This window comes from Xenopus tropicalis, chromosome 2, assembly GCF_000004195.4.
Source record: "Xenopus tropicalis strain Nigerian chromosome 2, UCB_Xtro_10.0, whole genome shotgun sequence".
NCBI lineage: Eukaryota > Metazoa > Chordata > Amphibia > Anura > Pipidae > Xenopus > Xenopus tropicalis.
In genome coordinates this window covers 82,124,783-82,235,161 of record NC_030678.2, presented here as the reverse complement: position 1 = coordinate 82,235,161, position 110,379 = coordinate 82,124,783, and the positions used below count along the sequence as shown (strand labels likewise).

Genomic DNA, 110,379 nt, shown 5'->3' with positions numbered 1-110,379 from the left:
GCATTCTTGGCTGTTTAATTTGTTTTCTTTCTGTGAGTAAAATAGGAATAAACATCCTTAAAAAAGGCACACAAAGTAGGAAGCTAGCATTTACTACACTAGGGGGCCCATTTATCAATGTACGTTTGGTTACGAGTAGAAAAAAATCGTATATTTTTTCTAACTTTTAGAACTGTGTGTATTTTCCGCTACTTTTTCTTTAATTTCCGCGGCTTTTTCTTACTTTGCGACAATTTGCGTGACAAAATCGTATTTGTCACAACAAGTACGAAAGTTTTGGAATTCATTCTAGCTTCAGTATCGTGACTTCCTTTTGCCCAGGTTGGAGCTGCAGAGTGCCATGCAAATTTCAAAGTGAGAAAGGGTTTCGTGCCGTTTACGATCTTTGGGATACGAAAATTTCGTGATTATTCAGATTGCCAATATGTATACGATCATTTCAATACGAAAATTTCAGAACTTTCGGATTGAAAGTACGAAATTTTCGTATTGAAACGAAAAGAATTTTTGTGACATTTTCGATCATCAGAAATGATTTGTATTTGTACCTTAGTGAATCGGCGCCTAGGGGGCACATTTATCAATGTACGAATTAATATGATTACAAAAAATTCATATTTTTCCTAATTTATAGAACTGTGCGTATTTTCTACGATTTTTTCGTTAAGTTCTGCAACTTTTTCATGCTTTGCATCAATTTGTACAACAAAACCATATTTGTCGCAACGAGAACGAAAATTTCGGAATTCATTCAAGCTTCGGTATCGTGACTTTCCTTGGGCCAGGTTGGAGCTGCAGAGTGCCATTGAGTCCTATGGGAAGCTTACAAAATCATGCACTGAAGGTTCAAAATCAGAAAGTTTTTTGCAGCATTTACAATCATTCAGATACGAAAATTTTGTAACTTTCGAATCATACCACGATAATTTTCTACGACCACAATACGATTTTCTGCGCAATTAACGCACACAATTTTTGTTCTATAACAAAATCATTGTTCCTTCAGGCCTCTAGGCATGGACACTGACAAAAAGGTGATGGCCAATGTTATGCCTGTTATGTGGACACAAGAGAATGTGGACAGGAGCAAAGCATCTTTTTCTATGACAGCAGTGTAGTGTTTTAGTGTTGGCTTAAGGGAAGTGGTACACAATATGTTTTCTCACCTGCCTAATCTCCTCCAGTGAGGGAGAAAAATATTTTAAATACCTGTCCAAGCCACAACTTCATTACCATCACCATGAAGAACCACCTACGCTGCTTAAATAAAAGTTTAGTTCCTAAAGTCTAAAGGGGTGGACTTTTGCTGCTCTTGATGTTGCTTATTAATATCCTTGTTAAGGACTTCAAGTTGGGGCCTTACCCGGCAATCTAAGGATGCAAAATATTTTTTTCACACCTCAAGAAAATGGCCTTTTATGCAGCAGTTCTTTATTTGTTATCCACAAAAATCCAAAATCCTTCTCAATTAATAAGGCCCCCAACACCTATGATTTAGCTTACATATTGCATTTATGTAATTTCTTCTAGGTATACTCCAAATCCAGCATTTGGTTTGGGATTTGGGAAAGATTTGTCTTTTTTCAGGATTGAAATCCACGTACCTGGCTGAACCAATTCTGCATATGCAAATTAGGATTTGGTTCAGTATTTGGCCAAATCTTTTATGAAGGAATTATAATTTACCTAATTTCTACCAAGTGAATAACCTTGTACATTGAACCAGATCTGCAAATGTGCTGTCTAGTTTTCCATTTTAGTCTAATTGCTCTGCAAAGTGGCAAAAATAAAATAAAAAAAATAAAATACTTACAACACCAACCTCAAAACGAGGTAGTGATATTCAGCCATACCTCTCACACACACTATAAATTATCAGTACACAGGCAAGCATAAGTACACAGAGGGGCACATTTACTAATCCACGAACGTCCAAAAAGCGTCCGAATGCGTTTTTTTCGTAATGATCGGTATTTTGCGATTTTTTTTTGTAAATTGTCGCAACTTTTTCATAGCCGTTATGACTTTTTCATAGCGTTACGACTTGCGCGAATTGTCGCAACTTTTTCGTAGCCTTCGCGCTGAGTACGAAAGTTTCGGATTCATTCAAGCTTCAGTATCGTGACTTTTCTTGGGCCAGGTTGGAGCTGCAGAGTGCCATTGAGCCCTATGGGAGACTTTTCTTGGGCCAGGTTGGAGCTGCAGAGTGCCATTGAGCCCTATGGGAGACTTTCCTTGGGCCGGGTTGGAGCTGCAGAGTGCCATTGGGTCCTATGGGAGACTTCCAAAATCATGCAAAGTCTGAAAGTTTGGCCCGCCGTTTACAAGCGCTCAATACAAAAAAGTCATGACAATATACGAGCAAATCGTAACGGCTACGAAAAAGTCGCGACAATTTGCGCAAGTCGTAACGGCTACGAAAAAGTTGCGGCAATTTACGAGAAAGTCGTAACGGCGACGAAAAAAAATCACAAAAATACGAAAAAGTCGCAAAATGTTTGTTTCCAATCCAAATTTTTCCCATTCGGATTCGTGGGTTAGTAAATCAGCCCCAGAGTATTATTATCCAGCGGATAACACACATTGCAAATTAAAACAGGATCTACGGTATTATGTAATTATCCAAATAAAAGGACACAAAGCTTCATGTTTTTTGTATTTTACAGCTAGCCTTAGCCATTAATTATATATGTATTTTGATCACTGTATAAAGCTTAGTGCAGTAATATTTTATTGTTAATAAAATCTCTTGATGCATGTGAGTTGCAACTGGGCAGGGGGGCAAGGGGGCCATGGCCCCCTAGAATGTCCACCCCCTGGTTCAGAAAGTTAGTGAAGGTGTCAGGGTGGGAAGCCACGGATGCAGAAAAGTTTTGTGCAGAAGTGAAACCAGTACATTTACTATGCTAGAGCTGCACCAAGCAGTGTGGGCAAACAAAGGCCACAATTAGCTTTTGTGATCTTGAAGAATGGGAGCAGGTCTCTGTGCTCAGCTTCAGAGTGGAGAGACCTGCAGCTTCCCCCACAAATACAGCAGTTTCTGTGTTAGCCAGCACTGTATTAGCGAGTGGATGGAGGACATGCAAGTTAGGGAGCTGCACTGTGGTTGACAAATTTGACCCTATTTAAAGCAATCTCTCTGTGTCACGAACTGCAACAGTAAAGGTCCCCATACACGGGCCGATAGTAGCTGCCGATATCGGTCCCTTGGACCGATTCGGCAGCTGATCGGGCCGTGTATGGGCACTCCCGCCGGCCTGCCCGACCGATATCTTGCCTGAAATCGGCCAGATCTCGATCGGGCAAGTTAGAAAATCTAGTCGGATCGGGGACCGCATAAGGATATATCTTGCCTATTTAGGTTCCAGACATTATAAAGCATGTAGCTTAAAAACAGGAGAATTGAAATGCGCACAGTTAAAAAAACTCAACATGATTTTTAAAGCCTACTCTATTGTAGGGTAAATTCCCTTCATCACAACCTGTACAGACATGAGTTAAATTATGCAGCTACTAAAGCAATTCTAAAGATATTAGTGAACCCATATGCAGAAGCTTGTTTTATGTATTCTGAGAAATCCACAGAATACGTTAACAGTCCCCAAACAAGAATGCAGAAATCCATCACATGGTTCCAGGTTTCCATAGAAATGCTTCTGTGCTCCATTTACGATGAGGATCAAAAAGGTTGACAGAGACATGGTGAAAAAAATTTAAAGTGAGAACAAAGGAAAGAGCTGGGGTTGTAAGGTTATTCTGACTGTTCTTCTTTCCTTCCATCTACCAGAAAGAAAGAAGAGGGAGCAGGAGCTATGTACCTAATATGTTATCTGTGAAAGAAAGATTTTCTCATTTAGCCTGTGCTGTTGGGAATCATTATCCATAATATTGGTAAGGCATAATTTTCAGTGCCTTTTTAATCATGGTTTTTACATGAATTTTAAAGGCCTACATTGGCCGTGTGATCATTATTTTGAATCAAAACAATGACAAAATTTAGTTTTACAAGATTCAAGGAAAAATATAATTTTCAAAATATGAGGAATTTCATAGCTATTTGCTCATATTCAGCTGTACTGATGTTCTATTCTGTAATGAACAATATCACACACACTATCACAGTCAGTGAACATATAGTATTCCCTCTGCTTTCCACAAAATCTGTGCACGCCCACCAAGTCTCCTCCTGGATACACTGCAGGCTACAGGCTTGGACTGGGATTCAAATTAAACCCTGGCATTTCAATTACACAGAGGCAAATTACAGCAGGCCCCATGCCCCATCCCTACAAAGTACAAAGCGGAGGCAACCACACCCATGGCCCACCTCTTTGCACCTCATTTGTTGTACTCAGCTGAGAACACACCTTCTCCTCTATATAAATTGGATCATACATGCACATATTCTGAAAAGCAGAGGGACTTCAAGTAACTGAATCCATCACTTCAACAAGGAACAAGGCAAGGGAGGATGACTCTGTCAGCCTAAGGAATGTGTGGAAAAGGTCCCTCTGCATCAGTGGTAGACTATGGTTTCCTCTAAGTCTGAGGAATCATGAATGTCTGTGTAAAAGTTTTTTTCTTTTTGGTGGTACAGATAGTGTTTATGCACCTTTTTATATAAGCCCATCTAAATGAGCTTATATTAGAAAGAGGGGTATTTTTTCCCTTTAGGCTAGTGCCACATGGGACTGATTCTTGGCTTATAGAAAAACCCCTGTGCTGGCAAAATGTTAGGTGCTGATCTCTCCAAACAGGGGCACCAGCCCGGGGTAAAAGGTAAGTGATTAAAGTCACTTGGGGTGCCTAACATATTGACACCCCCAAGTGACTTTGCCTTTCCTTCTCCTTTAATGAAGACATTAAATATTAACAATTTGTTCTTAAGTAATGATGGGCATGAATAGTCTATTACTAACAACAACAAAGTAACTGTATAACCTTTCTAGTTACTGAATAAAATATAATGAATTTGAGTCTAACCCATTTGACACTTGTCTTTCCATTCACCTGTTACCCATTCTGTGAGATACTTTTATTTGCATCCCTATCCCCGGTAAATTGCATTAAAGCAAGTGCTGTTCAATCCAACATTGGAGATATGCAGCCTTATAAAATATTCCCCTAACAAGAATTTGCTACATACTGTTTCTGGCATATAAAGGCTTACACATGAGTCCCAGTGAAACCCCTGCACTTTCTCCACAGGCAGCTGCGTGTAAATCCATGTTCGTTAATAGTACTTGTGTCAAAATGTGCACCTTGCACTTCCATATAGTTGTGCTTAGTGCTGCTCAATCCTTCGTACCTTCCATTCTGAATTGAGCACCATTGCGCATATTGACACACCTCCAGGCCAGGTGGTAGCTCCAGGGTTCCCTTAGCACCGTGCATCAATTTCTGCAGTTCAGTTTGTGCCAAAAGAGTAGAGGGCACACATCACTCGCACCCCAAACACCAGAAATTTTTTGCAACCCTAATGCTGTTCACTGCACTTGTGGAAGTAAATGTTCCCTATTGTGTTCTTTTACACATGCACACAAGTTATGAACGCAATATATAAAACAAATTGTTGGATAAAATTTTTTGTTACATGTAAATATTTTAGCACTTGCTTGGTCCACCTACAACTTAGTGCACACAATTTTAAAAAGCACACGAAAAAGATAACTTTTGTGCATATGTCCTACCTGTGGCCTACAAGGATCTAAGCATGGTAAAATTTCAGGGGAAAGATTCATCAAATAATTTGAAACCAACAGAAGAGTGAAATAGGAGGTGAGTATGTGGTCAGTCTGAGCTAGAGTGATATGAAAGTTGTACAAAAGTTGTACAAAAGATCAGTGGTCTGGAAGCAGGTCTGGACTAGGATTCAAAACAGACCCTTGCATTTCAATTGCACAGAGGCCAAACAGCCCCCACCAGCCCATTGGCATTTGACAACATTTACAGATTTTCAGTCCAACCCTGCCTGGAATTAAAAATAATTGCCATTCCTGTAAGTGCTAATTAGCACATGTAAGGAATGGATTGGTATTTTCTCCACTGGCAGGGTAAATAACATGCACACCATTATCCAAAGTGCAGAGAACACTAGCCGCTAAATAGAATCAGGTTGTACTTCTGTGGTCTTCATGTGGGCGAGCCATCATATTAGAAAGTCAGCTCTGATATTTTACCCACCCTGCAGCAAAAACTTGACTGATACATAAGAGTCTCCCTGAACATGTCTGCTTCCATAGCATAATATTTTCTCCATGCAGGTCACATATAACTGCTGACTGACATGAAAACCTAAAGCTGTGAGGAGTAGGGCTTGGTTTCAAGGTTTAGACCCCTTTAAAGGAGAAGGAAAGGTAAAAACTAAGTAAGGTTTATCAGAAAGGTCTATGTAAATACAGCCATAAGCACTCACAGAAACGCTGCAATGACTTAGGGGCTGATTTACTAAGACACGATTTCGAATCCGAATTGGAAAAATTCCGATTGGAAACGAACATTTTGCGACTTTTTCGTATTTTTTGCGATTTTTTCGGCGTCTTTACGATTTTTGCGTAAAAACGCGAGTTTTTCGTAGCCATTACGAAAGTTGCGCAAAGTCGCGATTTTTTCGTAGCGTTAACACTTGCGCGCAAAGTCGCGCCTTTTTCTTAGCGTTAAAACTTAAAAGGCGCGACATTTCGCGCAAGTTTTAACGCTACGAAAAAATCGTGACTTTGCGCAACTTTCGTAATGGCTACGAAAAACTCGCGTTTTTACGCAAAAATCGTAAAGACGCCGAAAAAATCGCAAAAAATACGAAAAAAATCGCAAAATTACCGATCATTACGAAAAAACGCAATCGGACGCATTCGGCCCGTTCGTGGGTTAGTAAATGTGCCCCTTAGTGTCTGTAATTCCTGTGCCAGAGACACGCAGCTTTCTGCTCTCTCCTGCTCCCCCCCCCTTAGGAATGTGGATCTGAGCCAATCAGCAGGAAGCTTCCTCATAGTCTAACTAACTGAGCATGTACACTTGGGGGTATATTTATCATGCTGTGTGGAGTGAAGCGTTACCGGTGATGTTGCCCAGGGCAACCAATCAGCAATTAGATTTCAACAGTTAGAAAACCAAAGCAAAGCATCTGGTTGGCTGCTATGAGCAACATCACGGGTAATGTTTTACTCCACTTTTTACACAGCATTATAAATATACCCCTTGGTCTCCTTGTCTGTGCAGGAGCGAGGCATTATGGGAACTTTCTTTACACTGCTCAGCGTTTTTTCTTCCTGTTTGGCTTCAGATCTTCTAAACAGGTGAAATATGGGGAGAATTAAGGGCACTATTGAGACAACTGAAGGTATGCCTGCAGTTTGAGATTAACTCTTTACTAGCCTTTCCTTCTCCTTTAAAGGGAATTAGACAAAAATGGGGATTTCTGGTTTCCATCCCCAGATTATATATTTCTGTGCTTTCTCCTTCTTTGTCTATTCTCCATTCTTTTCTCTTGCCTAAACTGTTTATTAGTTAATCTCTATTTCCATTCCTTAGTAAGCTCATATGCAATAGGACAAAGGATGTGTGTAGCATTATATATTATAACATTAAAACCATAGGCAGGATTTAGTTTTAGTTTGTTAACTTTTTGTTATGACATTAATAGCCCTTTAAATTAAACAGCAGACCATTTTTGCACTTGCCTCTCACTATACATCCGGCTTTGCTGGGAAGTTTTACTACAGGTACACTAGGTGGCAGTATTATCAAAATAAATGACTTGTGGCATCAGTTACCCCCATTTGTTTTTATCTGTATGTTGCATGATTTTAAGGATTTTAAGTATATTTAAGGGGGTCTTTTCCCCCTTAAATATGAGCACTTTGCCGGCATTGCTTGGGTACCTGTCTCAGGACTTGTTGCTCATGTCAGTTTGACATCACTGAGAGCACTACCCCTAGCAGTTTTCTATAGGCGTGACTGCTTAGGAAGAAGGACTCCTTAATGGTACTCATGTCACTCTGCCAGCACAGATATTCCTCTATCATAAAAGGCCATTCAGTAAGTAATGATAGTGTATAGAGGCAATCATAATGAAAACCATACTTATACATTGGATTTTCTTTAATTTCATTGTAATTGGAGGTTTCAGTCAAATGGTTATTATGCACAAAATGCCTTATAATTCAACAAAGTGTGAGTAAATGATGCAGCTAATTGAGCAATTCTTCATTGTATCCATTACTGTAACCTAATGATACTGAGCCCTGAAGCAAAATCTTTTTAGGATTCCTCAAACGTTAAGGAACATCATTTGTTTTGCACATTGTATTGAAGTTAAATATCCGTCAGTGGCTACCCAGGCCCTCTGAGCCCCTGGCAGCTGCTGGGTCTGCTGCTCCCTTGTTTTTGCCATACAGTAACAACACTCTTGGAAATACAAGCCAAACCCAACAAACTGCTTGACAAAAGATTCCACGGGAACAATATTTTTTTTTGGATTAGTCAGAAAAGCACCTGCTGTGTATGAGGCACATGACTGGAGAGACAAGCTCTAGGACCCAAGCAAGACCTCCAGACACATTTCAAGCCACTTTTTGCCTTCACCTCCGATGTGGATGTCCATCTGTGTGTCACAATTGTTATACTTGTTGTATTTGTTTTAACAATATGGCCACAGGAGGTCCTCAGCTGATCAAAAGCATGGCCATCCCCCACTAAAGCACACACATGTCCACCTACTACATGTTATATGGTTGTGTTAGTAGTTCAGATTCTATGAATTCTCAATCACAGCTAGTTTCCACTTTGACTAATAATGAGAAAGTGCTGTTTTAATCGTGATTGTGATTAGCAGTGCCCATGCATACAGGCCTGAATGGAAGCCATGGTGATTTGAAGTCTCCCAATCAACAAAAGGTTAAAGGTTTCAGGGCAGGTACCTTTGATATGTGCTCATGACATCAGCATACAATTACCATATGAAAAAATGGAATGCAAGTTTTTCAATTGCTTAGACACTATTCTTTGCCCTGGATACATCCAAGATGGCAGGTGAAACTCCTTTGCATATAGCAGAAAGCTAAGTTGCTCCAGTATTTAACCAACCAACCCCACTTCAACATGTAGCCAATTTATTAATATGTGAACATTTTAAAGGAACAGTAACATCAAAACACAAAAGTGTTTTAAAGTAATTAAAATATAATGTACTGCTGCCCTGTACTGGTAATACTGGTGTGATTGCTTCAGAAAGACTACTATAGTTTATATAAATAAGCTGCTGTGTAGCCATGGGTAGCCATTCAATGCGGAAAAAAAGAAGAAAAAGCACAGGTTACATAGCAGATAACAGATAAGATCTGTATAATATAATGGAGTTTTACAGAGCTATGTAACCTGTATTACTGAGCCCTATTTCAACTTAAACAGCTACCCCCATGGCCACACAGCAGCTTTGTTTATATAAACTATAGTAGTCTTTCTGGGGCAAACACACAACTTTTGCCAATGCAGTGCAACACTACATTATATTTTAATTACTTTGATACATTTTCATTTTTTGGTGTTACTGTTCTTTTAATATGTCAATGTTACAGTGTACATCACTTATAGAGTCTGATGTGTACTTGTTAGGCAGAGTACTAATATCACTGCTTCCTAAAGGAACAGACTGTCCTACAATGTGTAAACCATGTAGTTTGCCCTATAGAAAAAAACAGAATCTATTTTACCTGCTACCATGTTACCCTTAGGGTCAGGCCCGGATTTGTGGCGAGGCCACAAAGGCCCAGGCCTTGGGCAGCGCAAATTTAGGGGCGGCATGCCGCCCTGCCGCAACTACATTTTTAAATTTGGCTCCCATATGGAGCAATGGGGACCTCTCCCCACTGCTCCGTATGGGACTTTAAACGTTTGCGCATACGCACTTACGCTCGCAGCCGGGGGGGGGTGCTTGTTTGCACACGGGGCGGGGCGACCAATGGGGGCAGCCACAAGACAAATCCGGCGCTGCTTAGGGTGATGGCACATGGTAAGACTTGTTGCCCGCAGTTAAATCTGCACTACCGTGGGTGACAAATCTCCTGAAAATGCTATCCCCTTTACAAACAAGTGCGCTAACATGCTAACTCGTGGTGATTCGGCTTAATTGCAAGGAAATGCCATTTTACTGTGATTAAATTGAATCTCCCTGTGTAATGTCATTTCCTTGTGGCGATTCTCATGTTAGTGGAGGGTATGGCATTTTTGGGAGACTTGTTGTATGCGGTAGCGCAGATTTAACTGCAGGTGACAAATCTTACCATGTGCCATATACAGGTCCTTTTCAAAAAATTAGCATATTGTGATAAAGTTCATTATTTTCTGTAATGTACTGATAAACATTAGACTTTCATATATTTTAGATTCATTACACACAACTGAAGTAGTTCAAGCCTTTTCTTGTTTTAATATTGATGATTGTGGCATACAGCTCATGAAAACCCAAAATTCCTATCTCAAAAAATTAGCATATTTCATCCGACCAATAAAAGAAAAGTGTTTTTAATACAAAAAAAGTCAACCTTCAAATAATTATGTTCAGTTATGCACTCAATACTTGGTCGGGAATCCTTTTGCAGAAATGACTGCTTCAATGTGGCGTGGCATGGAGGCAATCAGCCTGTGGCACTGCTCAGGTGTTATGGAGGCCCAGGATGCTTCAATAGCGGCCTTAAGCTCATCCAGAGTGTTGGGTCTTGTGTCTCTCAACTTTCTCTTCACAATATCCCACAGATTCTCTATGGGGTTCAGGTCAGGAGAGTTGGCAGGCCAATTGAGCACAGTAATACCATGGTCAGTAAACCATTTACCAGTGGTTTTGGCACTGTGAGCAGGTGCCAGGTTGTGCTGAAAAATGAAATCTTCATCTCCATAAAGCTTTTCAGCAGATGGAAGCATGAAGTGCTCCAAAATCTCCTGATAGCTAGCTGCATTGACCCTGCCCTTGATAAAACACAGTGGACCAACACCAGCAGCTGACATGGCACCCCAGACCATCACTGACTGTGGGTACTTGACACTGGACTTCAGGCATTTTGGTATTTCCCTCTCCCCAGTCTTCCTCCAGACTCTGGCACCTTGATTTCCGAATTACATACTTTGGACCACTGAGCAACAGTCCAGTGCTGCTTCTCTGTAGCCCAGGTCAGGCAATTCTGCCGCTGTTTCTGGTTCAAAAGTGGCTTGACCTGGGGAATGCGGCACCTGTAGCCCATTTCCTGCACACGCCTGTACATGGTGGCTCTGGATGTTTCTACTCCAGACTCAGTCCACTGCTTCCGCAGGTCCCCCAAGGTCAGGAATCGGTCCTTCTCCACAATCTTCCTCAGGGCCCAGTCACCTCTTCTCGTTGTGCAGCGTTTTCTGCCACACTTTTTCCTTCCCACAGACTTCCCACTGAGGTGCCTTGATACAGCACTCTGGGAACAGCCTATTCGTTCAGAAATTTCTTTCTGTGTCTTACCCTCTTGCTTGAGGGTGTCAATGATGGCCTTCTGGACAGCAGTCAGGTCGGCAGTCTTACCCATGATTGCGGTTTTGAGTAATGAACCAGGCTGGGAGTTTCTAAAAGCCTCAGGAATCTTTTTAAGGTTTTTAGAGTTAATTAGTTGATTCAGATGATTAGGTTAATAGCTCGTTTAGAGAACCTTTTCATGATATGCTAATTTTTTGAGATAGGAATTTTGGGTTTTCATGAGCTGTATGCCACAATCATCAATATTAAAACAAGAAAAGGCTTGGACTACTTCAGTTGTGTGTAATGAATCTAAAATATATGAAAGTCTAATGTTTATCAGTACATTACAGAAAATAATGAACTTTATCACAATATGCTAATTTTTTGAAAAGGACCTGTACATATTACAATAAAATCTTCCCTTCAACCCAACTGCACTTCTTTTGCTATTTGAGGCAACGTTTACTAACCTGAATAGGTTTTGTAATTAGCTGACTGCCATGGTTATCTCACCCACACAGGTCTGTGTGGCTTCTGCCTACCCTAGAGAGATGGCAAGCAGTGATAACAAGGTGCCAGTATTGACAGGAGGTATTCCCAAATCAGACATGGCAACACAGTTCCAGTGCATGGGTCCCTTTGATCTAGGTATAGTGTTTTCTGTCCAGTAAGTGTCCTGCTGGCCCCAGTGCAAAATTTACACTGAGCAGTGGCGTAACTATAGCGGAAGCAGACCACGCGGACACAGGGGGCCCAGACTGCAGGGTTACCTTCCTCTATAGCACTTTTTTTCAAAGAAAATGTGCACACCCGCTGCCTTCCTGAGCAGGCACGACACACACTAGTGGGCACGAAGGAGGGAGTGTGTAGTTTGGAGTGTGCGCCGAGCCCATCCAAAATTCTTTGTGTGGGGGTCCGGCAGCACTTTGTTATGCCACTGAGACCTCCGCTTGCAGAGATGTTGACCATCACATCATTTCCATCGTGTGAGCTTAGAAACAGTCTGGATTCTAATTAGGCACTGAGCTACCACTGTTATAGTGCAGGAAATAAATGTGTGCATATAATTGTGTAACCTACCTGGTGCATATACTATATATACATGTATTGTAGGGATAAGGGAGCTGAACATGATGAATATAGTTTAGCAAGCAGTGAAGCAGGGGTTAAAACTGACACTGTATAAAAAGTTATTTCCTTTAAAGGCAATACACGCCAGGTTTATACAATAGCCTTGTCTTCCATAAGGCTGCAGATTATTTTGTGCACAAAGCAGAGAGGTGATGTACAAAAAAGGCTGCATGAAACAGGCTGTGCATGTCATGTAAACTCCCCATGCCCCCTCAAAGAAATTATTCTTTTGCCCCCTGCCAGTTGCACTATTATAAATGCACCAGTGCGATTTGGGTCCAAGAGGTACTTTATGATTCCTCTCCAGTCCTCCTGCACCCCCAAACAATCTTCTCAATTATATTAGTTTATCATATGTCACTGATGTCTCTCTAACGCTGCTGTTCCCTGCCTGACAATAATGTACTTTGCAGTTTTGGTTGCACAACTAAGAGAAATCTGCACCAATACAGAAGTGACACTGAGTTTTCTACATTGCTGGCACAATGACCTTAGCAGTTTGGAAAGGGTATGTGCTTAACATATCAGTATGTGACAGAACACAGCAATGTGCAGAAGGATGAAAGCAGGGGTAGGCAGCAGAGGCATGTGCAGTTGGGGAGGAAGTACAATAAATAATGGCAAATCAGTAGGAGTAAGGAGCCAACTTTGTGCAGCACTAATGGCAGGATGGTTTGTGCCCTGCAGGGTAGGGGGGTTGGTTGGTCACCAGGTGGACAGAGGTTGTGCAGACTACTGGTAGTAGTAAGTAGTCTGGGGGGGGGGAGGGTGTTTTGGGGGCAAGCAGGCTGGCAATGTTTCTTAGCCTGGTTCTGAACTGTTGAGATCCAAACTGTCCTCCAAGAAAGATCTGTTTTCATGGGGAGGATTTTTTAATGGTGACCATCACTGGAGGTGAAAACACTTTTTTTTTGGAGAAAACCACATTGAAAACCACAGACCCCATACTACTTAGTGGCAAGGTCCTCTTACATTTTTTAGCTCTTTGCCCAACAGGTGCTCTTGGGCTGTGGGCTGTGGAAACTAAGTATTATGCCCTGATCCCAAACATCACTACCCATCCTCACTAATGCTCTTGTGACTCAATGGAAGCAAAATCAACCAACAATGTTACAACATCCAACATACCTTCCCAAAAGAGTAAAGGCTGTTATATCAGAATCAGGGAGAAAGACATTTAGCCATATAGCTTATCTATGGAATGATGTTCTCTATTGGATGCAATAACAACAATACAATACAGAAAAATGTCCCGCCAGAGGCAAGCTATATGGCAGCTCCAATTCATAGGTTATAAAATATATTTTCATACAGTTATTGATAGATTATACGTCATATTGTAATTATTGTATGCATAGCATTATTCTCATTCTTTACTGTCTCTGTAATGTAAGTATGACTGTGTACTGTCTATGTAAGTATGACTATGTAATTTGAAAATAAGCCCTATTCATAAATGGGGCATCAGTTACCATAAAATAAATGTATGTTTGTTCTCTTACACCACATGATTTAATACAGTGCATAGAACTTTTATGAATATCTTTCCTGGTGTTATCATAAGAGTTTCTATAGTATGTGTCTCTCTAATGGAACTGGATAGAAGAGATGCTTCACTAGAAGCATCAGAGTGTGAGATACCCGATTATGAATTCATACAGAAAGCAGACCCAGAATTAGGATTCCATCCATGGGGGGGATTCTCCAGACCCTGCCTCAGATTCCCATACAGGGAGAGGCTCTTGCAGCATTCCATTTACAAACAGAGGCAGGACAAAGCAATTAACTCCTTCATGAACACAGTGTCAGCCTCCACCTAGCCACGGGGGAGCATCCCACCAGAACCCCCCCTTAGTTTTTTTATAAACAGATCTACCCTATATCTGTAAGATGTAAGAATTATTACCAATACAAGAATTAATTGACTACAGAAAACAAATGCTAAAACATTATTTTTTAAAAAAAAAAGTTCTAGTCAAATATATAAATAAATATTTGACATCAGATGATTGCCTTCATTACATTCCTTCTGAATGCAAGCTCTTTAGTTAGAAAATACTTCTGCCTGGGTAATGCAATAAATCATGACATTGGTGTCATTTTAACAGTGGCGTAAATAGAGGTTTCTGGGCCCCACAACAACATCATTTAGGGCCTCCCTAAAATTGGCAATAAAACACTTTTCTTAAACTCTATTGAAACTGTGATACCTACTAGGCTACAAAGCGGCTCCTTAGTCTACTTCCTTTATAGTTACAACTCAGCACTTACACTATACTTAAAGGGATAGATATCAAAGGAGACTTTACTACATACCAATCCTAACACAGCACTCTGCTTGTGCCCTGCAACCCCCAGCATTCTATACTGGCACTGGCACACTTCTGAGCTTTCCCATTTGCAAACACTTGTGTATAGAATTTTCCTTACAGACGCTTTAGCAGCCTATCGCCTGTGAGTGAGTAACACTTACATATAGAATATTTATGTGTACACAGGCCACCCTGCCTACTAATCTACTTTATTTCCATTGTTAAAAAAAATCTCCTCTTTCCACACTTGGTGCCAGCTCTGGGGGCTCTTGGCATCTTGATACACATGGCTCTCTCTATAGCATCTTCCTTTACCTTATATAGCAGGGAGTAGATGAATTTCTCACTTCTAATATTAATAGCCAGGAGGAGCACAAGGGAGCTGCCAAAAATAGCAGGGAGGAGAGAAACAGAGGAGGGCTAGGGAGGAGATACCGGGACAAGTGGGGGAAGGTGAAGGGGAGAGTTAGAATGAGACACCGGCATGGTGTGTGCAGGATGGCATGTGGGACTTTTTGTGGCTTTGGGACCTTACTACAGTGAGGTAAGTGGCATATAAGTGCACAGTTAGAAAACAGAATTAGCCTTAAAATAATTATTTTTTGGACATTTTAATCAAATTTTTATAATGTAGCTGCGCATACAATTATAAACAATACTTTAGGACTCATTAGCTAAAAGTGTATTATCAGATTTTCAGGATACCAGATTATTTGAAAGATCTGGGACACTACTAATAAATAGAACCTGCTGGGGTGCATTGATGGCAAACTGCCCTTCCAGCTGCATTTTCTATAAGTGTCCTTGGTCGTTCACATGATCTAGCAACCTTACCCTGTGTGTACTTGCCAAAGAGCTATGTTTACTGAACAGCATGACGGCACAGACACTCTCTCCCCCAAGAAAATAATCTTCTCCATGATTACTAGGAAAAAAATTTGCCAACATGTGGCCCCAAAGGCCCACCTACAAAATTATATACATCAATATGACCTTCTGGCGTATCAAGGTTAAGCTTGTTTCTGTTGATCAGTTAGAAATCCCCTGGCCAGGGTAAAAGTCATACTACTGTATGCAGCTGCTCTTATTTGCATTTCCATACTCATTTTTTTTAAATAATTTAAAACCTATTTTGTAATAAGGAGATACAGGTATGGGATTCGTTATCTGGAAACCCATTATACAGAAAGTTCTGCTATAGACTCCAATATAAGCAAGTAATTCTAATTTTTAAAAAATAATTTCCTTTTTCTCTGTAATAATAAACCAGTACCTTTTACTTGATCCCAACTAAGTTATAAAAAAAAATCCTTACTGGAGGCAAAACAATGCCACTGGGTCTTTTTAATGTTAACATTTCTTTTAGTAGACATAAAGTATGGAAGATCCATTTTACGGAAAGGCTCTTTATTTGGAAAACCCCAGGTCCTGAGCATTCTGGATAACAGATCCCATATCTGTATAAAAATGGATAGAAGGAGTAGGGCCAGTTACAGGACTACTCAAAGATAAAGGGACTGATGGTGGCTTTATTAACAGCTGCTTAATGTAGATGGTAGATGCTAATGTGTTGGGTTAAAAAAATACAAAGGCTATTGCTTACCTAAAAATGTAATCAGCACATTGTGTAGAAATTTATTTGGATAAAATTAGGACAATGCAAATAAAGCTGAACCTTTTTATTTGATGTTTCTCCAGCCCAATACATGACTAAATGTCAACTGTTAGATGTAAATGTAAAGGCAAAATACTTATTATTGTGGGATTTTTTTAATGTTTTAAACATTGTCATTCATTGTGCCCTTTTACAATATTTCCAGCATGACGTAGTGGTAAAACCTTGCAAAAATAAATTTAGATTAAGAAAGAGATTCTATAAGTAGTGGTAAAATGCATGATGGGAGTCTTGCAATAAAGCCCTGTTTCTTAACTTTGGACTGGCAATATGTGGAGTTTGGCAAATGCCAGAGGGGCTGTTGTAAGATGCCACTATTTAGTGGGCTGGTGGGGGCAATTTAGGCATCTGTGTACAAGAAATACCAGGGTCTATTTTGAATTTTAGTCCAGGCCTGCATGGGTCCCTAGGTGTTGTTGCACAACAGCATTAAAGAAATAGTCATGGGAAAACATGTTTTTTTCAAAACGCTTCAGTTAATAGAGCTTCTCCAGCAAAATCCTGCATTGAAATCCGTTTTTTACTAACGCAAACAGATTTTTTTATATTTCATTTTGAAATTAACATGGGGCTAGCCATATTCTTCATTTCCCAGGGTGCCACAGCCATGTGACCTGTGCTTTGATAAACTTCAGCACACTTTACTGCTGAGCTGCAAATTGGAGTGATATAACTCCCCCTTTCCTCCCCAGCAGAACAATGGAAAGGAAGAAAGATAGCAGCTCCCTGACTGTATTTTTAAGGCTAATGTATCATGGAGCAAGTTAGTTGCCTGTGATAGATCTCTGCTACCGTGGGTGATGCATAGGCCTTTCCACTGGGAACTCCTGTGATGTCCAGTGTATTTCCTCCACAGACTGAGCACCCCACCAGATAATTAGTAGGGAATGCAGGTGGTCTGTAGTTATACACATACACAGTAAGTTAAACTGCTCACTCATACTGGTGCATGTATGACCGCCTACATATAAAGAATGCTCTGTTCAAGGCAGTGTCTTCTGAGGACAGAGGATTTGTTTATTTATGAAATATGAATCCCCTAGGAGTTCATGCAGCTTCTCTGTGCTCAGGGTATATTTTTTTAACTCAGGTCTGGACTGGGATTCAAAATAGGCCCTGGCATTTCTAGTACACAGAGGCCTAAACAGCCCCACCAGCCCATTAAATAGCGACTGTCTATGGCATCTTACAGCAGCCCCTCTGGCATTTGCCAGAATCCACAGTTTGCCAGTCTGGGCCTGCTTTAATTTAAGGTGGCCATGTTGCGATCCACTCGTTTGGCGAGGTCACCAAACAAGTGGATCATCTCCCAATATGCCCACCTACGATCAAATTAAAACGGCAGGTATATGGGTGGTTGGACCAAGGACTGTATCAATGAGCCGATGCGGTCCCCGATCTGACAGGAAAATCAAACCAACCCGATCGAGATCTCAACAATTTTAGGCCAGATATTGGTAGGGTAGGCCAGTTGGGGGTGCCCATACAGGGGCAGATACGCTGCCAAATCGGTATGAAGGACCCAAATTCTGCCAATTCTGGCCACCTTTACTAAATAAGCTTTTCTTATAGTTCCTTCTTACAATTTTGTGGCTGTGATTAAGTCCCATTTTTTTTTTGAGACTGTCCACAATAGTGACTGCAATTCTGCTGCAGAGTAAGGGGCTATTTACACTTGCAGTTCAGCAGAATTATACCCAATTCTGTTGGGGGAATGCTCCCAAGAAGGTTCTCTGAAAAATATTAATGATGTCTTATCTATGTACAATAAAGACCGTTATCGGTGAGAGGACTCTAATGGCTGCAGGAAATTAGCAGCCTACTTCGTGTAAAATGCCACCTTTAGCATAAGTCTGTCATTTTAAAATGCAACATGATAAATAGCCAATAACTACACACATCCTGCTGAAGCCACAACGAGATCACACAGACTGGAAACAAGATGGGTGTGGAAGGGACAGGGTAGTGATAAGCTCTACTGAGGCTCAGGTTGTACCATAATAGCTACAGTTGAAAGGAAACTCTATTCTTATTAAATTCACCTTTAACATAAGTACATTGAAGCTTCTAACTGATCCAGACTTAACTGATGCATCCTGAAGGATTTCTCAGCATTAAGATATTTTCCCCATTTATCAAAACTTAGGAATAGACAGGTGCTCAGCAGGTTTGTGGGGAGAAGTGATTTTGACAATTTCAGTGCAGAAAATAAATAGCTTTATACAAAAAGTACACTGCCGACACAGTCACTGCCGACCATAAATAATGCATTACGGTCAATGGTCATTTAGGCAAACTCTTGGACAAGTGAGATACACAGGAAAGGTGTTATTTACTGATAGATAGTTCTACCCAGTTTAGAAATAATACCATGTAGATGCATATAATACATATGACTGTCCTCTGTCTTTTGTGCTGGTGACAAACAATGAATATTAAATTGTAACAGACTATGAGCCACTAAATCATTCTTTCCTACCTCAAACAAAACAAAACAAAATACAAGATCACTGACATTAATCATTACGAAAGATAAGAAAAAAATACCTGACAAAGATTTTCTTCCTTGCAGCCTCCTTGGCATATATAAGCTGATACCCAACTGGAAAGGAAACTATACAGTCAAATCACATAACTGGTACAGCTTCAGCTGGGATCAGCGGCACATGTTATCTTAAATCTCTTTACACTTACAGCCAATCACAGACTGGGCTAGTAAGTGGGTGGGGTATTCTGACAGATCCATATTTGCTGTTGGGTGCATATCAAGAATTCCCACACAGTTCCATAGGAAAGCTGGAAGCAAGGGGCTCATTTACTAAAACCGGGCAAATCTGTTCAAATAGCAACCAATTATAGCATTAGATTTATGGATTACTATACTGGGGGATATTTACTGGAGTGGCCTTATTGCCACAATTAAATAGAAATATGATTTCTCTTATATAGTCAAATCAGAACAAAAAAAAGTTCTTATTTATTATACACATATCACAACACAAGTCCTCAATTACTATGACTGTAACTTTCACCAGCACACCCTGACCCTTCCACTAATATTTCACCTGGTCCACTGGCACAACAGGGCTGTTTCAGCAGGATAAGCCTGCAAGTTTATTTAGTACAAATCATGTTGCAGGTTTATCCAGCTGAAACAGCCCTGTTGTGCCAGTATTTTTGCAAATTTGAATGCAATTAATTTGGGAAATACAATCTCATCAGTTTAAAAACATTTTTTAAATATAGGCAGAGCAGTCAACCTCAAATGATCTGGTCCCAAGGGGTACGTGGTAACAATTAGTTATGTATAATAATAATAATAATAATAATAATAATAATTATTACGTAATAAAGGGCACTAAGTTTGCCCAGGAACAGTAACTCATAGCAACCAATAAGATATTTGCTTTTAAAGAGGTGATCAGTATGTATGTATGTATATATATGCATGTATGTATGTATAACTTTATTTATAAATCACAGCGCTGTACAATCTTACAATATACACAGTTACACACAGGAAGCACAAGTGTTCTAATAAATACAATTAAGAAAGTAAGTATAAATGCACTAAGATTAAGTGCCATGTGGTATGAGACACAGTAGGAAGGAGGTCTCTGCCCCGTAGAGCTTAAGTGGTTGGGTAACATACAGGCACAAATTGGAAGGTAAGAGTGCACCAGGTATGGGTATTTGCCCTTAAGCGCAGGACTAGACAAAATTAAGTTTTAGTGTTCCAGAAGGTAGCATCTGAGATTTTTCTTAAAGAGAGTGAGTGATTGTTCCCCATGGAGGGATTCAGGGATAGACTTTCTAAGGTAAGAAAAGGAAAGCTTTAGGCTGATGCCACACGTGGCGTTTTTACGCTGCGTTTTTTCTCAGCCTAAAAACGCCGCACAAGCCACACAGCCCCTGACTATGGCGTTTTTCAGCCTAGAACTGGTGACGTAGCAAATCCCGTTTCCATGGTGCTAATAGTGCAAAATAGTAAAAAAACGCCGCATATTTCAGCTAGGTCTGGCAGCTACCTTTGTGTATACATAGGAATAGCTTGCTTTGCAAATACTGGCGTATTTCAGCCAAAGCTTGAAAAATCCGTGCTAAGGTGTTTTCTAGCGTATTTACTCTTTGTGTGGTTTGCTTCGAGTCTTTTCAAGTTATTTCTATGGATGATGATATCGGGCGTTTTTCAGCCACTGAGAGAATTACAAAAAACGCAGCGTAAAAACGCCACGTGTGGCATCAGCCTTAAGTAAATTCTACTTTCTGATTGATATTGCAATGGGTTACTGCTCCTGGGCAAACTTAGTGCCTTTTATTACATAACCCCCATAGTGTGCGTGCCACTCACTGCTTTGTTTGCCATACTTATTTTAGAAAATACACACGAATATTATGAGAAGAAAAAAAAGAGACAGGGAATTTCTCCACAGAGCTGTTACATGTGTATATCTGACAATGACTTGATGACAGATTTCCATGATTTAGAAGAGCAAAAAACTAATTTTTACATTTTTCCCTGAAATGCTGTTAAAAAAATGATGCATAAAAATTGTGACTACTCAAAAAATCCCAGTTGTGTTTTATTTTCCCTATCTGCATGATGTGCCGCAAAATGTGCCACTACAAATTCAGAAATCAGCCCCTTTGACTTGCATTAGAGTAAAAGAAATTGAAATGTCATCAATATATTCTACTGAGCAAGCCTAATAAAGGAGTCCTCTGATGCGCCCACCCTAATGATGGTACCTAGCTAAAGACAAAACAAAGGAGCTATTGCAAGGGTAAGGGCAAAGACACCCTGCTATAGGCAATACTGAGAATTGCCTTTGCTAAAACACACATAGAGACAATTATTGGTAATATTTGTAGTGAACTTCACTCTGTTTGTCTGGAGGCTCCCAGTCGTTCCTATTCAATTATATACTTGTGTAGTGGTGAACTATAAACTTAAAGGAACAGTAACACCAAAAAATGAAAGAGCTTTAAAGTAATAAAAATATAATGCAGTGTTGCCCTGCACTGGTAAAACTGGTGTGTTTGCTACAGTAACACTACTATAATTTATATAATAAGCTGCTGTGTAGCCACGGGGGCAGCCATTCAAGCTGGAAAAAAGGAGAAAAGGCACAGGTTACATAGCAGATAACAGATAAGTTCTGTAGAATACAATAGTGTTTTATCTGTTATCTGCTACGTGCCTGTGCCTTTTCTCCTTTGAATGGCTGCCTCCATGGCTACATAGCAGCTTATTTATATAAATTATAGTAGACTTTCTGAAGTAAACACACAACTTTTACCAGTGCAGGGCAGCAGCACATTATATTTTAGTTACTTTTATACACTTTCATTTTTTGGTGTTACTGTTCCTTTAAGCTTAAATTTAATGGTTTCGTATATAAGTCAAACGCTCATCAAATTAGACTACAAGTCCGGGTGCTTATGCCCCGAACCGCTCGCTCTGTAGATATTCAGCCTTCATGTTAGTACAATTAATATACTACGTACAGTTGTGAACAGTTAGATATACACTCACCGCTTCCTCTCAGTGGCCTGGGTGCAATGCCCCAGACCCGCAGCAAGGGAAAACATGACCTCAAATCAGGTGTAGAAACATCCCCGGCATGCACTCAACAGACTCCAGGACAGCGGTTGTAAAACTTCAAAAAGCTTTATTCAAGGATCCAGACCTGACGCGTTTTGTGTGTTGCCACACGTATTCATAGGTACCATATTTGTAGTGAAAGAACTTTCTTTGAATTCAGTGTCTATTTTTGTAGCCATGACAAGTAGCTGCTTCTAGTAGCTCCATGTGTCTTCACCTATATACTAAACTGACTGCACTAGCCAAAAGTTTCAGCATCTCTATAGTAGTAATGATATAGATCTTTACAGTTGTCACAGGAGCTCCCCATCTTGGATTCTGTTAGAACTGTCCGGGGCAGTGCACATGCTCAGCGTCCTCTGAGCATCAGTTGAGAAGCTAAGCTTACGGGTCATCGCAAATTCAGAAATTGAAGCTGGCCTGTCATATAAACTGATGCTACAGATCTGATTATTACATTCTGATGCAATTGCACTATTTTCAGAGCTGCCATGTTATGTGAATCCGAATGAATTACTAATCAGCCTCAGTTTTAGTTTTTCAGCGTGATACAGACAATGATGTTCTAAGAGAAACTCTAAGTTCTAAGACCAGTCATTGGTTTGAATGTCAGACAGGAAAGTGCATAGAAGATTGACCAAATAATAATAAATAAGAACTACAGTATACTAATCCAACCCTGTCCCCTTAGCATAATGTGATTTCACTGGGTTTACCAGATAAAGACTAAACATTTTTACAGACAGAAGCACAAATGTTACTGTTTAAGGACAATTGTTCCTAAATATTCATATTGGAGTTTTGATCATTGCCAATTAAAAAAAAAAGTGTATTGAGAAGGTTCTTTATACAGTACAAGAATTAGAAAAGGTGATTACAGATAATAGCAAATGGACACAAATGTTGCACATTGCAATCCTTAAAGGTACTTTCATCCAAACACACTCCTTGCACTTCTGTATAATTGCCCTAAGCACCACTGCATCCATTCTGCCTCTTCTTCTGAATCGTATACAAGTGTGCCTGTTGGCCCTGAACATGGTGCTGCTAATAACACAGAACCCACAGCGAGTTGCGTCAGTAGGTGCAGCAACAAAAGAACCCAAGCTAATGACATTTTAATGGTTTACACCAATTGCACAGGAACACTTTTTGAAACCCAGACGCTGTCACCCGCGACAAAACTCCCTGTTCGCGACTAATCTCCCCGAGTTGCCTTCCCCTGCCCTCCCACCAGCGAACATGTAAGTCGCCGGCGGGATGGCACACGTGGCGGCGCGATTTCGCGCAAATCGCCGAAAAAGCCTTGCGAGTCTTTTTCGGCGATTTCGGGAAATCGCGCCGTCACGTGTGCCATCCCGCCGGCGACTTACATGTTCGCCGGTGGGATGGCAGGGGAAGGCGGGCGACTAATCTCCTCCTCTAAGACACTCTCCCCCCTCCCTTAGGAATTTACTTTGGCTGTTGGCTCCTGGGCATGCTCAGTTCCTCTCAGCTCAGATTACGAAATACACTCTCCAGTCTAGCAGCCAATGAAAAGATAGCAATCCTGGTTCCCATAGAAACTCTGCTCTAGCTGTCTTCTCCTGTTTTTTATTCCTAACCTTCTTTCCTGAGCTCAGCTTAACCATTACAGTGCTCAATCAAACCAGACCTTTTTTATCAAAGACAGTTCTGCCCGTATGGGCCTGCATTCTTGATGAAATGTATGCTAGATAAGGGTCTTTGCGCATGTATGCTGTTTGCAGATTTAAATGTAACTGATGCTGTGTCAGGGGGAAAATGGCCACCACGTGAAAACTATTTGATTTAGGAAAATATGATGGTGCTGGCAAACGGAGGGGATGAAAGCAATTTGTAAGCAATACAAATAAAGCCATTTGGGTGGGGGAGCTGTACCCAACTTATATACATGGTAGAAAGATGTGGGGTTTACATGTCCTTTAAGTACTGCAGTGCATATTCTAAAATAAGAATCATTGTATTTTTACCCTTTAGTATTGGGAATTGTTCTTGGTGGCCTTATCTGCATGTTATTCTGTTTCTGTGTATCCCTTTGCAATGACTATATAATAAGCTGCTGTGTAGCCACGGGGGCAGCCATTCAAGCTGGAAAAAAGGAGAAAAGGCACAGGTTACATAGCAGATAACAGATAAGTTCTGTAGAATACAATAGTGTTTTATCTGTTATCTGCTATGTGCTTGTGCCTTTTCTCCTTTGAATGGCTGCCTCCATGGCTACATAGCAGCTTATTTATATAAATTATAGTAGACTTTCTGAAGTAAACACACAACTTTTACCAGTGCAGGGCAGCAGCACATTATATTTTAGTTACTTTAATACACTTTCATTTTTTGGTGTTACTGTTCCTTTAAGATTAAAGGCCCCTTTGTGATCCAGCTGAATTCATAATATTATATGGAAACAATGCTGTACACGTCACTCTGCTATAGTTATAATTATAGCTATACCTATGATATCTAGGGCAACATATATGCACTAGAGCTTAGTTACCCAACAGAGATCATGAGAAAACATGTTTTAGGGTGAAGACACACTGAGCTAATATTTTCAAGGCTACTGAACTCCAAAAAAATACCCTGCCATAGACAATAATGAGAATTGCCTCTGCTAAAACACACAGAGACAATTATCAATAAATGATCAGCATTGCCTTTTTTTAGTAGCCACGACAAGTAGCTGCTACTAGTAGCTCCATGTGTCTTCACCCTTATATTGATTCCTGATTAAATGATTATAAAGGTGCACCAGGACTAGAGCGCTGATGTGAGCAGAGCAAGACAGCACAGCGGATTATACACCCTGACCTATCTGGAAAAAAACAATGGGGGGCACATAGATTTAACTGTTCAAATTTGACACTTGTATAGTAGGCATGACGTTTGCTCCTAACTGCTGCTGCCCACTAATACTGGTGTGCCCAACAGCAACCAGATTCAGAAATGTTAACCTGCTTATTTATTCTTGACATGGGAAGATCCACATTATCTGCTTTCTATTATTAGTATTATTATTAGGACATATTCATGAATTCTACAGTTAACCTTCCTTTTTGTCTTAAAAAAGAAAAATAATTGTAGCAGGTTGGCAGGAACAATATAATGTACAAAGTTTCCAAAGAGGGAAGGCGATGTTACATTTAGGTGCAGATTTATCAAAATGTGATCTTACAGCTGAATACATGAAAACTCACCTACGTGAAAGTTAGAGTTCACCTATTGATAAATATACTTAAAAAAATCCCATAAGAATGAATAGAACATGGGAATGTTTTTATGTATTAAGCTCTAAACTGACATTTTGTTAAATCTGCCCCTTAAACACTAATGCTAATCCAACATTTTTTGTATTTTAGGGCTACAGAACCTGGATTAGATGAAGATGTTTCAGTGGCTTTGATGTCCACCTTTAGGGCACATACTTCTTTATATGCCCATACTGAATGAAAATGCTATGGAATGTTAAGAAGTATGTAACCTAAGGGGTTGCCTTTTCATCTGCGCCACAGTTTGGTTCTGCGCACCCTGGGACAGAGGAAGATATTGTCAAGAAACAATTTTGAGTTCTGCTTGATTGATATGAATTTACTCCTAAACATAAGTGTAAGAACCTTGAAATTATCCTATTGGTGTTATAATGATTCTACCATTAGTGCAAAGGTTTAGTTCGATGCTCTAAAGATCTTATATTTAGCTCAGAGGCTGATGTGCTGGTCTAGATTCCTGGTTTGTATTTGTTACTGTGTTTATATAGTGGCTGTCAAGCATATAATATTTGTAGCATACACAACTTTGTATATTTAGAGAACTATGACTGGGCCAAAAAAAGGATAGGCTGTCTGGTTGCGGCTGGTGAAAAGGAACCACATCAACCCAGAAAAAGGATTTGGTCCCCTTCAACCAGCCGCAACTGGTCAGGATTGCAATAGGTCACTGGCACTATCAACTCCAGTTTATGATTAAGAGCTTAAAGCTCAGTTTTCTTATGGTCTGCAGGTCCTGAAATTGGGCCCCTGAAGCTTTTAATAAAGACATATGCTATGGCCTTTTGTTATAACAGCACAGAGGTGTCCAGCAAAGCTTGCTTCTATATTGTAGGAGTCTTATTTACCTGAATAACATCCATATCTCTCTCTCTGCAACTGCTGCATCTCAGAGCAGGGATTGTGGTACAGCAACACCAAAGGATAAGGCTAATGCCACACAGGGCTGATTTTTGGCCTGTGGAGAAACAGCCCCTGAGCTGGAATCAGCCTCCTTCTTTGCCTGTAACCAGAACCATTGTGAGAATTAGCCTCATGGTGCATCAGCCTATAAGTCACCTGTCCTACAGCAGCCTAATCAGCTGTAGCACACCAAGATAATATAGTGGAAATGCATATATATTTTTTTTGTTTGTTTTTATGTTTGGCCTGCAATGACAGCTACAAACTGCAAAAAAACTGACCAACTTCAAAGAAAACAAACGCTATATAGTGGACTGACAAAATATATATGTATATATAGTGGTTCAAAGGAGCCGAACTCACAGGTCTTATGCAAACAAAGGATGTTTATTCAAATGAGAGACAGTCTCACGTTTGAATAAACATCCTTTGCTTGCATAAGACCTGAGTGCAGCTCCTTTGAAGGTGTGTGCGTATTTTTTTTTTTTTTTTTATGGTAGAGTGACCCAAGAAAAAGGCCAAAAAATGAGCTTTCCCTTTAAGTTCTCCATAGTGGGAGATGTTACTAAACAAAGAATGCTTCAATCTGTTTAAAGAGTTTTGCTGGTCCAGTGAGCTATAGTGTTCTGGAAGGAACAGGCAGACCAGGTGATCCATTCTAGTGGTGCAGCTCACATATTGGCGCTCACTTTCCACAGGAAGCTTGTCCTGTGTAAAGGTATTTAATTAAAGTGAGAATGCTAAGAAAGGTCTCTAAGCGCAGGGCACAGAGCAGGAACCTGTCTGTGTTTGGAAGACCCAGAGGGCCTGTCACTGCAAGTAGCAGAGGGAGTCCTTGACAAAGCGACTGAGGAACTGAGAGAAAAGCCAGGAGGCTAAGAAATTCCACCAAATAAGTGTTTTCTTACTGGTAGTCCACCAGCACAGATTTCAGGGCATCTCCACTCCTTTATCAAGCCAGGGATAAAGTCCCTGGCCTGATAAAGGAGTGGAGATACTCTCAAACGTTGCAGATGGGGTAATGTACCTGATTATATATCTGATATAATACAAGCATTACTGCATATGAGGATTGAGTGCTGTGTCCTTTTTGAACACACATTATATATACACACACACAAAATTGTGATGCACAGGAGCTACTAGTAGCACCTACTAAAATACACAATGCTGATCATTTACTGATAACCGTATTGCCTATGGCAAGATATTTTTTGGCGTTTAGTAGCTGTGAAAAAGTAGCTGCTACTCTGTGTGTCTTTGCCCTAAGTATCCACTTGTATACGACAGGGTCACATCATTACATATTTCCCATTTCACACATGCGCATAAAGTGGCAAAGAATCTCTCCTATTGTACGGAGGCTATACTGAGGACTGGCTTTTTTTTATTCTTGTTCCTGCCATTGATAACTTGTACTATAATTATGTTATTTTCTGGATAGTAATGATGGCTGAATTACAGTCCCCTTCTACTCCATTTTCATGTACCCCCCCCAAAAAAAATGACTGCTGCCTTTTTTTAACTGTGCACACTGAGTGGGTGATTGTAAATGACCCTTATAACACATGGCAGTTGACACAAAGATCAAGTAAAAACTACACAAATTTTGCATATAATAGACTCATCAACATGACCCCCCCCCCCCTCCACAGTACTTGCAAATAAAAAAAAGCTACTAGCTTGACATGGAGGCGCTCCTCAGGAGAAGGAAAGGCTAATAAAGAGTTAATCTCAAGCTGCAGGCATACCTTCAGTTCTCTCAATAGTGCGCTTAAGTGTCCCCATATTTCTCCCGTTCAGATGATCAGAAGCCAAACAAGAAGAAAAAACGCTGAGCTCTGTAAAGAAAGTTCCCATAATGCCTCACTCCTGCACTGAGACCAAGTGTACATGCTCAGTTAGTTAGACTATGAGTCAGCTTCCTGCTGATTGGCTCAGATCCACATTCCTAAGGGGGGGGTGAGTTCTTAGCATTCTTGAGGGAGGGGGGAGCAGGAGAGAGGAGAGAGCTGCGTGTCTGTGGCAGAGGAAAACAGACAACAAATCTTTTGACAGGGAACTCAGTGCAGTGTTTCTGTGAGTGCTTATGGCTGTATTTACACAGAACTTTCTGATAAAGCTTACTTAGCTTTTACCTTTCTTTCTCCTTTAAAAGAGTCAGAACACTCTCCCTTCTCAAATTCTAAATATTTAGTGCAGACTCTCAGGAGGAAGTATCCTCATAACACAAATCAGTAGTGCAGTTGAAGAGTGAGCAACATATACAGAATCACAAGTTTGCATAATCTTGTTTCACCCAAGATACAAATTAATTAACTGTAGGAAAATTAGTAATTAAAAACTTCTATCCACCGGTGGTGCACAGCTTCTCCAAATGATCAGGAGTGAGCACAGCAACACAAGTTTACTTTAGCCATCAGCTGTTTTGGCTTCTTTTTAGTCTCCTTAGATTTTTCCTAAGGTTTGTGGTTGTCTGAGGCAGGATTATACATCAAACAACATAAGAACAGTAGATTCTGTTTGCAGATAAAATATTGCGGGCTTTTCCATTGAGGAGGGGGCATGACTTGTGAAACTACTCTGAGCTGGGCTGCAGCACCTGTAAGCAGAATGGAATCCTCTGTAAAACAGGATGTAGCCCAGAAGTCCTTCCAGGTCATGCTAAGCAACATGCGCTTAAGGATGTCATCAAACTGCATCAATACAGACATGCACACATCTGCTATCCCAAGCAAGCAGGATGCCAACAACTGCAGTCAATAAAACAAGGCAACATCAGGAGAACTGCAGCAGCCTAGGTGTAGGGCCTAACCCACATAGTATAGCATCTTGTGAGGGACACCATCCTGGATGCAATCCCCCACAATTCAACTGTGGCAAAAATGTTAATTATGACCTTCCCAAGCCAGCCCATCTTACATGTAACTCCTGCAGCCAACTTGCACCATTGCTAGGAATATAAACTTGATAACCACTGCATGATGTAGGAAAACACTATAGGCTAATTGAGGAGGAATCCTTTATAGGGAGGGACATTTGTGGGGGTTATAAGACTTTGCTGTGGATAAAAACTGAAAAAATAAAAAGGTTTAAAAGTTTTATATGCACTATAGAAAGGGTAGAAGTTTAGAACATAAATGTAACTGCACATGACAACACAAAATACATTTCAAATTAAGCTTTTATTACAGAAAGTTTTTTTTTGGCAGTTACACAAAATACCTCTTTATTTATAACTGCATCTGAAAGACATATTAAAACCTCTGAAGGGAAGGACTGAGAAGTCAGCCCCTTCCTTAGGGTAAGAGCATGAAACAGACTGCTGAGTGAAATGTTCCTTAGCACAAGTTAAAAAGATTGATTATCTAAATAATATTGTATCATAGAGAATTGTTTAGGTAAAGAAAACAGGTAAATGCCAAAGATGACCTGTTGTACCTAAACTTCACTGACCCTTTCATTCCTGAAACTCTTGCAATATGTGTATGTAATTAACAGAGTTATGCCACCGGAGACACCAAAAGCACATTTGGCACATTTCCTTTTCCTTCCAGGTAGCCACTTGTTCCAGTGGACATTTTGAGTACTGCTGCTTTAGTGGTACAATCCTAGTTAAAACAGTTTCTGCAAAAGCATGATAAGGGCATTATGAACCACAAAGTTCCAAGAGTCATACAAATATAGTAGCATAATTTTTCTCCACTCAATCCATAGGGTTGAACAGCACAGCAATAAATGAATTAGAACTAGGAAGAAAATAAAATGAACAAGGTTTGGTCTTACAGATTGTAAGGGCATTAAATGGAATGGAACATTAAAATAGTCGCTTTTATGGGTGGGGTGCAATTGTAACTCAAAACCAATATGGCCCATGTGCACTGGAAAGGTAACCTTTCATTTTTCCATGTAAGAATGGCATATACTAGCAATGCTTGCCATTTTGGCTATAATTCAATACTGCACTGTACACACAGTCATATAATTGGGCCTCCTTATAAATAAGATTGTAATGTCCCTACTGAGGGGTTCCATGTTTGTCTGGGAGGTGTTGGCAGGTGAAGAGCAAAGTAACATGCGATGGAAAGACTTGGCAGCTTGTTAACTAAGACAGTGGTCGGCACTTTGAAATCCCTACTTTCCGAGATAAAGATGCAGCCACAGAATGGGAAAGTTCAATAGAGAGGGAAAAAACATGGGTTTATAGAGCTATGCACTGGATTTGCCTTTCTTTTAAGATGTCTTTCCAGTAGTTGTTGCTGTAACCCCAGAATAGCTGCTTAACAAAAGATTCAGATAACAGCTCCAATTTTACCTTAGCAAAAGCACCACAGTTTATTAATAAACTTATCAGACTGTTAAAAAATAGTTGCTGTATTTGCCCCAACCTCTGCAGCTCATCCTATAGTAAACCCTGTGCACAAAATATAGTGTAAAGGGGGGAAAACACTTAAGATTATAAAATACTACACATTAGTAGTTGTGAAAACAAAGTCCAGAAATTCTCACATCACTAGTTCCATTAGGACAGGAAAGGTGAGAAGGTAATAGGGCAGCCAAAAATGGGAGTCACTCTCAAAGATTCCAAACCCAATTTATTCAGTGCATTCATCAGCGAAGACACATCTAGAAGACAAAAGTGGGGAAAAAGTTATCCTATTACACAACAGTTTCTAGTGAATATATATACGGTTTTCATTGTTTCAATGTGCTCTGCAGTTATTTGTTTTGCAACCTGATCACTACAATTATTTCAAATCAGAGCTCCAAATCTGGAAGTAATGGAAACAGTGGGTTTCAGAAGGGAACTTGGACTACAGTGGTTGGTCTGAATGCTGCGTTGTAGAGATAGGAACGCTGTTCGCCACATGGCCATGGGAACTAAGGCTCAGAACCTCTAAAGACTAATAACACCCATGACTCATTAGAGAACCTGTTTTTATAAGGTAGGTTCTGCATAAAACCGTCACCACCCCACACTATATAGAAATAAACAGTTAATGGAAAATTATGTTACTATTAAAAATGATTGTATGTATTAACCCATTATAAAACAACACGTGAGTGTATGCTATAAAGTGACAGTTAAAATTGCCCAGGGTGCACTCCTGAATCCTTTCGCAATTTATACTTAGTTTTCATGATATTAGCAGTTTTATATTGTTAATGTCATGAATTTGCAACAGGGAAACCCCACACTACCCTGCCCTTCAAACTGGACAGAGATCAGTAACTAAACCTTTAAAATGAATATGGCTAGACATGCCATATTTTATATAATGAACTTATAAAACACACCTAAATGTTAATCATCTCTATAGTAGTAATAATCCAGTCCTTTAAAGTTGTCGCAGGGGGTGACCATACTGGACACTTCTGTTAGACGTGTCTGTGACACTCATGCTCAGTGGGCTCTGAGCAGTTGTTGAGAAGTTAAGCTTAGGGGTCGTCGGAAATTATCAAGCAAAGAAAATGATGTTTGTTTGTCATATAAGCTGATCCTAATGGGCTGATGATTAAAGTCTGATGATGACTGCACTGGTTTCAGAGCTGCCATGCAGTAATCATCTGTGTTAATTACTTTTCAGCCATATTTTGTGACATTTATATCTTATAGTAAATTAGAGTGGGTCCCTAAACTCAGTAACTGACAGCAGCTCAGAGAATGTGCAAAAGCATTTGATACCGTTCCCCACAAACGACTGCTTTCTAAACTAAGGTCTATTGGTCTTAGTGAAGTCGTTTGCACATGGATAGAAAACTGGCTACAGGATCGGGTACAGAGGGTGGTTGTTAATGGCACATTCTCTACTTGGAATAAGGTTCTCAGTGGGGTCCCTCAGGGTTCTGTACTGGGTCCACTTTTGTTTAATTTGTTCATAAATGACTTGGGGGAGGGTATTATGAGTAATGTATCAGTGTTTGCAGATGACACAAAACTCTGCAGGCCAGTCAATTCTATCCAGGATGTGACATCCCTGCAGCAGGATCTTGACCAACTGGCAATCTGGGCAGCTAAGTGGCAGATGAGATTTAATGTGGATAAATGTAAGGTCATGCACCTGGGATGTAAAAATATGCAAGCCCCGTATACCCTTAATGGGACTGCACTAGGCAAATCCCTAATGGAGAAGGACCTTGGAGTCCTTGTAGATAATAAACTTGGCTGTAGCAAGCAATGCCAGGCAGCAGCTGCAAGGGCAAACAGGGTTTTGAGCTGTATTAAAAGGGGTATAGATTCACGGGAGGAGGGGGTTATTCTTCCCCTTTACAGAGCGCTGGTAAGGCCCCATCTAGAATATGCTGTTCAGTTTTGGTCTCCAGTGCTCAAACGGGACATTATTGAGTTAGAGAGGGTCCAGAGAAGGGCAACGAAGCTGGTAAAGGGTATGGAAAGTCTCAGTTATGAAGAAAGACTGGCCAAGTTGGGTCTGTTTACACTGGAGAAGAGGCGCTTAAGAGGTGACATGATAACTATGTATAAATATATAAGGGGATCATATAATAACCTTTCTAATGTTTTATTTACCAGTAGGTCCTTCCAACGGACACGAGGGCACCCACTCCGTTTAGAAGAAGGGAGGTTCCATTTAAATATTCGGAAAGGATTTTTTACAGTGAGAGCTGTGAAGTTGTGGAATTCCCTCCCCGAATCAGTTGTACTGGCTGATACATTATATAACTTTAAGAAGGGACTGGATGGATTCTTAGCAAGTGAGGGAATACAGGGTTATGGGAGATAGCTCTTAGTACAAGTTGATCCAGGGACTGGTCCGATTGCCATCTTGGAGTCAGGAAGGAATTTTTTCCCCTCTGCGGCAAATTAGAGAGGCTTCAGATGGGGTTTTTTGCCTTCCTCTGGATCAACTTGTAGTTAGGCAGGTTATATATAGGCATTATGGTTGAACGTGATGGACGTATGTCTTTATTCAACCCAACTTACTATGTTACTATGAAGCAGCAGAAAAGAAGATGGGGAGCTACTGGGGGCACAGACCTTCATTGCTAAAGTGCTGTGGTTGCCTTGGGCTAGTACAGAAGCACAAAACATAATTTACAACATTTCTACCCTAAGTCTTTAGTTAGGCTTTAGTTCTCCTTTAAGCTTCTGTTGTTCCACCTGGCACTGGACACATTCAAGTTGGAAACTTATGACAGCAACAATGTAAAACTGCTAATATCATGAAAACTAAAAGAAAACCCTAGTAAATTGGAAAAGGGCTAAGTGAGCTATTTGAGTAGGTATAATTCCCCTCTCAAAAGACCTGTAAAAAAGCATACAACGCATTGTGGGAATTTAAATCTTGGTAGGAGTAGAACTTGCCTCTGCTACATTGTTCAAATGTGAAAAAACACTGCAAAATCCTTTACAATTACCGTTATAAAAGCTGTATATTGAAAAGTCACTTAGAATTATGTTATTTTATTAGGCAACCATGAAAACAAAACAAAAAAATTAATTGCATGAAAATAAACATTCTTAATACAATGGATGAAAAAAATCAGTAGGTTTCTGACATAGGTAAGATCAACTTAATTATCTCCTAACCTATATCCTGTCTTTGTGTAATCTATTTTCTATTAGAGACAGTTAGCTCTGATATATCACTGGTATGGGCTCCCTTTGCCCAAAGAGCATATTAGAGCTAACTATCTCAGCATGCAGCTTTGTGTCACTCTGTTATTTTAAAACATTTGTGAGCGAGGGACAGCGAAGGGTCATTTGATAATTTTAAAAACAGCAAACTGTATTTGGAAACATTTATCTTTTTCACATTTCCCTTTTAACCTTATCCTTTTAGATGGTAGGTACTACCTGACTATTTTGGATCTACAATACTATTTAATTAACTGATAAATGCCATATACTATGAATGCCTTTGCATTAGACTTACCTCAAGATTCTGTTATGCCTGCACATCTGCTAGCTCAGGGGGCATTGGCGACTTTGGATGCTTACTTTCAAAGTGCTGCTTGAATGTTTTAGGATCTGGCATCTGTGTCTATAATATAATGGAAGCAATACAAGGTTCAGAACATGAATAATGTATTAAACATCATTCTGCTGTATTTTGAGCTTTAAATCAACATTCCCTATAATTACTGTTTGGTTGTGTGCAAAATGCACACAAAACAAGGCAAGTGAGTCTATGTAACCTACAGCAACAAACATTAATGTTTTGATGCAACATTACTTTCAATGTTGGATCACAGGATGCCAAATTTCCAGGAAGTCTGTTCTGCACTGTTATAGCTGCCATTGGTAAGTAAAGAGACAGGGAAGTAGTAGCAACATCTAGAAGCAAGAACTGTTCACTCACAAGAAGTGTTAGGTCACACAAGCTCACAAAAGAGACCACCAAATGCTGAAGTATGTAGAGCGTAGCAAACTCAGAAGTTATGAATCATGCTTCACTTGCTGGCAGACCAGACTGGATTTAGTGAATGTCAGAACACTACATACCTGAACATGTAATGGCAACTATTAAGTTTGGCTAAAAAGCATGTTGCTCACCAACCCCTTGGATGTTGCTCCCATTGGCCTAAATGCAGGTACTTATTTTTGAATTCCTGGACTGGAGGCAAGCATTGGTTGCATAAAAACCAGGTATACTGCCAAGCAGAGCCTTATTTAGGCTGCTAGTCCACATAGGAGCTACCAAATAGCCAATCACAATCACCCTTTTTTGGCACCCTCATAAACATTTTTCATACTTGTGTTGTTTCCCCAACTCAAGTGTGGCTCAGATGTGAAAAAGGTGATCCCTGCTCTAGTGGCTGACTGTAACAATTCCAGAAACAATGTTCTAAAATGTTGGGGAAAGCCTTCCATAAGGAGTAGAGACTATTATATAGCACCAACGGAAGGCCAAACATCATATTTGATAACCCAGTCAAACACAGATGCTCCCCACACACTAATAAAAACAAAAAAAACAAAGGCTTGGTCTTTGAAAACTCAAAATGAATCCTTGGTAAGACACAATATATTAAAACAATTAAAAATGACACTATTGGTTAATAGAAGGCCTCATTGTACACAGATAAAAATTCTAATGAGCATTAAAACGCATTCGATTGAATAAGGGGTTCTTACCCTACACACAGGGCAGGTAAATACCAGTGCAGCCTTAGCTGCGGCCTTCTGATCATTGCCATGTTTCTTCTTTTCTGCTTGTTTCTTGGCATTCTTCTGCTGAGCTTGGATCTTTTGCTGTCCACGGGCCATGTTGCCAGACTGTAAAAAGAAATGGAATACTTTTATATACAGACACTACACAAATATACTGTACCACACTAGTTATATGCTCAGGAATTACTTAAAAGGTATATTTTACAGATTGTTACATTTTGTTTCTTTTAAAAAGTGGGCTGTCTATAACCTAATGGGGGACACACTACACAATGAAAACAAGACAAAACGTAAAAAAAAAACCTCACAAAGGCTGAACCCACGTTCTGCCGCCTGCTACATGTTCCTTATCTACAAAACCCGATAGAGAGAAAAAAAGCTGTTGTGCAACAGGTGGAAAGCGTCAAATTAGACATTCCCGCTGTACAAGTCAACACACCCCACGTTTCTTCGAACTCCTACGATCCTATGCATACAGCCTGCCAACATGGAATCTGCTATCCGTGGCATTATCTAACGGCCCATGCCCAGAACTCGTTTACCTCCTGCCGCTTCCCTCAGAAACCCTCTTTACCCACAAAAAAAAGGCACTTACATTGCTCTTTAGGTCACCACTACCTCCTCCGCCACCAAACACTGCGTGTCGCGATTTCTTCCTCCTTCTCTCAGTCGCGACAGAGCAGGCTGCACATAAATCCGGGTTGTTCCGGTTACTGCCAGTTGTACCGCACGCCACTTCCGGTGGAGAGCAGAACAAAAGCGTTGCCTGGTAACGTAGGAACCACAGAGGTGTTTGGAGGACTAAAGCTAGCCAGCCTAAAGAGAACGATAGAAAGGCTTGAGAGCTGGGAAGTCCGGAATAGTTTAGCTTAGGTTCAAGGGTTTCTGTATAATAAGTGATGTAATAGACTGTAGGCTCTCAAGGGCTCAACTGCGTGGTTTGTGCAGTGAAACTCGTAGCACCGTTTCTAATCTATATATGCTGTAGTTACACGAGTCCAGCGCTGGACTGGGAGTCTGTTTATTAAGGCAAATGCTAGAGGGAAATCATGAAGTCGCTCTATTTTTATTTCAAGCCAGTGGAGTTTATCTCGTTGTGATGATTTGATTTATGTTACAAAAATAAAAATGCAACTAAAATTTGCTTTAGCAGCCTAGTGATGTGTACAACACGGCTTGTGCTGGGCTGAACCCATGACATGAGTACTGCCCAGTTCCTCTGGTTTGGAGAGGGCAGACTGAAACATGTTCTCTTGCAGCACTTTCTGCATTTTGCACAACCAATTCTTTTATTTCACTTTTTTAATAGTATGCCCAGTTATGGTGATTTAAAAGTAATTCTCAATGCTTTGGGGCAAAGAATGGAATTACTGTTTGTGCACAAATGCTTGTATTATTTTCCCCTTAGGTCTCAATATATAAATACATTGTAGCATATTATTTAAATCACCAAATCTTACAGAACAGCACTGATTTGCAGTGCAGAACAAACACCTCATCAAGAATACGAAAATGCACAATAAATAAGTCTACATTTTTTGTTACTTACCATATATGGCATATGACAGCCTGTACAGGTGTTTCTCTGTATTTCTCCCTAGTTAATTAGGATACTTTGCTTTATAGAGATAATGACTTCCATTTAAATGACCCCATCCCTTATTTAAAGGAACAGTAACACTAAAAAATGAAAGAGCTTTAAAGTAATAAAAATATAATGCACTGTTGCCCTGCACTGGTAAAACTGGTGTGTTTGCTACAGTAACACTACTATAATTTATATAATAAGCTGCTGTGTAGCCCCAGGGGCAGCCATTCAAGCTGGAAAAAAGGAGAAAAGGCACAGGTTACATAGCAGATAACAGATAAGTTCTGTAGAATACAATAGTGTTTTATCTGTTATCTGCTATGTGCCTGTGCCTTTTCTCCTTTGAATGGCTGCCTCCTTGGCTACATAGCAGCTTATTTATATAAATTATAGTAGACTTTCTGAAGTAAACACACAACTTTTACCAGTGCAGGGCATCAGTACATTATATTTTAGTTACTTTTATACACTTTCATTTTTTGGTGTTACTGTTCCTTTAAGGCAAGTGCCTTGATAAGAAGGAACTTGTTATGTAGAGGACAGGTCTGTTGACTGGTAGTTTTACAACTTTCTGGCTGGCAGTACCACAAAATGTTGCAAAGTGGTTTCAGTCTTTGCCCTGTTAGCTCAATAAATTATAAAATTCATAGATGTTTTAAAATGGAAAAAAAAAACAAACAAAAAAAACCAACAGGCAAAAGGTATGTTAACACAAGACCTATTCACTGAACTTATGTTAAACAAGCATACATACTACCCTTAAACTGAAAGGTCTGCTCTACTATTACAGGTGTGGAGGCCAGAACACATTTCATTTACCAGTTATAAATGTTTTTGTATAAATGCCATATTTCTGTTGTGCATTAGCCATGGTCCCTCCTCTTGCAAAGCTAATTAAATTAGATTACATTTGAATGCTATAGTAAGGACATTTCTCACTGTACAGAAACATATTGTCAAAGATAAAAGGATTGGGTGCTGTATGACCATTTTTGCCTTGCCCTAGGGAAAATAAAGATAGCTGGTGGTAGTGATACGTTACTGGAACCCATAGCAGAATCATTTTAGAGCCCTAAACCTTGAGAAAAACAGATTTGTTCATAAAAGTGATGATCAACACCACTATACCTCCTTGACCTCTTGCAGCTAGAGTTTTTATCCTCTATACGACTTAATAGTTATTTCCCTGGTAGCTAGCATATAGTTTTACCTCAGTTAACCCCTTGTAGTTTATCATGTTTGCCCTATTATTACATTGTCTGAGGTGAGTTTGAGAGCACCTTTTGCCAATATATAGTTTCTTTATCAAATTAGAATGCTTATGTGCAGTCTGCTTTAGCTTTGGACCTCACCTCCTTCTTATATAGATATACTCAATATACAATCATACTACAAGAACCAGTCACCACACATATTTCTACATGCATACAGTTATGCAACAGCCTCAGACCTCTATATTTTGATAACTAAAAGAAAACTAATGTAATATACTAAAGAAGGGGGAAGGAGCATAAGTGAAGGCATCATCCAGAGTATCCTTTGTTTTCCTAATATTCCAATCCTACAAAATTGCAATTTCTTTATTCAAGAAATATGTAGGAGACAACACATTAAACATATGATTATAGTATCCTTTTATCAGCCCATTAAAACATTTGTGGTTTAAATAAGGGCCACTCATCATGCCTGTACAACAGAGCATCCTATGACTGAAAGGATGAGAAATTTCATATTCAAATTGGGGGGGAAAAAAAAAAAACCAATAGAAAACATTCCTGTGTGTGCCATACTGTAGTGTGTACTGTAGTCTGCCTGCCCGCCGTACCCTGCCTGTATGTGCCATAATCTGCCTGCCCTATACTGCCTGTGTGTGAACCTGGCAGGGATTTGTTCTGGAAGTTTGTTAGCATATGGAAAGCGTTATTAGGGGGTCCATAAGGTGTATAATAATGTGTTGGGGGTTGCCTTGCAATCCAGAGGGGAGGGGCCATATGTATTTAAGGGTATGGCTTAATATGACTTAATGAACTTTTTTCACATATGAATGATTCGTGATATCCTTGAAGTGAGCACCAACCATTTGTCTTTTTGGTGTGCTACCAGCATTAATGTGGATATAGTCTTAAAAATGTATATGTTAATATAGGTGTTATTTAAAGAGGACGTGGTTAAAAAAAAAAAGCAAGTGGGCAAAACTGATTTCCATTATTGGCCCTTCAGCATGTAGGCCAGAAAAATGACACCCCTTGATACCACAGAAGTTGGACAGCACTGGTTTAGATAATGTGCTACTTTTCATTAAAATCAAGGGCACACAGTTTTGATAACTGCAGTGCCCACACAGAAAACAGTGGTGGGTAAAATGCCCCTATGCTCACATAGGAGTATATTATACAATCAGATTTAACCATATCATTTTTAGTGCCAATATGATGAAAACATGGGTAGATGAAAGTATTTTCTGTGTGACTATGCTGCATTGTTTAATGCAAGAATTTTAAAAGAAATTTGAATGTTTAATTAAGACAATAGGCAGAATCCACATAATCCCTATTTATTTAACTTAATTTCAACACAGGTATATATTTCACCTTAAACAGGAATAAGGCACAAAGCATATTTTATGAATAAATGGCCTTTTGAAATTAGGCTGCCTTCAAAATATGCTATATCCCTTTTGGTTCATACCATCACTTCTTGTTTTCTAGCTTTTAAAAGAACAGATAGAGAATGAGCTCATTGTCACTGTCACTAAAATATCCAAGGGGTTGACTATATCAAATTCAACTGTATTTCCAAAGGAAATGCACTAGAAATAAGGTAGTGGTTTTATGTTTACATGTATAACACAAATGGTTTTCAGTTGAGGGTGTTGTAACATGTAGGTATGCTTTTGGAGGGCAGCTTGTGGACAGCCCTGTACTACAGCATAAGCAAAAACCATAAACTACATATTGTGAGTGATACATTAAAGTAGTTCATCTTTAAATGAACTTTTAGTATGATGTAGACATTTATGTTCTGAGACAATTTGCAATTGGTCTTCATAAACTTTGTGGTTTTTCAGTTATTTAGCTTTATGTTCAGCAGCTCTCCAGTTTGAGATTTCAGCAACTATCTGGTTACTAGTGTCTTATTTACTCTAGCAAATTGCCAGTGGTTTGAATGAGACACTGGAAGATGAATACGAGAGGAAGGTCTAAATGGAAAGATAAGTAATAAAAATTAACAATAACAATAAAATAGTGGCCCCAAAGACCAACAGTTTTTTTTGGCTTTTGGGGTTGGTTACCCCCATTTAAAAGCTGAAGGCAGAAGAGGAATGCAAATAGTTAAACTATTTAAAAAAAAATAAAAAAATGAAAGTTGCTAGAATAGAACATTCTATAATTAATGTAAAGTTGAACCACCCCTTTAAGACAACAAAGTATGTCAAAGAGTATACAAAGACCTTCCCATAACCTGGTAGAAAGATCCATCACCACCAACTTCTCCTTACCTTTAGTCTACTGCCATACTGCAGCATTCAAAACTTCACTTACAAATTTTCCTCTCCTATGCCCATCCTGCACTGCATCTTTTCCAGCATCTACAAACTTAAGGGAGCTGAATGGAACTTAGTTATGAAGCAATGAAGAATAAAATAATCAAAATAGCCATATTAAGTCCAGAGTGCATGCTGTTTGTCCATCTCCATAGTTCTGGAAGCTTTAGAGCTCCAGAAAAGTGTGATTAAGGTCTGTATATTTGCTTCACACTTAAAATGTATAAAAATATTTCCTTTTATATGCATAATGAAAACAATTACAAAAGTAAGTGTAGTCTAGGCACCCCATAAGATCTTTAATATGCATTTATGTATTAATTACAACATACTAATCTGAAGGAGTAACTCACCTGACAAAGCTATGTCATAGAAAAGATGTTTATATATGTGTTTGTATATAGATATATATATATATATAAAAATGCTTATTTCTCAAGATTTAGAATCCAAGTCTACTTAAGTAAATGGTCCCTAGCCTTTTTAAATGCTTTGTTTCAGGTTGACAGATAAATTACAAGGTCAGCATGGTACATCCAACAGAATACAACAGCCTGGTTTCTCCTTGCACTAACAGTTTAACAATCTGCTTTTTGTCGATTGCTAAACCATCATGTTTCAAAGCTGGGATATAATGGGGTGAATAGTTTAGCAAAAGCAGAAGTCACATTAAAGGTCCTAGAAAAAGCAACAGACCCTTCTACAAATTGGCATACAGTAATAGTGTGGTCTGAGAATGTCAGGAGGTGTGTGCTTATGAGCAAATTATCAAAGATGTAAAATACTAGGAGAGATGCAAGTAAAACATATTTCTCATTTTTTTACTCCAGTCACACACAGCTCTGTGCGTTAAAAACACAATTGGTGATTTATTGTACAAGCAGGATAAGAACTAACAGATACACAAAAATCCCAAAGGACTACTTTATCTTATAATATTAAACTCTGTTACTACTAAAACAAAGTTAATTAAAAAAAAAAAAATGCGGATAAAGAAAAATAATGGAAAACCATTGGAACCCTTTTATATCCAAAAGAGACAGCAATATTCAGCCATCCTCTTTTGATTAAAAAAGGATAACAAATCACTATCCCCCTCTATTAAATAAAAAGGGAATATTGAACAGTGAAGTTAATTCACTTTTCCACTTCATACAGTTTATCTTTGTAGTATTTCATTGTGAGGGACCAACCTGAAATTATTTGTAAACACTAAAAAGTCGGCTATGTCTTTTTCTTTATGTTTTTTTTTTTTTGTTTGTTTGTTTTTTTAAAGGAAAAAAATTCACAAGGATGTAAGCTAGTTACAATTTATCATTGGGGAGCGTTGTTTAATGCCCAATTGGTATGTGATGGGGAGCAGTCCTGTCTATGCAGAAAGCAGTCACAATGTAAAATAGAGCACTGTGTTTAAAAGACACCCAGACAAAGCCCCAGAAAATAATGCTAATATTATGTTCAACTGAAGTTTTTGCCCCGGAAAAATGGTCCACGTTTTATTCTGCTTTCATTATTCTCAAAAGCTTCCTGGTTTTATACAGTAAAAAGGGTTCATGGATGAGCAACTGGGTGGCCTCACAGACGCTGCTGAAATACAACTCCCAGCATGACTGACAGCCTACACCATACCCTGTTACACATACATTTTCTTGCCTCATTATCTATATAAATGATATGAGAAATATTTGTCTAGTGTTGGGAAAGACACGTCAGTTTTACATACTGTCTATAGAAATGCCATTTTCAGGACTTATTGACACTTTCACAAATTATTTTAAATACCAAATTTTTCCTTATAAAAACAAAAAAAAAAAAACAAAACAAAAAAAAAAAAAAACTTTATTGGGTAATCCCACTTGTGACAGAGACCAGTAATGCAGATAATGTCATAAGGGTTAACTGAAGTTGATCACTCCTTCAGGAGTTAAACAGACATAAGCAATAAATGCTAAATTAGACCAGATTTTAAAAGGCCAGTAAAGGCAAATGGTTAAGATACTTGGGAGTTTAAAAGCTTTTGCATTGCGAGGACAAGTGTAATTGTGCACATGTGCAGCAATATTGGTTGTGTATCTTTCATGCCAAGAAAAATCAGGTTGTATTTTTATTCTTACTTGGAAAAATAACACTAATTTGTTTCTGTCTGCATCAACATTGTTTCTATTTATCTGCAACCAATTAAAAAGTAGTGAGGGCGAGGTATGTGAATGTCTCGCATGTGTCGGGTAAATTTATAGAACATGTAATGAACTACTTGCTGAAAGGTCCAAAGGGGCTTGAAACACACCTGATTATATGTATAAACACCGGATAGGATTATCAAAGAAGGTGATGCCCCAATCTGCACCTCCTATACAGTGTGGCTAAACACTTGGAGAGGAGAAAGTCTTTCCTTAACCCCTTATGCTTCTCTTGCAGTGCAACACAAGAGCATTCAACAGCAAAAGGGATTAAAAACCCTACCTCCCCTGAGCTCCAGTTAAAAAGATTTAAAGTTCCTAGCACAGGTCTCTAGCACCTAGTCTCAGGTGTATATCCTCTGGGGATTGTGGAGTTATGCGCTTGTCTCTGTGCATGGTTTCCCATAGCTGGGATTGAGGACTTCTGTCTCCCTTCCCCGCTTAGATCCAGCAGGAGAGTCTTCATCTGTACACATAGGGAAGGGGAAAAAGTGGGAAGTAGTGGATAAGCTTAGAGGGTGGAAACGTTGCAATCACAGCTTAGTGTCTGCCCCGATTTTTGTGGAAGGTAAGGTGGTTAAGGTCTTGGGTAGGAGAAGGGATGAAGCCGACGCAAACTTAATCAGACAATTCTGCTTCAGAGTCCTCTTTTGCTTTGGTCAGCTCCTCATGGACCTCTCGCACCATAAGTATGCGGGTCAGCATGCTGTCCAACGTGCCCGGATCAATGGGCATTGTGGAAAACCACATGGGACTGTTGGGTACACAGGAGCGCTCAGGCTGCAGGTAGAAGACATCATTCCGTTGCTTCACACTTTCAGAGCTGTTTAAGGAAGAAAATATAAATGTTTTAATTGTGATAAATTGTTGCCAATTTTTTTTTTCTTCTCAAAAATCAATAAGAATGTCTAGCTTGTCTGAGCAACTTTGACATCTGACATATGTGAATTAACTCATTTCAAATGTTAGTTTAAAAGCAATTTCACTTTCATTTATCAACCACTGTTTAAAATTTAAGGGACAGCCTTTAGGCATTATCAGTAAATGCTAGGCGCAACACATCATAATGATGATTTATACCTGAAACTATAAAATATGTTTAGAATAAAATAGATAAGGGCACATCATGGATAGCTAATACATGTTTGTTTAGAAGCAGCATGTGTATGGCTAAATATCTGGTTGTTACATATTAAACAAAATTTTATATAATCTTCCCATTGCACAATTTTTATTAAAATTATTAAATAAATTATAAATTTATGAATATATAAAAAAAGAGAAGTACAAAATGGCAAAATAAGGAAAAGTGAAAGTTTCTGGGTCACATATACTTATATAAAATATGCAGAATTGTCTTATTGACTTATAATATGCAGAAAATATGTATTAGGGAAATAGCAACATACCACTTTTCTCTGCTCAGAAGGGTGTCACGTAGTGCTAGAGCCTGTATTTTTGTATGTCACTTTATACAGAGTGATAATATTGTTAACTAGTTGCTACCAGGCTTTAACAGTGGTGGGTATAGTGATGAACGAAGCTGCCCAGTTTCGCATTGTAGTAAAATTCACGAAACTACAGAACTATTCGCGTTATGGTAGGAAATTTTGCGATATGGCATGCAACCTTTTTTTATGCAACCATGCCCATTTTGACACGACCATGCCCATTTTTGATGTGACCACACCTATTTTGACGCCACAGCTTTTTTTTTGAGGCAAAGTTTTGCAGCCGTTCACTAAACAATTCGCCAATGGCGAAATGTGGAAATTCGCTGCAAATCCATGCCTGCTGAAAATATTTTCTCATCACTAGTGGTGGGGTATTTTAACCATCCAATGCATAGCTTATAGCTGTTGTTTCTTTGTGTTTCGTTAATATGTTACTTTTTATGCAATCTGTGACATTTCAGCAGGATGATGGTGTCTAATACTCCCAAAAAGACAGGCTGCAGGGGCGACAATTTTGGGGACGACAGGTTATTTGCCTACAATACTACTACTGCAATCTAGAATTGATGTGACTGAGGACAGGACAAACAATATATACATATAATATATATAACAAACTGATATTTTTTTATAAAATGATGGTAAAATGTACCACCTCCTCACAGCAAGTTATTTCTATGAAGAAATCTCTAGGGGATAGTTTTGGTAAATTGCAGGAAAGCTTACACTCAAAAATGTAACTTTCTTGCAGAGAGAAGCAAAAACAACCTCTTACCATTTAGAAAGGTAAAATTCATACAGCCTCACTGGGCACCTGAGTGGGTTATCTGTGTTCTCTGCCATCTCCATCACAAACTGGCCATCCTCACCCTCCACTCGCTTCCTCTTACCCACTGGCGGTTTTCCTGCTGAAAAAGAAAGTACACTTTGAACTATAAAGGTTTCTCTGACCATGTGATTGAAGTTACAGTTTCAAACAAGCTTTCATGGAAAATCAGAATGCTCCCAGCTGTATCTAGAAATCTTATCTATTTACAAATGAAAGCTTAATCTGTGTGCAAATTTTAATTGCACTCAAGGAAAAATGTTTATATGCAAGAAGCCAAGAAGGGATCTATAGATATTTACAAGAAAAGCAAGCATTTGCATGGATTTAGCAGTGGGTATCAGTGCCCTAACCATACTATGCCTGATTAATCAAAGTGATACAGGTCACAAAATGACTGAATGGCTTTGACTGCATATTGCTGTAGAATGACTTTCAGCAATCAAAAGAAAAAGCTGCAAATGGGAATATCATTATATTTTTTACCTTTAGCCAAAGACAACTGCAAGGTCATGTTTCCTATTTGAAACCCTATAGGTATATGCAACTTTTGTTAAGCTACTCACCATGCTCGACATCTGACTTTTGATAAGGAGGCATGAATCGCAGGTAAGTGGTTTTGGTGTTGTATTTCATTGTTTTCGTACGCCTCATGACATAGGCAAATGAGAGTTGCTGGTGCTCGCTCACAGTCTTTAATTGAAAGTATTTGGTTGTAAAAAAGAGGAGTGTGTTGAGAAGAATGATGGGCGAATAAGCCCCTAACTGTTTACACTCCCACAGGTGCTCTTCTTCAATTCTTGAAAACATAAAACCTTGCAAACAGAAAGAGAATTGTCAGTACTGACACACAGAATCTTAACCATTGTTAAAAAAAGACTATTTAAAAAGTCCGCTTTAAACTTACCATTTGGTAATATGGGAGGGTGCCAGTTCTTCAAAAGCTTTGTAAGTTCCACCATAAACCTAGAGTAGGGTTCTGTGAAAATATTGTCTATCCTTCCATTTTCAAAAAGGTACTGGGGAACAAAAACAGAAAAAAGAGGGTCATAAAACTAGCTTCACTTTAAGAGAGACCAGAATGCTTAGGCAAAATGTAGTATCCATAGTCCTCCCCTCCCAAACCACACCGAACCAAGTACAGCAGAGTTCACTGACACTATCATGTGCAGATAAATTTTCTCCTGTAAGCAGTCATCGACTGCACAGTTGCTCCATCTGCATTTACTTGTTAAAGAAGAGTTGGTTGAACACAAGTTGGTTGGTTGCCCACTGCTGCTCTGCTTTATATCAAGATGCAAGGTGAATAGGGTAGTATTCAGGGGCAAACTGGTGCGATTCAGTAGGTAAGATGGAGGGCTGTCCAGGGATACTACATTTCAACTAAGCCTTTTGTTCGCCTTTAAAGGAGAAGGAAAGTCAAAATCTATTAAGCACACTATTAAATAGTACTACTATTGCTGTGTAAAAATGCAATATTTCTGGCTTGAACCTACTAGAACCTACATACTTGTTTCAGTGAACAGCGCCACCATCTTGTCCAGCATGTCTGTATGGGCTATTGCTGAAAAAGCACAAGCCAGCCCCCTCTCCGATACCCGCACCTGCCACAAACCCTCCGCCGCTCCCCGCACCTGCCACAAACCCCCCCGGCTCCCTGCTCCTGCCCCCCCCACCTGCCGGGTCTGCATGTCACAGAGTTCTCCGGTCGCTGCGTCGCCATGTCAACCAGGCGCTCCTGCTGTGTGCGCATGCGCCGCCTACAGTCCCAAGTCGCCAAGTCTGGGTAGTAGCATTGGGAATCTTCTCTACCCTGCTCAGCGTTTTTTTTTTCCTGTTTGGCTTCTGATCTTCTGAACAGGTGAAGTATGGGGAGACTTAAGGGCACTATTGAGACAACTGAAGGTATACCTGCATTTTGAGATTAACTGTTTATTAGCCTTTCCTTCTCCTTTAAGGTAAAATGTTATCTAGGATTTTTCTACATAGCCTGACCGTTGCAATTCTCAGCTGACAACATCTGCAATGGTATTAAACCACACCTCTTGCATAGGGATACAGCAATTTTTGCTGTCCAATAATTTTTAGCAATGGTTACCTGTTGGACTCCAAGGCACAAGTACAGAATGCTGTCTGCGTTGTACTTCTCTCCATTTGGTCTTTGTACCTCCTGAATAAACTGACACAGACCATAGCTCAGTTCTGAGAAGGTGCAAGACAGAAGATCTTCCTTCAACTTTATAGGTCGAACTGCAACAGAAGTACAAGACAAGATGAAAGGACAGCAAAGATAGTTAAGAGACGTTCCAAACCTATCTTTAAAATTCTTCATAAAATGTGACACCATGAAAACAGTTACTTTGATTACTAGTGGTTCAATACAGTGAGAACTGGCCTATAATCCTTTTTAAATAAGGCAGACATCATCTTTTCAATTTTGTCACTTTGACAGAAGGAAGTGATACAGTGCACCGCACAGACAGACAGTCTCACTTACAGATCAATCAATCACTAAGCTGTTCCACAGCGCACCAAATCAGACACTGTAAAAATTCAGATTAATACTCGTATATTCGTATATACTCGAGTATAAGCTGATCCGAATATAAGCCGAGGTACCGAATTTTACCTAAGAAAACAGGAAAAACTTATTGACTCGAGTATAAGCCTAGAGTGGGAAATGCAGCAGCTACTGCTAAGTTTCAATAATCAAATAAATAATAAAAGGACACTCAGCGTGACCCCCTGTGAACTCTTCATAAATATATCATGCTGGCAGCTGCAGAATATGGAAAGGTGATTAGGGAAAGGTGGATGGAGGACCCTTTGACCCTCCTGCCTTGAAGAGTTACAGCATTGGGAAAGACAAGATACATAGGCCTGAACCTGGGTGTGGAGGCTGATCTTACGGGGGTAGCCTGACCACTCTCTTTTTAAAGAGTTAAACTATCACAGAAGGCTGGCTGACTAGCAATGGATCATCATATCTGCACTGTGAAGGTGGACTATGACATAATGGCCAAGGGAGGAAAAAATGGTAAATATGGCCCATTGTGCAACACAGGTAACCTAATGCAGGTAAACTAATGCCTAATGACAAAGTTCCAGCCACTAACTAAATAAAACAGTTTGTTTGGCTTTTACAGGGGCCATATATACCTCTATACTCAAACTGATCAAAATAAATGGAAGTTACCGTACCGAACAAGCTGAAAGTAGAGGAAGGATATCTTCTATGGAGTCTATTTAAGGCAAATAATTCTAATTTTAAAAATGATTCCTTTTTCTTTGTTACAATAAAACAGTAACTTGTATTTGATGGTAACTAAGCTGCATAAATCCATAGTAGTGGCAAAACTATCCTATTGGATCTATTTAGGGTTTAAATATTTTTTTAGCATAATTAGGTATCCAAATTATGAAAAGACCCCTTATCTGGAAAACCCCTTGTCCCATATGTCACATCAGGTGCTGTGACACTGATGGAAGACTGTACACCAGTGAAGCAAAAGGGCTGGGTTAGTATTTTTGGTATTTTATTTACTATGAGCAATTGAACTTTATTTGGAAACAAGTTGAAAACTTTGACCTTTCAGTTGCTAATAGAAAACAGATGCAGTCCCAGTCTTACTGGTCTTCTGTAGCCTCAACTCAGCTTAGTATTACAACATATATTAATATGAAGTATTCAGCTAGGAGCTGAATCCATTTGTCAGCAAAGGGGTCTGCATAACTAATAACTGGTAGAAGCCTATTGTCCCCCCCCCATCAGGATCTGTATAACCAGTCTATATTTATAGTGAGAATTTATAGGGGAATTGTAAATTATATAAATAAATGGAGTTACCATACCGAACAAGCTGGCTGCGCGGCCATCCGTGGACGGGTGCATAAGTGCGAGCGTGCGTGCATGCAAACGTCCGCCCACGGAAGGGGGTGCGCACAGCAAGCTCTATGGAATCCATACACTCGAGTATAAGCCGAGGGTTAGTTTTTCAGCACATTTTTGGTGCTGAAAAACTCGGCTTATACTCGAGTATATACGGTATCTAATCTATGGGGCTACAACCTTTATTTTATTATAATTTATATATCACATGAAAGCATACAGCACTTTATAACAAACAAGCTTCTCCCTCTCTCCTTTTACCCCCTTGCTTAGCCAACAGGGCTCAGTTACTTCCAAAGAACTCAACAGGATTATACATAAGTAACTATAACACACACATGGTTGAAAACAGTAACTCAACAAGAAGTTCCGGGAGGGAAGTCCTGTGTCCCCCTGACGACTACAGAGAAAAGGATTTAACGGTGAGTGTATAAATCTTCCTTTCTCTTACGTCTAGGGGGACAAAGGAACAGTGGGACATACCAAAGATGCCCCTGGAGTAAGGGAGGGAGGAACTTATGAAGAAACTGCAGCTTGGAGGATTTTTCAGCCATGGGCCGCCTCCGCGGACAGGTAAGTGTTAAATTGGTAGAATTTCGTAAAGGTGTGTAAGGAGGCCCAAGTAGCCGGTTTGCAAACCTGATCAGCAGATGCCATATGTCTGTGAGCCCAGGAGGCTCCCATGGCTCGGGTAGAATGGGCCCGCAGGTGCAGAGGAGGCGTCCTCTTCTTCGCCAGGTAATACCGCCTGATTGCTTCCTTTATCCAGCGGGCAAGCGTGGTCTTGGTAGCAGGTAGACCCTTCTTGGGACCAGAAGGAAGTACAAACCGTCTGAAGGTTTTGGTGCAGGAGACATAAGTCATTAGTGCTCTGTTTACATCGAGGCAATGTAATTTTTCCTCCTTTTCATTATGTGGGTTGTTGCAGAAAGAAGGTAGACTGATCTCCGTGTTGATGTGAAAGGGGAAACCAGCTTGGGTAGGAACCCCGGGGCAGATTAGGAACGGTGGTGAGCAACTCAGTTCCGAAATGCGACATATGGAGGATATGGCTACGAGGAAGACTGTCTTCCAAGTTAATGCACAGAGGTCAATAGAGTCAAGAGGTTCAAATGGAGACTCAGTAAGAGCATTAAGGACAAGGTTTAGGTCCCAAGGGGGAACCGGGTGTCTGAAGGGGGGTTTGATTCTGGAGACCTCCTGAAGGAAGATACATACATCATCGTGGAGGGCTATGCATTCCTGGAAAACAACTGAGAGCGCGGATACCTGAGATTTTAAGGAGCTGAGACGGAGCCCCTTATTCAAGCCTGACTGGAGGAAGTCCAGCACTGTCGGAATGCTAAGTACCCAAAACTTCAGATCACGCTGGTCACACCAGGCACAGTAACAGTTCCATGTCCTATGGTCATTTTTGGAGGTAGAGAGTTTTCGGGCCTTTATCATGGTCTGGATGACTGTTTCCGAAAATCCTTTTTCCCTCAGGATAGAGCCAACCCGTTAAAGCGAAGAGCTGTGGGTTGTGGTGCCGAATTGGGCCCTGACTGAGGAGGTTGTCTCACAGTGGAAGTGGAACTGGAGGTTCCAGGGAAAGGGCCAGCAGGTCTGAGTATCAGGATCTCCTGGGCCAGCTCGGGACAACTAGGATGACTGTGGCTGTGTCTCTGCTTATCTTTTTGAGTACCTGAAGAAGCATGGGAAGAGGCGGAAAGATGTATGCCAGCCGAAACCACCACGGAATTGTCATCGCATCTATTCCGGCTGACAGGGGGTCCTGATACCTTGCGAAGAAGGTGGGGACCTTTCGATTGTGCCTTGTGGCTATCCAGTCGATCTGGGGTGTACCCCACTGATCCACTAGAAGCTGAAATGCATCCGGGTGGAGTTCCCATTTCCCGGGGTCTACACGATGTCGGCTTAGGAAGTCCGCTTCCAGGTTTGACACTCCTGGAATATGTATGGCGGACAGGTGAGGGATGTTGTTTTCTGCCCAGGTCAAGATGGGAGTTACTTCCCTGTTGGCCGCCCTGCTTCGTGTGCCCCCCTGCCGGTTGATGTATGCAACGGCGGTGGCGTTGTCCATCTGTATGCGCACGGGTTTGTGCTTTATAAGATCCTGCCACGACTGAAGCGCTAGGCGAATAGCCAGTAGGTTGATTGGTAAGTGGGATTTGTCCCAAGACCAGTAGCCCTGGGCTGATCTCCCCTGGAAGGTCACCCCCCCATCCCTGAAGACTGGCATCTGTCGTGACTACCTGCCAGTTCGGTTCGGTAAATGTCCGACCCCGAGATAGACGGTGGGGTAGAAGCCACCAAGATAATGATCTCCTTGTGCTTGTCGGTAGAGAGATCCGTTGGTGTAAGGATAGTCTGTGCCACTTCCTGAGAATTATCCACTTGTTCGGTCTCTTCAGATCTAAGATCGGTCGAAAAGATCCGTCCTTTTTGGGGACAATAAAGAGGTTTGAATAGAAACAGTGAAAACGTTGTGCGGGTGGAACGGGAACGATCACCCCTGAATTTTCCAGAGAGTGGATGATCGACAGGAAGGCATCCCTCTTGATTGGCTGTAAGGGGAGCCTCGACATGAAGAAGTGTCTTGGGGGAGGACGCTTGAACTCGAGTCGATATCCAGATGGGATTGTCTCGAGGACCCAAGAGTCGGTGGTGTGAGAAGCCCAGGTTTCTGCAAAGAACCGCAGCCTGCCCCCTAGACTTCCAGCCTCTGGTATTCCCGAGGCATAGTCAGGAAGAGGCAGCCTTGTCACCTGTAAACTTGGGTTGGGGCTTATGGGACTGCCAGGTAGATTTGCTCTTGTTGGGTTTGAATGTGGTAGAGGTACGTGATGGAGAGCCTCCCTTGTAGTTGCGGAAGCTCTGAGTGCGAAAGGAGTTACCTTTTCTGGGATTGAAGGCTGACTTTGGCTTGTTTTGTGGGAGCAGAGTGCTCTTGCCCCCCGTAGCCTGAGATATAATCTTGTCAAGTTCTTCACCGAAGAGCTTGGATACCTTAAAGGGGATGGAAATCAGGGACTTTTTGGAACTGAGGTCGGCAGACCACAGTTTAAGCCAAAGGGATCTGCGGGCTATGACGGAAAGGGTTGAGGAACGAGCCACTAGTCTAGCAGCATCCAGTACCGCTTCCCCTACAAAGGCATTAGCCTCTAAGATGTAGGAGATTAACAGGGAAACTTGCGCAGAAGTGGTGGCATCTTGTGCCAACTGTAGCAGGGAATTACTCCATGCCTCAATGGCCCGACTAACCCAGGCAGATGCTAAGATGGGAAGGAGGGCAGAACCAGAGGCCGAAAAGGCGGCCTTGAGGAAGCCTTCGAGCTTCTTGTCAGTAGGGTCCTTAAATGCAGAGGCATCAGGTACCGGAATGGTAGTGGCCTTAGACAGCCTAGATACCGGTGCATTGACAACAAGAGGTGAGCTCCATTTGTCAATAAATTCTTTGGGAAAGGGCTACTGTCTAGTGAAACGTCTGGTGACCTGAAACCTCTTTTCAGGTGATTGCCATTCATCCTGAATTAATGCTTGCAGTTGTTCATGGGCAGGAAAGCATGCCGATGTCCTATGATACTTTTTGAAAAGGCTCTTGGCCTTGCCCGGAGCAGAATCTGCTCCCTCAATCTATAACACCTCCAGTTCCGTCTGAATGAGGTGATCAACATTAGAGGAGGTGTTGGGGGTACTATCTGCCCCCTCGGAATCAGAGTGTGCCGAGGAAAACACCTCCCCTTCACTAAACTCATCCTCAGATAGGGATGAGCTGGAAGTAAGGATCCTTAGAGCCGGGTCTCATCTACCAGTATCACGCTTGTGTTTAGCTAAGGGAGCTGGAATATCAGTCAACTTAAGTAACATCTTGTCAATTGAAGAAGCCAATAGAGGTATACATTGTAGTCCCGATAGGGAATTTGATAATGAGACAGCCCAAGCTGGTGCGTCAGAGGAGGCCTGTGCAACTGGGGCCCCTGCGGGAGAAGGGCCTGCGATGGGTTGGTGCAGACAGGAAAGTCCCGCGGAGGGGGCTGACAACTTAAGGCACAGAAGTGTTACTGGCCTAGGTCTCACCCCTGTTGTCAGCGCTATTCACTGACCGATGTGGTCCTTGTGCAGAGCCTCCCTAGAGGCTAGTCAAAACCTCCTGTAATGAGGATACTTGAAAAACTGAGCCCTGTTGGCTAAGCAAGAGAGTAAAAGGAGAGAGGGAGGAGCAACAGTTCTGGCATTACTGCAGTGTCCTGCCTCCTGGTAGGAGGGGCCCTTTACCCCACTTTTCCTGTGTCCCCCTAGACGTAAGAGAAAGTATGTTTATGTATCAACGTAAATGGGCATCGCTCTGCACTGAACTAAACTATATTCTGATATAAGTGCTAAAAGACAGTCATGAATTGCCACTGAATTAAAAAGTACATTTTATTCAGAGATGCAAACATGTCCCAGCTGCAGAATTACCAGCTTACCAGCTGCCTTTGCAAAAAAAAAAAAAGCAGTCATGCTTGGTTGCAAAAGGATAGTAAATGGACAGCGGTACTATGAACAAGGTGATATGTAAAAGACTCTGCCATTCTATACTTGCCTCCAAATTTTAACTCTTCATGATCTTCTTGTGTATTTTTCCATCGCACCCAGTTTTTCCAGGCATTGACACCATACATATATTTGAGAGTGGAACCGAGTGGAGAGCAGCCAGGATAGGTTCCCTGAATTAGATTCCGTGGCTCAACAGCTACAATAGACTTCTTCCGACCCTGAAAAGCAGCAAGAGAACAATGGTCATCTGAAATGAATTAAATTAAGAAAATCATGAAAGAAAAATACAATCTCTTCACCAAGATAAAAAACCATCTGTAATGCCACAGAATCCCCCTTTCCTAGGTAAGTAGATCCTAACAGTATCTAGCATGGGCTTATGTATACTTCCAGTTTCTGAACATTTCTCTTACAACTATTAAAGCAGGGTAGAGAGGCTTGTACAAAACATAGGAAAAAAGTGCATGCAGTGGCGTAACAATAGATGAAGTAGGTGGGCATGGCCCAGACCGCAGGGTCTGCTTCGTCTGTTGTTGCTTGTAAATCCCCGCTCCATTCCAGCTCTTAAATAGGAGAGTGAGTGGAGATTTATTTGCGAGTAGGACAGGGAACACAACTGAGCGGGTGGGGGCTGGTAGAGTTTGCTACTCTGAGCTGGGCCCATAGTATGTTACAGAATGGCCTATTCTAGGCAACTTTTCAATTGGTCGTCATTATTTATTTATTTTTTTTATAGGTTTTGAACTATTTGCCATCTTCTAACTATTTGGAGCTTGCAAATGGGGGTCACTGACCCCGGCAGCCAAAAACTATTGCTCTGTGAAGCTACAGTTATCTTCTTATTGTTACTTTTTATAACTTCTTTTTCTATTCAGACCCTCTCCTCTTCATATACCTGCTCCTCATTTAACCTGCTCCCTGGTTGCTAAGTTATTTTGGACCCTAGCAACCAGATAGCTGCTGAAACTCCATATTGGAGAGCTGCTGAAACTCCATATTGGAGAGCTGCTGAACAGAAATTGAAATAACTAAAAAAAAATACATAATAAAAAATGAAGACCAATTGCAAATTGTCTCAGAATATTACTCTCTACATTATACTAAAAGTTAACTCAAATGTGAACAAGCCCTTTAATCACACCTACTTAATAAAAATGTAAAACAATTGCACGTTACCAGTTAAAGATAACATTGTGTCCCACTAGCCTTACAGTATAATGCCATCTGGTTAACGAGGTTATTAACTAGAAGAATCCTTATTTTTCAAATATTTATCTTTTTATTTAAATCCTCTCCTATTCATTGACAAGAGCACAGGAACAGTTTGAAACAGTGAAATTTCACTGCTGAATTGATATCAATGGACAGTTTTTCGATGCAAATTTTTCCATGTAAAATACTTTGGAGTCTATGCACATCATTTAATTGTGACTTTTTCTGCATACAATACATTAAAGTCAATGGATGTTTTTTTTTTATGGCAAGTTTTTTTTTTTTTTACAGCAATTTTTTTATTTTTGCAGTGACATTTTCATGCAAAATAGACTTGCGTCACCACAACTCGCATCACATTCTTGCTTAAAAATTTTGTGGTGGTTTTGCAAATATATTTGTTGATGGCAAAATATGGAATATTCATAAAGAAGATTTATGCTGCAGAATGTTTACTACTGTAGTTATTTTACTCAATGCTTGCATGTTTTTTTAATTATAATTTTAGTAAGCTAATTATACCTTTATATAAACTTTAAAAAGGGTATCTCTTTTAAACTTACATGCAAGAATCTTTTTTAATGCACTTGATCCATCATTTTAATATTTCAGAAATTCTCATTTTGTTATTACACCACAACAGTGGAGTTATTTACTCCTATTAGTGTTTATTTGCACTGCATTTTAAAAATCAGTGAAAAGTAGAACAACAGATGTTGGCAAATGAAATAAAATAAATAATACAGTTCAGTTGACTATGGCCTCTATACTAACTAGCTAGTATATCTGGGCTGATTCATCCATACTCACCCTCCTCTTTGGTTGAGGAAAACCATCTCTGTGTTTTCGTCTGGTTCGAGAACGAGAGAAGAAGCTCGACCCTTTCCCCTGTGGGTCAAAAGCCTCTGCATAGAAAGATAAATCAAACTCTATTGGTTAGAGCTGCTTTTTCAAACTGTGTGCGTGTATATATAGTAGGTGATGTTGAAAAAAGACATGGATGAAATAGAAAATCTGAGGCTATTCTCATTTTGCCACTGAAGAGATAGATAAGACAGAATTTGAGACATCACATTAATTGTCATTAAACGGTTTTTAAAATGTATAATGTCACATCAACCACTGGCAAATTGTTGACTTATACAAAGTTTGGCCACATTTTGAAGTGATTGCATTTTTTTTTCTCCACACTGTATTCTCATGAACTGTGTATGTATATTGTCCAATTATCTGTGTCACAAAGTATGTTAAGTAGATTTCCTTATGCAAAACATTTTTGGGCGGAGGACCGCTTTTGTTATTCATCTGGCTTAATTTGAAATGCTTTGTCCTTGTTTTCTATTTTCTTCAGTACTTTTAAGTTACACTTTAAAGACTGTCCTTAAAAGAGGACTAACCCTCCCAAGTAAAAAGCCCCCATAGACTGCCCTTCATTGGCCCCCTCCCTGCAGAGTCTATTAGATGCAAAAGTGTCCCCTGACCTATAGATACAGAGTAGCACAGCGTACTTCCCAGACACCATTTTCTAGGTCTTCAGATTTTTTTTTTGCCAAGTTCGCCAACATTGAGCTTTCTGGCACAGATGCAGTTGGAGCTAGTCCAATATTAGCTCAGATTGTGCATGCACCAAAAAGCCCTGTCCATCTGCAAAGGGAAAGAAGAGGATCATAAGACCCATAAGATGGTGTCTATGAACTCTGCTATCTAATAGCCTCTTCGGGAAAGAAGCAGGGAGGAAGGCCAATTGAGGACTGGCTTTTACCTGTGGGGGAGTTTAGTTTTCCTTTAATGCCTCTGAATTTCTTTTATAATGGAATGAATTGAGAATGTTAATGGTTTAATATTAAGGACTTTAAGGCATTTTGTTGTGTATTTTAATCTCACAATGTATTGTTCCTATCAGTGTGGTGATAATAAAGTGGTAAATATTACACCTGCTGGCGCCGCATATGCCATCCCACCGATGATTTACATTCAAGGCGGTGGGATGCACCGAGATGGCTGCCTACACATCAATATTACAACTACAAAAAATACATTTGTTGGTTCAAGAATGGTAAAGTGAATAATTTGCTATGTAAACAGTATTATTTAAAAAATAAAAAGTTTACCATAGAAATCATGGCAGAATCCATTTCAGCTGTAAGATCCCCAAAATGTTTTGCCACAATATAATTTACTATAAATTCTTCATTGCACCAGAGAGGTGCTTGAGGATAATGCAAGACCATCTGTCAGAAGACCGAAGCTCAACTTGAGAGTGACCCTTGCAACATGACAATGACCATACACATTCTAGTAAACCCACTAAGAAATAGTTGGGAAAAAAAAAGTTCTGGTATAGCTAAGTCCAAGCCTGGGCCTAGAACTCCCTGTTGCGGGGGGAGGATGCAAAAGACCCAGGCAACACCAGGTTTCATTACATCTGCTTTATTTTTGTATACTGTTAAATGCTGATCAAATAGTAATATATATATATATATATATATATATACATACACACAAAAACAAAAGGAGCACACCCTTCAGACAATCCTAGGTGCTGGTCAAAAATGTGCAATAAACAGAGTGCCGCACATATAGGGACTTTAGAAAAAACAAAAAAGAATTTATTTAAAAAGATCCAACGTTTCGAGCACCAACTGTGCTCTTCCTCAGGGACAAACCAAAAGACAATGTGCAAACAAACCCCTTAAATACCCTACTACACAAAATGGCGCCAAAAGAGTAATGGCCGTAACCACAGTAACCCCTATACACAAGTGACATAAGTAAATAGACAATGTGAAAAACAAAAAACTCAAAGAGTAAAAAGATCAAAAAAGAATAGTAAAATATGTAGTTGATTACTAGTGGGAGATTGAAAGGATAGGCAGACAAAAACGAAACAAATAAGTGTAGCAAATACTTGCAATCAAAGTAGCGAGTCAGAAGTTAAACAAAATGTTGCAATAGCAGAAAGTGTAGTAAAACAGCTTCTAGCACATTATATATATATATATATATATAAATTTCTCCACGAATCATGCGCACTCCAATTCCAAATATTTAACTTTATTGTAGATAATTACATAATTGTTACATCAACGTTTCGGTCCAGGTCTAGGACCTTGTTCACGATGGGTATAACATAGTGAACAAGGTCCTAGACCTGGACCGAAACGTTGATGTAACAATTATGTAATTATCTACAATAAAGTCAAATATTTGGAATTGGAGTGCGCATGATTCGTGGAGAAATTTACATATGAAACAACCATTTGCAGCACCCAGAAAGACTCTGTGACATGTGAGTAAAAGAGGGAGTGCGGACCGATTGCAAACATTATATATATATATATATATATATATATATATATATATGATAGATATATATATATATATATATATACACACACACACACGTTAACACATATATTTACATGCAGATACTGCCCTGGTCAGAACTGAACCAAAAATCACCAATGCTGCAAGACTACTTACTGTGCTATCATGTTTTAAGACTATCAATAGGGCTCACCAGTAGGAAAATCTGACTCCAAATCCTGCTCTGTCCCAACTCTGGACTGCTGTCGGAGCTCAGCATCTTGCTCTTGTAGGTTGTTGGACCTTAGGGTGTAGTGGTTTAATTCATCCTCCCAGCTGTGAGGAGTAGATACAGCTTCTGATTCGAGGTCTCCACTATATGTGCTACCCTGGTCTGTGAAGCAAATTGGTAACAATAGCTGTATTAAATTAATTACTTCTGCTATGGTATTAAAATATTTGTTCCAATTTTTTCCAGCTTTACTCGAGCATGGCTTGTGCTAAACACACCTTTTTGTCTATTTTTTAATTAAGATTGATGGCTTTTGTTATTTTGGAAACAAAGTTTTATTTTCTTATGCTGCGTCGCTGTTTGCCAAGGAGCAGCTAGTAAAACAAAATTACCAGTCTACAGAAAAGCCCTTTGTATAATGTGTTACTCCATTCCTCAATGCCTAACAAAGGCTGGAGCTTATAGAAAGAATTTTTTTTATAGAGCGCTCATATTTTCTATTAGTGCTGCAAAATAGCAAAAAATGAAATGGCAGTATACCTTTTCAACTAAAGTTCTTTTAAAGGACAAGGAAAGCAAAGTCACTTGGGGGTGCCAAAATGTTAGGCAGGTTAAGTTAGGAGAAAACCGCACCAGCCCGGGGTACCTGGAGCGATGCGCTTCCTTCTTCGTTAAGCTGTGACTGTGAGTTAGGCACATGCGCAGTAGAGTGAAAAAGCCGACTTCTCTGTTAAAGTTCGGCTTTTCACTCTACTGCGCATGCGCGCACGGCGATACAGGAAGGAGGAAGCGCTGCAGGTACCCCGGGCTGGTGCTGTTCTTTCCCAACAGGGGCACCAGCCCGGGGTAAAAGGTAGGCGATTAAAGTCATTTGGGGGTGTCTAACATTTTGGCACCCCCAAGTGACTTTGCCTTTCTATGTCCTTTAATTGTGCCCATGATGGAATTTCTGTAAAGCTACATTTGATATTTTATATTATATCTAAATAATATGACAATATCATATGACTTAACCCTTGAGCAAATAAGATATATTATAAACCCCCCCACCCCATGACCTAACTTTGGAAGATTTTGGAAAACAAAGAGCTGCATTTGCGTTTCCACTAGAGATTTACTTTATTGCTGGTGGGGAAGCATTTTGGGAAGATTTGATGCCTGCAAGATCTCCTTAGGAGTGACAAATCCTCCACAGTATATATCTACAACAGCTGCTCTGCAATAAGCTTTTTATGTCTGGTCTCTAATATGGACTTGACACAAAAAAGGACTTCTACCAAGTCCTGACAGCTCTCACCTCCATGGGACAGTGTTTTTTCCTTCTCTTCATCTTCTGCTATCATTTCAGCCATTTGCAGAATATCTGCTTCAAATGGGTCAGATGGAACTTTTTCCTTTAGGTCCTCAATGGCATCTATAATTTTGTCAGCATTGTCCAGAGTTGTGGGAATAAGCATGGGGACGGGAACCTAGATAACATCGTAGGGTGACACCATTAAACTCTAATTAATATAAGTGAAATATAACAAATTGTACTGAAAGTCAGCCACCATAGTGTTTAAGGCTAGAAAACATGATATACTGCTCACGGATTTCCTTTATTTTTGCTTACTATTCCAGATAAAATGTTTAGTTTTACCAGAGGGAAAAATACAGAAAAGGTTTCTCACATTATTTTGCCCAGTCCTGTGCTTAAGGGCAAATGCCTATACCTGGTGCACTCTTACCTTCCAATTTTTGCCTGTATGTCACCCAACTTACAGTCTGTAAGCTCTACGGGGCAGGGACCTCCTTCCTACTGTCTCTCTTACCACATGGCACTTATTCCCTGTGTATTTATACTTATTTATTGTATTTACTTGTCGTCCTCCCTGTGTGTAATTCTGTATATTGTAAGATTGTACAGCGCTGTGTACCCTTGTGGCGCTTTATAAATAAAGTTATACATACATACCCAAAATCCACTCTTCTACTCAATGTCAGTCTGTGGTGTACAGGGCCCTCATGCGCTCCCACCAACCATCCTCCCAAACCACCCCTCGTGCACGTGTACCTTATACTCAACTTCACTGAGATCAGGGGAGGGAGCTCCTGCTGGCCCAGTCTGACCCTGCTTCTACTCTAATGTACAATCTCAATACAAGGGATACTGTTATAAGGCATTCATCAGCTGCAAAAGCCATCATCTGTGCAGCTGTAACCCAAGTATTGCTAACAGCTTTCAAGTTAGTTGGCAAGTTTTATTAATCAATATAGAAAAGGTTAAAATTAAGTTCAGAGGAAACTTACAGGAAGAGGTACAGTTAATGGGACTGGTGCATATTGTGTGTACAGATGCATGGGCACAGGGACAAAGACTGGCACAGGTACAGGAAGCACCAGGATCTGTGGTTGCCCATCACCTTCTGTAGGGAAAACATTTTAAGATAATCAGAGAAAAGATGACACTACTATAAAAAATACATTGTTGCGTTCACTGTAACTATTCTCACTCCACCAGACACCCAGCATTTATATAGTTAAAGGGGACCTGTCACCCTAAGAAATAATTCCAATTTCTTTTTTATTGTGTTTGTTAAGCAAAATTAACTTACACATACTATATAAATGATATAAATCTTGTTTCCTTCAGTCTTGGAAATACACAATCACAGCCAGCAAGCAGCTGCCATTTTGTGGGCACTGTTATTAAGGCAAGCTTTGTATCATCCCAAAATCTTGTGTATGTGCCAGAATGGGGGACCTGATGCCCTTGCCCATGCACTGGCTACACAATTAGATGGTGAGAAGGTAGGGGGAATATGAGTGCTGAATGGAAAGTTTAAGTAACTGTCTGCCCTGCCTCTATGCCTGAGGCACAGAGGAGGGGCAGGCAGTATATGATTGACAGCTGGTATTTTTAAATGCATTTATAATGGGTTGGAATGTGTTAATAGAAAAATGAATTTTGGTTTAATATTTCCTTTGAAAATGACTTTTATTATACAGCTTTTTATGTCTGGGTGACAGGTCCACTTTAAACTGCCTATTAAATGTATGTATATATATTTTGGATCCTAGTATCTGGATGTGAAGTGACAAATGCGCTGTCCTTGCAATTTAAACACCATTTCATGTTATAGATTGACCAATTTTGTCAATCAGTATTTATTTAGAATTTTTAATGTTTTTAAAAATTGTCAGCCTTACAAAAGCTTTCCGTTTTTAAACACTTTCAATTCAACTTCAAATTTGAATTAAAACAGTTTAAAGAGTCAGTGACCCCCCCCAAATTCTAGGGAGACTTTGTTATTAAAAAAAAAACGTTGAAAAAAACAAAAAATAGAAAGCAACTACAAAAAGTTTTTATTTCTTTTGTACTCTGAAAATAACTAGACTAAAAATAAACAACCAAAGAGCACACTACTTAAAAGAAGGGGAACATCATGAGAATGCCTGTTTAAATTCACCTACAGATGGGACCAGTAAAGGTGGCCATACACGGGCCGATTGTAGCTGCCGATATCTGTCCCTTGGACCAATTCGGCAGCTTATCGCCCGTGTAGGGGCAGAAACGACGGCCATACCCGACTGATATCTGTCCTGAAATTGGCTAGATATCGATCGGGCAGTTTAAAAGAGTAAGTAGGATAGGGGACCGCATCAGCTCGTTGATGCCATTGCCGCCGTTAGAAATCCATTGCCGCCTCAGGGCCAAACGATCAAATTAGCCTACATTTTCCCGATATCATCGCCCACCCCTAGGTGGGGAGATCGGGAGAAGATCCGCTTGTTTGGCGACCTCGCCAAGCGAGCCGATCTTAACATGTATGGCCACCTTAACAGAGGTTCAATTTGGATACATTAATCAGTTGCTACTGTTCTCTGCTGATCCATAAGTGAAGTTAGCATTCCCTGTTGCATATCCTTCCTAATAGCCAAAAAAATATGTTTAACTGATATGTTCATGAAAACAGTACCCGTCTGGCACTCCTTGTGCTGTGTGTGAGGTTTACAAGATGTGGCCTTTGTCTGTGTAATTGGCTTGCACAGAAGGGCCTTGTTCTTAAGTAGCCGTGGGGGAAGTGAGGGTGGGAGCTTCAGGGCATCTGTTTGGGTACTTGCCTGCAAGAAGGTAAAAAAAAATTATTCAATTTAAATGTCTCTTTTTGAGTCGTGTTGTAGCTTCAGCATTGTAAGGCTTCAAAGCACCTGAACAGATATTAACATACTTAAAGTTCTAATCCTTTAAGGGAATACTGTCACGGAAACACTTAAAAAAAAAAAAAAAATGCACTGAGATGGCTGCCTACACACCAATATTACAATTAAAAAAAATACTTTTGCTGGTAAATTGTTGGTTTAAGATGTTAAATGGTAAAGTGAATTATTTGCTATGTAAACAGCATAAATTAGAAATAAAAAGTATACAACAGAAATCATAGAAAGAATTCCTTTAAAAACACTGATTTGTAAAAATGCAATTGTTAAGCATTTCATGATTTGTTGTTATCTTTAATTTAACTACAGTTTGAATGTGAAAGAATAACTATTTCACAGCTAAAAATGTAGTAAAACATATCTTACATCACCAATAATCTTGGCAGTCACAGTTGGGACAGCACCTAGCAACAGAAGATCATGCAGAAAGTGAGAATGTGAAATGTTTCTATCATGCACACCTGAAAGGCAGTTATGCCATTTTCATTAAACTGTTCAGAACCTCACACAATAGTAAAGGATGGTGCTTTCTAACATTCTTCATTTTTTTCCTGCTCAGAGCAAACAAGTAAATTAGGATTGTTTGCCCAAACACGACTTATTCCATTTAATATTTATACATTTGTAAAAACTATGCATTTTTAATAAATATAAATACAGGTTCTCTTAGTATGCAAATCATTCAGTTTTTGTCTATTTAAAAAGAACATTTACATACATTTTCTCCAGTAAAGAAAAAAAAAAAGTATCCATGAATTGACATCAAGTCAGAAGCATGGTAAGCTTATCTAAAAAATATAGAGAAAAAAACACTTTGCTATATACTTTTGTTAGTTTATTTTACTTGACACTGGGTTTAAACAAAATAACTTTTCCAATACTCTTGTTAAAGTTTCAGCTGAGAGGCAGCCAATCAGAGATAAGCAGGTGTTTTTTTTTTTGTTTTTTTTTTAAAGGATTACAGAGTCTCTATTGGTTTAATGCAGTGGTACAAAATGAGCTCCTCTACATTACAGAAATATAATCACTATATGCTCTAAATTGATAGTAGCCAAATAGTTATATTAGCATAATAAATACACTTTGTTTCTGACCTTAGATAGGTAAATATGTAAGTATGAAAGTAGGTATAATGCAGAAACCAGGATCTGGCTGAATGCCAAAACTTTTGCAGGATTACAGGTACAGGGCTGAATCCAAAAAATATGGATTTTTGTGCAATCCCTACTTTAAGCACATATTCTATGTTGAACCATTTTTTCAAATCCTATTATGGATACAGTTATAGTGAATAGTTTTAAGGGACTTAACACCATAGTAATAATGTCCACAGCATAGCAGTGTTGTTTTATTGACAGTTTTTCGAAGTGTGAAATTCCAATGTTCCAGGTGTCTATATAAATACTCATTTAGCTACCTACCTTGTAGGACATTGGTTGAGTTAGCTGTGGGTTGTGCTGCTGGTGCACTTGCTAGTGACACCACATTGGCGATGACTGGGGTAGAATCTTTGCCTCCCATTGAGCCTGAAGAGGCAGGGACTGCTTGCACCATGGGGACACTGGCTGCTAAACAAGTTAGAATAGATTAGGTAAATATACTTTAAAATTAACATATTTACAGTAAAGTGACAACAAATGTGGTATATGAACATTCGGCTGGCCTAGGTTGAGAATACAGGTAACAATAGAAAGCACTGGAAGTTGTTAAATAGTGTTTCCAAACAAACAAAAAAAAATTACAGGAGGAGTTCTCAAATCACTGTACTACTCAACAGTTCCTTAGTGGATTAAGACTAGTGCTAAGTGGGGTGGATTCTCAGCTCGTGGGCACACGCAGTGTATTTCAGCTGGCAATTGCTTGAGTATGCAGTTTTGCTGCGTGTGCCTGCGCCCAGGCCGAAGCAATGCTTCCAGGTGCAGGCACAAGTTTCAGATTTTTAAAGAATCTGCCTGTGTGGCACTAGCTTAAAGGAGAAGGAATTGCAAAGTCACTTGGGGGTGCCAAATTGTTAGGCACCCCCAAGTGACTTTAATCGCTTACCTTCTACCCCGGGCTGGTGCCCCTGTACAGAGAGAACAGCACCAGCCCGGGTAGCAGCGATCGCTTCCTCCTTTCTGATCGATCACGCGCGCATGCACAGTAGAGTGAAAAGCCTAACTTTAACAGAGAATTGGGCTATTCACTCTACTGCGCATGCGTTTGTCCGGGACAATTGGCGAGTAGGAAGGAGGAAGCGCTCTCAACAGGTACCCCGGGCTGGTGCTGTTTTCTCCTAACAAGGGCACCAGCCCGGGGTACATAGTAAGCGATTTAAGTCACTTAGGGGTGCCTAACATTTTGGCACCCCCAAGTGACTTGCCTTTCCTTGTCCTTTAAGTGACACTGACCACCCCCTACATGCATCTTAAAGGGAATATTCACCTTTGTGCAACATTCACAAATAACGGACTCCACGGCAGGCTGGTGACCTGCAGCGAGCACCTACTTAAAAACAGGTGGCAATTTACTTGTTTGGGTAGCACTCCAACTGCACATATATATTGGAATAATGTTTAATCACATTCAGATTTAAGAAAAGCAAAAAAAGGAAAGTGATGGGATCCCAAAGAGATGAGGCACAGCGAAACAATCCATAATGCTTAAGTGACCAAATATTCTACAAAATTTCAGGTAAGTTCTGGAGTGAGATTGATAAATTGTGTTGGGATGTGCTGATCTTTAAAAAGTATTTAACTAAAGCCGTGAACCTCTTGACTTTAGATCAAGAATTTAAAAAAGATAAGCAGCCAGGGCATTCACAGTTGAAAAATCTTTTATGCAGTACTGACTTGTGATATTGTGATGGAAAGCTTTTACCATAGTTATAAGATACAGAGCTGACTAACTAGAATGTCTGTTCAAAAATGTTGGTCTGACAATGTTTTTACCAATAAGGAAATAAGACCTTCTATGCATGAGTGGATTGAAGGGGTGGGCATGTGAGGGTGGTGCCTACTTATACACCCTCCTGACCTAAATGATTAAATGCAAAAGGTAAGCAGATAAACACATTAGAGGTTTTAAGTGCATATGAGAATATACCTGTGGTGTTGGGTGGTGTGGGCTCTGTTGTGCTCTGCTGCTGGTTACAGAATACTAGTATGCAAAGCAGGTTGCAAAAGTGCTTCACCTCTCCTCTCCACTTTAAATACTCGCTTAGCTTGCCCTGCCGTTTGCAGCCGTCACATTTCCCCATCTGAGGGAAGGCAAATGAATAATGTTAACATAGGAAAAAATTAGTAACTGAATATATCAGTATAGGATTAGGTCATAAACTGAATGTGCTCTAATTGTGTGCAAGAGTGGGATGGGGAAAAGCATCTTTTAAAACATACTACAAAGAGGAGGCAAAGAATGCAGTTCTTAAAGGGCAAGAAAGGCTAAAGACAAAGTTTAAAGCTTTTAAATCAACCACCTACAAATCAAATACTTCTTGGCAGCAAAAATTCTATCTCATGTGAGAGAGGTTTTCATTTTATAGTTTTGTAGAGAGCCATAAATAGCAATTGACTCCGTTTAACTTCATGTGTAAGAACTAAAACCATTGTAATCGTTAGAGTCAATCTGTTATGTACTGGGTAAATATGTGCCTTTTTTGCCCTTAAATGTCTGCCCACAGTTAGACTGCAGCTTATTAATATAAACAGCAGTAGTATTTTGTGCTACTGGTCCTTTAGGGCAATGGCACACACTATGTTTTGTCACTGTACTTACTCTCCTCCAGGTGTCAAAATATAAGAAAATGTTGTAAAAACAATTAATTCAAATCTCTTTTGGTAAAACTTACTGTGTGCCATTACCCTTAAATATTGTAACCAAAGTGCAGTATTTAGCAGTATATTTAGAAAAACATGCTATTATGATGCCTCAAAAGCACTATTACCTTTTAAAACAATCCAACTTGTTATTTACCTCTGCCCTATAATTTTCAACACTTGCTATATAAATTATAAGTTTGTCAACAAAAAAACAATTTTGCAGCTCAGTTAGGCATACTAAAAACAATTTATGCTGCGGATACATCTTTTTTTTTTTTTTTCTTACCTGGTAAAACAATACTGTAAATTTGGACATGCATTCCTCCCCACAGAACTCCTCCAGCTTGCCCCCAAAGTGATTCCGCACTAGCTTGGGTGAGGTCTGGTAACAGTAGCTGCACATTTTGCAATGGTTTCCCCACTTCTTTGCTAGGTCATGTTTATAAAGCAGCTTGCAACCTAACCAAATAGTCAGAATTAGTGACTCCATCCTACACACCCAAGCAATACATTTGTAGAGAGATTTGTTCTGCTGGTGTGTCTGAAAACTACACTGTTTTAGCAAACCGTAAACTACAGTTCAACAATGCATAATAAATAAATCAAATCAAATACAACCAGGTCCCCAGAGTTACCTTTGAATTATAGGCTGTGTGTAAATATTTTTTTTTTCTTCTTTTTTATTAGTTCTTACCTACATTTTTAATGCATGCACTGTATTGCATACCCTCCTTTGACACCTAGAGGTGCCTAAACAAATTGAAAGCTAAAAATTATGTGAGTGTCTACAAATGGCACATTTGTCAATTTTGAGTGTCTTGTAGTTTTCTCACCCAACAAGTTAAAACACACTAGGCAACAACACTTCCCCACGTGCAATATAAAAATATGACAATTTTTTCCCCTCAAAAATTGGATGCTCCAACAACCCAACTAAATACTGCATTCCTTTGAAGTATGTGCGCTGAAACGTCTCTTAGGGCGAAGACAGACAGGGCATTTTGTAAAACCGTATGGAACACGGTGCCGCTGCGATTAGTCATCGTGATTGGATTTGGACTGACCGTCTCGTATGTCTTCGCCCTTATGCTATCATACAGTGGATATAAAAAGTCTACACACCCCTGATAAAATGTCAGGTTCCTGTGATGTACAAAAATAAGACGAGAAGATAATTCATTTCAGAACTTTTTCGACCTTTAATGTGACCTATAAACTGTACTACTCAATTGAAAAGCATAAGTACCTTTTGATTTTATTACAGCACTCAGTCTTTTTGGGTATGAGTCTATCAGCATGGCACAAGATTTGCTCACTCTTCTTTGCAGAAACATTATCTTAGTTTTTTTGGTTTTCTTCCCTCCACCTAAAGGATTTCAGCTTGTTTTTTAATTGAGTGGTACAGTTTATAGGTCACTTTAAAGGTGGAGAAAGTTCTGAAATGATTTATCGTTGTCTCATTTTTGTACAGCACAGGAACCTGACATTTTACCAGGGGTGTGTAGACTTTTTATATCCACTGTATGGTTTCTTCCATGGGAACAAAGAAAGATGATTAGATGAAAGAAGATTATCCCAAGGATGAGTATACTATTCAGGCCCAAAAGGACAAATAAGGCAATAGAAAATGTTAACTGAGAAGTACTGTAAAACTTTTTTTAAACACAGACCAATGATGTACTTGACATAAAAACTCCTGTATGTAAAAGTAATTTCACTACACTACACTACACTACATTACAACACTGGGAAAAATATAAAGCCCCTTTCTAATTTTTTCTTCTTTAGCCTCATTTTAGCCTTACCTTCGCTGCAGAACATTTTCTCTATGCCAGCAAAACGAACAGCCTCCTTAATTATCTTGTCTATTTTACAGTATTCACACATGGCAAGGACCATGTTTATTTTCTTATACTCATCACAGCAGGTTTTACCACAAAACTGGTACATTTTACCCTGAAAGGGTGCAAAAGAGAATTTCAGTATAAGTACAATTGAAACAAAGATTTGCTTAATTTTCACAGGTTGCTGGACTTTTAGCACTCCATCCTTAACTAGCTGCTACTTAAATATTGTAACTAATTGCGGTCAACCAGTATTACATTTCTGTTTTGTAAATTGGTATAAAATTACCGTAAATACTCGAGTATAAGCCGATCCGAATATATGCCGAAGTACTTAATTTTACCTAAGAAAACTGGAAAAATGTATTGACTCGAGTATAAGCCTAGGGTGGGAAATGCAACAGCTACTGCAATAGGATTTCTCTGGTTTAAGTATGCCATCCCGTTGTGTGCGCTCCCATACTAAATATCAAGTATCAAATATCCCACGGCAGCTTCATCATCCTCCTGTGCTCCCCTGCGTGCGCTCCCATGGCAGCTTCATCATCTTGCTGTGCTCCCCTGCGTGCGCTCCCATTGCAGATTCATCATCCTACGCTAGCTAGTCCACGGGGGGGGGGGGGGGGGGGGGGGGGGGGTAGGGGAAGAACGGCCAGCGCGTTACATCTTAAAATTACGGTATATACTCGAGTATAAGCCGAGGGTGACTTTTTCAGCACATTTTTGGTGCTGGAAAACTCGGCTTATACTCGAGTATATACCGTAATACATTTCAAGTATTGAGGAAAAAAACCCCCACAAAAACAGGTATTTAGTTAGTTAGGAGGTTTCTGATTGCTCATATGCACCACAGCTAGGCAGTTACATAATTACTGCCCTGCAAAATTGAACCAATTTAACATGAAGAATCCACTCGGATGAGTGGTGAAACGTTCTCAAGAAAAACTCCAGAAAAGTCCAGTTGTTTTAGACTTAAGCTGGCCATACACGCACCGATAATATCGTACGAAACCTAGTTTCGTACGATATTCGGTGCGTGTATGGCAAGTCGGTGAGTCGACCGATATCGCAGGATGCTGCTGATATCGGTCGACTCGCCGATCGGGGCAGTTTAAAGATTTTGATCGGGCGCCATAGAAGGCGCCTGAGCAAAATCTGTCTTCGGGGCTGAATCGGCAGAAAGAGGTAGAAATCTATTGTTTCTACCTCCTTATCTGCCGTTTCAGCCCTGAACGGTTAGTGGCGCATTGTACGACCATCGGTCGCACGAAAGATCTAAAATCGACACGTGTGTGGCCACCTTAAATTCTACTAGATACTGTATTTCATGACCTGGATGAATGAGAATCTTCATAGACAATGAAAATGAATGCACCTAAAACCATATTTTCTGTTCAACAAACTGGTAATACTTGCTAACATTGTTTGAGAAAAAAAAAACAATAAGCATTTTACTTTAACACCATATCAACCTACCTTATAGTCTAGTAGTTCTGGCTTGGTGGCAAAAAGACGGTTGCAGTGTTGGCACCTTAATTTCACTGCCATCCGTGAAAAGGGTCCCTGCTGCTGTGACTGCGATTGTGACTGTGCTGCTAACCTTTGTAACCCCACAGCTGCTGAGTTACTGACTGTAGAAGAGGAAGAGGTGGAGGTGGCTGAGACTAAAGAAGGGGTGCTGTTTCCAGCTTGTGTTGCTGCCCCTGCAGCTACACTCATTATCACTTGGCCTTGAGACAATGGGACCACTGAGGGGTTCATACCAGTCGGCTTATTAAACAGGTTCTATGAGAAAGAGATAATAGAACATTTAGCTAGGAATGAACATTAAAGGTTTTCTAATGATACCAAGAATACATATTTCATTGTTGAATAGATGTATCTAAGATTTTCTGGAACTTCTACATATATTAGGAACACCAGTGCAATAGTTTTTAAAGGATCAAAACTTGATGCTTTGGTTTTTAATAGCCCAAAAACACTTCCAGTTTGGCCAGTGAACCCACATCAGCTGGCCTGTAATGGATAGGGTCCTAGTGATCCAATCAGCAAAGAGAGACCTGAAGAACTGCCAGAATTTAAGAGATGGATCGTCAGTTGATCTACAAGCAAGTGGGGTCCTACTGATACCATTAGTAGTTCAATAGACAGAGTCAAAAACTAGAGAAAAAAAAAAACAAACCGTAGCCTCCATATTCTCCAGAATAAGGCAAAGAACCTCTGCACCTTAATTTCTTTCAAATGCAGTTTAATAATTTAATCCTAAAATCCATATCTTTGCCTAAACCATATAAACGCCTTGAAATTTCTGAGGCAATAGAGAGAAACAGCCTTGCATGGGTCTGACCCAACAGCTGAGCAGTACCTGTAAATTTATGCACTTGTACCCACACAACCTCCACTCATTTAGTTATGTGCAGGCTGGCCAAACACTGTGGGTCCTAGGCAAATCAATGCTTTACTTTTATTCATATACTGGTGCCTGCCCTCTCTGGTGATATCAGAGATGGGTGGGTTTGGAAAGGGAATATAAACGCTGCTTGCTAAGCCTCGATTGAAAGAGGAGGGTAGGATAGGGTTGGGTGCTGGTTGACTGTTTGTGGATCTAGACATCACTAGCAACCATGTCAGCCAGTATTTGGATGTTTGATGTACATGTCATTCTACAGTATAGTGTTGTGGAATATAACAGTGCTTTATAAATACTTGCTAATAATAAGATTGATTGAAAAAAAATATTGTAAAACAATTGCATACACTGAGTTTAAAAGGGTGTTCTATTTTGCTTTCTTACCTGGAATGATACTACACAGTTATAGCTGCAGAAATTCCGTATGCTACCATCAGACATTGCCAAGTGGTACTGGGGTATGGCCAAAGTTTTGCAGCTGTTACATTGAACCTGAACACCTTTAAAATTGAAACAAATTTACAATTAGAAATCATGTTATCAAGTTACTTAAGTTTTTAACTTGAATAGTTCTATTAAAATCTCACCCACCTATTTACCAATGTTATGTCTCCATAATTCCTAAGCTCTTATAAGCAACAGACTCAATGCTCAATAAGTAGTACATACCTGAAGAGGTGACTGCTTGAACCCTGTAAGCCGATAAGCAGTTTACTGAGCAATATAGCTCTGTGCGGCCCATGCTGTTTGTGTTCTCAATCATCTCTGCTGAAGAGCGTAACGTCTTACAAAGAGCGCAGGGTGTGATCTTGGCTGATTTCTACAGTATGTGAGGAAGCAGGATACTCAGTAAGAATCATGCTCTCCTGGGTGTACATTCACATTAAAAGAAATCTCTAGCCCTGAAGAATGGGTGTCTCTATAAAAATAGAGTGCATTAAACAGCTTATATGTAAAACCCTCTCTTATCTAAAACTAATTTTATAAAAATAAACTTTTTTACTAGTATGTGCCATTGGATATTCCTAAATAGAAAACTGCCATTTTAAGTACAAAGGGCTTATCCCTGGAATCATACGATTCAAGGTGCACACTGATAGAGAACAAAATCCTGGGTATGGAGATTCCCCTGTACAGCCCTGCCCTCTCCCCGCCCACATGGATGGATTCTGTTTTCAAGCTTGGTCACTACTATTCTGGCCTTGAGGGCAGAGCCATCTGTTTGGCTGTATGAGCAGTTATTTATTTTTCTGTGCTGTGGTGCTATATAGGGAAATATTCATGGATATATCAATTCCAGTCTAGTAAGATGGATATTTTCTATTCAGGTCCTCTCCTATTCATATACCTCTCTCGTTCAAGCCACTCCCTGGTGGAAGCAACATTTCAGTTTACATTAATAACATATTTTCAGTGGTTTTAAAGTTATTTGAAAACGTAATTGCTGTCAAAAGCTTTCTGAGTTCAACTGTTTACATTCCCTGCACTTCTTGCTCTGACTACTAAATCAATGCTCTAAGCAAGTTGATTAAAGCTGATTAAAAGACCTTAAGGGGAACCGTCTCCTGTTACTTTGCTTTAAAAGTCAGACGCAGAGAAGAGAAAGGCATAAAACTAGGGATGTACCGAATACAGGATTTGGCCAAGATTTGGCCTTTTTCAGCAGCACAATCTACGTGCTTATAAAGACAAGAAGCAAAATGTGACTTTACTTTTCATTTTAGCTGAAGTGTAACAAATACCAAAATCCTTATATATTCCTTAAATCAAAAATGTAAAAAGTAAGTATAACACAAGGCTAATGTTGAAAAAGGGGTATTACAAACAATTTTCAGCATTTTCTGTGGGGTCATAAAAAACACATGCTGACTGTTAACATTTGGGATTGCGCCTATAGTCTCTTTCTCCTGCCCCAAGACCAATGTCACTGCTGACACTTACTAGTAGTGAAGTTGTAAAGTTAACCCAGCATCGAACAGAATCACTGGTGAGTATTTTAAAAATTTATAATTTTTACATTATGCATGAATTATTATTTATATCTACATTGTGGAATTCCGTGATTCTGAAAGATATTCGAAAGAAGTTAAACATTATAATATGTTCAAAAGTGAAAGTTGGGAATTGAAATAATGACCTGTTTGAAGGCAGTGACACAAGCAGAACTGCAGAATTTCTTGCACTGGCCATCAATGTTCAAAAGATGACACTGTCCTGACCCACTATAGCAGTATCCCCCACAGTTTTCACAGCAGTTCATGGTCAAATTATTGGCAGAGCGGAACTTGGAAAAACATGCATCACTGCAGAGCTTGTGGACCACATTCTGATAATTCACTTCATGTCGGATCTAAGGTTGTGGGAAGACAAAGAAATAAACTGTTAGTGAAGTGTAACAACATTGATACAAGCAGTATAGGCATGCCATAAAAAGCTTCCTTTAAACCAGTGATCCCAAACCAGTGGCTCGGGGGCAACATGTTGCTCACCAACTCAATGGATGTTGCTCTTTGCTTGGTGGCAAGTTTTGGTTGCATACAAACAAGATTTACTACCAAATAAAGCCTCCTGTAAGCTGATAGTGTGCATAGAGGCTACCTAATAGCCAATATTAGCTCTTATTTGGCACCTCCCTGAACTTTTATGATGTTTGTGTTGCTCTCCAAGTCTTTTAACATTTGACTGAGGCTAGCGAGTAAGAAAGGTTGGGGATCCCTGCTTTAAACAATAAAAACATTTTCATTTTGCTTCGGGTAAGTCATTTTTAATTACCTCCTTGCTTCACTGTCTAGAAAATGATATCCTTTTTACAGTTTGCAACTAATACAGATATATATTTCTAAGGTTTTTGATTTTTTTAAAAAATATATAACACAATACTTGGTTACATTTTAACATCTCTGTACTTTATCACATTACTTGAATTGGTTGGCTTCAGTAATATACTATACCCAGAACCAGAATGTCTGCAGCAGGCTTTTTTGAAGCCATCAGACTATTCTTGAAAAGGATGGTATATCAATAGCTTCAGCAAGTTTATAACAAGAACTTATAATTTTCACGACTTTTTGTAACTTGTGTATCTTGTGGATGCTAAGCTCTGAAAAAAGCCCTGCAAACATTCTACAATCTCTCAAGAAAATTTTCCTTTAGAGGTCATAGATTCATTAGTTAATATGGATGAGGTATACTTTTCAGAGCAAACACAGCTGTTGCCAGATATCGGTCTGGCAAGTAAATCTAAGGGCCCTATATATGGCCGATAAGCTACCAACTCTTTTCCTTCATTTTAAACAGGGGAAAAAAAAAAAGTATTTTGGCATACACCGATTTATGTTATAACAATTCCTCAATTACATAACAACGCTGACATGAGCTCAGATGGGCTTATGTAAAAAATGTCTTTAAAAGAAACCACAATAGTGTGCTCGCTGGGACTAGTCTTCCAGCGCCATTAGGTTCAGAGAGCATTGCAATCCCTCCCTCATCATCTTTCATTGTAAAATGACAAATTCTGTGACTTGAAGTTCCTCTGTTTTATTTAGAGCAGGGATCCCCAACCTTTTATACCCGTGAGCCACATTTCAATGGAAAAAGTGTTGTGAGCAACACAAGCATGAAAAAGGTTCCTGGGGGTGTCAGTAAAAGCTATAATTGGCTACTTAATAACCCCTATGTGGACTGGCACACGGGGAGCAACATCCAAGGGGCTGGGGAGCAACACGTTGCTCACGAGCCACTGGTTGGGGAACACTGATTTAGAGGGTGGCAAACAGATTCTCTGAAAAGCAGAAGAACTTTAAAAGGAGAAGTAAGACCAAAAAATAAAATTGTTTTAAACTAATTAAAATCTAATTTGCTATTGCCCTGCACAGGTAAACCTGATCTGTCTGCTGCATAAACAATACTATAGTTTTGTCATGATATAGGCCTGTAAGGGTTAATTAAGCAGGCCAAGGTATCCCAAAAATCTTCCCTAATGTGCCAGAAACAGATATACAACAGTCCTCTGGTCACTAGGGTCTGGAACCAGCCATGTGTAAAGGCCTCACAACCTGGAATGCCCAGCTCTAATCCCTGGCTGCTAAGAGCCATGCCATGTGGGGGAGTGAAAGCCCACATGGGGGTGAATTAGAGTTCACATTGGGACCAATCATAGGTGATGTGGAGGTCACACCATAACCCAAACTCACATTTATTGTCCCAGAACCCATACCATTTATACTAGAGGTACCAAAACCTGAGTATATGTTTAATTTAATATGGCCTTTCATACCAGTCCAAACATCACTGGATTTGGGTACTCGGTTTGTCAGATAGGAATATCTGGGCAGGGGCAGGTCGCACAGTAGTGATGTTTAGTTTGTATGGGACCGGTGGGATCATTTAGAACTGATGAATTTAGTTTCATCTTTCTATTATGTTCCCACAAGGCGTTATGGACATCATTTATCATTGGTCCAGTCCATACACTCAGGAGGTCATAAAACTCATACTGTGTTCTGCTAATGGTGACACCACTTGCAATCCTGAGGGAGGGGGGAGTGTCCAGTTACCTGATGCCCCTGCAAACTGTGACAAATGGTCAGCTCTGCTGACTATACTTGGATTTAAGCTTGCCATACACGTGGCGATCTGACGATGTTTCGTGCGACCATCGGTCGCACGAAACATCGTCAGATCCGCCACACACCGTCAGGGCTGAAACAGCAGATAAGGAGGTAGAAACAATAGGATTTCTACCTCCTTCTGCCGATTCAGCCCTGATGGCAGATTTTGGTCAGGCGCCTTCTATGGCGCCCGATCAAAATTTTCTAACCTGGCCGATCGGTGAGTCGTCCGATATCAGCAGCTTCCTGCGATATCGGTCGACTTGCCGACATGCCATACACGCACCGAATATCGTACGAAACGAGGTTTTGTACGATAGTATCGGTGCGTGCATGGCCAGCTTTACTTTGGAGGACCAATTTCGATTGGAGGTTTATCCGTGGTTTCCCCTTGCCTCCAGGACTAGAAAAACTCTGCTTGGTACAGTATAGGACTTCTGTTTTTCCCTTTTATTTTTCAAAACTGTTTGTACTCATTTTACTGTATGTCCTTTTTGTAACATCTTGTTTTACATATGCACTGTTATATCTTTTATAATATTAAATACAAAATTTAATAAGTTTGTCCTTGAAGCTCTAAAGCGTACCTAACCTCCGAGTGTGTAACTGTGTTGTGTGCCTTAGCCCTCTGCATGCTGTATCCTGATTAACCCTTTGACTGCTGGTAAGGAGAGTGTGTGTGTCAGTTCCTTACATTAACCCTTTCTCTATCAGAGTACTTGGCATCTCTCATAACCAGTGTAAGAAGTATGAGAGTGGTGGGAGCAAGCTGTGTATGAGTTGTGAGTGTTGGCTGGTCTTTGGGGTGCTGTGACGCTAGTCTGACCTGTGTGCGAGGTGTGTGAGACTGAGCAGGTGACCCTCTAGACAGCCAAGCCTAAAGTCACGTGGGTCTGAAGTGGTGTAATCGTGACAAGTTTATATAAACAAGCTGCTGTGCACCAGTGGAGGCAATTGAAATAGGTCTAAATGGCACAGGTTAAATAGTGGATAACAGATAAACTCATTAAAAAACACCATTATATTGTTTATAGCTGATCTGCTATGTAACGTTTTATAAACCTTTTCCCTTTTGAAAAGCTGCCCATGGCTACACAGCAGCTTTATATACTTACAAATAAACGGGAGGATAAGTCTCACATTAAAAGTAGACATTTCCAATAATGTGCATGTTTTCCACAAATATACAGGCAAATACTAAAGTAGTGACAACTTACCACTGCATTTTTCAGACACACACTGCACTTTGTTGAAATGCTATTTGTGTGTATAGTAACTGTTGGCTTTCTCTTAACTTCATATGCGGACAGGCATGTCTGACTGCAGAAGTCCTTGCTGGAACTTGGATTGTCAAACTGAGCTGTGATGACATCCTTGGGATCAGCAATAAGTCTGGATAAAAGACAACATTATAATTTCATTAATTCCTACAACAAATGCAAAGATGGGATCACTATTCAAATCAAACAAGAAAGTCCTCTTCTTTTTCATTTAAATCATAACGCTTACTAGCAATATGCTACCGGGCCGATTAAAACTCCACAGAATAGAAATTGTTGCAGTTTGCAATGTGCACCAGAATGTATTATTAATTTACACATTAATTTTTTACATGCCACATATTGTAGACTTTACAGTGCTGGCACACAAGTTACACTGTGACAGAGCAATTCTACAATTCGGGTTCCTGTTTATTCAGTCACGGATTACAACTGCCAGTAAAAAGGTACTAAGAGGATTAATGGGATGATATAAAACCATTTTTAGAGTAGCCAGTTTGTTTTTTTCTTTTTTTCCGGGGGTCGATGCAATGGCTCCAGGTGCAGGCACATCAATATGCATTTTTGGGCACAGGGGCAGAAAAATGCAGGTGGAGAATCCAACCCATGTGGCATTGGCCTATAAGTATTTACAGCTAAAGTGATATCTGGGCAGCGAACAAAACATCAACATTTGACTTTTTATCTTAAATTGTGTCATGGATTTTCTCATACCGCAGATGCAAGAAGAGGACAGTTCAGCCAGGCCCACTCAGTAATTATATGTATTTCGCAAATAGTAAAAAATAAATAAATAAAATGTGTAGTGAAAGAATACATCAAAGTGAAAGTGGATTGCCATCAGTTATGTTGTTAAAGTATATAACTGAAAAGCAATTATTTTTTTTTGACAGTGTTTGTTTATTCTTTATTTATATTTACTTGTATTTATATAGCACCAACACATTGACTTTACAGAGAATATACATCATTCATATCAGCCCCAAAATCCCATTTACACACACTATGGCCAGAAGCCAATTGAAGTGTGGGAGTGTTGAAGTTTTTGGAGTGTGGGAGGAAACCCACGCAAACATATGGAGAACATACAAACTTGCAATGTCTTAGTCCCCGAAACTATCACTAAAGCTGAAAATCAACACACACAATCCACCTTTAATAAATAACCTTTAAAGGAGAAGGAAAGGTAAAACCACTGAGAAAATGTTAAGCACCCCCACAGTGATTGTAATCGCTTACCTTATACTGGTACTCCTGTTAGGAGAAAAGCACACCAGCCCAGGGTAGCTGTAAGTGAGCGATCCTCTTCCGTATCTCTTTGTTCTTCCGAATCCCGGAGCTGGAGCATGTGCAGTAGGGTGAAAGTGCCGACTTTCACTCTACTGCATATGAGCAAGCAGCATGAAGACAGCAAAAGGAAGAGGATCGCTCTTTCGCAGCTACCCTGGGCTGGTGCAGTTTTCTCCTAACAGGAGCACCAGCCCGGGATATAATGTGTGCGATTACAGTGATTATACCCCCAGAATCAATACTTAACCGATAAACAGATTTACAGATCATAAACAGATTATATATTATTAAGTGACCTATTAAAGAATCTCGCCAAATATTGCCCTTTTACATCCTGTCCCTTTATCCACCATTTTGTTATGGGCTCCCTCAGAGTTCACATGAGAAGAAATAACCACAAGCCACACAGCCCCTGACTATGACGTTTTTCAGCCTAGTACTGGTGACGTAGCAAATCCCGTTTCCATGGTGCTAATAGTGCAAAATAGCAAAAAACGCAGCGTATTTCCGCTAGGTCTGGCAGCTACCTTTGCGTATACATAGGAATAGCTTGCTTTGCAAATACTGGCGTATTTCGGCCTACGATTGAAAAATCCGTGCTAAGGCGTTTTCTAGCATATTTCCGCATTGTGTGGTTTGCTTCGAGTCTTTTCAAGCTATTTCTATGGATGATGATATCGGGCGTTTTTCAGCCATCGAGAGAATTAGAAAAAACGCAGCGGAAAAACGCCACGTGTGGCATCAGCCTTAACTGTAACAGGAAGTAGTGTGTTAGCAAAAGGCAGAACTCTGTCCATAAATTGGCTGATGTGACCTAGCATGTATGTGTGCCTTGGCTTGTGTGCACTGTGAATCCTATGATCCCAGGAGGCGGCCCTTAATTCTTAAAATGGCAATCTTCTATTTAGGGATTACCCAATGGCACATAGTACTATAAAGAATATTTTTATGAAAATGGTTTATTTAACTTAAGCGGGGTTTTACACACGAGACCTAGAATTATTGGGGGTATAGTTTCTTTTAAGCTGACCATATTTGCATTCCTTTTTCATTTCTTATTTCTAAAACCTTTTTGAATACACTGCAATTCTCTGTAGCAAGTTAACAGATGACTAAATTTCTATGCATCATCCAAGCAACAAAACATTAAAACAACCATCTAAGCACATATCAGTTCCACAATCGGGTTTATGTAAGTCTCTCCATTTAGTATTAGGCTGAGGGCACATGAGGCGCAGGCTCAGCTTCACTCCACCTGCATTTTTACAGACAGAGAAAAGCTGATGTGCTTCCATGCTCTGAGCTGTTCCTCTGCACTAACAGGCACAACATCAGCCTGTGTGCAAACAAATGAGCAGATATTGTCACGTTAACACAAAACTATGCATTTTCACACCAATATCTGCTTGGTGTGTCTGCACTGATAGGTACAGCATTGGCCTGCTTTAGAGAGCAACAGCTGAGCAGATAGGAGCCCAATGGCTTCTCTCCACCTGTGGGGAAAACGTAGGATGAGAGAAGCGGAGCCTGTATCTTGTGTGCCTTCAAGCTGTATTGTGAAATTTGGTATATACTTTCATCCAGCAGACAAAAAAAATTATGTTGCAAGGAAAATGTACTAGCCAAAATAAAGTTGTACAAGAAGCAAAACATGCATACTTAAGGCAACCGACCAGACCACAATGCCACAAAGACTTAAGCAGTTACACTGAATATACCAGCAAACTTGTAACTATGTACAAGATAATCAAAATAAAACTGCTACAGCAACCATCACTAAACTGATCTCTGTTGTGCAATTTGATTTTACATTAATGGTTAAGTTCACTTTTACTATTAAAATATAGTATTGGAACTATTCAAAGCAGCTTTTCAAATGTATTTAATTATCTGTCTTCCTATTCTGGCCGTTTCAAGCCTATAACCAAACTATGTCTATTTGTCAAGAGGTCATTGAACCTGGCAACCAAACAATACACTGACCATAATCCTCTAATTTAATTGTTATTATTACTTTTTATTATTTTTTTCCTTTCAAGACCTCTTACTCTTAATCATCTTCCATTTTGATTTTAAAACAATTGTCTGGTTGACTGGGTTAATTAAGCCATAGCAAAGAGATAAGTTTAATTCAAAGTCTGAATATATACATAATAAATAACTCTTGTGAAGTCACCCCATACATCAGTGGTCTGCACTAAACTCTCAAAAAACACATTATACACAACAACACTAATAAGTGTTTCATTTCTTAACAGAAGATATGTAAGAACATATCTTTGGTACTAATTTTAGCACACTTTATTGATTTTCTTTATACTATTAGCAAAAGAACACAGTTTGTGTAAATACTGTGGATAGTAAGGGCAAAGGATTTACTTTCCACAGCTGGAGCAGGTCCTCCTAGGGGTAGGCATAGGTCTTGCAGGGGGAACAGTGTAGCCAGTGAGGCACAAGGTCGAACAGAAAAGCTGGGTGGACCCTTTCCGCTGGTAAGCTGTCTGTCCTTTCTGCAGGATCTTTTTGCAGCCAGAACAGGATACTCTGACAGAGGTTGATGGTACTGCTGGAACTGTGGGGAGAGACTTGTTAGCTCCTGGGGAGGTTATAGGGGTCTGCAAGCTTGAAGAAAGTTGAGGAGCTGTAGTCAAAAAAAAGATAATAGTGAAAGGCCAATTAGACAGATTATTTGGAGGCATTAACTAATTTTTTAACACTGTGAATAAAATAATGTCACTGTAAAGCATTCATAATAAAAAAAGAGACTGACTTTATGAAATGTAAAATGGAAAGTAAAATTGTAATATGTCATGTGTGTATATTATAGGCAGAATTGCTGAAAAGAGTTTGTTTTTTTATTATTTATTTCTTAACCAGGTCCAGCTGCTAATCCAAGTATCAGATTAAAAGATTATTCTCTGTGGCATTTAAGATAAATTTGCATAAACCGAATGCATTATTTTGATGCAGAGTGGTGGCTACATGCAAAAGATAACTATAATAATATAAACATCTTTTATACATATGCATTGCTTACTGCCATGACATTGACTTGACAAAGGTGTAGTAAACAATTATCTGCTTATGAAATTACAATGCTTTACCTGCGTCTTAAACAGAAAATAAAAGGGGGACCACTAGCATATTTTAAAACTCAAAAATGAATTCTCTCTTTGACAACAAAGTAAGTTCACAAAGATCAACATATTAAATAAAATTAGATAAGGTTCATAAATTGTTTTACACCAGGTTTGGGTCACAAAGAATAATCACCAATTTAATAAGAAACAATGGTCAATGTGAAAAGATTGACTTAAGAACTTCAAATTGGGATAACCATTTAGAAGCCTAAGAATAATAGTTATTTTGGAGCTTCTGGGGCTTCTGATTTTAAATCCATGCCAGAAAAGGCAGTTTTGGCTGCAGTTTGTTATTGTTGTGTAAATGGATTTAATTCAGCTTTATCATTTTAAAAATACAGACACAACCCTAATAAAGTAATTAAGGCATCAGTCTTTGCTGTCAAAGTATCTATATCTGGAATCATAATTTGGCTGGATCTAGATGGACTTGAACTCACACATAATGCAAAACCATTATCCAACAAAGGAGCAAATGGGGACACTGCTGGGTCTACGTTTTGATTAAGAGCAAAAATCTTTTTCTAGTTTATTTTACGCCTGCATATGGACCAAGCTGCTAAAATATTACAAATACTGCTGTTGGTAAAGTCCCATCATCACAACATCATCTAAGCATAACAATATCTCTGCCTCCACTGGGGCATACTCAAGACCAGTTCCTTCCTCCTATTCTTACAGCACACAAAAAAAACAGAAGGTGACCCCAGCAGAATTGAAAGCCTGAGAATACCACATTAGTGATGAGTGAATCTGCCCCATTTCACCAAAATATTTGTGAAACAGCACTTCAATCTTTAGGGGTTCTGGGGGAAAATGTTGCTCATCCCTATACCACACCTTTAACGCTAATTACTGGACATGGATTAGAGCATAGTAACTAGACCCAAACTAAAATTATCCTCAGTGCCTCCCACAAGCCATTCCAGTAAATCAAATGCTGTCTCTGGGTCAAACACAACCACTGGAAATTTTTGGGGGGAAATTGAAAGTAGCTTCTCAGATTGGTCTCTGTCACCCAACCCATAATAAAAACGGTCTGATCACAATGTATCAACTTATCTATTCCCCTTTTTTGGTTCTTGCAAGGTAGATTAGTTTACCATCCCCAGCCTTCCCCCTGGTTGTTAGCAGAAGTCCATAACAAAAGGTATGTGCATTGGTAATCTATCATCTACCTGGCAAAGACCATACATGGAATCACTGAATGTCCCTGTTTAGCTCAAAAAATAACAAAAAAAATAGATTTTTTTTTTACTAAAACAACAGGTAAGAAGTATGCTCAGCACAAGCACTGTTTAAAGAACTCATGCTGAAAAAGGAGAGTATCCCCACTGAGTATTATTCACAGAACTTAAAAATAATTTATTGGTACTCACCCAGTGGGCTGCCACTGACTGAAAACACTGCACTGATTTTCAATTCGCCTTCAGAAGATTTTGGCTGCTGGGTATATTCCTAAAGTGGGGGGGAAAGGGGGTGGGAAATAAGAGTCAATGCAGCAGCTTTCCCATACATACAATGTTCTGTTGACAATAATAATTACATTATACACAGATAGCATAAATACAAAAACAAATACAAAACAAAACAAAGCCCCATACCATATTCAAGAGTTCCTAGATTACATACAGGTTTTTCTCTTGTTATTAATATGGAGGCACATCCTGTGGTATGTTAATCACCACTGTTTGTAAAGTATTGTATGCCACTGTGCTTTACGATCCTTCCTATAAGATTCCATGACCATGTTCTAGTAAGATCTGTGTTGGCGGTCTAACAGAAGAGGACCAAAACCTAGGGGAAGATGGCACCTTTGAACTCAGCTGAGAAGCGCTGCAGATTTGTGGCAGGTCAGTACACAGGGACACTTTTAAACAGAATAGCTGTTGCAGGAAAGAGATTGGAGGTGGGACAGTGTAGCAGGGCTTTGGATTAGGGTTAAGTTTTCCTTTAACAAAACTAGCCATGTATGGTTCCACTTATTAGTAATAACTAAAATTTTGCTGTAAATGCATTGATTTAAAAGTTTTTGCCCTTCCAGAGAGCTTGCACTTACAGTACTATTGGTTCCCAGGCTATGACTTTTATCGGCTGCAACAGAACATAAGCAATGAATTTTAAAGCTTTATGATGAGGACCAACAAATCTTTGAAACATAAAAGGGGAATATGTCCATCCATAAAACAAGGAAAATTTGCTCCTGGGAAATTTCGCAATTTAGATTTTTTTTTTTGTCTTGTTTTTCTGATAGTAGTACAGGTATGGGACCCATTATCCAGAATGCTCAGGACCTGGGGTTTTCCTGATAAGGGGTCTTTCCATAATTTGGATCTCCTACTTGTTTTGGCTCCAATAAGGATTAATTATATCTTAGTTGGTTTCCGGATAAGGGGTTCGATACCTGTAGTACAGGAGCATCCACTGCAGTTATCATCTGACCCTGTTATAAGTTTATGATATTAGCAATGTATTACTGCTAAAAAAGTGTATATGGAAAATACCAATTGAAGTCAATTGCAAAAATGCTCCAAATAGTTTTATGGGTAGGTATGTGTTTCCTTTAATACGCATAAAGTTTCAGCTTTTTCATGAGGTTCTAGCTCACATAAAAGGCTTGATTCCTATTTCTGCCACAAAGTATTTATAAAAAATATTTTATACAAATCTGAAGTTTGTCCAACATCTACAAAATAACATTTCTAGACAGCATCAGTCCAATTTGATATTAGAGATCTGTTCACCATATAAAGTTTGTATTGAGAGCCATGAATGTAATATAACCCTTATTTATCTCTACTTACAGTAACTGAAAAATAATTAGGACGAAGACACAAAGGACAATTAATTAACATGCCACAAACAATGCTCGATTAAGGTCCCCATACACGGGCCGATAGTAGCTGCCGATTCGGCAGCTAATCGGCCCGTGTATGGGCAGAAATGAGCAGCCTGGCTGACCGATATCTGAAATTGGCCATATCTCGATCGGCCAGGTTAGAAAATCCAGTTGGATCGGGGACGGCATCGGCTCGTTGATGCAGTCCCCGAACCAACTGCCCCATGGCCGCAAATGTAATTCGATCGTCTGGCCCCAGGGCCAAACGATCGGATTATTTTTTAGCTACTTGCTACCCGATATCGCCCACCCTTAGGTGGGGATATCAGGTGAAGATCCGCTCGCTTGGCGACATCGCCAAGCGAGCGGATCTTATAGTGTATGGGGACCTTTAGTCGTTAGCTGAAATTTTTTTTTTAAAAGTTGCAGCGACTAATCGCCCCCGTGTGTCTTTGACCATATATTCTTAATAGCTTATTGGTTATCTGCTACAAAAACATGGGCCCTACAATCCTACTTAAACCTGGGTTGCAGTCTCCATGAATAGTGACTATTAACAGTATGCTACACTAGGCAATTCAGGGCTTTTGTTGCAATTTCCAGCTCTGTGGGCTGCCAACAAAATGCTCAGAACATTTCTAGATTCATTTCATTGGCAATAGCCTGGACCTGAAGATCGGAAATAGCACTGAAATAAACGAGGGCCAATTTTAAGGATTTTGTTGCCTGCTCAGTGAGCGGAGAATCTCTCCAAGCACACTGAATCTCCCAGTATGCTTTATTACAGGTTTGGAATCAAACATTCAGTTTTTAGCAGTGCAGGGTAAAAAATACAATACATTATAATGAGTAGCTTACCTAGTAGTTTGACATACTTGCATACAAAACTGTTTTGTGAGTTGGCTTTAATTGTTCTTTCTTAATACGTACTAGGTCTAATTCAGACCTTAGTAGTGTTAGTATGGTTTGCAGTTTAGCAGTTATGATGCACACTGGAGTAGAATTAAACGACAATTTGGAAAACACACACATCTCAAGTAATAGTGTATACACCGCATATTCACACCATCCACTAAGAAACAAAAGTTAGTTTACCTCAGAATTGTCTGGCTCATCTTTGATTTTGTCCACAAAAGGCGGAGGTGCTAAAGCTTTGTCATAATCATCATCCATTGGCTCCTCCTTTATTCTCACACCAGAGGCAAAAGAGTTACCCAGGCTGTCCCCCATTGGGGACTTGCTACTGAATGAGTAACTAGATTCCTGAAAGATTATATAAAAAAAAATGCTAAGATAAGGAAAAACAGAATTTTTACAGAGATAATAAGCTCCTTACTTCTAATAATGTTACAGATACGCGAAGGGGAAAAGGTGGCTTTATTTAAAAACAATTTAAATGGTAACCAGCTTCGAGACTCCTCTCCACAAGGTTAATACACACAGGACTGTATATACACCTCCTGAGCCATATCAAACCCCCCACCCCCCCCCCAATGCCACACCAGATGTTTTTCCTTCATTTAAATGTCTATCTAAATAATTACAGGTTTTTTCTTTTGCATAATGTAAGAAAAAAGTAATTCTTCCATAAACATTGAATTTCTTTAGTTGTTTTACAGTTAATTGTACATTAATCTGCAATTAATCTGCAGTTTGTCTGTCCTTTGCTATTAGCTTCTCGGTTTGACTACTACTGTATGCGAAACTAAAAAGCTTCCTTTCTCTGATTTACCCAATGTACTTGGCTATACAAATAAACATCCATGGGTACTTTCCTGCAGATTACTGCTCCTTTCAAGTAGTTAAATGCACAGTACAGTAAGCTATGAAGTACTAAACTATACTATGACCTCCTAGGGCACTGCAAGGTATAAACAGAAGCAGGGAAAAATATGGTGGCGCTATGCAGGAAAGTATCCTAAGATAGCTTGTGTAATTTTTTTTACTAAAAAAAAGAATCAGGTCAGCCAAACTATGGGTGTAGAAAGTAGTGTACTCAAGAGTTGGGGAGAGGTTATATTGCTTTTTTTTTTTTTTTTTTTAAGTGGGGGAGCCAGGGAGGATTACAGAAAACATTTTCGTGGCATACAGAACACTTATGGCCAAAGAAATACATATCAAAATAAAACACCAAATATAATTACATCTCCTAAACACTACCTGTATGCTTAAAAGAACAGTAACACCAAAAATGAAAATTTGTCAAAGTAATTAATCTATAATGTACTGCTTCCCAGAACTGGTAAAAGTTGTGTATTTACTTCAGTAAAGGCCCCCATACACGGGCCAATAGAAGCTGCCGATATCGGTCCCTTGGACCGACTCGGCAGCTTATCTGCCCGTGTAGGGGCAGAAACGAGCGGGCTGGCCGACCGATATCTGGCCTGAAATTGGCCAGATATCGATCGGCCAGGTTAGAAAATCCAGTCGGATCGGGGACCGCATCGGCTCGTTGATGTGGTCCCCGAACCGACTGCCCCATTGCTGCCTACATAAACCGGTCGTTTGGCCCCGGATATCGGGGGAAGATCCGCTCACTTGGCGATCTCGCCAAGCGAGCGGATCTTACCGTGTATGGGGACATTTAGACTACTATAGGTTATATAAATTCTCTGCTGTTTAGCCATGGGGGCAGCCATTCAAACGGAGAAAAGGCACAGGTTACATAAAAGATAAGAGATAAACTCTGTGAAAAACAATGGTATTTTATCTGTTATTGGCTATGTAACCTGTGCCTTTTCTCCAGCTTGAATGGCTGCCCCCGTAGCTACACAGCAGGGTATTTATATAAACTATAGTAGTGTTACTGAGGCAAACATACCAGTTTTACCAGTGCAGGGCAGCAGTACATTTTATTTTAATTACTTTTGGTGTTACTGTTTCTTTAAAGGACAATGAAAGGTTAATATAAATTAAAAGTAAGTATAAAGGCATTCTTTTTAAGTACTTACTGCATATCTAAATTCCCAGATACCTGCTTGCTTCTCTGAGATATGGTGCTGGCAGCCTACAGCAGTGTAAAGACTCCAGTGACATCACTGAAATCTCTCTTCCCTTCCTATAGGCTGCCAGTGGCAGACTTCCTATTCTCTGAGCATGTGTGTAACTTGATCCTGTCTCCTGTTCTCTGAGCTACACATGCCCACCAGCCAATCAGAAGCGGATCTGGCAGAGGGGAGGGGGGGAGGGAATGAAACACTTGTGCAGTATGAAGCAAGGAGGGAAAGGAAGGGAGAATACCTTTTTAGAGATGGCTGCCTGTTCTAGAAAATGTGAAGTAAATGTGACTGAGTAAATATTTGATTAGGTGAGCCAAAAGTGTGGCGTTTTTACTAAACAATAGGAGGACTAATGGGCAGTATGCGTTTTAAATTTTGACTTGCATTCTCCTTTAATGTGTGCAAGTCACATTGCAAATCTATTACAATATAAACACTGAATGACACTTACATTTAGGGCTTGAGCAATCATAAAATAGGTCCATAGAATCTTAACATTTATATCTCTTGGCTTACCCTAAAATTGCTGTCTGGAGCTTGTGCCACCAGCTGTGCTCTCGAAGTTTCCTCCATTTGACCTATAAATTAGCACAGGAAAATATGAACAAAAATATTACAGTTGTTAAAACTCTGTTATAAACAGGTAAAGGGTATGGGAGCGGCTTCTCAGAATTTTCAGGACCTGGGGTTTTTCAAATAAGGGGTCTTTACGTCATTTGGATCTTCAAACAAGTCAGTGATCCCCAACCAGTGGCTGGTGAGCAACTATAATGCTATATAATGTATAATGCCAAAACAGAGCCTTTTGTAGGCTGCCAATTCACATAGGGACTATTAAAGGAGAAGGAAAGGTAAAAACTAAGTAAGCTTTATAAGAAAGGTCTATGTAAATACAGCCATAAGAACTCACAGAAACGCTGCACTGAGTTCTCTGTCAGGATTTGTTGTCTCTTTATTTTCCTGTGCCAGAGACACGCAACTCTCTACTCTCTCCCCTCTCCTGCTCCTCCTCTCCCTCAAAAATACTAAGAACTCACCCCCCCCCCCCCCCAGAATGTGGATCTGAGCCAATCAGCAGGAAGGTTCCTCATTCTTACAAACTGAGCATGTACACGGGTCTTGGTCTCGGTGCAGGAGCGAGGCATTATGGGAACTAAATTCTTGGATATTGTGCATCATCTAAGCAACCCTTTATGTGCCAATACATACACTCATATATATCGGACTAAGGGGCCGATATGGGCAGCTAGAATCAGCCCGTGTATGGCAGCCTTTAGTCTTAAAGCCTTTAATGAAATCTGCAATTACATAACAAGGCATTCCACAATCTCACTGCTGTCAGTGTGAAGAACCATTTGAGCTACTTCAAGGAAAAGTACACTTCCTCTATTTGTATACTAGAAGATAGAAAATGGAGACTGGATAAAGCAGTTATACCACAAAGTGTAATTTATTACATTACATGTTTCAGGCATTACAAGTCCTTTGTCAGATATGACAAAGGGCTTGTGATTTGACATTTGACAAAGGGCTAGTAAACCCCGAAACATGTAGTGTAATAAACTGCACTTTGCTGAATCCTGAAATATTAAGTCAAGAAGTTTTGCGCTCAGGGCTCTGGCACACAGGGAGATTAGTCGCCCGTGACAAATCTCCCTATTCGCGGGCGACTAATCTCCCCGAATTGCCATCCCACTGGCGAAAACGTAAATCACCGGTGGGATGGCACACGCTGCGCAGGCGAGTTCGGGGAGATTAGTCGCCCGTGACAAGAGAGATTTGTTGCGGGCAACTAATCTCCCCGTGTGCCAGAGCCCTCACAGAGCTTAGTCCTTTTAGTAACCTGGTATGAATACTATCTGGTTCTGGACCTTTGATTACTTTGTAGTTTTTGCACGTTTTGGTATCTTTTGAACTTCCTCCTCTGTCAATCAGTCATCAAGTTACATTTTAAGGTGGCCATACACACTACAATTAGAATCTTTTCAACAACCATAGGTCATAGAAAACATTGTTTGTCTACTCTACAAACGTTAAAAGCTGAATCGTCAGATATGCAGGTAAAAGAAGATGACTTTATACTGTCAAAGTTTGCAAGTTTAAAATTTAGTGTCTTAGTTACATTCGTCTCTGCCATAAGATCACGAAAAAAAACATGCAATGATCAGTGTTTCCTAAATGCTCAATGACACTAGAACTGTATTATTATTAACTGTGCAAGATTCAAGAGAACATCTTTCCTGGTAGGTTTCTGAACAGCATAAAATAAAAATGTCAATTAGCATATTAACAAACCTGCTATTTTTTTCAGACTTTTAACTCCAGTCAATATATGGCCAAGTTCTGAAGCCTCTTTGTAAAACTAGCTGGGCTTAACTTATACTGGCAGCACACCGGACAGCCATAGTATCTAAAACATCAGCCTTTATTCATTCCCTTTAAAAACACCTCGCCTGACGGCTCTCCAGGCAGCCAAAAAACGATTATTCTGTGAGGCTGCAATTTTATTGACATTGTTACATTTATTACTTATTTTTCTATTCAGGCACACTTCTATTCATATTTCAGTCTTTCAAACTGCTGCCTGGTTGCTAGGTTAAATTGGGCCCTAGCAACCAGATAGGTGCTGAAGTTCCAAACTGGAGCACTACACCTTCAAACTACTTAACTTTCAAAAGTAATAATAGTTTGCGGATATGTAACAGATACTTCAGAACTTGGTTCTTGTGAGTACGAATGGACACTGTACTGCTGTTGCTCCCAGATGTTTCCTCTTCACAGTTACTTCACTTAAAGGAAAACTATACCCCCAAAATAAATACTTAACCAACAGTTTATATTATGTTTAGTAACCTATTAAAGACTTTTGCCAAACTGGAATATATACATCAGTAAATATTGCCCTTTTACATCCTTTATATTGATCCACCATTTAGTGATGGGCTGTGTGCTCCCTCAGAGATCACATGGCCAGAAATAATGCAGCTTTAACTGTAACAGGAAGTAGTGTGTTAGCAAAAGGCAGAACTCTGTCCATTAATTGGCTGATGTGGCTAAACATGTTATGCGTGCCTTGGCTTGTTTGTGTGCACTGTGAATCTTATGATCCCAGGAGGCGTACCTTAATTCTTAAAATGGCAATTTTCTACCCAATGGCACATACTACTAAAAATAGTTTATTTAGATGAAGCAGGGTATGAACTTGTATATGCAATATATTTTTATAGAGACCTACATTGTTTGGGGGTACAATGTGGCAGGGTAGAAATTTGAAGAACTGTTTTATAAGGTGGCATCCTATGACTATGGCAAGTTGGATGTCACTGAATTCAGTAGGACCTTACACATGTTGCATAAAGGAGAACTAAAGCTCAGTAACTAATTGCATTTCAGCTCAGAAACCAGTGCAAATTGTATTTGATATTCATAATCAGTCCTGTATCAGCTTATATGACAGGTGATCCTCCACTTGATGATTTGCAACACCCCCTAAGCTGAGCTTCTAAACAGCTGCCCAGAGCACACTGTGCAGTGTCACTGACACTCTCACCTAAATCCAAGATGGGAAGTTCCTGTGCGCAAATTTAAAGGAAACGCATCATTACTGTGATAGTGATGCTAAACCTTTAGGCTAGTGCAGTAAGTTCAGTATATAAAATGCAACGGTTTGGGGACCGCATAAACGAGCCGATGCGTTCCACGAACCGACTAAAAATCAAACCTGCCAGATCGAAATCTGGCCATTTTCAGGCCAGATGTCGGTCGGGCAGGCCTGTCGTTAGTCAGTGCCAATACATGGGCCGATAAGCTGCCAAATTGATCTAAGGGACAGATATTGGCAGCTAGAATTGGCCTATGTATGGCCAACTTAAGGCTTGTGGAACATGAAGGATTTTAAAGGGGTTGTTGACCTTAAAATTAACTCTTAGGGGGCGATTTACTAATCCACGAATGGATCGAAAGCGTCCAAATGCGTTTTTTTCGTAATGATCGGTATTTTGCGATTTTTTCCGTCGCCGTCGCAACTTTTTTGTAGCCGTTACGACTTGTGCGAATTGTCGCGACTTTTTCGTAGCTGTCGCGAAAAAATTGGAAAGGTTTGCCCGCCGTTTACTAGCGCTCAATACGAAAAAGTCGCGACAATTCGCGCAAGTCGTAACGGCTACGAAAAAGTCGCAACGGCAAAAATAGCAAAAAATACGAAAAACCCACAAAATGTTCGTTTCCAATCCGATTTTTTCCCATTCGGGATTCGGATTCGTGGATTAGTAAATCAGCCCCTAAGTATGACACAGAGCTTTATATTCTGAGACAACTTGCAATTGTTCTTAATTTTTTTTCCTATGGTTTTTGAATGATTTAGCTTTTTGTTCAGTAGATCTCCAGTTTGGAATTTCAGCTGGTATCTGTTGCCAGGATCCAAATAACCCTAGCAACCAAGAAGTGGTTTGAATAAGAGACTGGAATATAAATAGGAGATGGGCTAAACAGAAAGATAAGTAATAAGAAGTAGCAATAACATTGAAACTATAGTCTCACAGATCAATAGTTTTTGGCTGCTCAGGTGGAAAACAGCCATGGTCAGGTGCCCTTATATGGCTTTAATTACTTCCCATAGAGCTGAATAGGAAAAGCCCTGTCTGTATTAGAACTAACACTGACAGGTGAACTGCCAATTAGAAATGCTTAGGGGTGTTTTGTCTCTGCATCTATATCAGACAGTCACGTTTCGTGTTGGATGGCAAATCTTTCATGTAGTTTACAAATCAGATCTGTTCCATTATATTTTAGCACATGCAACTATGACCGACTTGTAGGATGCGTTCTGTCTGTCCAGCAGCATCCTACAAAATCTCCTGTGGAGTTTAGCCCTAAGCATTTCTAATTGGCAGTTCACCTGTCAGTGTTAGTTCTAATACAGACAGGGCTTTTCCTATTCAGCTCTATGGGAAGTAATTAAAGCCATATAAGGGCACCTGACCATGGCTGTTTTCCACCTGAGCACAGAAGACAAGACAGCATATGTGCCACAGACTTAAAGGGGAAGGAAAGGCTAAGTCACTTGGGGGTGCTAAAATGTTAAGCACCCCCAAGTGACTTGAATCGCTTACCTCGTACCCCGGGCTGGTGCCCCTGTTAGGAGAAAACCGCACCAGCCCGAGGCACCTGGGGCGACGCGCTTCCTCCTTCCGCCTTCATTTCGCTGCGACTCCGAGTCCGGCGCATGCGCAGTAGAGTGAAAAAGCCGACTTCTCTGTTAAAGTTCAGCTTTTCACTCTACTGCGCATGCGTGCAAAGAAGGAAGGAGGAAGCGATCGCTGCTACCCCGGGCTGGTGCTGTTCTCTCCATAAAGGGGCACCAGCCCGGGGTAGAAGGTAAGCGATTCAAGTCACTTGGGGGCGCCTAACATTTTGGCACCCCCAAGTGACTTAGCTTTTCCTTCTCCTTTAAGTAAACCTTTCTTGAAATGATGCTGAACCAACCAATATTCTAATTTAAGCATAGCTTCCAAATGTCCTGATTTTTGGGGGACAGTCCCAATTTTGACAGCTCAGCCTGCAGTCCCACATTCTTATTGATAAGTCCCTAATTTCCCTTTGATACACCAAAAAAGATACAAAGTTTCTAAAAACTAATTAAATAAGTAGGCTTTTGGCAGAGAGCCCAGAATACTCAAATACACCTGCACTTAGATACAATTGTAACTAATAAGATAAACAGGTAAACAGGTCTCATGGGGGAATTGAGACTTAAAAGGGAAATTTCACAGTCATTAGCAAAACTGTAAAAACACATAAAACAAGACTCCCAAACCTCCTGAAATGTGTTCAAACTTTATTTAACCTGCCAATTTTTGTAAAATGGGAGTGGTATTTAGGGGGTGTGGCCACAAAATGGGCGTGATCAAAAAAAGTCACCACGCTACGCACGCCATTTTTTTTTGTCCCTCTTTACATTTTTCTTTGAAAAAAAAAAAAATCACTCTACTGCTTCAAACTTAAGCTGAAACTATTAGGCTAGAGATTAATTTACAGAGCCTTACAATACCTGCAATTGGGTAAACAACATGACCATGCAGTACTGCTTTCTACATGTATTTGGGGTACAAGTAGCAGTCTAAAACAGGCTTCAGTAGCTATCACTTTCAAAAATGTTGATTAAATAGTGAAAAACATACAAGAGTTAAAAAAGATTTTAAAAAATTAATTTGTTTCATTCTCCTCAAACTCCACAAACTGTTAGTTAGGTCAGTGACCTAGATTGTCAATGTTTCATATGTTTCTCAGCAGCATAAGCAAAAGGTAGCTAATGTTTCCATTGTAATACATTTTAACAGGTGCCCTACCACAGACTTAAGTAACACTCAGAAGGGGGTTAAATCTATTGAGAAATTCTAACAGTTTAGAAGGCCAGCAACTTTCTGACTTAAGTGCTAGAGGGAAACATAGTGCATAATTTTAATAATGTACAAAAGAATTTGCACATAACATAAGCTAAGGTTCTCTTTATTGTCCTATGGAAGATAACTGTTCAAGTCTGCAAAAAAACACAAAATTCTATATTCTATCACCCTCTAAATATATGATTGCTGGACTGATACCTGTAAACAAACTAAAGATGTAACAAATGTATTATTTGTGTTTAGCCAAAACTAATACATACTAAATATCTGAAAAAAACACGGTCTTCAATTTTCCAGATTTAAAGTCACGTGACTAAGGATTTAGACAAATTCTGTTAAAACTATATAGCCTAAGCTATATTTCCAATTCGAGATTTTAACATTTTTCCATTTTTTTTCTGAGTTTATAAACTCACAAATTCAAGATTCTTGGAGTTTTTTTATTCAAACAAGTTTGCCTTAATAATAAATAAATCAAGCATTCGAAATGTGAAAAACAATCTCGAATTTCCAAATTTGAAAATTGATAAATAAGTCCTATATTATATGCATGAAAGACATTCCACGGGCCTAAATCTGACATCACTAGGGCTAGAACTAGGGGGTGCAATGATGGTGGTGGGGGGGCTAGGCACATACCTCTTATTTTGCTACCCCTAGTCCAGTTCCTTGAGCCCACATTGTTTACTTGGACCTTGTAGACAACACGTGCGAGTATGTGCCTGCACACGCACCTGCACCAAAGCAATGTTTCCAGGTGCAAGATTAACATTCAGATTTTTGAAGCATAGGTGCAGATTCTAGGCCTGCGCTTATCTGCAGGCTGGGAATATGTCCTGTGCGGCACTAGCTTAAGTTCTGAGGGATTCAAGAGGACCACCCTTTAAGTTTAGTGTGTTGTTTATTTAAGCGAATTTAAACTTCCCAATCAACATTATTTTATTTGGAATCTAAATAAATTTTTACCTTCAGTCCTAACAATTTAAATTAAGAGCCCCTGTAAAGCTCTGCTGAAAGCATATAAAGGAATTCTAAATCTATTTAGTCCATGAAAAAAGCTGAAATAATTTACCTGGTTTAGATCCAAAGCCACCAAGTAATCTTGAATCAGCTTCTCTGGAGAATATGCCTTCTCGTCCTGGCTCCTTATTTGAATAGGCCTCCTGGCTCTCTCTCTCTCTAGCCAGGCTAAAATCCTTTCTGATTGTTTGCAACATGGAGTCCTTGTTCAGTTGGGGAAGAAGATCCTTCAGCCTCAAGTTGTTGATATGAATTTCCCTTTCACTATCTGTCTCGTGTTCAGTTAGCGTCCTATCTTCTTCCATGCTCCCTTGGGAGCGTACTTTGGAGGAAGAGGGGCCCTTCAATATATAATCATGCTCATCCTCGTTTTCAATAACTGGAATTCCTGACAGAACCTCTGAGTTCATAAAATAGTTTTCATCCAACAGAGATTCATCTGGTACCTTTGGATTCTGCAGCTTGTATGGGATTCCTCTTAAAATAGGCCTCAGACTGTGATTAGTATCAGCATCCATTATTCCATCTATAATGAATATTATTTGGTTAATATTTTTATAGTCAAAGCAGTTAATTACAACAAACACAGTATCAAGTGTTTACAATATATTATAGGAAAGGGGATAACAAACTACTACAGAGATCAACTTACTTCATAAAACCTCATATGGAAACTCATAAGCAAATTATATATACGTTACAGTAAAGAAAAGTTAGCTAATGTATAGAATATCTTGGTAAAAGAAGAAATGATATAAAAAAAAAAGGTAAGAGAAAAAAAATAGCCAGGATTGGAAATGATTCCCTCCACATCTGATTTGGTGCCCAAAACATAAATTACCATTATCACTTCTCCAATGCATGAAACACACCATACAATTCTCCCTTATCATGCATTTATGGTGGGCTCTCAACCACTTTGGAAGTATATCTACCTTTTCAGCTATGAAAGAATTATCAGGCTCTAAGAGACCATGTCATGGGAATCAGAAAAGCTGTTTACTCTCTTCATTTCAATTTTGATATATGGCAAGGGCCACTATTTTCATGTGGCCCTTGCCCCAATTTTCTAATTAGGCCTTACGAGCTATTAGGAGGAAACATGTTGACAGTTGCATTGTTTAATAAATCTCTGATGTCTTTTGGAAGCAAGTGCTATGGACTAATGAAATAAAAATGGAACACAAACTTCACTACAATCCCCAAAGTTTTGTTTGGAGAATAAAATTATCATCCTTTGAAGAAAAAAAAAAAAAAACACCTTGTCAACTGTTCTCTGTTTTAAAGTTTCTGAAATAAAATGTAACTGTGCATTAACATTTCCAAATATGTTGTTTTTAAACACTGATCTCTGCATAATTTTATTTACTATTTTTTACTACTAAAACAAAATAAATATGTGATTTGAAGAGAGATGTCCAAACAAAATCAGACAGCAGCAATCTTTCAGTGTTGATAAATGGCGCAGAGGTCAGAACAGGTTATTTTAAGGGTCCCGGGTAGGACACAAGCATAGCTTTTTTAAAAGTGTCAGAATCCCAAAGTATATGCCTATATTATTGCAATCTGCTCATAACTGGACAGACAATTATTTGTTTATCTTCTCTACAATATATAAAAGATACAGCTAAGACTTAACAACCTCACAAGCAAAATCACCTTTGCACTGGCTCTGCACTGGCTACCTATACATTCTCACAGTAAATTTAAACTCACCCTTACCTACAAGGGTTCTTAGCAACCATGGTCCAACATTACATTTTCATGCACCTCCAAATCAACCACTTTGCTCATCTAACGACCTTAGACTTTCCTCCTCATATGAATACCAGAGCAGATCCCTGCCTGGGAAACACATTGCCATAGAACAGGGTTCCCCAACCTTTCTTACTCACAAGGCACAGTCAAATGTAAAAAGACTTGGAGAGCAACGCAAGCATCATAAAAGTTCATGAAGATGGCCAATAAGGGCTACGATTGGCTATTAGGTAGCCTCTATGCACACTATCAGCCTTCAGGTGGCTTTATTTGGTATGAAATCTTGTTTTATTCAAGCAAAACTTGCCGCTGATTCAGGAATTAAAAAAAAAACTACCTGGTTTGGAGCACTGAGAGCAACATCCAAGGAGTTGGGGAGCAACATGTTTCTCACAAGACACTGGGTTGGGGATCACTGCTTCCTGTAGCCTGTCATCTTCCACACATCACAATCTGCTCACCCATTATCTCCTCACTAGCAGTCATAACACTGACAATATTTCTCCAACATCCATTACCCACAGCTAAATATTTTTATCCCATGTGTCTCACTTATCCACACCCCATAGCTTGTAAATCTTTGTGGGTAAGGCCACTATTATATAATGTATCTGTTTATTTATAATTATGTTCCCTTATCTACAGAAGTGCAGATTATATTGGCATTTTATAAATATATGTAATAGTAAGTGTAAGGATAGTAACTTAGTATGTGACAAGTCTCTGCTTCTAAAAATATTCATTAAAAAAAAAAAAGGCATATTTTAACGCATCTGAGGAGTTGCTTTCTTTAACTTGCTAAGCTTACCTTTATCACTCTGGTTATTAACCCAGTAAAAGGCTCAACATCCTATACTGGGATAACCAGAGTTGCAGAAAAGGTTTCTGACAACTGTGGTCAGAATGCTCTATTATACAGATACATTACATAGCTGAATGTTAACTTAAGGAACCAATAACAGAATTTTTCATTGACTTACACTTTAGGTGGGATCTAAGAATTATAGTTTATCTTCCAAGGAGCTGACAATACAGACATATAAGGTTAATGCAAAAAAGGCTGATTTAAGATTAAATAAAATGCTCTGTAAATTAAAAAAAAAAAATCAAATGCACGCATCACCATTTTTCATATTAATGAGATTATCATGAACAACCACACCATTCTGCATACATTCCAATTTGCATTCACAACAGTTTCATGTATAAAATATAAATTTTGTAAATAATATACTTAGAATTTAAGTATGAACCCACTACATGCAAATATACAATCTGCTAAACATACCTAATGATTGGAAAATACTGTGTCTGTATATTATTTCTGTGTTTCCGTCAAATATATGCATACACCATTTTTTTTAACTTTAATGATCATGCTCACTCTTGCATGTGTTTCACATGAACATAGATTTTGTAATACTTTAAAATTGTATGTAAATACTCCTGCACTTTATATCTCAGCAAAATTCTGTATCAATGCAGGTATAGAAATCAGTATACAAACATAAAAGGAAAATATGCACCGATTTAAATATATTTGTATTCTAATCTCTACATTAAATAATGCGCTGTTTAATATAGAGTACAGAAATATACTAAAACATTTATCTGTCGAAATAGACATGCACATATTTCCAAAGAATATTTTCCAACAGATATCTGAATATGTATGACGGGCCGAGTTCCCTTCTTCTCAAACCAGCATCTCTTTAAATCCTCTATACTATTCCCTGTTTCTTACCGCCCGGTTAGCCCGGTGTCTATGTCCCGCCGCTCCGCCATGTCGGCCCCGGACCCGTCCAACTGCGGCACTCCGCAGGGGGGTTAGGGGAGGCGGTGCTCGAATAAACCATGACGGACGAAACAGGGTGATGGAGGAGGGCTTGTACTTGGTCAAACGTAAGTGACAACGTAAAAAAAATGCATGGCAGTTCCGCAAGAAGGTTTATATAAATAGAAGAAACTTTATTTTTTCTGAAAAAATCACAATGTTGTGGACCACATATCAAACAAAGACATGTTTGAGCCAACCCCCGTCAATGTTTATGAACTGGTTAAGTCCGGAGTGAAAGCTGAGGCGCACGCGCAAATTATTAGGGAGGGAAGGGTAGCAATACGCATGTGCGGGAAGGAGGGGATTGCTCAAGCGCAGAAATACGATTGTCCCTGAGATGTATTCTCTTAAAGGAACAGCAGTGTCTGAAAAAATTAAACCCTCCATTTTGTTTAATGTACCTCCCTCTAAAACAGAACCTCTACTGATCAAAAACATTATTCAATATTAGAAGATTTGTTTAAAGCAGGCATAACACTATGGACACAAGTTTTAGTATTATTAGTGTAATACATAACTATTGAGTCATAAAAACAAATTTTGAAAACAGAACAAAGGAAGAAAATAAGGGCAATGAACAAACTATAAACTCCAAAAGTATCTCACAAAGGAAATCATGTCAAATCCTTAATATCTGATCTTTAGCAAATTGTATAAGTGTCTGTCAGGCAAATCAAACCACAATTCCTGCTTTAGCACTTGGAGCCACTGCTGTGCTAAAATATTACACACATAAATATATTACATTACATATATATTATATTGGTTGTTTTGTAATATATAACTTTTTGTACATCACTTTCCAGTTCTTATAAATGCTGCCTCAAGATACAATACCATAAAGCTTATAATGTATTACAACAATACCACTCAGTAAGAACAATGTAGACATCTAAGCAACTAGTCCAGATTAAACATAGACCTTCCACTAGAATATTCTTCAATATAAAATGTATATTATCATCTCAATGCCAGGGTCAGCAGCGGTAGTAGTCAGACAGCTGCTTAACAGTGATGTTAGCTTTGCATTAATATCAGGTATAGCTTTGCTTTTTATTCAGGACTTCTGTTCCTCTTTCAATCTTTCATTCAAACCGCCTGTGTGCTTGTCCTAGGTAAACCCCTTACTACAAGATACAAGTTTAAATTCAGAGAGAAAAATGTAGACCAAATGCAAATTGTTCAAACATACCATCATGCTAAAACTTATATTAGTTATACAATACACATAAACAGAAGATATCAAAATTACCTGCTTGTATAGCCTCACACAATGGAATATTTTGCTGCACCAAGCCATCATAGCATGTCTTATTATTGAAAACAGATGCACCAGGCAATGTGCAGTAATCTATAACAAACAATCAGACTTTTCAATGTAGTTTCTAGTTGTTCACCTTCCAAACCCTTTATTCTGTTCAGTTGTTTTTTATATTGGACACCAGAAAAGAAATACATTTTCAGTTGTTTTCTTTTTTCTTTTTGACTGGTTTTCTCATGACTGTTTCACCTCATGTCTGCACCAAACTCTGGAACGGGGTGTCACTGACTCTGTAAGTGCTCTTACACGTGTTGTTTGTGCATTTGTTGCAAGTTTGATACACAGGTTTGAGTGCATCTAAACACATTAGTATAATCCCAAAGGTTCATTAAAGAGGATCTAAACATGTTTCTCTGAATATATATTAATTTTTTTATTTAAGTGAGATATTTGCAGTTTAGAATGCTAATGCCAGGCTTTTCACTTAATTGAGAATCAGTCTTAAAGGAACAGTAACACCAAAAAATTAAAAGTTTGTTAATGTAATTAAAATATAATGTTCTGTTGCTATGCACTGGTAAAAGTTGTGTGTTTGCTACAGTAACCCTACTATAGTTACATAAATAATCTGCTGTGTAGCCATGGGGGCAGAAAGATGGAGAAAAGGAGAAAAGGCACAGGTTACATAGCAGATAACAGATAAGCTTGGTAGAATACAATAGTATTTTATCTATTACCTGCTATGTGCCTGTGCCTTTTCTCCTTTGAATGGCTGCCCCCATGGCTACACAGCTTTGTTTATATAAACTTTCTGAGGCAAATACACCAGTTGTACCATTGCAGGGCAGCAGTACATTACATTCTAATTACTTTTATACACTTTCTTTTTTTGGTGTTACTGTTCCTTTAAAGAGATACTGACACCAGAAATGAAACCTTTTCTTTACATCTATCATAACAATGTCTTTGCATGCTGTTTATTATTTTGCCATAAAAGTATTTGTCTAATGCTTTTACATTACCTGTCTGATCCCCCATGTTCCTCTATGAGCAGGCTGCCATATTTGCACAGCAGTAGTCTGTTAGCATTAGAAGCTATAACTGACAAATCTCCCTGTTCGCGGGCGACTAATCTCCCCGAGTTGCCATCCCACCGGCGAAATGGCACACGCGGCTGAGCGATTTCGGCAAATCGCCGGAAATGCCTCGCAAGGCAACTTCGGCGATTTGCCGAAATCTCCTGCGCAGCGTGTGCCATCCCTCCAGTGACTTACATTTTCGCCGGTGGGATGGCAACTCGGGGAGATTAGTCGCCCGCGAACAGGGAGATTTGTCGCGGGCGACTAATCTCCCCGTGTGCCAGAGCCCTTAGGGCAATGACACATGGAGCTACTTGTGTCTAAAAAATGCCAGAAAATACCCCGCCATAGACAATACTAAGAAGGGCCTCTGCTAACACATGCGTAGAGACAATTATTACTATTGTTTACTTTGTAGCCGCAAAAAGTAGCTCCGTGTGTCATTGTCAAGGTTGTCGGGTACACTTGGGAGCAGATTTATCAAAATGTGAGATTAGAACTCAGGACAGAAAAATTCACCCACTTTATATTCATATTAGATTTTTAGAAGCATATTTATCAATGGGTGAAAGTTGGGTCTCACTGTTTGATAAACACACTTCTAAAACTTTTATAGGAATGAATAGGAAGTTGATAAATTGTTCTGTAGTTAGCTCTAATCTCACATTTTGATAAATCTGTGTACCTGACAATCTTGGCCTTCAAAAAAAGCTATACAGCTAAAGCCTGCCTAGCAGCATGGGCGTGTCTAAAACTGCTAACATCTATGATATGTAAATTGCAAAATACTAGAGAAACACTCTAAATAATATTACATAAATTCATTTTTTGGGTTTAGGTCCCCTTTAAAAGCAACTGTTAGAAAATAATGGTTGCTAAGTTTCCATAGATGCTGCTCAAAAATGTATCAGTTAATGTAGCAAAATGTAACAGTTCAGAGTCTGCACGAAGACTACTGAGTAGCCCGACAAACACCACAGAATAGCAAAATTAGAAGTTCAACTGTCAAAAATAAAAAAATAGAACGCAATTGAAAAAAGTCTTTATCTGTGGTGCAATAAAGTAAACAATCAGTAAACAACTGACCTGAAAAAAAGGCTTAGGGAGGTGACACACAGGCTCATACACACAGGCGTTTGTTTTTGCATTTAAGATGGATGTTTTAGCGCACCTAAAAACATTAAATCATGGATTCCATTATATTCTGTCTGGTTGTACACATGAGCGTTCAAAGTTGCGTTTTACTCCATTCGTGTTTCATCGTGTTTTTAGATGCAACATGCTGCATTTTCTTGCACGACGCACATTCATAGACAGGGCCGGATTTCTATCCCGTGCGCCCCGAGGCCGCCCCTGTGGGTGTCCCCCGTGCGCATGCGCGTACGCGCCCCCCCCCCAGTGCGCATGCGCAACGCGCCAGCTCCCCATTGCGCATGCGCGAACGCTCCTTTTAACTCCCATACGGAGCAGTGGGGAGAGGTCCTGACTGCTCCGTATGGGAGCCAAATTTAAAAATGTTCTTGCGGCGGGGCGGCATGCCGCCCCTAAACTTCTGCCGCCCTAGGCCCGGGCCTTTGTGGCCTCTCCACAAATCCGGGCCCGTTCATAGATCAGTAGAATACAGGATTGCATTTGGAACTGACAAAAACGCACTTAGCTGCATATAAACATAATATCTGTGTTCTTTCACACTCATTGTGCGTTTGTAAATGCATAAAAACTGCCCTTGTGCAAAAGTTCTTAAACTTGAAGCAGACTGATCATAACTCCTTGCTGATTGTTTGCTCTGGACATTGGCACCAATGAAAAAAACTCACTGGGGGTCATTTAGGAAAACTGGGCAAATTTGATTCTGGGCAGTAACTTATGGCAGCCAATTAGATGCATGCTTTTACTGTTTTACCTGCAGCTGGCTGACAAAAGCTAATCATGATTGGTTGCTATAAGTTACTACCAAGGTGCAAATTTGTCCAGTGATTTTTAATGAACCCCAGTGCTAGAAAAGGACCAGAAGTTTATTTATTAAAGGGGTGGTTCACCTTTATGTTAACTTTATGTATTGGCAAAATTTACCTATAGGTCATGTTGATGGTTTTTGGCAGATAGGGCTGCTTTTGTAAGAAATTGTTACTCGAACGTCCTAAACATGACTGTTTCACCAATCTGTCCCTTCTAAACCTGTTATAGCTTCTAATGCTATATAAATGGACTACTGCTACACAAATATGGCAGCCCCCTTTATAGAGGAACATGGGCAATGTAAAAGCTTTGGGCAAATACTTTTAAGGCAAAATTATAAATAGCATGCAAAACAATGTTTTGATAGATGTAAAAAAAAATGTTAATTTCTGGTGTATCTCTTTAAGCTGCCCTTAATAGACCGCAACCAAAAAAGTGATTAAATGCACAGCTAGCGAGCTGTCAACCCCAGAAGACTGTCTCCTGGCAGATCACTGTAGTATACAGAGCATGGCGCCAATGTCCTGTGGGTGTGTGTTGTTTGATGTCATTGCGCATTGCTCACTACACCTGCGCAGTGACAATTCAGGAGATATTTAAGCCCATCAGGAGACTGGGGGTGGGCGGGATTTTTCAGGACACTCACAATTAATCTGGGGAATTTGACAGCTCTGGGCTTGATTTTTATATTTGCTCTAATCCACTATTACAAATTATTTTACTCAGGCCTTCTCATATCATTTGTTCAGCCTGTCAAAAAAAAAAATTGGATTTAGTCTCCTACACATGCAAACTGTGTTAATGTGGGATCTAAATGATGCTCTTTGTATCAAGCCATAAAATATTACAGGTGAAAAAAATAAGAACAAAAGTGAGGTAAAACAGAAAAAACAGCTACAGAATAAAAAACGGAAATTTTTAGAAAATTGAGTTTAAGTGTAAGCAGGATTTAAATAAATGTATAGAAAATATATTTTTCAATGGGGTACATTGCCTATCAAAAAGTAACACGTTACCCAGCATTGAAATTAAGGCAATATACCACATCTAAATAAGGAGTTGGACACTAATCACAGCAGATGCTGGTAGAAAATAGGAGAACACCAGATGGGATAATCAATCTCTCCAGCTCCAACACAAAGACACACAATTTACAGGTCAATAAGATATTCACCTCATCTGAATATCTGGCAACCAGCGAGAGAGTAGGGTGTTTTTTGGCATTACATGTCACCCAGCAAAAGGTTCAGTTTCTCTAAATCCATTAAACACTCTAAATCCAATGGACACTCAGTCATAGTGAATCTACTTGTACACCTGCTACAAACAACATTTAACATGTGAGTTAAACTGATTGACTATGGCATATGCATGATGAAATGTTGTTGAAAACTACAAATGAAAAACTGCATACAAGCGTATATAAATACAACTAGGGATCATTTATTAATACTGGGCAAATATGCACCTGGGCAGTAACCCATGGCAATCAATTAAATTTTTGTGTTCATTGTTCTACTTGCAGTTGTCTGAAAAAACAAATTATTGGTTGCTATAAGTTACTGCCCAGGCGCAAATTTGCCCAATGCTAATAAATAAGCCCCATGCATTATATGCTAGTTACAATTAGGGATGTACTGAACCTACACATTTTTGTATTCGGTCAAAAACTAAATTCTCAGCAAAAGTTTCAACTAAAATAACTTGGACAAAATCCAAACAAAAATATTAAACTGAAAAAGAATGGTTGTCCTCACTTATCCGGTGCTTTAAATTTACATTATTATGGATCAGCAGAGCTCTAAGTATTTGGCTAAATCTGAACCCTGAACAAAGGGGTGGGATTGGTCAGAATCCCTAAACAAATCCTGGCGCAGATCTGCATCAAATTTAGTTGGGTTATTTAACATATTTGTGGTTGTCTGGGTCACTAAAAAACAGACTATGAGGTGTGCATTTTCTATTGCTTATATTTGTGTTATTGTCCTTTACTGTTAACTTCCATTCTGATGAACTGCTGTGGGTTTGTTATTTTTTTTTTTTTTAATTTATGCCAATATGCAAATAAATATTAATATTAGGCTCTGGATTAGATTTGGTAAAAACTGCTTAGAAAAAATTTGCTTTAATCCTGCAAAATCCTATGGATAACCAAGTAACTTTACTACAATTAAAAACTAAAATAGACTTGGCAGGCTAAGGTCTAATGCCTAGGGCAGCTCTGGACCTAAATACAGCCCTAACTTTAAGCATAAATCCATGCTGATTACTAAATGTGACCAATTCTTTGCAATTTTAAAAAAGATTTTGCGTAATTTAGGTGGGTCATTGGGGACTCCATGTCCCGCTTCTTTCTTCTACCACTTTTAACAAGTAGGACAGCTCCTACTCTTATAACAGGAACACCCCTTTGTTTTACCTAAATGTTACAAAGTTTGTGAGGGAACACCAACTGGAGGGAGTGAAACTTGACTTTCGGAATGGGGGGGGAATGTGTGGCCATTAAGCTCCTCCCCCCCTTAACTTTGGCTGGAGGATTGGGGATAAAGGGACCCCCCTAGCCCTGAGACGAAGGTGGTTTGAAGACCCTTGCCCCCTGTGGGCCTTTTGGCCAGGGATAAAGGGTCTCTCCCAAAGCCTTGGCAAGGGGAAGGCTAAAGACTCTCTATCATAGCAAGCTTTTTGCCCGGGTGATGTGGAGTATTTTGGGACTCTATTTTACACCCTATAGGGCATGTGTGTGTTTTAACTGCACTTATGCACTTTTAAATTTTTTTGATTGAAGCACTTTGCTCAGGCTTGAAAAAGCTGCACAGACTCTGGCACAGGAAAAAAGGAGACAACAAATCTTGTGTTTCTTTTGATAGAGGACTCAGGGCAGGATTTCTGAGTGCTTATGGCTGTATTTACATAGACCATTCTGATAAAGCTTACTTAGTTTTTACCTTTCCTTTAAACGGAGAAAGCTTTTAGGGCTCTTTACTCAGGTATGTTAATGCTTTCTGCAGAATATAGTGTTCTAGGTGGCACTAATGTGGCAAATCTATTGGCAGTAAAATTCCAAAATTACTTTCCTTCTCCTTTAAGGATCCTTGACCTAGTCAATCGATTACTGATATGGCTAAAGTTGTCAGTGCATGCATACTATCTTGCATTAACAAAAGCTGGTATTGAAAAAGTGCTCTGCCTCTTAACAGCCTAGAACAGCTAAAAAACAACTAGGCATGTGATAAAATGTATAAGAAAATGTACATTCCCCCCCCCCCCTTTTTTCCTTTCTGTACCCCTCCCCATACATGCAAAATTCAAAATTAAAAAAAAAAAAAAAAAAAAAAAAACTAGGCTTCTAGATTAAACAGCATTTGGATAATGATCATACATTGAGAGTGCAAAAGGATTTTAATATTTCTTTATCTACTTAAGGCAGATCGCAGCAACGCACATTCACTTTTTCAAAAGTTTTATATTCCCAAAATGCAAAGAAACAAAAAAAAAGTATTAGTTTAACGGATTCTTAACACAAGGCCAATAAATATCAAATAGTTAAAAACGAAAGCAGAATTTTATCCAGAACAAGTAAAAACATTTCCTTTGAGAGGTAAAATTATGATTGCACTGTGTTTTCTAGTCAGATTAGACAACTGACATTCTCTGATGGCAAACATATTTGCTATTGGTGTAGTTAGCATTTAAAGCATCACAGCTTTTCCCCATGCCCATAGAAAACAGATGCCCATACAGGCAGGAGTTTGAAAGCAGCAGTTCATCCAGACAAATGCTCAGGTGCCATGAACCTAAGGGATGATTACCTACAACTTACAGCAGCCAACAACAAATCATGAGAATTGTAGTTCATCAACAACTGTAAAGCAGCATCAGTCTCCACAACCAAATATAGACATCACGCAATTGCTTTATGTCCTAGCTATCTGTAACACACACAGTTCTATAAGTGAGGACCAATGAGGATATATATATATTGTTTTGCTTTATTATAATCGACAATACTCCTTCAGTCACGTGGGACAAATGCCACGCCTCTCATTGATAGAGAACACATGCTCCCTGCTCTTCGGATAGTAGTTCCACAGAGATGGAACTACTGGTATACTAGAGCACATCCAATCTACCCAGCTGTTGTTGTGCAATGTAACTGCGTGTTATTATTTAATCACCGCCCACAGCACCAGATATCATTTCCTTAGTAGCTAAAGAGCGCTAAATGTTCGTGGGCGTGGGGCTTCTCGTAGGTACAACTACATTTGCGTGTATCAGCCAATACTGTGCTTTATTTATGAAGGGGTTTGTATTCTTCAAATAACTCACGTATCCCTCCCCCATCCCGCCTTATATTCTCAAAACACAATATTTCCGCCTGCTGTCTACGCTTCCTCATACTCCCGGTATCTTACCCCAACTTCTGCAGACAATGCTTTCCTTCCGGTGCTCCCGGGTTTCAGGCCCAGCCCTCCCCACGCACCGGTGTGCGACGTCATCTTCCCGCGAAACTGTCTCCACCAATCCGCGACGAAATTGGTGAAACTCATGTGGGCTGCACATCCTTCAATGGCGCCGCAGGGAAAAGAGCACGTGTTCAAACCTGTTCCAGACAAGTTTCCTAAGGTCTGGTGGTGTCCAAGGCTCTGATTCAATTATCTTGCAAGAAAATTGCAAAGTTTTCTTTTTTTTCATCTTTCAGATTGTTAGCTTAATGGGCTATATATATATATTATATTTAAATAAAGGCAGTAACATATGCTGAAGTAATGGGTATATCCATTGTGTTGGAAAAATAAAATTGGAATCAAACAGTAAATGTCACCTAAGCATAAACAGATGTACTGACTAACACAAAGAACAGGCAGAAAGTATATCAGCTCATGCCATTTATATTAAACTCCCTTTAAGGGAGTTTAAGTCATGTAATGTGAATTTTGAAACATAGAACATCTTACTCAGAGCTGTATTGGCACCAAAGACCTGACTAAGACTGTAGCCTGGCACCCTGCCTGCCAACTTATCACCCTTCCCTTTACCCCAGTTCTGCCTCCCCCAGGTTCACATGTCCCTCTGGCTCTCACTCACCCAGATTTAACAGCTCCTGGTTATTTTTCCCCTTCTGATTGCGCTCGCTTCTGCTGCTTCTCACCATTAGTTATGGCTGATATTTTATTTTTGTAAAAGGAGATCTCTTTTTACAGGAGATGTGTTATGGCCAAATCAGCCATTTTAGTATACATGTATGTCTGATTTCAGAGGGTTTTAGTGATAAGTCCTAACCTCAAAAGGAGTTAATAACTGGGTTAGCATAATTAGCACAACTGGCTTATATACTTTTGACGGGTGCACATATTCTAAAAACCCCAGTGATCATAGATAAATAGATACAATGGTTTTGTTTTATTCCTCTTGTAAGGCAGATTTAAAGACCCCTTAGATTAAAGTTTTGCACTTTGGAACAATAGCCTGCTAAATACTTTTTTAATACAATGGAATGGAGTCATCTGATTGGTCAGTACAGGTACTGCTTTGTCATCCTCCAGAACCATGGAGTGAGGCAATCTGATCAGTCAGATGGGAGGTGTGCAATGTTCCCTGTAATTTTTTTGTCGGCTATGTGTGCAAAATATTTCTTTTGTGCGCACAATTTAAACACGTGGGTGCATTTTTGAAGGAGAACTATACCCCCGGGAGCTAAAAGCCCCCTTAACTAGCACTGCCTTGACCCCCCCTCACCTCTCCCTTATTGCATTGTTCCTAAGTTTAAACACTGTCCCTATCGCTAACCCCTAGCTAAAAATGCGGAGTAGCGCAGCAGCATACCTGGCTGACATCTTCCTAGCAACTGAAGACACTTTGGGTCTCACCGCTGACACGGACCCTGCTTGCGCATGCGCAGTTGAAGCTGATTTCCTGCTGAGAAACTTGCCTCAGGCTGCAGCGCTAGTGCTACCAATCCTCTGAACTTATTGATATTGGGGGTTTGTAAATTTCGTTTTTTCAAAGTCGTGCAAAGTTTCCTCCTGAAAAAGAAGTGACGCATATGCTTTTCCACTGGCGATTCACTTGCCAGTGGGAAGGCATTTTGGAGAGTCACCCACGGTAGCCGAGATCTTCCCCTGGGCCATTGCCCTAAGACTAAATGCAGGCAGAAAGATAAGTAATGGCCTTATTTATCAAGTTTCGAGTTTGTGAATTCTTGAATATCTCAAATTGAAAATATGGTTGACTTTGCCTAGAACAACTCCCATTCACTTTGGTATAAACTCACAAGCTTTTAGATAACAAAGTTTTACATCTGAGTTTTTGGGTCTTTTGTACTTCAAATTTGTGAACCATAAACTTGAATTGTAAAAAAAAAATCAAATTTTGAACGTTGATAAATCACCCCCTAAGTCTAGAGACTTTTTAGAGTATTTTATTATTATTATTATGAAAGACTTACTTATCCTTTAATATAAAACATTTTTACCTGTACAGCAGTGCTGTCCAACTTCTGTGGTACCATGTAGGCCAGCATTTTGCTGCCCTCTTGTTTTCCTACTGTGACGTGAGTTCTCAGCATTCCTGTAATTGACTTCAAGTTAAAGGAACAGTAGCTCCAAAAAATGAAAGAGCTTTAAAGTAATAAAAATATAATGCACTGTTGCCCTGCACTGGTAAAACTGGTGTGTTTGCTACAGTAACTCTAATATAATTTATATAATAAGCTGCTGTGTAGCCACGGGGGCAGCCATTCAAGCTGGAAAAAAGGAGAAAAGGCACAGGTTACATAGCAGATAACGGATAAGTTCTGTAGAATACAATAGTGTTTTATCTGTTATCTGCTAAGTGCCTGTGCCTTTTCTCCTTTGAATGGCTGCCTCCATGGCTACACAGCAGCTTATTTATATAAATTATAGTAGACTTTCTGAAGTAAACACACAACTTTTACCAGTGCAGGGCAGCAGCACATTATATTTTAGTTACTTTTATACACTTTCATTTTTTGGTGTTACTGTTCCTTTAAGCTATAGTACCATGGAGCAGACTTTTAAAACACTGAATAAGACCTAAGATCCTATGGCAGTAGGGGTCAGATAGTGGCTTAACTATGGGGCTGATTTACTAACCCACGAACGGGTCGAAATGAGTCCGATTGCGTTTTTTTCGTAAAGATCGGTATTTTGCGATTTTTTCGTATTTTTTGCGATTTTTTCGGCGTCTTTACGAATTTTTCGTTACCAATACGATTTTTGCGTAAAAACGCAAGTTTTTCGTAGCCATTACGAAAGTTGCGTAAAATCTTGCGATTTTTCATAGCGTTAAAACTTGCGCAAAAAGTTGCGCTTTTTTCGTAGCGTTAAAACTTACACGAAACTTCGCACCTTTTAAGTTTTAACGCTACGAAAAAGGCGCAACTTTTCGCGTAAGTTTTAACATAGTTACATAGTTACATAGGGTTGAAAAAAGACCTGTGTCCATCAAGTTCAACCCATCCAAGTAAACCCAGCACACTTAACCCACACCTACCAATCTATACACTCACATACATACACTATATATACAACCACTAGTACTAACTGTAGATATTAGTATCACAATAGCCTTGGATATTCTGATTGTTCAAGAACTCATCCAGGCCCCTCTTAAAGGCATTAACAGAATCTGCCATTACCACATCACTAGGAAGGGCATTCCATAACCTCACTGCCCTCACCGTGAAAAACCACCTACGCTGCTTCAAATGGAAGCTCTGTTCCTCTAATCTAAAGGGGTGACCTCTGGTGCGTTGATTGTTTTTATGGGAAAAAAGAACATCCCCCAACTGCCTATAATCCCCTCTAATGTACTTGTACAGAGTAATCATGTCCCCTCGCAAGCGCCTCTTTTCCAGAGAAAACAACCCCAACCTCGACAGTCTCACCTCATAGTTTAAATCTTCCATCCCCTTAACCAGTTTAGTTGCACGTCTCTGCACTCTCTCCAGCTCATTAATATCCTTTTTAAGGACTGGAGCCCAAAACTGCACTGCATACTCAAGGTGAGGCCTTACCAGGGACCTATAAAGGGGCAAAATTATGTTCTCATCCCTTGAGTCAATGCCCTTTTTTATACAAGACAGCACTTTATTTGCTTTAGTAGCCACAGAATGACACTGCCTGGCATTAGACAACTTGTTATCAACAAAAACCCCTAGATCCTTCTCCATTAAGGATACCCCCAACACACTACCATTCAGTAGATAGTTTGCGTTTATATTATTTCTACCAAAGTGCATAACTTTGCACTTATCAACATTGAACCTCATTTTCCAGTTTGCTGCCCAGTTATCTAATTTTGTCAAATCGCTCTGCAAAGCGGCAACATCCTGCATG

At 39.6% G+C, this 110,379-nt stretch overlaps 2 protein-coding genes and 2 non-coding genes across 14 annotated transcripts; 2 read left to right on the top strand and 2 right to left on the bottom strand.

Annotated features, from left to right (window-relative positions):
• The first annotated feature begins 25,634 nt into the window (after positions 1-25,634).
• mir1b (microRNA mir-1b) lies at positions 25,635-25,696 on the top strand. Its single transcript, NR_049634.1, has one exon. It is a non-coding gene; the product is annotated as a microRNA mir-1b (primary transcript).
• A 363-nt stretch (positions 25,697-26,059) lies between these two features.
• mir133d (microRNA mir-133d) lies at positions 26,060-26,135 on the top strand. The gene has a single exon (NR_049580.1). It is a non-coding gene; the product is annotated as a microRNA mir-133d (primary transcript).
• Positions 26,136-29,552: 3,417 nt separating this feature from the next.
• znf706l (zinc finger protein 706 like) lies at positions 29,553-37,094 on the bottom strand. Of its 4 annotated transcripts, XM_012956994.2 has the most exons (5): positions 37,069-37,094; positions 36,115-36,335; positions 35,484-35,624; positions 34,282-34,389; positions 29,553-31,012 (listed from the first exon to the last, which is right to left on the bottom strand). In XM_012956994.2, the coding sequence occupies exons 3-4, from the start codon at positions 35,613-35,615 to the stop codon at positions 34,294-34,296; spliced, it is 228 nt and encodes a 75-aa protein (XP_012812448.1). In that variant the 5' UTR covers positions 35,616-35,624; positions 36,115-36,335; positions 37,069-37,094; the 3' UTR covers positions 29,553-31,012; positions 34,282-34,293.
• Positions 37,095-41,458: 4,364 nt separating this feature from the next.
• On the bottom strand, positions 41,459-107,189 carry zmym4 (zinc finger MYM-type containing 4). Of its 8 annotated transcripts, none has more exons than XM_031895717.1 (27): positions 107,108-107,189; positions 94,181-94,654; positions 87,221-87,282; positions 84,801-84,968; positions 82,246-82,324; positions 80,106-80,367; positions 76,374-76,548; positions 72,684-72,896; positions 71,216-71,366; positions 70,931-71,046; positions 69,613-69,921; positions 68,098-68,248; positions 66,579-66,751; positions 65,577-65,730; positions 63,914-64,060; positions 62,859-62,896; positions 62,252-62,396; positions 60,582-60,697; positions 59,590-59,761; positions 58,275-58,454; positions 55,565-55,659; positions 53,589-53,760; positions 47,210-47,361; positions 46,019-46,130; positions 45,678-45,926; positions 45,061-45,193; positions 41,459-43,654 (listed from the first exon to the last, which is right to left on the bottom strand). In XM_031895717.1, the coding sequence occupies exons 1-27, from the start codon at positions 107,172-107,174 to the stop codon at positions 43,450-43,452; spliced, it is 4,470 nt and encodes a 1,489-aa protein (XP_031751577.1). In that variant the 5' UTR covers positions 107,175-107,189; the 3' UTR covers positions 41,459-43,449.
• Positions 107,190-110,379: the final 3,190 nt, after the last annotated feature.

What these genes read in the sequence shown, in the direction of transcription:
- znf706l (XM_012956994.2), bottom strand. Translation starts at nt 35,615, where the DNA reads ATGGCCCGTGGACAGCAAAAGATCCAAGCTCAGCAGAAGAATGCCAAG. An exon ending in TTACCTGCCCTGTGTGTAGG is followed by an intron (nt 34,390 to 35,483) that starts GTAAGAACCCCT and finishes ATTATATTATAG; the next exon opens with ACACAGATGCCAGATCCTAA.
- zmym4 (XM_012956523.3), bottom strand. Translation starts at nt 106,582, where the DNA reads ATGTGCAGCCCACATGAGTTTCACCAATTTCGTCGCGGATTGGTGGAG. An exon ending in GTGTCACTGCCTTCAAACAG is followed by an intron (nt 71,367 to 72,683) that starts GTCATTATTTCA and finishes CACATACTGTAG; the next exon opens with AAATCAGCCAAGATCACACC. An exon ending in GAATTTTACCTTTCTAAATG is followed by an intron (nt 43,655 to 45,060) that starts GTAAGAGGTTGT and finishes TTCCTTAAACAG; the next exon opens with CTCTGAAAGTGTGAAGCAAC.